The sequence below is a fragment of the Emydura macquarii genome, unplaced genomic scaffold, assembly GCF_026122565.2.
Source record: "Emydura macquarii macquarii isolate MOO-44397 ecotype Brisbane River unplaced genomic scaffold, CSIRO-AGI_Emac_v2 contig_2617, whole genome shotgun sequence".
Lineage (NCBI taxonomy): Eukaryota > Metazoa > Chordata > Testudines > Chelidae > Emydura > Emydura macquarii.
In genome coordinates, this window is record NW_027132754.1 from 353,373 (window position 1) to 484,136 (window position 130,764).

The 130,764-nt window shown below is 55.3% G+C and overlaps 6 protein-coding genes across 8 annotated transcripts; 4 read left to right on the plus strand and 2 right to left on the minus strand.

Moving 5' to 3' along the window:
• The first annotated feature begins 10,525 nt into the window (after nucleotides 1-10,525).
• On the plus strand, nucleotides 10,526-16,070 carry LRRC8E (leucine rich repeat containing 8 VRAC subunit E). Its single transcript, XM_067563798.1, has 2 exons — nucleotides 10,526-10,663; nucleotides 13,450-16,070. Exons 1-2 carry the CDS (start codon nucleotides 10,526-10,528, stop codon nucleotides 15,706-15,708), a joined length of 2,397 nt encoding a protein of 798 aa, XP_067419899.1. The 3' UTR covers nucleotides 15,709-16,070.
• Nucleotides 16,071-24,592: 8,522 nt separating this feature from the next.
• Nucleotides 24,593-26,987, plus strand: LOC137163538 (volume-regulated anion channel subunit LRRC8D-like). The gene has a single exon (XM_067563800.1). The coding sequence runs from the start codon at nucleotides 24,593-24,595 to the stop codon at nucleotides 26,969-26,971; it is 2,379 nt and encodes a 792-aa protein (XP_067419901.1). The 3' UTR covers nucleotides 26,972-26,987.
• Nucleotides 26,988-29,500: 2,513 nt separating this feature from the next.
• MAP2K7 (mitogen-activated protein kinase kinase 7) lies at nucleotides 29,501-66,593 on the plus strand. Of its 2 annotated transcripts, XM_067563809.1 has the most exons (12): nucleotides 29,501-29,631; nucleotides 40,768-40,815; nucleotides 54,939-55,083; nucleotides 55,551-55,617; nucleotides 56,398-56,511; nucleotides 57,090-57,209; nucleotides 57,481-57,588; nucleotides 58,154-58,333; nucleotides 59,040-59,120; nucleotides 61,093-61,235; nucleotides 63,619-63,664; nucleotides 64,715-66,593. In XM_067563809.1, the coding sequence occupies exons 1-12, from the start codon at nucleotides 29,508-29,510 to the stop codon at nucleotides 64,850-64,852; spliced, it is 1,314 nt and encodes a 437-aa protein (XP_067419910.1). In that variant the 5' UTR covers nucleotides 29,501-29,507; the 3' UTR covers nucleotides 64,853-66,593. The 2 variants fall into 2 exon arrangements, with proteins under 2 accessions (XP_067419910.1, XP_067419911.1); XM_067563810.1 differs by lacking the exon at nucleotides 40,768-40,815 and having other exon boundaries at nucleotides 29,508-29,631.
• A 19,352-nt stretch (nucleotides 66,594-85,945) lies between these two features.
• On the plus strand, nucleotides 85,946-98,783 carry LOC137163544 (transforming growth factor beta receptor type 3-like). Of its 2 annotated transcripts, XM_067563808.1 has the most exons (18): nucleotides 85,946-86,003; nucleotides 86,836-86,937; nucleotides 87,272-87,450; nucleotides 87,962-88,087; nucleotides 89,512-89,680; nucleotides 90,103-90,262; nucleotides 90,550-90,694; nucleotides 91,233-91,422; nucleotides 91,878-92,059; nucleotides 92,218-92,379; nucleotides 92,788-92,877; nucleotides 93,890-94,063; nucleotides 94,447-94,767; nucleotides 95,576-95,714; nucleotides 96,056-96,163; nucleotides 96,449-96,563; nucleotides 97,703-97,709; nucleotides 98,478-98,783. In XM_067563808.1, exons 2-18 carry the CDS (start codon nucleotides 86,886-86,888, stop codon nucleotides 98,781-98,783), a joined length of 2,625 nt encoding a protein of 874 aa, XP_067419909.1. In that variant the 5' UTR covers nucleotides 85,946-86,003; nucleotides 86,836-86,885. The 2 variants fall into 2 exon arrangements, 1 of the variants encoding a protein (XP_067419909.1); XR_010922727.1 differs by lacking the exons at nucleotides 85,946-86,003; nucleotides 86,836-86,937; nucleotides 87,272-87,450; ... (10 more) ...; nucleotides 95,576-95,714; nucleotides 97,703-97,709 and adding an exon at nucleotides 97,965-98,078 and having other exon boundaries at nucleotides 96,054-96,148; nucleotides 96,449-96,559; nucleotides 98,478-98,601.
• Nucleotides 98,784-98,833: 50 nt separating this feature from the next.
• Nucleotides 98,834-105,379, minus strand: LOC137163546 (zinc finger protein Gfi-1b-like). Its single transcript, XM_067563811.1, has 7 exons — nucleotides 105,300-105,379; nucleotides 103,427-103,522; nucleotides 102,952-103,152; nucleotides 102,340-102,524; nucleotides 100,621-100,764; nucleotides 100,171-100,336; nucleotides 98,834-99,485 (listed from the first exon to the last, which is right to left on the minus strand). Exons 2-7 carry the CDS (start codon nucleotides 103,512-103,514, stop codon nucleotides 99,271-99,273), a joined length of 999 nt encoding a protein of 332 aa, XP_067419912.1. The 5' UTR covers nucleotides 103,515-103,522; nucleotides 105,300-105,379; the 3' UTR covers nucleotides 98,834-99,270.
• A 9,870-nt stretch (nucleotides 105,380-115,249) lies between these two features.
• Nucleotides 115,250-129,904, minus strand: LOC137163547 (EVI5-like protein). Its single transcript, XM_067563812.1, has 9 exons — nucleotides 129,633-129,904; nucleotides 128,534-128,603; nucleotides 127,090-127,210; nucleotides 126,746-126,888; nucleotides 124,731-124,889; nucleotides 122,615-122,761; nucleotides 121,870-121,965; nucleotides 121,569-121,664; nucleotides 115,250-118,354 (listed from the first exon to the last, which is right to left on the minus strand). Exons 1-9 carry the CDS (start codon nucleotides 129,902-129,904, stop codon nucleotides 118,031-118,033), a joined length of 1,428 nt encoding a protein of 475 aa, XP_067419913.1. The 3' UTR covers nucleotides 115,250-118,030.
• Nucleotides 129,905-130,764: the final 860 nt, after the last annotated feature.

Genomic DNA, 130,764 nt, shown 5'->3' on the forward strand with positions numbered 1-130,764 from the left:
TAAAGATTATGCATCACGAGCAATTCCGACCCACTATTGAGCTAACTGAACCCTTACAAATGTTTGTAAAAAACTGAATAACATTGTTACCTCCATAGTGAACCTTACAAAGAAAAAACCTGTTTTAACTAAACACGATTTTGCTGTTAATATTAGGGCCAATGTTCAGTCTTGTAATTAATTTGTTGATAATGCCAAAAATTGTAAAAATGTGCCAAATATTTTGTAAAACCCTTGGAACATGTGAGAAAGTGTATTAATACAAAAGCAAAAATGAAAAGTTCCTGTGATGCATTCAGCAATGTATAGGAACACCCCTTTCTGTATCAATTTTGCGTGGGGGGTGTGATGCTGGCTGGATTAGGGGGCCCTTGAGGTGTATTCAGGAGCCCTGATTACTCCCTTCTACACAAATCTCGCGATGGGGGTGTCACAGTGGCTGGATTGGGGGGGGGCATTTATTATATTTTTAACATCAATACATCAGAATCATAATAACTTGTGAGATATGCCGTGTCGGGTACTGCTAGGAAGGCTGTAATGTGCTAAGTCAGATGATGATGTTTATGTTCTTGTGTTATGTGTGTAATGGAAGTTATGGATATGGTTGATATATCCGTATTTCAAATTGTGCTGTGTCTGGGTGACACCCCAGACAGGATGGCTGCAGCACTAGCCTGCTTAATGACCCATTAGGAAATTCACAGGTACAAGGGGCCCAGGGGGAGAAGCCAGGGATATACCTGATGAGTCACCAGGACTTATTCATGTGACTCTGGACTCCATCTTATTCCTGTAAATTTCCACCAGCAGCATGGCAAAGGCCAAAGGACATAAAAGGCAGCTGCACCAGATCCATTTTGTCTTCTGTCTTCCAGTCTCCAGCCTGCCTCTGGATCAACTCATCTACAACTGAACTGAAGCTGTGAAACAAAGGACTGAGACCCACCCAGGTACTGGATGTGCACCAGAGGGACTGTACAAGCCTGCAAACTCCACAGTTCTACTAGAAAGCTGATATTGATGGACTTTCAAATCAATTGTATGTGTCTGATTGCTTTAATCCGTTAACATTTCTCTTTTAGTTTGTTTCTTTCTTTTTATAATAAACCTTTAGTTTTAGTTACTAAAGGATTGGCTGGCAGCGTGGGATTTGGGGTAAGATCTAAACTTCTATTGATCTGGTGCTGTGGCTGACCCTTTGGGGTTAGGAGAACCTTTTTGGTAAAGAGCATAGAGTTTAAATAACTGGTCTCTTTAGTTGACCTAGTGGCTGATTGGGAGCCGGAGACCGAAATGCAGTAAAAAGGGCTGTGTGTATTTTTGTTTTGGCTTCTTGGTAACCAGTGTGGGGAATCAGAAGCACTGTTTGTGGCTGGTTGGGAGGTCTGACATCAGTGTTACCCACCAGTGCTGGGAGAATCTGCTCTCCTTTTGCAGCCTGCCCTGACCTTGGCATTTTCAGGTGGCTACCCTAGGCACGGACGGGCTACAGAGGGATGGAGGATAACCTCCACACATGGCCAAGCCACCCCTTCTCAAGAACACATCCTCGTTGCTGCCCCTGGGACTCAGGGCACCACTGATGAAGGGAAGAGCGCAGCCTCCAGCTGGGGTGATGGGGGTAGGGGGGTGAACCTGGACTGTGCTTATAAACTAAGCTCTAGCATCCCATGGTTACCCTAATCATGCACCTCACAGCCACCCTGCAAACTCCAGTCTCCCTTCCCCCCCACAGTGTTGGGGGATTCCTGGGGCAAGGTGTGTCTGGACTAGGAGAGGAGAGAGTGAATGGGGGGAGATGTGACAGCTGGGGGGAAGCACAGGTTTGGGGACCACATGCATCAGTGAGGGCTGCATACCAGCACTGGGACCCCCCAGAGGACCTGGGAGATCAAGTCCCCCTCAGTCCAGCTGCCCCGGGTGATGGTCAGAGCCAGTAACTTCCCACTCCTTTTCCCAACCAACATGGTCTCCACCAGTTCACTGCCTGCATTAAGGAGGGCTGGTGAACCCAGCCCCTTCCATATGAGGGGACCCAAGGTCTGTACAGGCTGTGAAAATGCTCAGGCACTGAGATTCAGCCACCTCTGGGGTGCAGCACAGAGGAACTTACACAGGACTCCCTCCCCTGGTGCTGAGATGCAGCCATCTCTGGGTTGGGGCACAAAGGAATTTATACAGCGAACCCTCACTTGGTGCTGAGATGCAGCCACCTCTGGGGTGTGTGTGCAGAGGAATTTATTCAGGGAACCATCGCCTGGTGATGCAGCCACCTCTGGGGCACCGACATTGCACAAGAACCTGGCGAAGAATTCTGTAGTCCATTGAAACCACAGCACTTGTAGCACGGCGCCCCCTAGTGCCGCACAGGGGCATTGCAGCAGGCACTGAGCGGAGACCTTCCTCCACTGAGCCCCCCGCACGCTCCCTGCAGTGCAGCGACCCCTAGTGCCACACAGGGGCCCTGCTGTCAGCTCTGACTGCACGAGTGGGATGCCTGTGCTGAGCCCCCCTACATCCCCCCCAGCTCCCTGCATTTCCCCTGGGCTCTTCCAAGCTTTTACAGGACACCCGCTCCGCCTCCCCCGCCCCCCCCCCCCACTGGAATGGGTGCACTGGCCCTTTAAATGTCTTTGCCAGCCCTGGCGGACCTGTGGTCACCCCAGGAAATGACTATTTCTGGATAATTATGGCTGTGCTGGGCTCTGCCTGCTGTGGCCTGGTGAGCTCACCCCTAGTTACAGGCATGTAGACGGGAACGGGGGACAGGACATGGAGAGGCTGGGGGAGGGGCAATGGAGTGGGGGCGAGGGACAGAGAAGGGAGTCAGGACTCCTGGGTTCGGTTCCTAACTTGGGGAGTCTAATGGTTAGAGCAGGCGGGGGCCAGGGCTCCTGGGTTTTATCCCACCTGTGGGAGGGAAGTGAGATCTAGTGGTTAGGAGGTGGGGGGGGCTGGGTTGTATTTCCAGCTCTGGGCGTGGGTGGCTCCAGTGATTAGGTGCTATTATCTCTCTGCAGTCCTGAGTGGATTCAATGGGCAGGCCTTGTCTCGACAGGAGCCCCAGCCCCAGCCCCTATCTGCGGTTTTTCCAGCGTGCTGGGCATGGACAGGCTGGTACCAGACACCGGCTGAAGGTCAGCCTGTGTTCCTGCTGGAGCGAGACCTTCAGCGAAGGACACCCAGGCCCCTCCCTGTTACCCCACAGCTGCTGGGCCTGGGCCTGGGCTTCCCAGCACTGGAAATAGCAGTGTGGACGTTGTGGTACCGGCTGCGGTAGGGGGTAGTCACCTGGGTAGACGCTCCCAGCTGTTGTGTAGACATACGCGTAGACACACAAGCGTCCTGACTCCCAGCAGCCTGGCTCTACACCACTCTCCGCCCAGAGCTGGGAATAGAACCCAGGAGTCCTGGCTCCCAGCCCCCTGTGCCGATGCCTTCCCAGAGCCAGGGCTGAAGAGAGGGCTGGAAAGGGGGGACAACTGTACTGGGCCCCCCCTCAAATTTCTGTAACTGGGGTGACATGGGAAGGGTGGGGCGCCAGCAAACATGAAGTATTGGAGCCCCAAATTTCTCTTGCTGGGCCTCCCAGGAATAAAACCCAGGAGTCCTGCTTGCCCCACCACCTACTAGACCCATTTTTCCCCAGAACTAGGATCTTATTGCAGGCTCTAGGATATAAATGCTACCTGGGGCAGGGCCTGGGTGTGGGGCAGCACCCTATACACCCCTTGTCTATCCGGAGCCATCTATATGCTTCGGTGCCGCTCCCAGCACCACGGCACCCTGGGGCTTAATGAACTAGCCCCTTCGAGAGGGGCAGGGAACCAGGCCATGGCAGCCAAGACTCCTGGCCGCTGCGGGTACCAGGCACCCCTCCCCCCACATGTCACCTGCTTCCGTGAGTACTGAGCGCCCCTCCCCACGGCCTGATACCCCTCGATTTTCACCTGGGTTTTAAATTTTTGAATGAATACTGATACATTCCTGGGAAATAAAAAAATAATAATCCTCCACCCCTGAAAATAAAAGGGCTTTTTGATAGTTAATAGTTCACTTCCTTGCTGCAGTTCCCAGATCCCTGGATCAAGGAGTAGCAGGCTGGGCTTTTGATCCCTCGTCACTTTCAATCCCGGGATCTCAGGTCCCTGCGCGAGGCTGTGATGTTTGAGGGACAAAGAGGGAGATTTTCCTTCCAAACAGCCTCTCCACTGATTCACATCCAAAATGTTCCTGTTAGAGTGAATCACAGCTCACACCCCCATGTGATTGTCCTGTTAGAGAGGGGCAGTGTGGGGTAGCTGGGTGTGTGTGTGTGTAGAATTTCACCCAGACAATGACAGGCTTTGAAACCATTACAGCCTCTGTCTGCTACAATGATCCACTTCCTTGAGAACATAAACAAGAGCTTTTTAATAAGCCCTTTTCCTCCCATGACAAAACCCAGCATTTAGCGCAGTTCCCAGAGGGCCTTTCTAACCCACCTTGCTGAAAACTTTCCAATGCAATGATCGGATGCACTGTTTTTCTCACGCAGTGTTGCTGTGTGCTGTTAAACAGCTGCCACGTTCCACCCCAGAGCAGGCTGCATTTCAGTGCTGGGTGAGTGATCCCCGTGCAGTGATGATGCAGTCTGTTAAACAGCTGCCGTGTTCCACCCCACAAGTGGCTGCACTTCAGTGCCGTGTAAAATGATCCCTGTATAGCGTTGCTGTGTGATGTTAAACTGCTGCTGCCTCCCGCATCAGTGATGGCTGCATTTCATTTTCAGTGGCCGAAGTGATCCTGATAAGTAGTTTGCAAAGTGACTTGCATGACAGAAGCTGCAGAAATGTTAGACGTTGAAATCTTCTCCGGTCCATGAGCAACAGCCACGGGCTGACTTCAAACCACCATCCTGGGGCGAGATGAAATAATGAAACCGTTGTAATGCGCTTTCCCGTTCCTGTCACCTGAGGAGCCCAGACACTTCACCAAAGGGAGGGCTGCTGCCCACACAGGAAATCTGGGGCAGAGAGAGACGAATGGATGCTCAGTGAGACTGGGGCAGAGACAGGGATAGATGCAAGGCACCTGCTCTCACCACTAGACCCCACTGCCTTTCCTAAACTGGGGCTAGAACCCATGAGTCCGGACTCCCAGCCCCAACCCTGCTCTCACCACTAGACCCCACTCCCCTCCTCCAGCGGGGCTAGAACCCAGGAGTCTGGGGTCTCCCTCCTCCCCCAGGGGCGCCCCGGCCCCCTCTCCCCGGCCGGTTTGCTTTGTTTGGGTCGCTGCCGGGTTGTGGCTGCGCCGGCGGAGGCGCCTCCTGTTTGCTCGGGCTCGGATCTCCGCCCTCCCCAAACCTGGCCCAGCGGCGGCGGGGCTGGGCTGGGGCTTGTCAGGCGGGGTGAGTCACTCCCGCGCCGGGGGAGCGTGTCAGGGAGCCCGGGGAGGCGGCGGCGGCGGCGGCGGCAGCAGCAGCAGCAGCAGGAGCCGGAGCCGGAGCCGGAGCCCCAGCCCCTCACCGCCGCACGGGGCGGGGGCCGCAGCGGGTTACCGTGACCGCAGCCCGGGCGGGAGGCAGCCGGCTGGCGGCGGGAACGGAGAGCTGGTAAATGGGGGCAAAGCGGGGGGTGTGGTCAGAAAATCCCCCCTCCCCCCCAGTAGCGAGAATCTGGTTTCCACCCACAGAGGAGGGAGGGGGGAACCGGATTATACCCCTCCCCCCCCGGAGGAAGGGGAAATCTGCATGTACACCTGGCGGGAGTGGAGAGAGAGAATCCGGATTTACTCCCTACCCTAGGAAGGGGGGAGGAGGGGAACTTCAGCGGGAGCTGGATTTGCCCCTCGGGGAGATGGCGCAGTCGGGGTTTGGCCCCAGGAAAAGGGGGACTGGATCCGGTTTTGCCCCCAGGAAGGGAGGAAGGGTTTGTGCCTAGGAGAAAGGGGAGAACCTTTTGGGGGGGGGGGGGAGTGGATCTGGTTTTCCGCAGGGGAAGGGGCTGGGAGTTTGCACCTGTAGGTGTGGTAAGCCAGTGTTCCTTTGCCTCAGGAAGGGGGAGTTTTTGGGGGTGCAGATTTACCCCTGGGGGTGGGGGAGGGGAATGCGGTGTTTCCCCAGGAAATGCACCCAGCCCTGGGTGGCTTCGACTGAACTCTGTTTGGACAGACCCCGCTTCACTTCCCCATGTCCCTCTCACACCCCCAGCCACCTCCGGGAGCCTGTGTGAAAAAGTGGGGGGTGAGCGCAGAGGCTGGGGTGCCTGGGGGCTGGGCATGGCTGGGCAGGTGGGGCATGGGTAGGCGTGCCCAGGGATGGGCCGGGCGCCCTGGGCATGACTGGGGGTGTCCAGAAATGGGGGGAGGGGTGCCTGGGGGCTGGGCTTGGCTGGGGGGCCTTAGGAATGGGTGGGAGTGGGTGACTGGGGGCTGCTAGGGGTGCCTGGCAGTATCAGGGCCCTGGGCTGAGCAGAGGATGAAGAAGGAAGACGTCGTATCTAAGTTTCACTGCAACTGTCTTCTGGAAGTCCCCAAGGGTCGCTCCCCGGTCCGGAGGGGGGATGGGGTTTGTGTGCTCCGAGCAGCTGAGAATGCTGCCCCCCTGGGGTTCGCTGATCACCCCTGCTGCAACGGGGCTGATACAGGTGACAGGGGGAGCCTTCCCCCTGGGCCCGACGGGTGCTATCCTGGGACAGCGATGGCCGTGGCTGCTCACCGAATTAACCTCTTGGCTCCTGCCTGCCCGGAGTGACTTGGGCTGCGGAGTCTCCTGCTCTGGATTGAAGTTCCCCCAGCCTCCCCTCCCCTCATACCAAGGCCCCCATTTCCCCCTATGCCAGAGGCTTATGTGTACCCCTTTCTCCCCTTCCCTTCATGCCAGGGTGCACCCATCCCTCCTCCCTTCTGTCTGGGAGATTAGACATTGGGGATGCCAACTGGTTACCCTGTGGGGAGGATGAGCAGAGATGGGGGGGTTGTTACAGGGTAAGGTGTGATAGGGCCATCAGCCAGTTCTCTGACCCACAGACAATCACAGGTGCTGGAGGCTGTGGCTGTGCTGGAGATGGCCAGGGCTCCATGGGTCCCCCCTTTCTGATTCCTCCCCAGATCCATTGGGTTCTGCCCATTGATGCATTTTGGGATGGTCTGAAGAATGTGGCAGTGAGACAGGGGGGGGGGAGGGGGGCTGGATGGGTCCTATTCCCTGCAGGGCCTAACAGATGCTAACTGGGCCTCCTGAACTGCCCCCCAGAGGTTGGAGGGGGAATCATACACCCCCAGCTACCTGTCTTGGACACTGGTTCCAGGGCTGCCGCAGGGACTGAGGCATGGACAGCTAACAGTGCTGCTTCCTTCCCCTGTGTGAACCTTCCCAGTGTCAGGATCCCTGAGGATCAGGATCCAGTGGATTGTAAGCTCCATGGACGTTGGAGGAATCAGGCTCTTGTGTTCCGGGCATTATTTGGCTAGTAACACCCGGTCCAGCCAATCATGCACCTGAGATGCAATGATACTGGTGTGTGGGGGCGAGATGGGGGGGAGGGGTATACCCACTGCCATCCTCTGCAGGATGGATTCAGAACTGCTTGACTATGTGTCATAAGCCCTATATTGCTAATGGTGATTCTCCTCTAGCTCAGGTCTCACAGACTGGTGCTGTCAGAGCAGGAGGCTCTGGGATCTCTCCCTGCTCTGCAGCATGGTGACTCCTCTGCCCAACAAAGCCCTCGCTGGCAGTGGGTTTGTGCCAGTGCTCAGCTCTTTTCCAAGGGGAAAGGAGTTGCCCGAGGCCACGCATCGGTTCAGTGACAGTTCACAGGTTCCTGGCTGTGTGCTTGGGCGCGAGTCCCTCGTGCCACCTGCCAACCCCCCACACCCTCACTGCTAGGGAATTTACACTATAAAAATGGCTGGGGAGGAAGAGTAGTACCGGCTCTGGGAGGGGAGTCTAGTGGTTAGAGGGGGAGGACTGCATGGGGAGTGTGGACAAGCAGTCGGAGCAGAGTTTCTCCCACTTTTACTTCGGGTTTCCCTGGGAAGTTCCAACCCTGCTTGAAAATTCTCTCTGCTCTGAACAGTCCCTGTGAGTGTCTGAATTCTCCAGATTGCCCCAAACCTCCTTCAGCTTTCTCGGCTCCTTCCCCCGCCTGCCCCCCAGCGCTGTCTATGGAAATATTTACTCCACCATGCAGGCGCACACACAAACCACAGAGCAGCAGCTGCAGGGACTTCCCTTATGTAAGAGCCGGCTTGGGGCTTGCTCTGGCCTGAGCAAAGGGAAAGGAATTTCCTTCGGGAAGCAGGAACAGCACTCAGTGGGGTGGAGGGGTAATGTCTAGGCAGGGCCATGAGCCTCCCCATCCCCATATAACACCCGGTCCACTAGTCAGTGCAGTAATAATGATCATGCTCTGCCTCCTGCCTATGGATCACAGCACTATGCACAGTTGATGGAGCCCTGCATGGTGTAGTTGTTCATCCCCTACAGTTTGGGGAAACTGAGGCACAAAGGAGGGAAGAGACTTGCCCAAGATCACACAGTGTCAGTGGCAGAGTCTGGAACCCCGGAGTTTTGACTCCCGGCTCCCCTGCTCTAACCACTAGACATCACTCCCCTCCCAAAGATGGGACTAGAATCCAGGCCTCTTGATGGAAAAAGCAAAGACTGAATAGGCCACAGAGACTCCTCTCCTGGTGGGTCCCCCCAGGGGAGGGGCGGCATGCACTGGCAGGGGATTGGGGTGGGCAGGGGGGGCATACAGTGCTGTTTCCTGGGTTCAGCCACTTGGGGAGGAGGGTGGGGCACCATAAAGAGCTTCCCACATCTGGGGCAATTGGGTATGGTTTCACAAGGGCTAAATGATTAATAATTGTGTAGGGCACCAGTTGAGCAACCCTGGCTCCGTTCCCGCCAGAGAGAAATGTGAGCTGCAGCCTCCGTATCTCCTGTCAAAGAGGAGACTTGGTCATGATGCACAGAACACCCCCAAAAGGAGGAGGGATGGGGGGTGCGGGACATAAGTGAAAGTACAAGGGGGAGCGCAGGGCCAGGGAGATGGAGGAGGGGGCTGTTAAACGTCCCACCTCCGGGAGTGTGGTGATTCTAGTGCAACAGAGTAGGGGGGACCAAGAACCAGGACAGCTGGGTTCTATCCCCAGGCGGGGAGGAGAGCAGGATCTAGTGGTTAGAGCAGGGGGGGCCTGGGAGTCAGGACTGCTGGGTTCTATCCCCAGCTCTTGGGGGGGAGGGGGGAGGGATCTAGTGTGTTAGAGGCGGGCGGGGGGCTGGAAATCAGGATTCCTGAGACACATAAAGAATTCTTCGCTGCTGTACAACGCTGCGACTGGACTCTGGATTCCCTTGCTCATTCTGGGTTACTGGGCTGGGCTGGAAAAAACTCAGCCCTGGGATCAGAGTCTGATCTGCCTCCTGTATCTCTCAGCGAGCGTCACCCCAGCTCCGTTGCCTGGCGGAGGTGAGAGGGGGCGTTGCTATGGTGCTTGGAACCCCTGCTCCCAGCTGTCCGGTTCCAGGGCCTGGCCTGAGCTCCCCCATCACTGGGCGGTTAACCCCCACCCAGTGCCCTTGGTGCCAGGTAACCGGGCTCATCCCAAGCCAGCCGCGGTGTGAAATCTACGGCTGGCGGGATCAGTTTACAAAGGGATGCTGGGGCTGGTGTGGGGGGAAATGTTCTACGGGCAACGGGCCTCCAGTGTCTCCCCCACCCCTCCCCTGCTGGTGTCCCGGATTGACCTTCCCAATGACTCTATGGACAGCCCCCATCCCGCTGTCCGAAGGGAACAAAGCCAGGCCAGGGTGGGGGGGAAGGTGGCTCAGTGAGACGGGGGTGGGGGAAAAGCGGTGCCGGTGACCCAGCCGGGAGCACTGCTCTGCAGAGAGCTGAGTCGGGGGCGCTCTCCCCTCGCAGTCAGCGCGGACCCCAAAAGCTGCGCTGTGCGTAAGACAGAGGCACTGACCTTTTGTGTTTATTAGGCAAGTCGCTCTTCCCAGGAGTCAGGGTGTGACCGCTGGTGTCCTGCCCAATTTCCAGCATGAGTAATCCCCTTCTGCCTCCCTACGTCCCGCCCTGGAACTTCCGCTTTCAGAACAGGGATCTCCTGTCTCACGCTGCTGGGGGGCTGTTAACCAGCTGCTGTGCCTCACCCCAGAGGCGGCCGCATGTCCAGGCTGGGCAAGCGATCCCAGCGGACAGTGGGTAATGAACTCTGGGATGGTTGGTGTTATGGAAGTGAAAGAGATTCGGGGTGGACAATTCTCTCCCTCGGGCTGGGATCCTGCCCTCTTCCCAGGGGCCAGATGCCTCCCCATGTACCACAACCCGATGAATTTAGCTCTCCGATGTCCCTCTTGCAATCAGGTTAGCCGGTGCTGCCTCCCGCTTTCGTGCAGTCCCCTTCACTCCTCCAGATTGACCAAGGATCCAGCAAGCTCGCTGAAGCTGAGCTGGGATTTGAACCGGGGTTTCTGGAAAGGAGAGGCCTCCCCCAACCTAACCCTGCTCTCTCTGCAGACAGGATGATCCCTGTAGCTGAATTCAAGCAGTTCACGGACCAGCAGCCGGCCTTCAAGGTGCTCAAGCCCTGGTGGGATGTGCTGGCCGAATACATCACGGTGGCCATGCTCATGATCGGGGTCTTTGGCTGCACCCTGCAGGTGGGTACTGGGCTGGGGCGGCGGGGGGTGGGGCGGGAGGGCTGGGACCACCCTCTGTGAGACCCCACCCATGTAGCAGTGGGGATAGGACCTGGGGCCTCTGGATCCTCCTCCTTCTGCAGCTGAAGGAGAATCTCCAGCAGCAGCAGCAGTAGAAGGTTCTATCCCCAGCAGCCACTGACTAGAGACTGACACCGGCACCCGTAATAGCCAGAGGGCATGATGCAGACCCCACAAGCCAGCCAAGGGCAAGAGTGGAAACAGAGGAAGAGGCAGCCGGCCCGGTATCCCAGCCCCCTGCTGCCTGTCAAATCACTGCTGGGACAAATGGAGTCTCTTGTCCATTGCCCTGTTGCATTGTGGGAGGAACATCCCAGCATGCACTCTGCCTTGGCGTGAGGCAGCTGGAAGATGCACCCCTGGGGAACTGGGAACTGTGGATCAGAGCCTCCCTTGAGCTGGGAGGGGGTGGCTTGGGGGGTGAATGCCACCTGCCTGCTGGGAGAGGAGAGGGTGGGCCCAGCGCTTGAGGGCAAAGGGAGCAGGGGGTGGGCGAGGGCCATCCATACAGGCCTGAAGGTGGAGCTGGCCCCTGATCTGGGGGTGTCTGCCTCCCATGGAGCTGCCAGCCCTCCCAGGGTGTATTGTATCAGTGCAGGTGCTGCCCCCCACCCCCCGGCAGGCAGGAAGCGCATCCCAGTGTGTCTGGGGTGCGGCTGGATCTCGGGCTGCTCTGGGGAATGGGATGAAGAAGGCCGTGGCTGAGCCACAGAAATGAAAGGGGCTGAGATGCTTCAACCGGATTCCAGCCCAGCTCGCAGGAGCCCGATCGGAGACAGGACGTGGAGCCAGGTGGGCCCGGAGGTCTGATCCAGGTGGGGGAAAATGGAGCTGAGACTAGCACCCAGGAGTCCTGACTCTCCTTCCCCCCAGTTCTAACCACTAGACCCCTCTTCATAAATGTGGGACTTGGATTTGAGTGGGTAATTGACAAGACAGCAAGTTTTGCGTTCTGGGGTGGAACGGGGGAGATGAGAGAATGGCCCCCCCATCCCTGCCCCCTGCATGAACTACCCCTCCTCCACCCAGCCCTATTTTAGACTGCTCTGTCATAATCATTGGGGGGGAGGAAGGGGGGCAGGCCCGGTCACCTCCAGTCAAGGGCCCTCAATATTGGGGGAAGGAGTCTGTCCATGTAGAAGCCAAGCAGCAGGTGCACAAGGCAGCAACCCTGTTACAGCATCTGTCTCTAGTGGCAACAGGGAAACTAACCATGGCAACGAGTCCCATAGGCAAAGCCCCAGGGCCTCTCTGGGGAGGACAGGACGAGATCAGCTCCCCAGCGGCCCCCAATTGAGTTAACCATTTACGTGCTTGCCACGCTGCCAGCCGATGAGATACCAGGGGATGGCAGGATCTGGCAGGGAGGTAAAGAGTTTTATCGGGTTTTATCCCCGGCTCTGCCACTGACTTTCTGGGTGACCTCAGGCAAGTCCCCTGTACACACACCCGTTCAGACACTGGGACCATCAACACAGCACTCTACTGCTTGAGCCGAAGGAGGAGTTCCATCAGCTGGCAGCAGGAGTAGGTTGGTCATCCACAGATGGGAAATGTCACCCACACAGCACAGGTGGGTTTGACTTGCTCAGAGCCAGGGGCTGATCGTCACAGGTTCTGCCACGTAACCCTGAGGTTGCGGTAACCAGGGGCTGGTGGATTTGATTTTGCCCGCACCGGGCCAGCTGAAAACGAGAGGCAATAATTCCTTACAACCCCCTGACCGGCTCCTCCCTGCTTCCTGCCACCCGCCAGCCTTTCACTGCTCTCGTTACTAACAACATCATGGCAGGGACTGTTCCCCTCGGAGTCAGGGCTCCTGGGTTGTGATTAGCGATGGCCTGGCCTAGCGGCAGCGTGGCTCACAGGCGCTCCTCCTGGGGTCGGTGTGTGCCATGCACGCGTTCGTACGCTGCGCTCGTGGGAGGCGCCCGCTGCTCTCTCGCTGTGGGGTAAGATGCCCACATGAACTAAGCAGCCCTTTGCCCTTCTCTAGTCCCTGTGTCTCAGCATCACAATGTGCGTTAGAGACTTGCTCCCGCCTGGAGTTGGTATAATGCCCATTTTATGGAGGTGGAAATGGAGGCACAGAGAGAAGGGAGCAGCCCAAGGTCATCCAGAGAGTCAGTGGTAGAGCCGGGGCTAGAACCCAGGAGCTCTGACTCCCTGCCCCACTGCTCTAACCCACTAGACCCAGAGCTGGGGATCGTCCCTAACTCCGAGCACCTGAGCTCTAACTCCTCGACAGGCTTCCTTGCTGCCGACTGTGCTTCCTGGACACTGTCTCCTTTGCCCCAGGGGCAGCAAAAGTGAGGCTAGAGTGGATCGTGCCCACTGCCACTCCAGAGGCGCAGCCCACTGAGACCACAACTCCCAGCACACCAAGTGTCGCGGAAGCCACAGCGTTCCCCAGGTGCACCTCTGCACTGAGCGTGCGCTGGCTGGGCTGTAGCCTGCCCTTGGCTTCTGTCTCATGGGTAGTGCATTGGGTGCTGGCGTGTCTAAGCTGCCCCCGTGGCCCCTGGGCCGGGCAAGGCTTCGGTGCCCCTGATGCCCCGACATACACGTGAGTGCAGTCTGCAGTCGGTGTGCAGGAGGCAGAATGGTGCATGGCCCATTGCACAACATACGCGGCCAGACCCCCAGCGGGTGTCAATCGGCCATAGCTCAGCATCAGCATCCCCTCTGGTTTCCTCACCTGTTCCCCTCTGTGGCTGTATCCCCAGGTGACACAGGACAAGATCATCTGCCTCCCCAACCACCTCCCCGCGGGCACGTCGCTCTCTGACGACACGTGCCAGAATTTCGCCAGGGAGAGCCTCAACGCCTCGGAGCCAGACACGGCCCTCTCCGCCCGGAAGATGAGCGGCCTGCGCAACAACCTGGACATCCAGCAGTACAGCTTCATCAACCAGATATGCTACGAGACAGCCCTGCACTGGTACGCCAAGTACTTCCCCTACCTGGTGGTCATCCACACCCTCATCTTCATGGTCTGCGCCAGCTTCTGGTTCAAGTTCCCCGGCACCAGCTCCAAGATCGAGCACTTCATCTGCATCCTCGGCAAGTGCTTTGACTCGCCGTGGACTACCCGGGCCCTCTCCGAGGTCTCTGGGGAGAACCAAGAAGGAACGACACCAAAGAAGGAAGACCGGCGGAGGAAAAGCATCAAGGATGAAATGCCTGAGCCCAACCCTCCTCTACAGCCTGTCCAGTCCATCTCTGAGAAGAAGGTAGCGGAGACTCCCTCGGTCAGCCTGCTGGACAAGAAGGAAGGGGAGCAGGCCAAGGCTCTGTTCGAGAAGGTGAAGAAGTTCCGGCTGCACGTGGAGGAGGGAGATCTCCTCTATACCATGTACATCCGCCAGACGGTCATCAAGGTCTTTAAGTTCCTGATCATCACGGCCTACAATGCCGCCCTGGTGCAGAACATCCATTTCATTGTGCCCTGCAGCGTGAAGATGGAGGACATGACGGGCTACGACCATTTCTGCTGCAACCACACCAAGGCCCACCTCTTCTCCAAGCTGGCCATCTGCTACATTTGCTTCGTGGGCGTCTACGGCCTCACCTGCCTGTACACTCTCTACTGGCTCTTCCACCGGCCCTTGAAGGAGTACTCCTTCCGCTACGTGCGGGAGGAGACGGGCATCGGGGACATCCCTGACGTCAAGAATGACTTTGCCTTCATGCTGCACCTGATCGACCAGTACGACTCCCTCTACTCCAAGCGCTTTGCTGTCTTCCTTTCCGAGGTCAGCGAGAGCAAGCTCAAACAACTCAACCTCAACCACGAGTGGACGGAGGAGAAGCTGCGGCAAAAGCTGCAGCGGAACGCCCTGGGCCGCTTGGAGCTCCACCTCTTCATGCTCTCCGGCCTGCCGGACACAGTCTTCGAGCTGACCGAGCTGGAGGCCCTGAAGCTGGAAATGCTCAAGGATGTGACCTTCCCACCGCAGGTGGCCCAGCTCGTCCGCCTCCAGGAGCTCTCCCTGCTGAACTGCCCTGTCAAGCTGCCGTTTGCCTCCCTGGTCTTCCTGCGGGATCACCTCAAGGTGATGCAGGCCACCTTTGATGAGATCAAGGATGTGCCGCTCTGGGTCTACAGCCTGCGTGGGCTGGAGGAGCTCCACCTCTCCGGCCTCTTCAGCCAGGAACTGGGGAGGGCGTCCAGCCTGGAGAGCCTGCGGGAGCTGAGGAACCTCAAGGTGCTCTCGTTGCACAGCAACGTCTCCAAGTTGCCGCCCAGCGTGGCCGACGTCTCGGCCCACCTGCAGCACCTGTGCATCCTCAACGACGGCACCAAGCTGGTGACGCTCAACAATCTCAAGAAGCTGGTCAACGTGCGAGAGCTGGAGCTGGTCAACTGCAACCTGGAGCGCATCCCCCACGCCATCTTCAGCCTGGTCAACCTGCAGGAGCTGGACCTGAAAGGCAACCAGCTGCGCTCCATCGAGGAGATCCTCAGCTTCCAGCACTGCCGCAAGCTGGTCTGCCTCAAACTCTGGAGCAATCACATCGCCTATATCCCCGAGCACATCCGTAAACTCAAGAGCCTGGAGCAGCTGTACCTCAACCGCAACAAAATAGAGACGCTGCCCTCCCACCTCTTTCTCTGCACCAAGCTCCGCTATCTGGACCTCTCCAGCAACGGCATCCAGGTCATCCCCCCGGAGGTCGGCGTGCTCCAGAATCTCCAGTACTTCGCCATTTCCTGCAACTCGGTGGAGACCTTGCCCGATGAGCTCTTCTTCTGCAAGAAGCTGAAGACGCTGCTGGTGGGACACAACAAGCTCTCCACCCTCCCCCCCCGCGTGGGCAACCTGTCCTTGCTCAGCAAGCTGGAGCTGAAGGGGAACCGTCTGGAGGCCTTGCCCCCTCAGATTGGGCGGTGTCAAGCGCTCAAGCGCAGCGGCTTGGTGGTGGAGAGCACCCTCTACGAGATGCTGCCCACAGATATCCGGGAAAGGCTGGAGAGTGAATGAGGGGAGGACAGGCAGGCGCGGGAGCAGGCTCCCTGGCCACCTGCAGAAAGACTCACGGACGACTAAAGTTGGGAAGGGCCTGGTACTCCGCTCTCCAGTCCGTGTGTTGCTCCCAGGCCGGATCTGCAAAGGCACCTGGGAGATCTCCCACCAGGAGGCTTACCAAAGAATCGTCCCCCCTGGCCATGGCTATGGAGGGGCTGAACTTTTCATCCCCGTGCAAATGGGGACAGGCAGTGACCCTGCACGGCAGGGCTGCCGCCTTTTATACCGGCTCACAGAGGGGAAATGACTCTATTTATACTTATTTTTCAGGCTTATTAACGAGCACTGTTTATTGCTTTTAAAAAGGGCTAATTTTGTGTGTGTGTGTGTGTGTCTTTTTATATGTGTGTAAAGAGCTCTCCAGCACACCTTGGTCACTGCCCATAAACTGTACCCCATCCCATAGTCCAGCCGACTAATTTCCAGGCCAATCTGCTGGGCGGGGGTAATTTAGATAGGATGCAAATGTGGGCATTGGACTGAAATTGTGCTGTGGAGAGCCTTTCCTCATTCCACAGCTCCACCCATCCCATTGCTACAAAGGGATACTTTTGGGGCGTCACTAGCCAGCAGAATTAACCGTCACGGGGCCAAGATCTCAGCAGAAATGAGTTTAATTAGTGTTTGGGCACTTCTCAGGGCCGGGAGGCCACATTCCCAAGGGAGGGTGCAGCTGGCCTGGAGAGGGGAAGGCGTGTCACCTGGCTGAAGCATCTCATGGAATGACAACACCAAGAGATGCTGGTTCTGCCCCGAGGTGTGGGATGTGCTCATCATCCCGCAGATGCAGGTGGTGGGTGTGGCTCCTATTGGCCCCTCCCCCTTTTGGCGTCTCTTCCCCCTTCTGTGGCATGGCTTCTTCCACCAATGGCAGGGCTCTCATGGGCTCCTCCCTTTAGCTCCACCCCCGTGGCACGATTCCAGCTGTGTCTGGATTGCACCCTGACTGATCAGAGCCTGGAGCCCTCCCTCATGCAATGGTGATAGAAGGCGTTCAGGACTGAGCCTTTCTTTTCATGCTGTATGGGGGCGGGGACGGCAATAATCCACCCACGTGCCCTGTTAATAGCAATGGGCCTGAATCAGGGCCCTGGTCCCCTGCACTCCTAGGGGAGAGGCTTGCAATCTGAGTTGTGCAAATAGCCTTTATCTCTGCACCAAACCCCAGCTCCGAGCAATGTCCCAGCCCCCTTTGGCAGCCGCTCCCAAGACGGGGGAGGGGGGGAACACTCCCAGGAACTCCACCACCGGACCCTTCTAGCCAATCCAGCTGCAAGGCACCCTGCAGGTAGGGGAGAACCCCCATCAGTTACAGGTTAGTTCATATCCTGGAGCCAGAACACACAAGGGCCTGATTCAACTTGGAGGCCTTGCTCTGCTGGGGCCTCTGCACATTACCAAGGGCTGGGTGCTGCACAAATCCCTACCCCCAAATGAGATTGGGGTCCCCATTGCACCAGGTGCCACACAACCTCCTTCCCCCACACACCCTAAGACCGGGGCCCCCCTGTGCTGGGCCCTCCACAGACCCCTTCCCCAGCCAACTTCGGGGCCCCCATCGTGTTGGGTGCTGCACAGACGCTGTCTGGGATCAGAGGCCCCATTGCATCGAGCTTGACATGCACGCCGAGTAAGAGAGAGTCTCTACTCCCAAGTGCGCATGGGCATACAAAGGGTGAGAGGGGAAACTGAGGCACAGAGAGAGGCCTGACTTGCCCAAGGTCACACAGCAGGTCAGCAGCAGAGTCAGGAATTGAAGCCAGGTCTCCTGAATCCCAGTCCAGTGCATTGCCCCACTAGGTCACACGGAGCGAGGCCTGGGAAAGGTTCTGTAGCTGCCTTATTTGTTATCTTGTGATCACTCTGGAGACTGGGTGGGTCAGACCATCCCCTCCGTGAAGCCGGCTGGTATCTAAAGCAACGCTGCATCTGGCAGGTAAAACCCCTGCACCCCACTTATGGAAGGGGGCTCCCTGCTTCTTTGATGTGTGGGGGAGGAGTGGCCCCCAGATCTGCTGCAGTGGAACTGCTCCCTTCACTAAGGCACCTTGGCCGGGAGGGGTGTAAAACGCGGAGTGGATTTCTACCCCGCACCCGTGCGAGTGGAGGATTGAGTCCCCAGAGCTCTCCAGAGGGGAATCGAGGCGCACCGTGCCCAGTTGTCACCATACCCCAAACCTCAGCCAAGTTGGGATCTGGATCCAGCTGTGGACTGCCTCCAGGTGTGGGGGTGTTCAGTGCAGGAGGGGATTGATTGTGGGGTTCATCTCTGAGCCAATCTGGCAATTACCATGTTCCTGTCTACATTTGTACAGACCTTGTACAAAGGAGCCGGGACCTGGCTGAGACTTTTAGGTGCTACCAGAGTATAAATGATGATTGATTATTTGTGTTGCTGTAGCGCCTAGGAGCCCTGGTCAAGGACCAGAGCCCCATTGTGCTAGGTGCTGTACAAAACAGAAAGACAATCCCTGCCCCCAAAAGATTCCAGTCTAAGGAGATACGTGGGTTGGTGGGATCTCAAGAATTCCAGCTCCCCTGGGAGAGTCATGCACGACTCACAGCCACAACCCCATGGGGGGTGGGATGCTTTTACTAATGGCATAACTCCGCCAGCTGTGGGTGAGTTGCAAACTGTGGTAGTTATGGGGACAAGACACTGGGGGGAGCTGGGATTGTACCGAATAAACCAGCATAGCAGAGGAGCCTGAAGAGAGCCGGTGTAGAGTGTGAACGTAGGCTGGGGGGCTAGCACAGATGCCGGGGTTAGGAATTACTGTTAAAGATCAATTAAAATTGGTGGTAATTCTCCCCCTTGTTTAAATTACCAGCCTCCCGCCCCCATGCAGGGAGCCTGACTCCAACAGCCTGGCTAGAGCTGGGAGAAGATGATGCGGCCTGCAGCCATGAAGGGGAATTGAGCGGGATGGGGTCGCTGTGCCCTGCAGCAGGACATGCATGGAAAAAGGGGGCTGAAGCATCTCAACTGGGCTGACTCAGCACAGCCCCGAAGTCCCTGGCCAGAGCCCTAGTTCAGGGCCTGAGCCAGCGGCGGAAATGCGATCCAGCTTGCTGTGCAGAGGTGCTGAGTGCCTGCGGGGCCATGGGTCTCACTAATCCGGGCCTTTTGCCCAGAAACCTCCCTCTCTAATCCCATAGATTTGATGGGCGGGTCACCAACCTCGCTGCCCCTCATCATGGAGTCAGAGAGTTTCAGGCCAGAGGGGACCAGCAGGTCAGCTAGCCAGACCTCCTGTCTGTCACAGGCCGCTGGCACCCACACACCAAACCCAACAGCAGAGAGCAGGAGGGACCGAGGTGCACCAGGGCCAGAGGGCCCCGCAGTGGCAGGGCAATGTTTAAATCAGATGGACCCAGATCATCCTGGCAAGTGACCTGCGTCCCACGCTGCAGAGGAAGGCGGAAGCCCTCCCCAAGGTCCCTGCCAATCCGGGGAAAATTCCTCCACCACCCCACATATGGCCATCAGCCTGCGAGCGAGACCCACTAGACAAGCACCTGACAGAGAGAGAACGCTCCGTGCCGGCTCAGAGCCTGGCCCGCCCTGCCCGCTGGCCCAGCTCCAGCCGGGGCCATCCCTGAGGCATCAGAGGAAGGAGATTAAACCAAAACCCGCCCAGAATACACTGGGGGGAGGGCAGGGGAATCCCTGCCTGACTGAAACCCTGAGGCAGGAGCTATTAGGAACGTAAGACATGACCCACAAGGTTGAGCCCTGCCCCCCACCATCACCAGCAACCCCATCAAACCTCTTCAATCTAATCTCGTCCTAGCTCCTGTAGCCCCCCCTCAGCCCTAATCCCAGCCCTTCTCCCCCCAGCTTCCTCCCCACCCCCCTGCCCATCACCGTCCCAGCCCTCTCTCCATCCTGAATGCCCTTCAGCAACCCTAGCCCCTGCCCTCACCCCAGCTGGGATCTGACTGTGGGGCAGGGGATCCACGGCCGCTGCCCTCCCATGATCCCAGCTGCTGCCCCGCCCCTAATCGCCGGCTCCTCTAATCCCAGCTCCCCAGAGGAGACGTGGGTGGCGAGGAAGTTGCCTCAGCCCTCCCCAGCCCCACCGGTGACCCATGCACACAGCTGGGGAGGAGGGAGCTGTGTCCAGGCAGGTGCCACAGCAGCGTTGCCGCTCCCTCACCCACGCTGCCCGTGGGCTGGGGCCAGGCCGCACCCGGCTCCCATGGCAAACGGCCAGGGAACACCCTGGAACGGGGACCGGCCCTGCTGCCTCCTGCTCCGGCCCTCACGCCCTGGCTCTGAGCCGCCAGCCGGGGAGGTGCTGGGGGCAGCTGGACATGGACTGGAGTTTTAGGGCCCGGGGGGTTTTGGCACTGGCTGGGGTGTGGGTATGTGGGTGGGGAGGTGTAGAGCTTGAGGTGCCCCAAACAACCCTCACGCCCCCTCAACCCATCCCCCCCACACCGCCTCACACACACACACCCACCCCCTCCCCAACAGACCCTGCCCCCCCATTAGCTTTTCCATGCCATGGGGCACCCTGGGGATGGCTATCCATCGCCACCTGCTGGCCAGCGCTGTGTGAGCTGCAGCCGGAGACCCCCGTCCACTGGTCCATGGCGTCTGCGGCTCAGCGCGGGATCTCGCCCCCGCTCGGGATCCCACCCCCTGGGGTGGCACTGGAGCGCCGTTAGGGATTAGCTTCTTTTCTCCACAAGGCAAAGGACTGGGTTCATGAGCCCAGCAGCGCCTCTCCCCGAGGTACAGCCTGAGCCCCCTCACTCCCAGCGCGCCAGCCTTGGCAGAGAATAGTTACCCTTTGGCTCTACTGGGAGCCAAGCGTGTCTATTGTACTATAAACTGGGGGAAATAAAAACAATGCAAAAGAGACGGTTGGATCCAGCCCCTTAACCCAGTTAGGGAGAGAACCCAGGAGTCCTGACTTCCAGCCTCCCCCCTCCCTCTGCTCCAGCCACTAGAACCCACTGATCCTCTTTCCAAGATGAGGATAGCACCTAGGAGTCCTGATTCTCACAGCACTAACCACTGAGCCCCACAGCTGGGGACAGGACTCAGGCATCCTGCCCCCCCAGCCCCTGGTCTGGTGCTTAGAGTGGGGAGCTGAGATTCAGGACTGCCTGCATCCTATTGCCACCTCTGTCGCTGACACATTTGTGACCTTGCTTACAGGGTACGTCAGCCTTCGGTGCCTCAGTTTCCCCATCTGTGCAAGGGGAAGGAGGGGCATTACCCCAGGGGGCGGGTCTAATGAGGGAAGTGCTTTGGGTTAGAGTTGGCTGGCTCCTTTTGCTAACACAGCCCTCCCCAGCTGGCCCATGAAACAAACGAGGAAGCCTCCATCCACAATGCTTCCCCTGTCTCTGGAGCTGCCATGGAGACGGGAGAGCCACTCTGCTGGGGACAAGCCGGGCCTCCGGCCAAGACTGAGAAGGGGGGGAGGAGATGGAGAAGAGCCTGATCTAGGGCAAGCCGCAGCCCCGGGCTGATCAGCAGGTGAGGGGCGGGGGCCTGGATGAGGAGAGGCAGGGGATGGGGCTCGAGGGTCTCCATGGCTGTCCCCAGGGGAGGGAGAGCCAGACCCCTGCTGACCAGGCAGGATCAGGCCCGAGGGGGCGGGGAGGCTGCTGGGTGTGTGAATCGGGGGCTCCCATGGGATTGCCGCGGGGTAGGGAGCGCTTCGCAGGGGCACAGGGGCGAAAAAGAACTCGGGCTAGTTGGGTCCAGGGAGAGAAAACTTTGTTCTCTGCTGAGCCACACAGGCCAGTCCTCTCCCTCCATCTCCCCTTCTTCCGTGCACTCGCTCCATCCTTCCTTTTTACCGTCTCCTTCTCCTCTTCCCTCCGGGCTAACCCCGAAGGGGGCCACAGCTGGCTGGTGCGGAGGGTGTCCCATGGCAACAGGGATCCAGCCTCATGGGAACGGGGATCTGGCTCCGTTTCCCCAGCAGTGAGGAAGGGACGAGCTGCTTCCGTAGCTGGCAGGAGCTGCCTGTACCCCCCTGGGTGCGGGGAAAGATTTGGGGGGGGATTAGTGGTGATAAATCCAGCTGGTAGGAGTAGCTGGCTGGTCAGGAGTGGGGAAAACAGCCGGTTCAATGCCCTGGCAGTGCCAGGGAACTGAGCTGGTGTAAATGCCCTGCCCTAGGTGAGCAGGGGGCCAAGGGCAGAGGGGCTAGCCCTTTGGACTGTGATTCTAGAGTCCTGGGTTCAATTCCCAGCTCTGCCAGCTACTCCCTGTGAGGCTGGGCAATTCACAGCACCGAGATGGGCACAGGGACCCTTCAACTGGCTTTGATATGTTGCCGGCCCTTTCTATTTAGCAGGGAAAGAATTTTTAGAATTGCATTTAATTCTCTCACCACCAACTGCCCTTCCCGTGGCTTGGAACAGTAACTGTCCCGGCAACTATCCTGACACCCGACCCCTCTGCTCTGACCACTAGGCCCCCCCCATTCCAAGCTGGGGATAGAACCCAGGAGTCCTGGCTCTCAACTCTATGCTCTGGATTCGAGGCTGCACCACTCCATTTAAGACCTAGCCTTTCTGAGGTCAGCGGTTCACACTACCAGAGTGAGATCAGGCTGGATCTGAGCAGGGTGGAGGGAAATCAGGGGTCGAAGTGAGTGATGGCCTTAGTACTGAGGGAGGGGAAGGCAGGAGAAGCACGTAAGTCTAGAGCATCAGGGAGACTGACAAGGCTCCGGTTGGTCCTTCTTGGCCCCGCTAGGGCAGGAGGGAGTGCGCATTAACTCTGAGCTAGGGAGATGAAATACCTTCCTCCCCTGGCTGCCTGATGCTGGCGCAGGCTCCTGAGATGAGATGATACCTGGCTGTCCCACCAGAGCAGGGGCCAGTTCTAGGGCGACCAGAGAGCAAGTGTGACAAATCAGGACAGGAGGTGGGGGGTAATAGGAACCCAAATAAGACAAAGCCCCGAATATTGGGACTGTCCCTATAAAATTGGGACAGCTGGTCACCCTAGCCGGTTCTGCCGGGAGCGCACCACCCTGAGGAGCGGGACACAGCACACGTCCACCTCCTGCGAAGAGCGCAGCGGTTCCCTGACTCGCAGGCGCAGAGCCCGGACTTACCCCCTCGACCGACAGCTTTGCAAAGCCAGGCCGCTGCTTCTTGAGCTCGGGGAGCCACTCAGAGAGCCGGCAGTGGCAGTAAAGCCTTTATCCCCTTGGCGAGAGCTGGCATGAGACGGTGTCTGCTGCTCCTTCCCTGAGACACGGAGCTAGGAGCACCGCTCCATAGGCCGGGCAACTTTTAAGCCCTCCCGTGCTGCATCATTTCAGGGCTAGTTCCCCTCCCCTCCCCCTACCCCCCTGCCTTCAAACCCCAGGGCATCCCTTCTGCCAAGTTTAACCCTGTCTCTGCTGGGCAGGATCCCGTGGAGAGGTGGCAGAGCAAAGGGCTACAGTGACAAGATGGTTATTCAGGGATTCTCTAGGACAGAGCTGTGAATCTAACAACCCCAGGAGGCCGTAGGGACTGCAGGCCTGGCACAGGCCCACAAGCTCAGTGCTACGCCCCAACTTTTAAACAGTCCCTTGGAGGACCCCTTCAGTGTGGCAGCCCCCCCCCCAGGGGTCCCACTCTTCCTTCAGGGCAGGCCACACGCTCCAGCCCTCCGGCTTCACCCCGTGAGCTCTGCCCAGCGAGTCCAGCTGGGACAGACGCCTGGCCAGAGACTCGTCCACTCCTCAGGGCCCAACGTGCCCGGAGAAGGATGTGCGGTGACACCAGGCACCTTTACAAACAGAGTCAATGCTCCGCAGCTGGACCCCAGCACGGGCAGTCCCTAGGGGAGCACAGAGAAGCCAAGGTTAAGACACCTCCACCTCACAAAGCCAGCGTTTCACCCACCCAAGGGGCAGTGGGCGACATTTCAGGCGCTCTCTCTCTGTGTTAGACCAAGGTGAGAGCCCTGGCTTTTTCCGGAGGACAGCACCTGCCCCCCCCCACCTGACACCTGTCCCTTTGTTCTTGAGTTGGGGCCGTGGACTGGCAAGTGGAGAGGCGGGGAACTTCCCCCTGGTCCTTGGCTCTAGCTGAATGTGCTGGCCACTGATACGGGGCGGTTTCCAGCCAGTCCGTTAACGAGCCGTTCAGTCCATCCCAGACAGCAAGGCGACACACCAGCCTCAGGGCTCCTGGACTGGCCCAGGAGCAGTGCTGGTCCTTTCCCCCACTGGTTAGCAATGCAAAGTACAGAGGGAAACTGAGGCACACATAGGCTTCACACCAATGTTGCAAAAAAATTCCCACTTTGTCACAGAGCCACATTACCAGGGGGGTGCTGAGTTCTGGGTTCTCCGCTCCTTTGACCAGCAGGCCCTGAAGTGATCCCTAGAAGTCAGAGGCAAAAGCAGGAGGGTGGAAACTCATCACAGAGCAAACATGGAAGCAGCATCTCTGGCTGCCCCAACTGGGGGGGTGGCACAAGGGCAGGAGACCCTGGGGAAAGACCGGCACCCACCCCTCACGTCTTTTCACTAGCTTTGAACCTCCACATTCACGGCTTTCTATGCCATCAGCTGTTTCTCTATTAGGTGTATCATGGTAGCACTTAGAGGCTCCGTTGTGCCAGGCGCTGCACAGACACATAGTCAGAGCCAGTCCCTGTCCCAAAGAGCTCACAGTCTAAATAGGCAAAAAAAGGATCATTATCCCATTCTACATACGGGGAAACTGAGGCACAGGGAGATGAAGTGATGTGACCAAGGTCACAGAGGGAGTCTGTGGCAGAACCAGGATATTCCAAGCAGCAGCCAAGGCAGAACAGCATCCTTCCTCTGAGTCACTGACCTTTATCCTTTGCCTCTCACCAGCCATGTTTTCCCTGACGGAAGTGGCCTTCCTGAGTGACGGCCATGCCCCGTTCAGGACTCTGAAGCCCTGGTGGGATGTCTTCACTGACTACCTGGTCCTGGCAATGTTGGCCATCTCCATCATCGCGGGGACCCTGCTGATGTCCACGGACCAGGTGGTGTGCCTGCCTGCCGACAGGACCGACTTGGCTGCAAGCGGGTCGTTGGTGCCCAGACCCGCCCCAAGGCCTCTGGATGGCCCAGAACCCGCTGCTGCTCCGGTTGGCACCAGGAGAGAATTTCCTACTGCCAACGGTGGACGCCCAACCAACCTTGACTACCAGCAGCACCTCTACATTAGCCAGGTCTGCTACCACCAGGCGCTGCCCTGGCACTCCAAGTACTCCCCGTATCTGGCCCTCCTGCATGCGCTGGTCTTGATGGTCTGTAACAACTTCTGGTTCATATACCCCAAGACCTCCTCCAAGATTGAGCTGTTCCTCTCCATCCTCCGGAAGTGCTTCCAGTCGCCCTGGACAACCAAGGCTCTCTCGGAGACAGCCTGCCAGCCCTTGGAAGGCAACTTTGGCCGGATGAAACCCTGCCCTTCCCAGATCTCCCAGGCTGGGGTTGGCTCCCGGGAAGAGCAGGCGCCCTCCTCCTCCAGCACCACCATCCTGGATCGGAAGGACAGGGAGCGGGCCAAGGCGCTCTTCGAGAAGATCCGCACCTTCCGGGCGCACGCCGAAGACGCCAGCCTCCTCTACTGGGTCTACACGGGACAGACAGTGTTCAAGGTGGCAAAGCTCTTGGCCGTGCTGGGCTACGCCTCCGGCTCTGCCAGCGCCATCGCTTTCATGCATGTGTGCCGGCCGGGCCTGGGGGACCTCGCTGGCCACGCCACCTTCTCCTGCACCCACAGCCTGGCCTACATCTTGCAGAAGCTGCTGCTGAGTTACCTGGCCCTGGTACTGCTCAGTGGACTGACAGGGGTCTACACACTCTCCTGGCTGCTCCGGAGGCCGCTCAGGCAGTACTCCTTCGGGCGGGCCAGGAAGGAGAGCAGGTTCATGGCCATCCCTGATGTCCACAATGACCTGGCCTTCCTGCTGCACATGGCTGACCTGTACGACCCGCTCTGCTCCAAGAGGATGGCCTTCTTCCTCTCCTCCGTCAGCGAGAGCCAGCTGCTGGACGTCAGAGTGGACCACCGCGGAGGCTATGAGGAGCTGCGGCGGCAGGTGGGGAGGGACCCCTGGGGCCGGCTGGAGCTGAGGCTCTGTGCCCTTCCGGCCTTGCACCAGGCTGTCTATCAGATGGCGGACCTGGAGGTGCTGCGGCTGGAGTACCTGGCGGAGGTGAAGTTCTCTGCCAAGGTGGGTCAGATGGCGGCGCTGTCCGAGCTGCACCTGTGCTGCTGCCCCGCCACGGTGGAGCCCACAGCCTTGGCCTTCCTGCAGGAGCGGCTCAGGGGACTCCGCATCCATTTCACCGACGTCACCGAGATCCCCTCCTGGCTTTACTCCTTGAAGAGCCTGCGCCGGCTGCACCTCTCCAGCCATCTCTGCTCCAACGTGCTGGCCCTCGAGTCCCTGCGGAAGCTCCGGAGCCTGGAGGTTTTGGTGCTCCAGACCAAGCTGGCCGAGCTTCCTCGCTCCATGTCCACCCGCCTCCGCCAGCTCCGCATCCAGAATGACGGGACCAAGCTGGAGGCACTGCGGGGCCTGGAGAAGACGAGCGGCCTCCAGCAGCTGGAGCTGCTCTGCTGCCAGCTGGAGAGGATCCCACCGGCGGTCTGGCGCTTAACCGGCCTGCAGAGGCTGGATCTGCGCAGCAACGGCATCCGCGGCCTCGAGGAGGGGGCTGGCTTCCAGCGCCTGGCACGGCTCACCGGCCTGAAGCTGTGGCACAACCACATCGCCACCCTGCCCGCTTCCATCGGGGCAGCAGGCAGCCTGGAGGAGCTGGTGCTGTCCCACAATGAGCTGGAGTCTCTGCCACCCGCCTTGTTTGCCTTGACGAGACTCAGGCACCTGGACCTCAGCCACAACCGCCTCCGCCTCCTCCCTGCGGAGATCGGCCAGCTGGGGGCGCTGCGGCGCCTCTCCATCACCGGCAACCGGGTCAGGGCCCTACCCAGCCAGCTCTTTGCCTGCCTGGAGCTGACATCTTTGCAGCTGGCGGCCAACGCTTTGACCACAGTGCCGGCTGAGATCGGGAGCCTGGTGCTACTCTCCAGGCTGGAGCTGACAGAGAACCCCTTGGAGTCACTCCCGCTTGAGCTAGGCTGCTGCCCCTTGCTTAAGAGGGACGGGCTGAGCGTAGACAACGCCCTCTTTGAGACCCTGCCATCCCACGTCAAGCAGAGACTCGCCACACCCATCTCTGCTCCATCCCCGTGAGGTCTTCGGCTGTTCCAGAAACCTTCCTGGCACGTGGAAGGCTGGGGAGCCGGGGCATGTTGCTGATCTGCAGCTCCAGGAGGTCTTGGTTGGCAGCACCAAGTCGACAAAGCCCAGGCACCAGGTCTCCAGAAAATCTGCAGGCTGGCTGCGCCCCTGTTGGTACTGCCAAGAACAACACCTGCTGCATCACAAACACAGACCAAAATTTAGCTCCCATCCACGTGGGGTAACTCTGGCCCATCCTCCTTGCTCACAGAAGGGCTTGGGGTGCAGCTGAATCTGGGGTGGCTCCACTGTGTAACTGAACTGGGGTGGGGGGACCAGGCTGGGGGATCAGCTGGAAGATCAGCACTGCCCAGTGGATCCCTAGCCTGTTACACCTGCAGAGCCAGGAGATCTGCTGTGGAAGGGCTCCTGGGCCGCCCTATGGCCTGGAGGAGGAATGACACCTTCCCCGAAATACTCAGTGCTCCTCCCCCTGGATTTGAGGCAGCAGGGAGGCTCCGACCCATGTCAGCACAGATAAGCTCCTTACCCCCTCTCACACCAGAGGACACTGGGCCAGAGGGGGCTCCGTTAATCAGTGGGGACACCAGCCCTTTGAAATCCTCACATGGAACAGGATTTGTCAGACTGGATCACAGCAGGGGGCCCATCTAGCCGGGTCTCCTACAGTGGCCAACACCAGCCACTTCAGAAGATGATGCCCGGTGCCCCCCCCGACCCCTCAGGACAGCAATGGAATAATCTGGCCCCATGGGAAGATTCCTCCTACCCTCAACAGCTCATGTCCTGGAGCAACAAATCTGTCCCTAAACTCCACCGTCTTGTAATATTTGCAGTTCTAACTCTGGATGTTCCTGTTATCCATGGAAACATCCAAACCTGCTCTGCCTCCTGCTACGTTCTTGGCTTCATTGATACCTTGTGGCAGTGAGTTCCACTGGCTAATTAGGGAGCAGCAAGACTTCAGAGTGCCCCAGGTTTAAAGTGCCGGGGGGAAGAGGGATGAGGACGAATGAAGGAATTTTTAACCCAACCGCAGAATAAAATGAGTCACGTTTTAGTGCATTTTTGGAGCTCTCCTCTGAGTGAGGCCAGCACCCCAGGCCCAAATCCTGCACAAGGATCCATCCCCACAAAACTCAGCGCAGGATCAGGGCTCAGGGGACGCAAGGTCAAAATGTCTAGTGCCCTTGAACATTGGCGTTTGGGGCTCATTTGAGAAGCTGGCCGTCACATGTCACGATGGGCGCTGGTGGGCACTGAGCTGGGGGGGAGGGAGAATCAGGCCCCGCATTTTGGGGCAGGAACCCTGGGGCAGGGAGAATCTGGGCTCTCAATTTTGTGTGTGGGGGTGAGCCCTAGGGGAGAATCTGGGCTCTAATGAGGGGAGTAGGCTCTCGGGGAGCATTTGGCCCCCGTGGGGGGTAAGCCCCGGGCTGGAGACGGGGGGAGCAAGATCTGTTCTGGGGGAGGGAGCAGTGAAATCTGGCCCTGAGCTCTTCCGAAAATCTGAAGATGGGACAACCAGGCCCAGCTAGAACCTCTGTGGCTCCTTCGTGGGACACATCACTTTTAATGGGGTAGATCAGAGCCCGCTGGGCCCACCCCTGGGTGCACGGAAGCCTTCAGGGAGCCGGGGGGGGGGGGGCCTTACGCCCAGTCCGAAGGGAGCAGACGCCTTGTTCCTGTCCCGCCGTGAGTCAGGTGCTGCTCGGCCTGCCCCGGCCCAGGCTGTCCCTGGTTCGGGGCCGGATCCGGCTGCAGCGTGGGGCTGAGACACGTTCTCTTGCGCCGGTCTGTGGGGGGGGAGGGGCATGAGGGTCATTGGGGCCCAGCTCCCTGACTGGGGGAAGTTGGGGGGCTCTGAATGGGGGGGGACTTTTACAGGGGTGCCCCAGGACTCAGCAGGCTGGGGGTGGAGGTGTCCCCAGGACGCCCAGCTCAGGTGGGTGTTAGGGGAGGCACAACTGCTAGGCTGGGGGATGCTGGGGGGAGGGGGAGGGGCAGGGTCCCCAGGCTGGGTTTGGGGGGAAGGGTAGCCTGCTAGCTGGCAGCGCATGCGCTGTAAGAGCTTCCCAGGACAGGCTGAGCAGACTGAAATACCCATAACTAGCCACTAGACGGCGCCAGACTCGCATGCGCAGTGGACTCTTCGCAGGGTTAGCTGTTTGGGGGCCATGGACGCTATGCGCATGTCCGCACTTTGGTGGCACTTGCAGTGCGAGAACTCGGTCAGCAGGTGGCGCTGCCTGATCACCACGGCGCGTGCGGTCCCTTTGCAGCCCGAGGGACGCGCCTCAACGGGCAGAGGGCGCTGTCGGAGAGCTGTGCGCGGACGCATGCGTGCAAGCCACCCTCGGTGCTGCTGGGTATATGGCGGGGGTTACGGCGGTGCAGCTGGTTCAATCCTACGCCTGCGCAGTGCAACTCGCTGGGCGGTACGGTGCCTCAGCGGGCTCATGCCACGCCTGCGCACTTCGGTGTTTGTGTATTCTGGCTGCGAGGCGGCGCTGGCTCCGGGGGAAAGATGGCGGCGTCCTCGCTGGAGCAGAAACTGTCCCGCCTGGAGGCCAAGCTGAAGCAGGAGAACCGGGAGGCCCGGCGGAAGATCGACCTGAACCTGGAGATCAGCCCAGCCCGGGCCCGGCCTAGTAAGGGGGGGCCGGGAGAGGAAGGGGCCTGGGGGATGACAGGGGCCCCGGGGCGGGGCCTGAGGGGGGCGAGGCTGGCAGGGGAGGGGTCTGAGCTCGGGGGGCGAGGTCGCTGGGTCTGGGAGGGCGAGGGGCCCCGGGATGACAGGAGCGCGATGGGTGGAGCCTGAGGTCTAGGGGTGGGATCGAGGCCGGCGTGGGAGGGGGCGCTTGAAGTGAGGGGGTGGGGACTGGGGCCATGGAGGGGAGGAGCCTGGGAGGGGTGGGAGTTGGGGCATGAGGGGGGAATTGAGGCCTGTGGGGGGGCCTTGGGGTGACAGGTGGGAGTGAAAGTGTAGCCAGAAAGCACAGGTGTGGGGGGGGGGAGGGAAGGTGGGGGGGGCAAGGAGAGTGTGTGGGGGCAGGAGGAGGGGGGTTGGAGGAGGGGATAGGGAAGATGTCAGAGGGCCCTGGGTGGGGAGGGGACAGGAGTTGGGGGGAGGTGGGCCTGCAGTTGGGGAAGGGACTGTTCTGGGGGAAAGGAGGCGTCCAGGCTGAAGAGTTTACTTTTTAGAGCTGGGCTTCTCAGAGGGGGCACGATGGATGGGGGAGGGGTCTGGGACTAGCGGAGTGGACCCCACTCTTTGTGACTGACCCTGGATTTGTTTGTGATGGAAGGAGAGGAATAGGTGGGACTGGGATCGCACTCTACCCTGGGAGGAAATGGTGGATGAACAGGAATCTCTCCATATTCTGGGAGGAGATGGAATGGTGAGGTGAATAAGGACCACACCAAGGGGCATGGGATGCAGTACAGCAGGGATTGCTGCATGTGGCATAGGTGGGAGAAGGATGTTTAGGTAGAGATGACAAAAATCAGGGTTGCCCCTTACCACCAGGCCTCTACAAGGGAGAGACCATTGGCTGTGTGGAGTGAGTGAGGAGGAGAGAATGGGTTAATCAGGTTGTCTTGTCTGGTAGGTGGCATACCCTTTGGAGACAGGATGATTGGTTCCCCATTTGTAACCTGTTAATATTAATGCTGAAACTGCTTTTGTGGTGATTGTCTACTGAGGTCGTAGGAGAGGGGGTTTGTGCAAGACCTTAAATCAGTGGGTATGGGAATAGGGTAGATGATGCTGTATGGGTAGGATAGTCTGGTGTTTATTATTCTGAGTGCGCAGTGATTTGGGTGAAAATGCCAATCTCTTATTATCCTGTCATCTGGCACCTCCACCAGGCTTGCAGAGTGTGGAAAATACATGTGCAAGATTACTTGTGGCACACTTGTGGCTACCAAAAGGCAATTGTCAGTCAGTTGCACAGTCGTGGGATGGTTAGGTGTGGAAGTGTTTGTGCGTCCTTTCTGCCTTGTGTTCAGGCTAGTCAACTGGAGAGGCAGAACAGTGCTTGTACCCTCATTCATTCACACCAGACTTCAGAGGTACAAGCACTGTTCTGCTAGTGAATAAGGCACTGGACTAGGGCTTGGGAAACCTGAGTTCAGTTACTGCCTTAGCCACAGGCCTCAGGTCTCTTAATCTTCCCTGTGCCTCAGTTTCCCATCTGTAAAATGTGGATAATACCACTCTACCTGACAGGGCTGCTATGAGGATAAAATCCTGTAATGAGTGTGAACAGCTCAGATATTACGGTGATGAGGGTTTTTTAAAAATAATTAGAAAGAGGATTGTGTAATTAAGTGATGGTTACATGATCATATAATTATACGCTTACAAGCTTTGAGAGTGCTAGGTTCTGCTGCTGGCTCAGTTAACCATCAGGCAATAATTTCTGGAAGGAGACTGCAAGGTGATGAGTTTTGAAAAGCTATTTGTCAAGCAGGCTGTTAGCAGCTGCTTTGCTTCTCTTCCTCCATGGCACATAACTGGTGTCTCATCTCCCTTCAATCATCTGTGTAGTTACCACAATGAAACTGCCCCTTTGCTGGGTGCTATCCTGAGTGCGTTTTGTTTTAAGCCAAAAGATGAATAAATTAACTTTAAGCTGATGGATACCAGCCTCAGAAAATCATCATATGAATTTACCAGTCTAGTAACCCAATCTACTTGCTCAGCCTTACTGTGGCGATGATGAAAAATCAACTATCCACTTGCCGAGGGCATGTAGAATTTTCAAGGGCTGATCTCTATGCACTGAATATGATGCTTTTGAGGGAGAGATTTTAAGGCTTTCTCTTAGTGACTGCAAGATGGGGAGAGGATTTGTAGGGATTCTGGTGGAGATCCCTTAGATATGGGGCCTGCCCTTGGCGTGGCAGTGAGCATCCTGGATTCCCATTGCTTTAATGGCAACTGAAGGCACTCAGCACCTTGCAGTGTCAGGCTCGCTATTGGCATCAGATTGGAGTGTTGACACTAGATCTGTCTGGAGGATGATGTTTCGGTGTTGTGGCAGCTTTTGAGGCTTTGAAATTTATTTTCGTTACACGTTGGAACACAAACAAAGCCTTTCCAACGTTTTTTCAAAAACGAAATTGTTGAGATGTCTGGTTTTGGATCAAAAATTGAGGTTTTCTATGCAGGGAGGATTTTTGGGCCCACAGCTCTTTATGTGGAGGTGTGAGGGAAAAGAGTGTGTGTGTCTCATGCTATATAGCCCAGTGGTTAGGACATTGGCCTGGGGTGCAGGAACCTATGTTCTAGTCCTTGTTTTACTTGATACACAGTATCCCAGATCATTCTGAATTAGGCAGAACGAGGACTTGAACCTTGGTTTTCCAGACCAGTGCTCTCGCCATCAGGCTATAGAGTGTGAGGGGCTCTGTCTTTCAAGTCCTGGACCAAAAAAGCTTCCAGATGCTTGTTGAAACAAATAAATCTCACAAAGTGTTTCAGCTTATGAAAGTTCATTTGGTCAGAAATGGTTCCATCCAACCCTAGTTAAAATGTCCAGGGACGAGGGCCCGTTCAGCTCTTGTATAAAAGATCTGTGTTGCGGCGAGGTGGTAAATGAGATGATGTGTAAGATGTCTGATGTTAGCTTAGCCACAGGCCCCAACAGTTGAGGACTCCTGGGTTCTAAACCTGGTTTCCTGTGTGACCTTGATCAAGTCACTTCTTCGTACTTCAGATACCACAGCTGTAAAGTGAGGATGAAAATAATCCTTTTTGTGAAGTCCTTTGACAGCTGAAGAAGCCAGAATGTGCAGTAGAAAGTACTGCTAATTTTTTCCAAGACTACAGTTAATAGTTGGGCTCATGAGTCTCTAAGGATTTGAGGGCACAAGCACCAGGGAGAGGAATTATTTAGGGTGCTACAACAGGACATGGCGTGGAGGAAAAGGATGAAAGTTAAGGGAAGGCTTCCTGCCTGTGAGATCTACTAGCCTGTGCAATGGTCTCACCAAGGAAAAATGGTAGAAGTTCCCTTTGACATTGATACGAAGAGAACTAGGAGATACTAGTCCTGGAGAATGTACTGTCGGAAGCAATCTTGCATTGGGGCCTCACTGAGTATAGATGAGAAGGCCCTTATTGGGGCCTGTATCCTTCTTGGAGAAAGGACCAAATCCTTTAGTGAAATCTGTGCTTGTTTTAGCTGCTCACTTCCTCCCCGCTCCCACCATTTTGTTGCCCCAGAAGAAACAACCCACCAACTGCCTCCTCAGAGATCTCTGGCCTTGTTGTCCAGGCTGCCGTAGCTCCTTTAATTCATGCTGTTGGGCTAGAAAAGCAGGAGGGCTTTGCTGTGTCCTGCCTTTTTGAAGCTTGTTGGCATGTTGCTTCCCTGGGATGGAAAATCAGTAAGGGGGGGTGAGGAGGATGGGGAAAAGACCTACTAAGCTTACGTCCTGGTGCTGGCTAATTGGTGCTTGTCTCCAAACCCTCAGCTCGTTAGGTGAGGGAAATGGTAATGCCCAGATAGGGAATCTCAGCTGTGCTTGTTTGAAAAGCTCAGCAAAGGGGTTTTCATGGAAATGTCTAAGAGGCTGTCATTAAGCTCACTTAACACAAGCAATGAGTGCATCCATTTCTGGGCACCGTTGATTTGCCTGGGCTGATTCAAGAGTGCTTCATGCCCCGGGAATTCTAGAACCCTGCCAGAAAAGGGTGAGTATCCAGAGCAGTTGTCCAGATTGGTTCTGGATGACAGTCATGCTAGTGGTTTGAGCTGGCACAATAATGAGGGAGAGTCTGAAGGAATAAAGACGACGAATTTGGCTCCTAATTCAGACTTTGTAAAAACAATACAGGTTTTGGCTACAAATTGCAGTGGGAACTCTCATGTCTAAACCTAAGCCTGAGAATCTGCAAGTGACACAGACTGTAATTGCCTTTTCACTGCCCAGGTTGAGTTAAAGACTAAAACAATCCGCATAAATAGTGACAAGTAACTTGGACATTAAAAATCCTCTTACTTGTTATAACCTCAGGCAGCATCAGTGACAAAGAAAGAAATTAGCTTGTTTACAAAATACAATTTAAGTTATTTATATTCCGGTGGCACCTACATGCCCTAATCTAGAAGGGGGGCCTCGTTGTGTTGGTTTCTGTCCGTACACACAATGAGGGACAGTCTCTGCCCTGAGGAGTTTATCGTCTAAACAGCCAAAGGCTGGGAGGGGAAATAGAGGCATGTAGAGGGTTAAGTGACAGGCCCAAGGTCATCCAGCAGGTCCGTGGTAGAGCCAGGAATAGAACCTAGGTTTCTGCTGTCCACTCACTATGCTGCTTGGCTGTACCGTGCTGCCTGGAGAACACCCTGATGTGGTGTCTAAGGGTTAAATGCAGGAAAAAACCAAGGTTTAGGTGGGCTTTGTTTATACACCAAACTCTTCTACTACAAACAATTTTTAGAGACACTTGTCAGTACTGGCCCAGAAGTATTTTTGGTGATTATAACCAAAAAGTTACAAAATCTGCTATTAAGTGTTTTTGTGGTTTATTTTTAAATAAAAGAAAACAGTTGTTTTCCTCACTTTGGATGGTAAATATCTCCCTGTTTGCAACCCAGCAACACATCCAAGAACTGAAATGCAACCAGCTACAAACAAAAGTGAAACTGACCAGTCTTTGTAGCTCAGTTTCATGCCAAATTGCAGAAGCCCAAGTGTTGGAAAGCAAAAATAGCTTTTAATAATCTCAGGTGTTGGTTAGGAATACAGATCAGGATGACTCTTTCCTGCCATTATCTCTTTAAAAACGAACAAATGATAGTCCCCTTGTGTCATTGACACAATGCCTGTGGTATCTTAGAATCTGATCCATCAAAAGAAGGGCAACAGAAATTATTAAAGTATGGGAACAGCTTCTGTATGAGGAGAGATTAAAAAGATTGGGACTGTTCATCTTGTAAAAGAGATGAGTAAGGAGAGAGAGGATAGAGATCTGTAAAATGATGAATGGTGTGGAGAAAGTGACCAAGGAGGTGTTGTTTACCCCTTCACATACACAAAAACCCCGGGTCACCTGATGAAATTAATAGGCAGCAGATTTAAAACAAACATAATCATAGAAGATTAGGGTTGGAAGGGACCTCAGGAGGTCATCTAGTCCAATCCCCAACATAAGGAAGTACTTCTTCATACAATGCACAGTCAATCTGTGGAACTCGTTGCCCGGGGCTGCTATGAAGACCAAAGTAGAACTGAGTTAAAAAAAAGTATTAGATAAGTACATGGAAGACAGATCTATCAATGGAAGGCTGTTCTAGGGTGGTGTTATTCTGTCATAAATGTGAAAGCCACTGATCAATGCTCCAAATGGATGCTTCAGCGATCACCGAGTTTTTCTGACTGGACCTGCCTAATATTGAAGGAAAAGGTAGAAAGCAAGCAATCAAAAAGGACTGAAATAACAAAATCAGAGCATTTTTCTGAAGTAAAGTGTGAACATTGCCAAGAGTTTGTTGAGTAGCAAGGGAGAAGGGTTTTGTGTCCATCTCAAAAAGTCTAGAAAATGGGTTTCTTTGGATTTAAGATCAAATGCCACATTGACTGAAATGCTTGCTCTTGAAATGAATGAACAGAACATGGGTGAGCTTGATCCTAAAACAAGACATTCTTTGAGGCTGCTGTTGTCAAGTCTTAGCCACAGTGATTGTGTAAGTCCCTGCTCCCTTCATTCAGAAGTGATCTTAGCTTGCCGTTTGGGACAAAGACAAATGTTAGTGGGTGATTATGGCATAATAACTATTGAATGGCAGAGAATATTCTTTTGTACTAGTAATACTGTCTTGACCTACAGCACAAATGAGCAGTTCAAAGAAATGATTGAAGCAATTTGCCCTGGATATACTCCTTCTAGTGGATTGAAAGTGGCTGGTCTGTTACTCGATGCTGCTAGTGAAGAAATGGAGTGAAATGAATAGAGGAGCTTACAAAAAATGGATTTGAACACTTCTCCCACAAACATTTTTGTTCCTCCTAGGCCTGGAACATCCCCCAAACTAGTCAGCAAATCCTGCTTTTCTTCAGATCCCTCCTTGAGATCCAGCAATGCCTATAGGAAAATGCCAGCTGATTGATTCATAGAAGATTAGGGTTGGAAGGGACCTCAGGAGGTCATCTAATCCAATCCCCTGCTCAAAGCAGGACCAACTCCAACTAAATCATCCCAGCCAGGGCTTTGTCAAGCTGGGCCTTAAAAACCTCTAAGGATGGAGATTCTACCACCTCCCTAGGTAACCCATTCCAGTGCTTCACCACCCTCCTAGGGAAAAAGGTTTTCCTGATATCCAACCTAGACCTTCCCCCACTGCAACTTGAGACCACTGCTCCTTGTTCTGTCATCTGCCACCACTGAGAACAGCCTAGCCCCATCCACCCTGGAACCCCACTTCAGGTAGTTGAAGGCTGCTATCAAATCCTCCCTCACTCTTCTCTTCTGCAGACTAAACAAGCCCAGTTCCTTCAGCCTCTCCTCATAAGTCATAAGGAGCTCAAGCTATTTAACAAAGAGAAGGTTAAGGGGTGGCTTGATCACGGTCTGTAAATACTTACATCAGGAACAAATATTTGATAATGAGATCTTCAGTCTAGCAGACAAAGGTATAACACTCATAAGCTGCTGATTCTTTGACAGTGAGGGTAATTAACCATTGGAACAAGTTACTAAGGGCTGTGGTGGATTCTCCATCACTTTTTCTTCTTTTAATCCTGGAGCATCTTTGCAGGTGCTGAGAGCAGTACAGCTTCATCACTCATTCCTGTCCGTGGCTTGGTCCTCCCGTAAGCTAAACTTGGCCATGTCCCTGTATATGACATCCTGCCATCTAGTGGGTGGTTGACCTCTAGGTCAGACTGACCTTGTTTGGGTTTGCATTCTTTTCTTTCATTTCTTTTCTTTTTTATTTCTCTGTCACTGGCAATTTTAAAATCAAGATCGGATGCTTAAAGATCAGCTCTACTTCAAAAGGATTTATTTTGGGAAAGTTCTCTTGCCTGCATTGTATAGGAGATCAGGCTACATGATCACAGTGGTGCTTTCCGGCCTTGGAACCAGTAGATAGAAGGCCAGCAGAGATTTTTGTTCTTGATCTTGTATATTTCTTATTTACATATAACAGAAATCAAACCGCCACAGAACAATCCAGCTGTGTCCACATCTGGCCTGTGTCAGCTTTTGTTCTTCTTCCCATTTTTTGAGCGTGTGGTTTGTGGTACTGCCTACCATAAAAATCATAGACCAGCCCCACCCCAAGTCATGAGTTTGGCATAAAAAATGAGATTTGGGGGGTGGGGAAATGAATACGGGGTTTCTTATTTCTCCTCTGTTTTTTTAGCTGTTGGGGGGGTTATGTTCTTCAGGCCTATTCCCCCCAGGAACTTATTTTCTTTTCTAAAGGTGAAAGAGGAGATGCTCCTGTATGCACAAGCCTCCAGGAGCTGGGCTTTAAGGAACATTGCAAAGCAATTAAATCATGAGAATTGACAAGGCTGTGTCTGCTGCATCTTGGACTGTAACCTCTTTGGGGACAGGGGCTATTTTTACTTGCTTAGTACAGCACCCAGCAGAATGGGGCTTTAAACCTGATTGAGAGCTCTAGCTGCTACTGTAATCTAACTCTAGCAATAGTTGCTCTGCTGAAACTCTGACAAACATCACGTCAGTTTCAGTGTGTGGGAGCAGCAGAAGCTAAGGTGGGGTGTTTGCACTAAACATAAGGCTTCTGTTGCCCCTGGTAGCAGGAGAAGCTTCAAGCCCCTGAACTGTGGTTTTGGCAGAGACATGAAAGAGCTGCTGATGTTCACCTGCTTATGTGAAAATGTATTCACATCCATTCTGCGTACAATTGAGAAGTGATTATCAAAATGGCCCCAGGGAAGGGGGCTGTATGTTCATTGTGTCTCAGTGTTCCCCAGGCAAGTCTGTCCCCCAATTTCCAGTGCTGCAAACTAAGCCTGGGTTCTGAGAGTCAAGCTGGATCCATTCCTTCTTGGGCATCATCTCCAGGTACACAATGCAAGTGACCCTTGTTGAGTTCTGTCGCCTTAGTGTTTATGCCCAGACATAACTGATTGGAATTTAAACAGTCCTGTTGATGCACGAGAAGGAAGAGACTCCTGCTCTCTGTATAGGACTAGGGAGGAGTAAGAAGCAAGGAAATTCTATTTTAGTTACTTCAAGTCAGCAGATCTGACTCCAGCTCATATACAGAGGCAGGCCTGATGAGTAAGTGAAGTCGCTCTTCAGAGCAGAGCTGTGCTTCGTGCCTATGTGTGCATCTGCTGCCAGTTTTGGATCCTGTACAGTTCTCTGCACTTCATTTCATTCTCTTCTTAAAGACACTTCCTGAGCTTGGAAGTGAAATGGGAGGTGGGGGTGGCCACTTCTTTTCAGGTTGGGGGATGGGTGGAAAAGTCAGGCGTTGTAGGCCTTCTGGGGTTATAATTCTAGTGAGTGATTTGACAGATGTCTGCCTACCCCGTAGCAGAGAATCTCAAGCAACGTTTCCTGACCTGGTGAATTCAGTGATGAGCTACTGTCTCTTAATCCTGTCAGGCGACTATACCACTGTAAGAATCCAGGAACAAAGTTGAAGCTAGACAAATTCAGATTGGAAATAAGGTGCACATTTTAAACAATGAGAGTAATTAAGCCTTGGAACAATTTACCAAGGCTGTGGGGGATTCTCCATCACTGACCATTTTAATAAAATCAGGATTGGATGGTTTTCTAAAAGACCTGTTCTAGGAATTGCTTTGGGAAAGTGCTATGGTTTATGCTATTCCTGGAGGTCACACTAGATGATTGTAGTAGTTCCTTCTGGCCTTGGAATCCATGAGACCTCTGCTGTGCTTTGTGTAATTAAAAAACTAGCACTGTGTGAAATCAATGCAGCCCACATTAAATGGATTGGGTAACTGGCTAATTGCTAGATCTCCAAAAGTAATTGTTAAGGGAGAGTGGTCATCAAATGGGGGTGTTTCCGGTGGGGACCCACAGGGGTCTCTTCTTGGCCCAGTGCTAGTCAATATATTTATCAGTCATCTAGAAGAAAATATAAAATATGTGTCGGTAAAACTTCCAGTTGACGCAGAGATTGGTAGAAGGGTGAGTAGTGATAAGGACAGGTCAGTTATACAGAGCAATCAGGATTGCTTGGTAAGCTAGGCTCATTTGAACAATGTGTGTTTTTAGTACAGCCCAGTGGAAGATCATACATCTAGAGACAAAGAATGTAGGTCATCATTACGGGACGGGGGCACTGCATCCAGGAACGCAGTGTCTCTGAAAAGGGTTCCCTGTCATGGGAAATGATCGGTTGAACAGGAGCTGTCAGAGTGCAGCCCTCAGGCACGGCAATTGCGATCCTTAGCTTTGTAAGTAGGAGCAGGGAGATGGTGTTACCTCTGTATGCAGCATTAGTGAGAGCATTACCAGATATTGCATCCCGTTCTGGTGTCCACACTTCAAAAAGGATGTTGAAAATTGGAAAGGGTTCAGAAAAGGGATGTAAGGTCTGGCAGAGACTTGAGGAGCTCAATCTCTTGTAGATCGTCAGAAAGGTTAGGAGCTGGCTTGGTCATGGTCTGTAAGTACCTATGTGGGGAGGTGATTTCTGATGGTAAAGGGTTCTTTAATCTTTCAAAGGCATCGCTTGCTCTGGTGATTGAAAGATAAATTCAGACTAGGGATAAGGTGCGGAGGAATTAGCCATCGGAACAATTTACCAGAAGCTGTTATGGGTTCTCTGTTGCTTGAAGTCTCTAATTTGAAGATTCATCCTCTTTCTAAAAGATCTGCCCTGGCTCAACCACAAGTTATTGTACTCGATGTGGGATTGAGTGGGTGAAATGTGGCTTCTGTGGTTCAGGGGATCAGCCCGGCTGATCACAATGGTCCTTTCTGGCCTTAGAATAATCCTGCAAATTCTGTTGGGAAGAAGGTGGGATCATGAGCCTCTCCAAATTGTAAGCAAGCCAAGCCCTGTGATGGGCAGAGCATGCCCAACTGAATGGGAGGGAGGTAACAGGGACATGGCCCAGGTAGGGACCAGCGAGGCTGGGGCACCAGCATGGATGAATGGTCTACAGCAGGGGTGGGCAAACTATGGCCTGTCTGACCTTTTCGTCAGGCCCTCCAGCTCAGCTACTGGTCTGCGAGCTCCACTCAGATGGTCCATGGAAAGGTTGCGGAACAAGCTGTGCGGCGCGGTGGCAGCTGCTTCCCCCTCCCAGCCCTGCACCTTCCCCTCTGCCCCTCTCCCACCACGTGGGCCCAGCAGCATCCTGGCCGGAGCACGGTGGCTGCTCCCCCCCCCCCCCCCCGGTTCCCCCCCTTCCCCCCACCCTTCTCCCACCACATGGGCCCAGCGGTGCCCTGACTGGAGCCGCACCCGAGCATTAATGGCCCACCATACAATTTCTATGTGGCCCTCAAGCCAAAAGGTTTGCCCACCCCTGGTCTACAGAGAGTTTGCTGCAGTGGAGGGAGATGGGAAGGGCACAGCTGCTGCCTGCACATTTGAGAGCGTTGGGGAATGGCTGCCCAGGGCTCTGAGGTACTTCACTGTATGGTGCATCCCATTTTTCACCTTGTCTGTCGACCTCTGTTGGTTTCTCACCATTCTCCATCCCTCACCCTGGAATCAGTTCACCCCCGCCCGGAATATGATTTGATTTCTTTTGATGACTCAATTGTTTCTGTTGTGATTTATCGTGTTGTTTTTTTCTTCCTTTTCCCAATCCAGTTATTGTGATCACTCTAAGCCCTGCTCCCGCTCCGTCCCAACGAGCAGGTACCAATCTTTTTATCATCGCAGCTTGGATTTCCTGCATCATTTCCTTAACGCTTCCTTCAACTGCATAGAAATGCCACCTGTCTGACTTCCCTCCTGTCTGTCTCCTCCTCCCCTCCCCCATCTTTCCCATCTCCACCTGTTACCACCACTGTTGATCTAGCATACATGGACTTTTCCAGCTAGGAACAGCATTAGGTAAGGCCTCCTACATGCTTTCCCTCCCTCCCTCCACAGCTGGAATAGCTTTGACACCCATGCTGCCATCCGAGGCTCTCAGAGCACATTCAGAAGCAGGTAAGTATTAAGCACCACCAGACTATAGGTAGGCAATTGTCACCTCCACAACTGATGCACAGTCACTTCTGGGCTGGAACTTAACAGCCATTGAACACACGCCAGCAGTGTGATCTCAACATTGTAGCTAGCAAGTGAGGAAGAATCCCGTATCCAATTGAAAGTGCAGCAGGAATTTTAGGAAGGCAACATGTCATTTTTCCGTGTTGGAATTCAGTCAGGACATTTGAGCTAACATCCCTGTTCTCCTAGTGCTATGCATCATTGATAACCACGAGGGTCTGGATTTCTGAGGAAGGCTTAGATACTGTGTTGATGACATAGCCATGAATTAAATATAGTGAATGGCCAGCAGATGGCTTAGCACAAAAGTGAGAGGTATTTTTATGTCTTCCACATAAAACCCCCCAAAACATACACATTCCCACTTGAAGAACCACCTGAGACCCGTGGAGGAATCTTAAAGTGTGGCTGTCTGTATTAGAGACCTCCAGCTGAGATCTGGGTCCCATTGTGCCAGGAGCTGCATACACACAGGTGCGAGAATCCATTCCCAGAAGAACTTAGTCAGAACAGCAGAGCATGTGTGAAAGGAAGGGTTATTCTCTCCATTTCACAGTTTTCACAGGTGTGGAACCTGTCTCTCCTGAGTCCCAGTCCAGTGCCTTAACCAAAAGACGACCCTTCGTCTGTATGGGCAGCCATATTTCTCTGGCTGGAGCAGAGAGCTCCCAAAGAGTCAGACTCTGAGGAGTGAAGTGATGCCCATCCCATTTTGCATTGATACCATCCTGGGCTGAGAGTCTTTGGTATCTTTTAAGCTAAACAGAACCAGACCAGGTCAGCATGTGGATGGCAGACCCAAGAAGTGGTGTTGGTGGCTTAGTAACTGGCACTTTTCCCCCGAACCCATCATGTCAGTTCTGAACATAACCTGCTGTCTGCATGTGTTGTGTTGCTAGAGGGGCCATTTTTGGATTAATACTTATTTGGCTGTGTCCCCAGCTCTTATCCTGAGTCTCAGAATAGTGGGTGTGTTTCTTAAAGGCCCAGCTCTTGGAATCATGTGATTCCATGAGGATCTCAGCTTTCTTTTTTTGAAATCAGTTTTTAGCCTTTATGGCAGCAGAGAGAAGCTCAAAAACATGAATCCTAAAGGCTCATAAATCAGAAAGCAAATAAAAAGTTGAATAAAAATATTTATTTTATTAAAGCCAGTCTCACCATTTTTGGGAACAAACTCATGATATTTGAACGCTGGGGCTTGACCACACATAATGGAGTTTGTCTTCTTATGGTCATTAAAGATCTCACTGTGCTCTTTATAAGATTTGTGGGGTAGCCCTGGTTTCCAGATTCCAAATCTGTTCATTACATCCAGTCTGCCTAAATTCCCCTTGTGGCTTGCATTTGGGAACAGGCTTCTTCGCTTCCTCCCCTAAATTGTTGTTTAGAGGTGCTGTGCACTGTTAAGCAGCTGTTACGTTCCACCCCAGAGTCAGCCGCATTTGATTATCGGTGAAGCAATCCCAACAATGGGTTGTTTTGCAGTAGTTTTGCATTGCTATGCACTGTTAAGCAGCTGTTATGCTGCATCCCAGAGTCAGCTGCATCTGAGATTGGTGGGTGAAACAATCCCAGTGTTGGGTTTGTTTTGCGGCTGGTAAGCCTAGTGTTCTGGGATCCTTCAGGATGAAAGGGTTAGTTTAAATGTACAATAATCATCTGACAGTTTTTCTCCTGAGCTCTTACATCTCTGCCCCATACCGATGTCAAATGGTAACACTGTGCTGACAGACTTTGCAGATATGCCCTGCAGGATTTCCCCAACAATGAACTACGAAATAGTATTTTATTTTTATTTTAAAATGTTAATTATCTCTTTTCTAGGCCAGAAAAAGAATACTCTATTCATTGATTTTTTCAACCTTGAATGTACCGCGTTGAACTGTCCAGTGCAGTGAACGCATGATTTCATTGCAGCAGTCAGAAATTCAGATGCCATGGCGATTCCCACCAGCATCTGAGCCTCCTCTTTGGTGACAGTCCCGCCTTTGACACAGTCTTTTCGAAGCATCCGTATAGAAGATACTCATTTGCCCCCCTTATGGTGGCAGACTGGGAGTCCAGACACTTGGGTTCTGTTCCTGGCTCAGCCCCTGGCCTCTGGGATGACCTTGGCCAAGTCACACACCTCCTTGTGCCTCTCTTTTCCCAGCTGTGAAATGGATGTAGTGCTCTCCTCCTTTGTTAGGTAGATAACTATTAACTGTAAAGCGCTTTGAGATCCTCCGATGGGAGGTGTTGTTTGTACAGCTATCTCTTTTTTTCTTTTAGAAAGCTCCCCTTGTCACCAAGGTGATCAGTAGCCCAGTAGATGAGCCTTTATTAAAACCTAGGTAATGAAAGTAAAACCCAGGAATCCTGACTCCCAGTGGCCTTTCCTAACAACTAGGCCACAGTCCCCTCCCAGAGTTGGGAATCTGAGAGTTCCTAGCTCCAGTAGCAAGCCTAGAGCCTCAGGCCATAGTAAGACTAAGGCTCAAAAATGATCCTTTTAAACCCAAGTTATCTATACACTTTTCATGTAGCTTTTTGCTAGGGAAAGCAATGCCATGTGCTCCATGCCCCGTGAGGGTCTCACTCAAGCCCACCATGTTCACCGTTAAAGGGGGAACTGAAAAACTTTGCAGTCTGCAAGGGCCAGAGTTTATAATGGCCGTTGCTGGAAAAACAGAGCAATCATGTGCCCTTAAGACCGGGAAACAGCTTAATTCCCTGTATTGTTGGAGAGATTACTGTGGTCACGGGAAATGGCGCACTTGGGACTTGGCAGGTCTGTAAGAACACAAACTTTTAACAACAGCTGTATTGCGGTGAATTGAGACTGACATTCACAACCCTCCCACCAAGAAAAAGAAGAAACAAATAACGTCTAAAAATAAACAAATAAAAACATGAGCAGTTTTGACTCTGAAAAAGAGTGCCAGAGATTCCCCTTTGCTACTGCTTGGTTTTATGTGGAAGGCACCCAGATACTAGGGGGATGGGCAGCAGCGTCAGACCCTTAGATTTATAGGCGGCATGTCTGCTCATTATGTTCTGTCACTGATTTGGTGGGGGGAAGTCTATCTTTAGAAAGCTTTACTGTTCACTTTTAAATCCAAAATATGTTAGTGGTGTTTATTCTAGCTGGGAAATAGGCAGCTGTTTAAATTCAGTGGAATATGGGTCCCCTTTACCTTGGGCTTCTTGGAAAATTCCAGCCTATTTTTATTATCTAGCACCTGCAGGATCCCACCGGATACCAAAGGCCCATTGTGTGCTGTAGAAACACAGAGGAAGAGAAAGTGCTTGCCCCTAAGAGCTCACAATTTAAATTGACAAAGGGTGGGAGGGGAAACAGAGACAAGGAGGGACTTCGGCCCTTTGCGCTTTCCATTCAAGGATCTCAATATGGTTCATAAACATTCCTCCACTTAACCCTCTCTTGCCCCCTCTGGGAAGCAGGTGACGGATGTATTTTGATTGCTTCAGCCAGCATTGAAATGCTGCCACTTCTGGAGTGGAACACTGCAGCGCTTTAACAGCATAATAGTTTGCAGACAGAAATTGCATTACTGTATCCCGTTGAAAATTTGAGAGGAGGATTTTTAAGTAGGCCATCTGCAACTACTTGAGTTGGGATTTTGCTAGGACACTAGAGTTGAAACAAAACCTCTCTCCCGAGGGAAGAGCCATGGGGTTTTTAAGGCGCACAAATGCTCAGGATGTTTTCAAATGACATCAACTTCTGCAGCACAGCACCCCCACACTATGGCTTTGGAATTGGTACTGAGCACCTCTGTCACACCTCCATCCAAATTCTGACCTGACCTACATTTGTTAGCTGGCTGCAGCCTTCTTGTTTCCAAGCAACTCCGTTACTTCCCCCTAAAACTTTAATCAGGAAGTTATTCATGCAAGATGATTGAATGGCAGGAGGAGGAATGTAATTCATTATTGAAATTCTGATTTGTCAAATAAGAGTTTCCAAAATGGTGATAGACTAGTTCATATCAGGGATGCTCAGTTGAGAACCACAGTGGCTCCCGTCTCCACCCACTTTGTCTAAAGTAGAGACAGAGTCCTGCAGAAATATGTATAACACAGATACATGTCAGACCAGACCATCCCCATCATCAGGGAATCCCAGGACTGATCCCTGCTGATGGGGGTGATCTGGTCTGACCAGGCTGGGATAAGTAGCCAGGACTCCTGGGTTCTTTGTCCAGCTGTGCCACTGATTTCTGTATGTGGCCTGCTGTCTCTGCTCCTGGATTCTATTGCTAGCCCTGAACTGATTTGGACAAGTCACTTACCTATGCCTCAGTTTTCCCACCTGGGAAAATTGTACCTATTTCCTTAGCTCACCAGGGTAAATTTTGCAAAACACTGTGGTCCTTGGATGCCAGGCCCAATTTTTAAAAAGCCCTAAAAACGTACATTTGACTCTTGTGCAGCTTCATAATGGGCTTTTTAATGTGTTCGTAAATGTCTCTGGGCCTAAATATCTTACAGGAACTATCGTGGGGTGAGGATTTTCACAAGTGATTTGGGAATTCCACCTTAAATTGATAATGCACTCATAACTAAAGGCAGCTTTCCTCTCCAGTGACTAGCGTATGTCGACACTTAAATCTACATTGGCACAGTTGCAACGCGGCAGCTGTGTTGCTGTAGCGCTTCAGTGTAGACGCTACCTATGCTGACAGGAGGGCTTCTCCCATCAGTGTAGGTAATCCACCTCCCTGAGAGGTGGTAGCTAGTTTGATGAAGAATCCTTCCATTGTCCTAGTGCTGTCTTTTCCGGAGGTTAGGTCAGCATAGCTACATCCCTCAGAAGTGTGGATTTTTCACACCCTGGGAGACGGAGCTCTGCTGATGTAAGTTCCCAGTGTAGACCAGCCCTTATGTACACACTTGTCATGAGTTGGGGCTTAGTGTAGAAATTGTGGGGTGAGGAGAGGAGAGAAGATTTAGACAGTTTATTTTTTCTGCTTCCCCCTGACTCAGTCATGATCAGGCGCCTTCAACAGGAGCGGATCTGCAATGTAAAGTCAGATCAGACCCTCCAGAGACCCAGTCCTGGGAGGCGCTGCCGTGGGAGTTAAGCCATGTCAGCTGGCATGGCTTTATTTGTGCCCAGACCAAGCTAGTCCTGCTGCGGAAGCAGCTCGGCCTGTTGCCGCGTCCCTAAAATTGTTGAAGTCAGTGGGCGCCATACACACCCACCACTTTCCCTCTCCTGGAAGCAGGTAGGAACTTCTGGTCGCCTTCATGGCACCCCTGCAGCTGCAGAGATGCAGTCGTTGTTCCCTGCTGGAGGGTTCAAATTGCTCCTAGGAGATGCTTCTCGAGGTGCAGTTGTATTCGTGGTGGGATAACTGGGTCCAGGCAGCCCACAAGGATTCTGATTCCAGCTTTCTCTAGCCTCACTCCGTCAGAGAGAGCTGCCCCCGTCCTGGTGCTTTTTTTTTTAATGCCCCCTTTTACTCCTTGTTTGACCTCAGTTTTCTTCCCCTGTATATTTCTCTGTCATATCCTTTGCTAGTTCCTTCCTTTTCGGGTTGATCTCAGGTCCAGCAGCCCTTAGATGGGGGCCTGACACTGGAGACGGGGGCATATCATGGTATTGGGGTGGGTGAGGTACCAACAACCTGCTTAATTAAAATCCATCTTGAAAAATAGCTGTCAAATAGACACACACGGAGCAAATCTCCCTGGCTCTTAAACTCTGATTAGTGATGACTGGTTCAGAAACTGCCTGGTTTCCAGGGAAACTCATAGCAGATCATCCAGAACTGGACCCGGATCACTGATGAAGCGGGCCAGGAGAGCATTTATCTGACTTCAGAATAGTAGCAATGCAGGTTGGCTGCGAATCACCCATCATCTCCCTCAATTCCAATCTAGTAGTGAGGGGTCCTGGCCAAGATTTTTCCAAAGTGGCTGGTGATTCTGGGTGACTCCATTTCGGGGTGGAGGGGGAAAGCAGCCTGAGTTACCTTAAAGGGCCCTGAGATTATTTTCACAAAAAGCTGAGCACCCACTCCCTTCTGAAAGTCAGACCCCTTTAAGGATCTCAGAAGTTATGCACCAAAATCACTTTTGAAAGCCCCTTAGCCCCCTGCCTTTTTGTTTCAGAAACCACCTTTGATTTCCGTGTCCCTGATAGCAATGGGGGAATCTTCCAGCACTCGGCTGTTTGCCTGCCTGCCTGCCTGCTCTGCAGGTACAACCAGACAGTGAAGGCTGGGGTACCCAACTCTCATCCCATTTCAGTGGCACTTGGCCACCTCGCTCCTTTGGAAATCCTAGCCTAAACCCCACAGAGCATTGGTGCAGCACCTGGCACGATCCATATCTGGGGCTCCTAGCTGCTACTGCAGTATACATGCTAAAAGATGCCCTACAGTCACTGCTAATTGGGCCATAAACACAGGATTTCCAGCCAGTGCCCCCCTAAAAAGAGTTGTCTTCCTTGCCTGCAAGGAAAGGAAAGGTTCCCATCAATGGATGTTAGGAGCCTGAATACCTTTGAGAAATTGACTCAAAATCCTTAGTGAGACACATCAAGTTAACTCCTCCTTGCCTAGTGCGTGATTGTTCCCCACAGGTCACTTCGATCAGTCCGTTTCAAATATCCCAAGCTACGAGTTGTAGGGGGTGGGGTGGAGGAGCAGGAGGTACTATTCCACAACTGAACAGGTCAAACTGTCAGCAACCATTTTTCTCAGCAGCAGCATAAACTTCCGCCTTGATACATTTCAGCCCGTTCCTCCTCCCTGGCCATGCTCCGTGCTGCTTTTCCAGTGCTGGGGGTTTGCCCTGATGCCAGCTACCGGTGGAAACCTTTGCTGCAAGCCTCACTTGGCCCTGACGCCGCTTGACCCAGGTTCAAGCTGCACCAATGCAAACTGCGGCTTTGCCAGCCTGCGGAATTAGGACAAATAGGCAATACCTCAGCCATAATCCTAACGCCCAAGCAAGCTGCAGGCCGATGGCGTGGCTTGCCCTCCCACGGCTGCCTCTGTAACAGCCATCCTCACCCAGAGACCAAGTCTGCTTGGAGCAGCATCCAGCACCATCCTCCGCTTTGAGCACTTAGCCCAGCCCGTGGGCAATTCCTGCAGGTCCGGGAGCCACCAGCAACCCAAGTTGCCTGCAGCTGTGCACCCCCACGCGGTCGGTCACAGACTATGTCTACACTCCAGAGCCAGTGCTGGTGTAGCCCCCTAGTGTGGACGCAGTACACACTGATAGAAGGAATCTCTGCTGTTGTAGGACCGTCGCCTCCCTGACTGGCGCTGGCTCTGCTGCCAGAAGCTGCCTTCCGTCGATGTGGCTGCGTGCACAGCAGAGGTTTTGTCAGCATAGCTATGTTGCTGGTGGGGTGATTTTTTCCCACCCTTGGCTGAATAGCTATGCCAGTATAAGTGTTAAGTACAGACAAGGCCTAAATGTTGGCTTTTCTCTCTGCCCTTCCATCCCCCACACACCCCCTTGATTTTATATTCCCTGGCAGCCTCTCTGCTCCTCTGCCTTCTTTTTCTTCTAACCCCAACCCTCTCCCACCACTCTCCTTTAATTTAACCCCTCTGAGCATACACTGGAGTGGCTGACCTCTGCCTGCAGCATGTTTTCCCCTCCCCGCCTTGTTGGTTCTCCATCCGACAAACCGGGGAGCTGTTAGACTGCATGCCCCAACAGTAGAGTAGCATGCAGGCTTCTGGAATGGAAAGCATGAGCAAGGCACGTGCTGTAGAAATTGAATGGGTGGCGGGGGGTAGGGAGGCTGGTGGGACGAGTCTGGTCTCAAATCCTGGGGTGGGGGGCTGAGGCACCGGAGGGTGGGGGTGGAGTTGGGATTGGTGTTGAGCTGAACCGCATCGCAGAGAGATCTGGATGGTAATAAAACCTGTGCCGGCAGAGATCAGAATGCTAGACTCTAGCTGAATCACCAGCTATGGGCTGGGTGACTCGGGGAGGTGGTCAGCCTGGATGATCACAATGGCCCCTTCTGGCACTACGGTCCCTAAATGTAGGAGATCCTGTATCCGGGCCTGGCTCCATTTTAACACAGGTGACTTAAGCAGGAAAATGCCCAGCAACATCTTAAAACAGCTGCTGGCTGTTCTTGCCATCACAGTTACTCTGCAGTTCCTTCAATGGGTAGGAGTGAGGGCTTCCCCTACCCCAGTCCCCTTCGCCCAGCCCGGCCTGCCTCTGCAGTCACAGGGAATGCGTCCCTGGGGATGTGATTCTGATCCAGAATGATCCCCGCTCTGTGCGCCTGAATACCCTTGACACATCCCAACCTATGGACCTTGGTGTGGAGGGCAGCTCCCTCCGGCCCTTGATACTCCTTGTGAGTGTCTGAGCAGGAGTCACCCTGGATAAATATGGGCTCCCATGCACCATTCACGCAGACCTGGGGGTCTAGAGTCCACTAAGCAAAGGGTGGGAGATTTGCTAAATTGCCCACAGGCTTTAGGAGCATGAGTCCCATGGAAAGTAAGTGGGAGCTGTGCTGAACTCCGTGGACCCTTCAGAAAGTCTCCCCCAGAATCCTGAATAACCATTGCACAGGTGAGTCCACGCAGCCTTTGCTTGGAAACCCCATTTGTGTGGCTAGAGGCTTTGACCACATTTTATATGGAGCTGGCCTTCTTAAGACCAGATCCTGCATTGTGACTGCAACCCTGCTGGGGCCGTTGGAAGCGGAGGGCGCTCAGCCGCTGACAGAGTTGATACCAGGGCAGAATTTTCCTCTCCTATGCACAGCAGCACTTGAATCTATGGGATTCTCACCGTATGTGGGGAATTCCCGCTGCTGTATGGGGAGGGGGAGCCGGATATCACCCTCAAGTGCTGAAGGGACTTTAGGCCAGTTCTTGACGGGTGTAAACTGGGGTAGCTCTGTTGATTCCAGTGGAGGTACACTGATTAGCTAGGCTGGGTTACACCAGCTGGTCCACTGTTTTACACTAGTTGGCGATTTGGCCCCGCGGGGGGTCTGTATCTTGCCTACAGTTTGGCACTGGAGACCTCTCTCGAGCAAATAGTGCAGCCTGCTGCGCGTTGTGCCTGGGATGAAAAAATCTGTTTAAAAAAAAAATCCGTTTAAACGTTTTAAAAATAGAATGGCTAAACGTGGGGCGGGGGGAGCTGTGCTGGGCTCTGCTCCTCGCTGCCAAGCAAGAGCTGCCTAGCTGCAGCTCCTTCGTTGCAGAGATGTAGCTGGGTAGCTCTCGCTGGTGGGGAGCTGAGCCGAGCCCAGTTGTGGCTCCCCCCCGCTGGGCTCCATGCTCCCCTACCTCCCTGCCCCCACTGGGCTTCCCTGTCCCCACTGGTCTCTATGCCTCCCCTACTCCCTCCACCCCCACTGGGCTCCGCACCTTCCCTATCCCCCCCCAGCTGGGCTCCGTGCCAACCCACCCCACCCCCTGCCCAGGCTCCGTGCCTCCCCTACCCGCCCACCCCACCAGGCTCCACATCTCCCCTGTCTGCCCCCGCTGGGCTCTGCACCTCCCCAGGAACCAGAGCTGCCCAGCTACTCTTGCTCTGGGGAGCCCAGCAGCTCCCTCACAGTTGAAATGTGATCAGCTGTTTACATCCCTAATTGAGACCCCCAGGCCTGTCTCCGTTTGAAGCCTCTGGCAGAACGATTCCAATAGGGGCATGATTGTGCTACGTTGCATGATTGTGTGAGTCTTGGGCCCGAGAGAGTCTGTCAGGGAATTTAGGCCTTAAACTTGTGTTTTGTTGGAAAAACTGGCTCCACCAACTGAGGTCAAACAGCTTCTTTCTCCTGACATTTTTTCCCCTTAAGTGTTAAATAAGTACCAATTGTATGGGCGACATTCTCTAGCCTGTTTTATGCAAGAGGTCGGACTAGATGATCATAATGGTCCCTTCTGGCCATAACATCTTCCCTTGGGTGAAACTGAAACTCAGCAGCCTTGTGATCCTAGATCACAACCAGAAAGTGAAACTGGCACGTGAAACTGACTGGCCCACTTTTACTGGCTGTGAGACACGAAAAGGAACCTGGTCGAAATGAGACTGAAATGTTCTTCGTTCTAAGCGATGGGCAGGTTCCAGTGGGGTTAAGGCAGGCACCTGGGCATTATAAATGCAGGTGGGTGTTCACAGATGCCTGCAGACACTGCAGGGGGTAAAGGCCCGAGGGCCTTTCCTTAATCCCAGTTGGGCAGCAGGTTTAAATCCAGGTGCACTGGACCTCGCCCCCTCTTAAAGGGGCCAGTCATCTTGTGACAGTAACACATGTAAGGGACCTGTGTCCTGCAGGAAATCAGACTAGATGATCACGTTGGTCCCGTGTGGCCTTAAAATCCATGTATCTATAAGGGCAATTTGTTGGGTCCAGCGGCTCAGTCCTGCAAGGTGCTGAGAACTGCATCGGAGCACGTAAGCCTCTGCTTTGCTGGATCCAACGTGCTCAGCGCTGGAGCTGGGTGGGAAACGATTTTCTCATCCCACAAAAGTTTGCACGTTTTTGGCATTTTTCCCTGTTCCAAAGCAGGATGAAAAGTCAAAATCTGGAAAATGTTCACAGACCAATAAGCCGGGAGAAACAATGTGGTTTGGGCCAATCGAAATGTTTTGTTTCAATCAGTTCAAAATGCTTGATTCTGATTTTAGCCTTTTTCATTTTTTTAATCTTTTTTTTTTGATAGCATAAATTGGCTAAAATTTTGAACCAGAAAGTCATTTCAAACTGAAAAAAGGGACCTTTCAACAATTTTGATTTTTTTTTTTTGCCCCACGGCTGTTTTGAATCAGAAGAGTCATTGACAGTAATCCGTTCCCATGGACGCTTTCAATTTTGACAAGAAAATGTTTTGTTGGAAAATTCTCAACAAACTCCGCTCAGCACCTTGGAGACAGGATTGGGCCCTATGGCTTTATCCTGTTTTGTAACCATATTTACTACAATGGCACCGTGTGTCTTGATTGGAATGTGACAGTCGTTAAAGAAGCACACTACCTCTTTCCCCCCAAAAAAGGAGACAGATTATTAAAGGCAAAGGAATACAGCCTGCCCTGGAGAGGGAACATCTGCTAAAGGGACAAATTTAGGACTCCTAATACCGCCTTGCTTAGATAAATGGGTGTCAGAGTCTCTAAATTGTCCCTGGTTGTGTTTTTTTTTTCAGGGATGCTAATCCTGCAGGGTCTGGTATAGTCAGGTTGCATGTGTCAAGAGAAAGAGCCTGGCTCTGTTAATAGATACCGCTTCTGTTTCCTTTACAAACCCGGCTGTGGAATGAATACCATTGAAACTGACACTGTTCTGGAGTTGCACTGTAATGCAGCTATTCCATGAGCAGATCCAAAGGTTTGGGGGAGGCCGTGAAACCAGATTACCCAAAGAGTGCAGCAAATCCTGTTTGCTAAAGCCCCATTAAAATAGTGTAGCAGTGGGATGTCTCGGTTTCCATCATGGCCTGATTCCTGAGGGATTTTCCCAGCAGCTTCCTCCTGTGTTTCCTTTATAACCAGGGGGATCAAAAGCTTTCTGCAGTAATGCCCCTCTACAAACAATCGGATTGCCTCTCTTAGGTTGGGTTGTAGGGCAGCGTTATCCTTGTTTTGCTGATGGGTAACCCAGGCACCGAGACTGCAATCTACCCAAGGTCCTGCAGACAGGCCAACTCTTTCAGAACCGGCTGGTGGTTTTGGGTGCCGACTTTGAGATGACTTAGCCTGAGGTAGGTGAGAGTTATTCTCATTCAGCCAGTGAAGGAGGGACGTTTTCCATGGTCATGCAGCAAGAACATGGGAGGAGAATCCTGACTCCCAGTCTCGTTCCCCTGCTCCAACCACTAGACACCACTCCTCTCCCAGGCCATGAACAGAACCTAGGAGTCCTGATTCCCAGCTGCCCACCTCTAACCTACTAGGTCTTGTGGCTTCTCCCAGAGCTGGGGGATAGAACCCAGAATACTGTGGTACCAGTTTCCAGAGGAAATTAGACAAATGCAGATTCCAGCCCTCCTTGGGGCTCAGCCCATGTCGATTGGATATAGCTCTTTGGGCTAAGACCTGTCTTTGTGTTCTGTGTTTATACAGCATCTAGCACAGTGATGTCCTGGTCCCTGCTGGGGCTTGTAGGTGCTACTAAGAATAAAATACTCGAGGCTCCATTTCTAGAAGCGCTGGATGCCCAGAGCTCCCATAAACCCTACCTGGAATTGGGAGCGCTTGACACCTGAAAAAGTTGGGCACTTAAATTCAAGTCACATCTGTAAATTTTGGCCGGTTTCCGAGCTAGGCCTTAGATCCCAGCTCCTGGTCTCAGGTTTAACCTGCTGTCCCTCAGACATTAGGTCTCCTAGCTAGCCGTCCGGTGAGGTAGGTATCTTCTCCCCTTTGTACAGCCGGCGGAGATGAGGTTAAAGGGACACTGTCAGTTTCAGACCTGGTCTGTGTTTAAAAGCAGTGGATTTAAGGCCTTTTCCGCAGAGAGGCTTTCAGCCATCGGAGCAGCAGCCCGGCAAACCTCTCAGGCAGCCTCCACTTCCTCAATGCCAGGCCAGGTTGGCCTGTTGTGAACCGTGGCTCGGCCTGTCAACGTGATGAGACTGCAGTGGTGCAGTAATGGGCAAACCCACTGTGCAGACAGGGCGTTGGTGCACTTCTCCTGTCCCCAGGGCCTCCTACCAAATTTTGTGGTTTTAATACACATGGTTCAGCAGATCAGCCACTGCCCTGAGAATCAGGACACCTGGGTCCTGTTCCTGGCTCCGCTACTGACCTGCTGTGTGATCTGTAAATCACTTCCCTGCTCTATACCTCAGTTTCCCCTCTTTGTCTATTTAGACTGTGGACTTTTGTGGGCAGGGATAGTCTCATTAGGTGCTGCAGCACCCACCATGATGAGGGCCCCTGTCTTGATCAGGGGATAAAGAAGATCTGCAGTGCCCGGTGCAATGGGACCCTGATCTCGCCTAGGGTCGACACAGGCTGGGGCTGTAATCTTGGGCAGAGTCTGTAGGCACTGCCATAATATCAAGAAATAATAATAATTTTCCTGTTTTTAAAAAAAAGTCTCTTTGCCTGTTGTGGGTTGACAGAACCCAGGCAAACCAAGGTGGAAATTGACTCCACTGAAACTGAGCAGATAGCAAGTGATGTCAGACGCACAAAGCAAACAAACTGGGAAAGAACAGCGAGCGGCGTTAGGTGTCTCTGGTCTCGGAGCCAGAGTGACCCCAGGCGTTCCCTGCATCAGAGGCAGGTAACGGCTTCTCAAACAGAAGCGAAGTCTTTAAAGTCTCCTTGAAATGAACAGGGCAAAAATCCTCCCTTTGTGAAGGGTGAGATGCTTTCCAACCTGCCTCTGGACAATGCTGGAGACAAAGGGGGACTTGAAATTGCAGCTCAGCTTCAACTATTTCCCCTGCCAGTCCAAAGCAGGCCAGTCTCCAGGGCGGCGTGGCCCAGGGGGAGTGGAAGGATTGGTGCTGTGCATTCCAGCAGCTAGTGGTATCTACACAGGGGTTTGCTCTCTGATGGGCACAGTATCAGTGATGGGACTGGCAGCAACCCCACCCTGGTGGCATGTTGGAAGCCAGGATGCTGGTCAGTAAGCAGCATGGCTGGGGTATCGCATCTCCCCTTCAGCTAGGTCCCCACAACCCTGAGCAGCATAGAGTGGGACTTGGGGCTATCAGATGCGGCAGGCAGGGGGGTTCTCTGGAGCAGGCATGGAAAGGGACCCAGGCGTCCGAGTGCCTGACTCTCTCTCACTCCCACAGCCCTGCAGCTCCCCCTGGCGAATGATGGCAGCAGCCGCTCCTCTTCCTCGGAGAACTCTCCCCAGCACCACACCCACCAGCCGCGGCCCCGCCACATGCTGGGCCTACCCCAGCCACCCTTCACCATGCCCAGGAGCATGGAGAGGTAAGCAGGGGGGAAAGGAGGCTACGCCCTGAGTGGTGGGGATGGGGCTGAACTAAGGAACCAGCTGGGGCTGCTGTTCTGGCCTGGCTAGCTGGCTCCCCCTGCAGGGTACTGAGCGTAATGCAGCTGCTGCACCAATCGCCTATTTTGTGCGTCTGTTGTGTAAACTTGTGTTGAGGGCCCGCTGGCCTGGCTAATGAGGTGGAGTGGGCCACCCGGCTCAGGCAGTCAGATTTTCCCCCTTATTCTTGTGGGCTAGGCGGCTCACTGAGCTAATCCCGTGCCACCTACTAGACTTGATGGGCCTGCAGTTACAGGAGGGTTGGGGTCCTCAGCCAGTGCCCAGCCTGGACTGTGACCCGGCCCCCAATAACTGTAAGGGGAGCTCCTCCTTCTCAGAGCCCTCAGCCAGAGTCCCTTGACTGGGATGTTGTCTCCATCCAAACTTTCTCCACTTCTCTCTCTAGTATAGAGATAGATCAGAAGCTGCAGGAAATCATGAAGCAAACGGGTTACCTGACCATAGGAGGGCAGGTGAGTTGAAAGAAGTGCGAAGGGCAATGGATCATATTCTCAGTGCTGCTCCATCAGTGCAGCTGTAGGTACCAGCTAGTGCAGAGTATCCCTGATTTGTATCAGTTTTCCTATCCTAAACTATTGTGTGGCACTGTGCTTTTAAACAGCTGCCAGGTTCCACCCCAGAGGTGGCTGCATTTCAGTGTTGGGCAAGTGATCCCTGTTCATTGCTGCTCTGCACGGTTAAACAGCTGCCACATCCCACCTCAGAGGTGGCTGTATCTCACTGCTGGGTGAATGATCCCCATGTGGCATTGCTGTGCAGCCAGCTGACACAGCAGAGATGGCTGCATTTCAGCAGGAGGGGGTGACGCCTGTGTGGCATTGCCATGCAGATATTAAACAGCTCCCAGGAGTGGCTGCTCTTCTGTGTTGAATTTGGTTCTGACCTGAGACAAAATCCTCTGCCCCAGGACATGCTGCATGAGGGCAAGAAGTCCTCTCACCCCCCACTTGCTGCCCCTTGTTGGGATGCCCATCCCTGCAGGGAGAGGGGAGTTGAGGATACCCTGCCCTTTCGATCTCCATTGTGGGTTAGAGAACAGGCATGTGGGGCAAGGGGGAATCCAGTGTGCCAGTCAGCGAAGCCTGGTGCCCCAGTGGCTGGCATCCCTCCCATGCAGATTACCCTTAAGAGTTGTCCTCACTCAGTGTGGTCTCCTTGGCCCCGGTGTATAGCCATGGGCTCTGCTGTACGGCCCCTGCTCTCACCCTGTGTGTGTGTGTGTGTCTCTGCAGCGGTACCAAGCAGAGATCAATGACCTGGAGAACCTGGGCGAGATCGGCAGCGGGACGTGTGGTCAGGTGTGGAAGATGCGGTTCAAGAAAACGGGACACATCATAGCCGTGAAGGTGAGCATTGGGGGCAGGGCCTTAAAAACAGAGAGAGCATGGGGTGAATGGTTCCATCAGGAAGAGGGGGGTGTTGTTGAATGGAGAGAGCAGAGGACAGAGGGTCAGGATTCCAGGGCTCTGTTCCTAGCTGTGGAAGGGGAATGGTGTCTAGTGGTCAGAGCAGGAGGGTGCTACACGTCAGGATTCCTGGGTCCTATTTCCTGCTCTGGTAGTAAAACTGGGGGGGTCAGGGATGGCCTTCTGGGTTCTCTTTTTGCCTCTGATTGGGGAATGGTGTCTAGAGGTTGGAGGAGGGGGACCTTGGAGTCAGGACTCCTGGGTTCTGTTACCAGCTCTGCCACCGACTCCGTGTGACCGTGGGCAAGTTACTGCCTGTGTCTGTGCCTCAGTTTCCCCACTGCCGAACTTGGGATAGTGCTACCCTACTTGGGTGGAGAATCATCCGCCTTAATTACCAAAGGGTTATACGGTCCCCTGCGTGGCAGGGCAGAGCAGGTGTCACTGTTCACCCCCATAGTTGGGGTTCAGCCCATAGAGCCGCTCTGAAATCCCCGCCTGTTGTCTGGTCCCCACAGCAAATGCGTCGCTCAGGTAACAAGGAGGAGAACAAGAGGATCCTGATGGACCTGGATGTGGTGCTGAAAAGCCATGACTGCCCCTACATTGTCCAGTGCTTCGGGACCTTCATCACCAACGTAAGAGACCCCTGCGCTCACGCTGCAGCTCTCCCGCTCCCCCTCGTGACTGGACCCCCTGGTGACAGCCTTGTGCTATGAGAGCTGGGTCTTCCGATCCAGGCAGCCAAGGCTTGTGCTTTTAGAGAGGTCCCAGGTTCGATTCCCGCTGTTGCCGACTCCCCCATGGGGGTTGCGACATTACTCAAAGCCACCACCTCCATCTCTAAGAGGACGGCCAAGCGCACGTCACTCCCCATGGTAACCTGGCCTTGGTCTCCCCCCCACGCAGACGGACGTCTTCATTGCCATGGAGTTGATGGGCACATGTGCGGAGAAGCTGAAGAAACGCATCCAGGGGCCCATCCCCGAGAGGATCCTAGGGAAGATGACGGTGGCGGTGAGTTCCGATGGAGCGAGGTGGGGGAAGGGCAAGTGAGGCTGGATGCAGCGTGACGGGCACCTGCCATACCTTTCTCCCATGTGAACAGCTGGGAGCAGCAGACGCACCAGCAGCCTCCCCTGTTTGGCAGCTGGGCTGGCTTTGCACAGACGGGGTCTATGCTGGGAAAGGGGCTCCCGGAGGGAGAGATCTCTCACTTCAGGGGCTTGTTCCCACTGATCTCTGCACAGCACCCCATGCGCACTCAGGGCCCTGATCCTACAAGCCAATCTCAGTAGAGAGAGGGGCTGGCTCCTGCCCTCTCCAGGACAGGAATTCTGGGATTGATGGGCCTAGATCTGGGTGCTAGGTGTGCTCTGTGCAGAGCTGTGTAGCAAGGGGCTGACCCCACCCTGCTGCATGATGTGGTGCCTCTGCATACAGAGCTTGGGATCTTTGGCTTTTCTAGCCGGCCCCTCCCTTTGCTGATCCTCCCAGCGTGACGCCAGGAGGCAGGTGTGTGCGATGGGCTGACCCTGGGTGACACTGTCTCTAACAGCAAGGGGTGGCCCTGTCCTTTCAGATCGTTAAGGCGCTCTACTACCTGAAGGAGAAGCACGGCGTCATCCACCGAGACGTCAAACCCTCCAACATCCTGCTAGACGAGAGGGGGCAGATCAAGCTGTGTGACTTCGGGATCAGCGGGAGGCTGGTGGACTCGAAGGCCAAGACCCGGAGCGCGGGCTGCGCGGCGTACATGGCGGTGAGGGCTGGGCCGGGCCATGCAGTATCCTCCCAGATAGGGTGCTGCTGATCTTCAGGCTGCCTGTGCGCTAACTGGCACCGGCGGATGTGGGGTGTCTTGGGATGGGGCCCCCTTTGCTCTTGCCTGCTGTGTAGGGTGCGGCTTGGTCAGTGTGGGGATGGGAGATCTCTGAAGAATGGCCGGCTGAACCATCTCCAGTGTGGCACTAGGGGGCGCTGTCCTGCTTGAGCTTACATGTGTGAACCAAGATCCTGGCTACTTGTTATTGAAGACCCCTGCCCTGGATCCTCAGCTCTGTTGGTTTCAGTGGATCTGTGCATATTTATGCCAGCCAGAGATCTATCTCTAATGAATCTGTGGCCCGTTTATACCAGTTGGGGATGTATCCTCAGTGTGCTTGGCCTCATTTCAGCCAGGCAATTCCACCGCTTACCCCCAAATTTAAATTGGTTAAACAAGTCCTCTTGGCTTCGCTGATGCTTCTGTTGATCATAGATTCGCTTCTCTACTACATTGCAGCATTGCTGTGCGGCTCTTATGCATCTGCCCCACTCCACCCCAGAGCTGGCTGCCTATCAGTAGAGAATGGTGTGATTCCGTAATCTCAGTCAGTAATTGGGATGAGCTGTGCTTGGTGAATGTAAGATCCTAGCCACCAGGTGAGCTCCATTGGGCTGAGTGTGTACTGACTTTTCTTTTCCAGCCCGAAAGGATAGACCCTCCTGATCCCACCAAACCAGACTACGATATCCGAGCGGATGTGTGGAGCCTGGGCATCTCCCTGGTGAGTAAAGTCCGTTCTTGATTTTCTCATGCAAAACGCTGCTTTGAACCCGGTGCCGAGATTTGCCACGAAGGCCTCAGTCATCTTGAAACACCCAAAGTCCCAAGATCTGTTCCCTGGACATTCTCCCTGTCACTGCAGAGCAAAGGCAGGGCTGATCTGCTGCTGGGTTTTATCTCCAGCTGATTGGCAAGTTCTCACCTGCATGTTTTTTCTGTCAGAAAACACTGATTCATCGAAGTGGAAACTTCCCACAGGACTATGTTAGGATCAACAAATTTTCTGTTTAATCCCCCTCCCCTCCAAAAAAAATGCAACAAAAAGGTTTTGAAAATGTCAAAACGTCCCATTTTGATATTTCAGTCCAAGTGGCTTTTTGTTTCGAAACTTATGTTATTGTATGTTATTTTGAAAAAAGATTTAAAAGGTCCTAACCGAAGTGAAATGTTTCAAAGTTATCAAAGTGAAACTTTTCTATCGACCCAAAATGATTTTTTTCAGCTTTTCAGTTTGCAAAAACCTTTGCAACTTTTGGCTTTTTGTCCCGACTCAGATTCAGAAAAAAATTTGAAATCTTGGTAGAGGAAATTCTATTCCCAAACAGCTTTACTTTTATCTTTGGCCAACTCAGTGTCTCTTTGCCTACTGAGGAAGATGCAAGGACAAGCCAATAGCTGGCTTGTGTGGATGTGGGATGCAGGTTTTGGGACAGCCCTGGGATCTGTCGTAAACTTTGGGCACTCCTGTTCTTAAAAGGAATTTCCATGACAAGAGGAATGCAGAAGAAAGGCTGGTCTTGTGGCTAAAACATCACCCTGGGACTCAAGAGTCCTGGATTCAAATTCCAGCTCTGCCACTGAAATCCTGTGTGACTTTGAACAAATCATGTCATCCCTCTGTGCCTCAGTTTCCCACCCACAAAATGGGGATAATGATCCTTCCCATTGTCTGCCTTCTCTATTTAGAGTGTGAGCTCTTTGGAGCAGAGACTGTCTCTCACTCAGTGTCTGTGTAGTGCCTGGCACAACAGGGCCCTGATTTCAGTACAGGCCTTTAGGCACCACCATATTGTTCCTACTAATATATTTTTTGAAGCGTTAATATTATTTTAAGATAAAAAGTTCCCCTTGCGTCACTGAAACAGGACACACAATGGCTTTTTCACTGGGGCCTTAAGACCAGAGAGCGAAACTGACTGGGAATCAAGTGAAACGGACCTGTCTGAAATGCAACATGGACCAAAACACTCACACCAGGGTGCCTGAAGTTATCCTGCTAGAAAGACCCCTCCTACTTCAGTGGGAGTCAGGTCGGTCCTTTAGATCCATAGTAATGAGTGAGCTAGGGCCAGATATCTCTTTAGCTCAACAAAGGGAAGGGGTGACTAGATCAGAGTCTATGAGTACTGAGGTGCAGCACACAAATTTGACAATAATGAGCTCTTCTGTCTAACAGACAAAGCTCTGACAAGATCCACTGGCTGGAAGTTGAAGCTGGACAAATTCAGACCGGAAATAAGGCACAATTTTTAACCGTGGGGGTAATTAACCATTGGAACAACTTATTAAAGGCGATGGTGGATTCTTCACTGACAAGTTTCAAATCTATATTGGATGTTCTTGGCTCGACACTGGATTGTCCTTTCTAAAAGAGCTGTTCTAGTTCCAACAGGGTTTATTCTGTGGAAGTCTTATGGCATGTGTTATGCAGGAGGTCAGGCTAACTATCACAAGGGTCCTTCTCGCCTAGGAACCTATAAACCTGTGAATCACACCAGGCCCTTGCCTGCATCTTTAGGCACCTAGATATCTTGGTAATTCCCTAATTAGCAGGCCCCTAATTTCCACACACAAATCTCATTGCGTTTCATGGAAGTAGCTCAGCGTTGTAGATCGAGCACATTGACTGTATCTAAGCTCCCTGATTCCGTTTTAACCCTTGCTCTTCCACCCCACTCGCTTTCCCCCTGCAGGTCGAACTGGCCACCGGTCAGTTTCCCTACAAGAACTGTAAAACGGACTTTGAGGTCCTCACCAAGGTCTTGCAGGAAGATCCTCCCTTACTCCCTAACAACATGAGCTTCTCCGTGGACTTCCAGTCCTTCGTTAAAGACTGGTGAGTGACGGCTGCGCTGCTGGGAAGCCGGGGCCCCATTCGTGGGCCCCCAAGCCCAGCAGGGGAGGTACTCATCCGCTGCATCTCTGGGGCACAGCGACATCTGCTGAGCGGCCATGCCACCGTCAGGGCTTAAACTGCTCATGAGCCTTTGCTGCTTTTGTAGCTGTGACTCAGTGAGTGATCTTCGAAGTAGAGGGCACAGGTCACCATGCTCTGGCCAGGGGTGCATTTAGGGAGGGCGGGGGGCACCTGTACTGTCCCTGAGTTTTGTACCACAGCGGAGCAGGGACACTGTTTCAGTTTTTGGTAGGCATCCCCTCCCCTGCCCTGCCTAAATGGTGCCCCTGCGGGCCAGCTCCGCAGCGCAGCGTGTTGGGCTTGTGCTGCCAGACCCTGTTCCCTTCTCCGGGGAGCAGCACTGGCCGGGGCTGTGCTTCACAGCGGGAGAACTGATCATGGTGCTGCAGGTGCTTGACAGTGGCTGGTGGGAAGGGCAGAAGGAGGACAGGTTGGGTGGCTAGTTCCCTGCGAGCTACATGCAGCTGCTGGAGTTAAGAGACTGGCTGCACTGAGTGCCTGGGGGCTGGGGGCGGTGCAGAGGTTAGGGGTTAAGGAGGGGCACAGGTGGGGAGTACAGATTAGGGAGAAGGGGATACATGAGCGTCAACATAGTGCCAGGAGGATCAAGGGGTGCACAAGTTGGCCCATGTGATGGCGCATACATGAAATGTGCTAGGTGCTGTACGGATCTGTGCCATAAGGGACTGAGTGGACGGTTAGCTTAGGATGGAGCGGTTGCTTTCCCCAAACACGCTGTCTGGCCACACACTGCTGGCTCTGCTCATGCTCCCTCAGCTGTGTGCAGGGCTGAGCCCTGGCAGGACCGCGTCGCCAGCCTGGGGCCTGGCCCTTCCCAGCGCTGAGGGAGGGAGGGCACCTGGGCTCAAGGCTCATGTTAAAGTTGCTAATCACCACTTACACCCGCTAGAGGCTGTTTGGAATTTAAACGATTCATCCCTGGCCAGGGGGGGGGTGTGAATGAGCCAGCGGGCTGCGCTGCATAGCCGGGGCTCTTGGGAGGCCTGGCTGAGGACGGCCCTGACACGCACCCACCTGGCACTGCTCATGCCACTCCCAGGGTTGGTGCCATCCTGGGGCCTTTGCTGCAACCGGCGCTAACCTCTGCCCCTTGGCTGCTGACAAACCTTTGACCCTGACACAGCTGCAGGGCAGTGGCACAGAGGAAAGGCCTCCTAGAGCCCCACATGGCAGCAAGAACCCCTGGCTCTCACCTCCAGGGACCGGGGAAGTCCAAGGGTGGAATTCCAGCTGAGGGGTCTGGAGACTCAAGCTTTTCCCAGCTGCTGATGAAGGGAAGGGCCCCTGTCGCTCACACCTGGATTTCAGATGACAGCGGCCAGCTTTTATTTGTCCCTGTTCTGTTCTGTAACCACCTTTTTCACTGCATTGAACAGTGCTGGGCACTGGGCCGGCGCCCCTCCTTGCCTTAACGTTCAGGCCCTATGCATGATTGCCCTCCCGGAGTCCGGGCATTCGTAGCACTGGGGGTTGGGATGGCCCAGCCTGCTTGGCACAGGATACAACACGCACAGGGGATTTGGGGCTGCGGCATCTGCTAAGACAAACTGGCTGCGTGTACACGGGACAGGACAGCTGGGGTGGGGCCGTGCCAGTAACAGGTAAATCGCCATCTCTACCCTTGGCAATGACGCTTCCTAGCCAGATGCTTGGTCCAGGGGGTTAGGGCACTTGCTTAGGTCCTAGAGACCCAGGTTCAAATTCCTGCTCTGGCCCAGCCTTCTTGAGTAAGGCTCTGGGCCTGCCCTGGGCGATAGGGATAACAAGGCTTCCCTCCTACTGGAGGATTGTGAGGATAAATGTGTTTAAAAAAGATTGCGAGGTGCCCAGATCCTAGGGTGATGGGTGCCATCTCAGCACGTACCTGGAGAAGGTGAAATCTCTGCACATCGGCACTGAACTCCAGCCTGCCCGGTGCACAGGATGCTGTTAGCGCTGTAATTCCCAGGATCTTGGGCGCTCAGCGTCACAAGCTGCTCTGCTCCCCAGCCTGTGTTCTCATGCTACTGAGCAGCCCAGTCTGCGCTGCCCGGCAAGGCAGTCTCCCAAGGGAAGCAGCAGAAGCCCAAGTGCTTGAGCCCGTCCTGTGCTGGTGACTGGTGTGATCGGCTAGAGGTGGGTGGGAAAGGCCCATGTGCTACGCAGCGCTCGGTTCCAGTGATAATGGACAAACCCATTTCTTGAGCTTGGCTGACGCCTAGTGGCTGAGGTTATTCATGATCCTAAGCCCATCGGGTTGTGTGCGGAGATGTCCAAGACTCTTTGTTTTCTCTCTTTTTAGCCTTACTAAAGATCACAGAAAGAGACCAAAGTACAACAAGCTACTTGTGAGTATCTGACACGGAAACGCGACCTCCTTTCTCCCCGAGCTGCTGGGGGAAATGCCCCCAAACAAGGCCCCAGCCGTCATCTTCTGCCCCATTTAATGTTGTATGGCGTGAGCCCAGCAACAAGTATACTGACGGCCCTAGTGTGATACCACACGCTGCACACGAGGTTGGGGGAGGCCTGTGGGCTGCTGAGAGATCTCAGCCAGCAGTCAAGCTGCAGTGAATCAGTCGGTCTATTTAAACACTTGCGCCTCTGCAGCTCCTGCTTCCAGCTGAATAAGCAGCAGATGTGAAATGTAGCATTTTCCATCTCCGGGGAATGGGATCTAATGGTTGGAGCAGGGGAATTGTGAGTTAGGACTCCTGGCTTCTATTTCCAGCTCTGGGAGGGGAGTAGGGTCTAGTAGTTAGAGATGGGGGACTGGAAGTCAGGAACCCTGGGTTCTATTCCTGATGTGGGGAGGGAAGTGGGATCTAGCAGTTAGGGATGGGGAGTGTGGGAGTTGGGACTCCTGGGTTCTGTCCCCAACTCTGGGAAGGGAATGGTGTCCAGTGGTTAGAGCAGGGTGGGGCTGAGAGTCAGGACTCCTGGATTCTGTTCCCACCTCTGCCACTGAGTTTCTGTAATGCCTTGGGCAAGCCTGTTCTCTTTGCCTTGGTTTCACTCCTATTGTAGTCCTTTTTCTTTAATATGAGTCCCCCTCCTTTGTCCACGGTGCAGTCCTGTATTCTGCATGTCCTTAAGGGGCGTGTGTGTTTGTGTGTCCTGACTACATGTCCCTAAGGGGTGCATGTATGTTTTTGACTCTCTCTCTCCCATGGGAAGGTGTCCCCTGATTCCATCTCCCCTACGGAGTGGATGTGTGTTTTTTGACTCTACCTTCCCCATGGGGTATGTGTGTGTATCCCACTCACTCCATTTCTGCTAGGGGGCTGCATCTCCCCTCCAGCCCTGTCCCCCCAAGATGGTATGTTCTCCCCCTACTCCCCACCATCTCCCACTCCCGGGGGTGTTTATGCTCCGTGTCCCTCTGGCTTCCCTTCCAGGAACACAGCTTCATCAAGCGTTACGAGACACTGGAAGTGGACGTGGCGTCTTGGTTCAAAGACGTCATGGCCAAGACAGAGTCGCCCCGCACGAGCAGCATCCTCAGCCAGCACCACTTGCCCTTCTTCACCAGGTAGCCACACGGCCAAAACAAGGAGCCAGGGAGGGGACCATGCCAGCGAGAGCTTACGGCCGGTCACCGCCGCAGGATGGGGACGGGGTGGAGACCCAGGGCCATCGCCCTGCCCCACCTTTGCAAAAGCAACTCTTCGGAGGCTTGGTTGAACCGTTCCTTTCACCTGCCCTCCTCGCTCTCTCCAGTGTCAGCAGGGGATGTGGGGGCTTGTTTGCGTTCTCTGGAATGTGGGTTTATTGCTTCCATTCTGCTCGAGTCCTTGTGTCTCGGGCACCAGCGAGCCGAAGAAGACAAGTCCCTTTCCATCTCTAGCCTATGTCCCTTGGACGGGAAGGCTCTTTCCAGCTCAGCCCTGCATCTCCAGCTGGAAGAGAGAAGGCCCTTTCCAGCCCTGGCCTGCATCACCAGCCAGCTGAGAGAAGGCTTTTTTCCAGCCTGGCCCTGCATTTTTAGCTGCATGAGAGATGGGCCCTTCCAACTGGGTCCTGCGTCTCGAGCCAGATGAGAGGCGGCCTGTTCCAATCCTGGCCCTGCATCACTAGCTGGATGAGTGAAGGCTCTTCCCAACCCTGTCCCACAACCTCCTTCAGACAAGAAGGCTCCGCTGGGAACCTCCCTTGGCCCTCCGAGGCAGCGTGTCACCTGTTTATGCCTCTCTCTTCACCACGCCCCCCGCCGCCCCCTGAGCGACTCGGGGATGGGGAAGGGGAGGCTGGGACCCTCACTCACGCACTGTGAACAAAGACACAAATCGTGCAAAAGAAAAAAAAAATTATTATTTTTTTTTTTTACTACTTATTTATTAAGTTTGGACTCTGCGGTGCTGCGGGCTCCCTGCCGTGCCCATCCGCCAGCCACCTGCGTTGTTTTACGGCTCTTACTTTTCTCTCGTGTTTTGGGATTGTATTGGGGGAGGGGACATGGTGTGGAAGGGGGCACACGGGGAGCGCTGCTTCAGACTTTAACTAGGAGCTCAGCTCTTGCTCTGTTCTCATTTAATTTTATTTTTCCTTGGGGGTGGGGCAGGGGTAGGTTGGGGGATTATTCTTGCTGGAAGCAGTTCAGCTGAAGTGATTTATGATGATGATTTTTTTAATTCTGTTTTTGATCTCAGGGGATTTCCTGTTTCCTTATTTTTTTTTTTTTTTTGAGTGCGAACAAAAGTTTTTTGTTTTTCCTCTGTCCACGGCTTTGTATTTACCAAAGTGATCACTGGGCTGCTGAGCGTTGGGAGAACGCGCCGACGGGCGGCTGCATGTGTTTTTTCTTTTGCTATTTAAAAGGAGGGAGTGAAAATACAAAAAAAAAGAAAAAAAAAGTAATTCTAGTGGGTAGAAACAAGTGTTTGCAGCCTGCATTCTCCTCCAGCCGTGGCAGCTGCGCAGTTGTAAAAATCAAAGACACTAATGAAACTTGAAGTTGTTTTTTCCCACCTCCTTCTTCCTTTAAATCTTGGCAGAGCCCTGGGTTTATCAAGGCATGTCCTCAGCTGGTGTGAACGGCGTAGTGGACATCAGTGGAGTTGTGCTGGTTGAGCACAGCTGCTGTAAACCAGTACATCCCTTCTGGCTTCAACAGAGCTCTGCAGGTTTGCGTCCTCGGATGTGAATCAGGGCAGCCTTGACATCGGTGGAGCTACGCTGATTGACAGTGGCTAGAGAAGGTCAGCCTAGCTCCACCAATCTCACCAGTTTACGTTTGCTGAGGATTTGGCTGCTGATTGGTAGCATGTCACATCGTTGAAAGCCTGGGGGGGCGTCTCAGGGGGATGGGGCTCTGGCAGAACTTTTTTCAGGGGGGGCTTGTTGATTGTTTGAGTTTTCACTTTCATTCTGATTTGTTGGGGAAGGCAGGTGCCCTCAGCAGCTTTGGAGGTGGGGAGAATAATCCTAGAAGCCTGTGGGATGAGGTCCGGTCTCCACCTCCCTTGACTCAGCCTGCAGATGAGACCGTGTAGCTCCCGGGGGACTGCTGGTGACATTCAGCCTGTTTTTAGCAGAGATCTCGGCTTTTTGCCTCCAGAAGGACTTGTGTTTAGCTTCCTCTCCCAGCTGCTGGCTGGAATGTAGTATTCGCTTCCCTCCAGTTTGGTTGGGTTAGCCTCACCATTTCCCAGCTCCGGACAGGATTGGGCCCTGCACAGCTTTTGCTGCTGGTTGGGGAAGCTGTACCTCGCTCTGACAACGCCCCAGGTGCTCAGATCCTGTGACGACAGGCGTGCAGACAAACAAAGTTGCTTTATAGATCCAACCAAAAAAGAGCGACACAGAGACGGTCAGGTGCTGAGCAGATTTGGGCTGCAAGGTTCCTTGAGATCCTGAGGCTGGCTGGCAGCATAGAATCATGTTGCATTGTTGGCCCCATTCCTCCGGTCCAGGGATAGACGGAAACCTCCTAGTAAGGATGCCCACAGGTGGCAGGGTGGAACCGCCATCTTGCCAGGCCTGGTCTTTTCTGTCCAGCCACTCAGTGCTCATCGTTCTAAGAAAGGGAGGTGGAGCCTCGGTGGGTGGAAACGTGGGCACAGCTGCCTAGCAGTGTTTTGCACAATGCTCCGTTCTACCCTGGGTGGGGCGCACCCGGGAGAGCAGTTAAACATCTGGGTAAAGGAAAGTGTGTATGTGGGGTGGGGGTGGGATTGCTGGTCTGGCTCTGCAAGGAGATGCCAGAGAGCATCCGGGGCAGAAGGGTGGGCATAGAGACCAGCAGTTATCGGCCATTGGGAACGGAGCATTCTGCTGTCCCACCAGGGCTGCCAAGATAGGGAGGTGGGAAGGATCTTCCAACCCAAATGCAAGTTCTGGCGCAACACACCCCAGAGGCCCCTCCTTCCCCACAAACAGGAGTAGGATAGGAGAGACACCCTGCACTAATGCGGCAGCAAGGCCACCCATCGGATTGATGGGGTGGGAGGAAAAGAGGATCCCAGTGTAAGCAGAGGGGATCCGTATCTCCTCCCTGGGCCTTCTGGTTTGGATGGGTCTACAGCTGTTTGGATCGTCAGTGGCTGGCTGTTAATAAAACAGAGGAGGAGCTGAGAGCAACTGGCACCGGAAGGGAGGGGAGCCCTGAGCTTCCAACGCACAGAGCAAAATCAGGTTGTTGAAGAAGCTGTAAATGCCGAGCAGGATACCATGTGAGGCCATTTCCAGCTGGCTTTCTAGCCGCCCTGAAGATGAACTGTGGCCCGAGCCCTCCTTTGCCACCCCCTCCCATTTTTCCACAGAGGACTCGGTGAAGACTTCCTGCAGAACCATCAGCCGTGGTCATTCCACCCCTCTGAGAATCTGGAGCCGATGGGCATGGCACTGCGGAAAAGCATGGCAACTCCCAAGCCAGCTGTGCTCCATCCTTGCAAAGAAGACCGCCCTTGGGAGGCATTAAGGAGTGCTTGGTGTTGAATCTGGCTCTGCCAGTCTATTTCCCCTCGCATCAATCCTGCGAAGAGTCACCATCACCAGCAATTACTGCAGTGGACTTCTGCAAGAGCGTCCTGCAGCTACAGTTTAACTTATCCTCATGATGTGGCCTGCATGGAATTTCCTGATGGGAGATGGAAATGATGGGACCAGCCGTAGGTTCTCAGTTGTATCTTCAGGAGTCTAAGTTCTAAGGGCTATAGATTATGGCTTGTTCTGTTTCTAAATGTGGAAGAGGCCTTCAGTCTAAACGGGGGGAACTTTGTTCCAGTATGGATGCAGAATAGACTCAAGAGAGTCCCTGTGGTAGGCCGATGGCAATAGGAGAGGGCCCTCTGGTTGCCCTTTTGGACGCTGCTGCTGATTGGTGTAGTGGTGCGTTACGAGACATAAAGGGAACGGGTTCTCTGGCCTCAAGGACTTGCGGTCTAAGGCAGATAAGATAGATGGGGATGAAACATGAATTGAAAGGAGGGTGTGGGGAGAGCATGGCTGACGGAAAACGAGAGAGGAAAGATTTCTGGCACAGAAGGTTGGAGGGGTTTGTTCCTGTGAATAGGAAGGTACCATGCATGAGACGGGGAGGCTGTTGTGAACTTGGAAGCAAAGGACGTTGGAGATGGCGGTGAGTTTTAGGCATGCTCCGGTTTGGAGGCGGAACAGGTAGCGCTGAACCTGCGATCTTGGCTTGCTGAGGCAGTTTCGAAAGTTGAAGAGCAAACTGAGCCAGAGAGGACTGTACAAAGGGGAGATTAAACCAGGGTGGGGAGCAGAGCCTGATGGGGTACCCAGCAGGACCCCAGTCGGAAACCATGGAATGTAAAGCCCTGTTTTACCCTCCAAGGGTTGGGTCTCTTGGCCCAGTGTCAGTCAGTGACAGTCAAACCACCCATTTGCAGGAAGGTTATTGGTGTGCATTGGTTGTCCCTGCCCCTTTGAGCTGCCTTTTCATATGATGCACATAACATCTTCCATGGCATTTGCCACATGCTCCCAAGAGTATTTGGAGTATTGTGTCCAATTTTGCCGCCGCCCCCCCCGGAAGGATGTGGACAAGTTGGAAAGAGTCCAGCGGAGGGTAACAAAAATGATGAGGGGGCTGGCGCACGTGACTTATGAGGAGAGGCTGAGGGAACTAGGTTTGTTTAGTCTGCAGAAGAGACACACTGAATGGAAGGCGTAAAGAGCTTAATCACTTTAACTTAACGAAAAGAAGGTTAAGAGGTGACTGGCCATGGTCTATAACTACCTACCCAGGGAGAAGATTTCTCAGAACAGAGCGTTCTTTAATGTAGCAGACAAAGGCACAACGAGATACAACGGCTGGGAGCTGAAATTAGAAAAATTCTATCTGGAAATCAACGCCCAGCTTTTAACAAGGATGGGGAATTAACCAGCAGAACAACGTGCCAAGGGCTGTGATAAATTCTCCGTCATTTGGAGTCTCTAAACGCAGATTGGACGTCCGTCTAAAAGACGCACTCAAGCACAAGTCAGTGGGCTGGATGCAGGAATCATTAGGTGAGGTTCTCTGGTGTGTCTCATGCAGGAGGTCAGACTAGGTGATCTGATGGTCCTGTCTGACTCTATGCTCTATGAATAGCCAGAGGGGAAGTAGATTGCTAGTGGCAAAGGATCTGGAGGCCCAGCATGCTGTCTCCCACTGGTTCAGTGGGGATTTGCTGCAGGTTGGCAAAGCACAGTGGGATGGGTGAAGAGCAGAGGTGAGGATCATAGGTTTGAGTTAAAATGGCGAGTGAAATGCAGCCCCCGTGCAGGACAGAGCAGCGGGGACGGAGTTGCTGCCACTTCATGGGCGATAAAGAATGTGTCTCTCAAAGCTTTGGATGGTAGGATAAAGTGCAGATGGTGAGTGGATGTAAAGAAGGGATTAGAAGAGAAAAGGAGGGGAGAAGTATTTGTGGTTGACTCTTGGGGAAACTGTTTAAAACGCATTAGCAGGAAGCTGTCACAGAATAGTCTCATTGGCAAGAATCTGACTCTTTGGCACATCCAACTAACTAAACCCTCTGGCTTGCTTGTTCTTTCCCAGATCCAGCATTTAGGAGTTCTGTGCTTGTCTATCTAATGAAGCATCTAGGCTGGTGCTATGGTAGAGAGAGGTCTTGGGTGTACCATCGAATAGCAGAGCAGCAAACACAGTCCGTGAGGCAAGATCATCCCTCAAGGAACTGGTACAATCACCTTAAGAGGCTGTAAACGACTCCCCAGGCAGGGGTTCAGATGTGACAAACACCCAGAAAGCAGCCACCCAATCTGATGAGGCAGGTTTTCAGGTTGGTTTCTTGTTGCTGTTCAAACTCCTCTCGCTCTGTTTTATTAACAGCCACAGCAGTGGGTTGGCTTCATCTGACAGATGTTGATGGTCAGTATTCATTGAACAGGCAGCCCAAGAAGTTTTCGGCCCAACGATATTAGGTGTGGAAGGATTTGATTGTATGTGAATTTCAACTGACAAAGAGTCAGAGGGTATTGTTGTCTCAACCCCTAGTGTTCAAAAGTCATGGACCAGGCCCTTCAAAATCATGAGATTGGTTTAAAAATCAGGAGATGATCATTTTGGGTTTCTTTTCATTTATCTTCCAGCTTTTGAGCCTTTAGCAGGTCTCACTTTCAAGCGTTTCTAGGGCTAAAAACTAAACAAAAGTGGAGATTCTCCTGTAATCACAGGACTACAGGAGCTGGGGGCTTTAAAAAAGAGACCAAATATTATGATAAAAATACAGGACTTGACAACATCGACCTGATCCTTAGTTACTGTGAATCAGCATTGCATCAATGGAGCGATGCTGATTGACAGCAGTTGGTGATTTGGCCCCAATGACTCTAATGGACTGATAGCCATTTCCATCAGCTGGAGGCCTGGCTGAATCTTTCTTTTATTTTTAACTGCTAAGGGTCAGATTTTTTCATGTGCTCAGCCCCCCCAAAACCAGGGCCGAGTCTTCATCAGAGCACCCGGGTAGGCACTTAACTGACATGTCCACACATCCCCTGGATGCCGTTGGGCACTGAGACCTTTTGGAAATCCAGATGTTTCATTTAAATGCTGACGTGAGAGCTGAGCCCTTTAGGAAAATCGTGGCCTTTAAGGCAGTTTTTTCCAAAGGAGTCTAGGGAAAGGAGGCTTGCAAATCCCATTGGCTCTCAGGATCGGGGCCCTGTTTTGCTAGCTGCTGCTCAGACACATAGTGAGAGACGGTCCCTGCCCCAAAGATCTCTCAATCTAAATAGCCAAAAGGAGGGTGGGGAAAACTGAGAGCCCCGGACGCACAGCAGGTCAGTGACAGAGGCAGGAATAGAACCTAGCTCTTCTGAACCCCACTCCAGTGCCCCAATTAGAATCTGATGCTTCCAGCCTTACTATTGGGGCTGACCCTGCATCACTTACGTGAATGAATTCAGTGGGGCTGTTAGTATGGGCCTCTCTTCAGCAGAGCAGTTCAGCCCAGGCTTGGATCTGGCGGGTGTGTTGCCATGGTGTGCTGAACTGGGTTGCTAGATCAAAGCTGTTCTTAGCTAAGTGCTGAGAACGGATTAGATCACTGATTTTTCGAAAGGCGTCACGGATTGGAGTGGGCAGTGGGTTTGCAAAAGTTACTGGCTTCCAATGAGGAGTTGTAACCTCAAAGGTTGCAAAATTGTTTCCAATCGCCTTAGAATCTCTGACCTGTAGAGGGCGCAGTTCTACTCCCTTTCACTTCTGCTGAGATCAGGCCCAGCCTCTTAAAGGGAAACAGCCCCACTTTTCACTCAATCAATGTTTCTCACATTCCCAGGGCAATACAACCTAAATTGAACACAGACCCCCTGGGTAGGGGTGGGGCGGGTGGGTTGGCGACAAAGGCTTTGTCAATCGTTTAAACTTTGGGATGTTTTTTCAAGGAGAAGAAGAATTGCCGGGGTGGTGGGGGGTAGAAAAATGCAGTTTTATTGCATTTTTTAAATTATTTTTTTATGTTTTAATTTAGAACAAATCTCTGTTAATATTATTTTAATCCGGGCGGTTAAGTGCTTTTTAATCGCAGACCTGACATCTGCTCTTACTATTTTATTTTTTCTGTATGTGTGGGGATGTGTGTGTGCAGGTGTGTGCATGCATTCAAATGGGGATTTTAAAGGAAAAAACAAAAAACAAAAAAAAAATTCATGCCAAAGGTAGGGCAGAAAATAGCTGGATAGACGGTTATATTCTAGGCATTAGCATTTCACTATATTATCTATATATTATATACTATTATTATTATTATTATAAATTCGCATGTTAAAAAGTAATAGGCGTAACTTCTATCTTATATGGAAAGGGACTTTAGCTTTTTATCACTTGTACATTCGGTCATTCATCTGTCTTGATTCTTGGACAGCTGACCTGAAGCTAATAAGCTTTAGTAGTTTCCTCAAGGTGGGGCTACTGGCTTTGTATTTTTTAGTAGCCACCAAAAAAAAAAAAAAAATTAAAAAGAAAAAACGGTGGGTGCGATTTTCAAAAGCACCTAGGATCTGAAGTCCTATTTTCAAAAGTGACTTAGGACTCCTGTCATCATTGATGGTGAAGGGGCTTCTAAGGCACATTTGAAAATGGAGCATAGGCACTTTTGAAAATTGCCCCCCTTTGTCTTCTGAAAAGGTGTCATTTGGCCAAAGTTGAATAGAGAGGTCTGGAAGCAGAGTGACTGGTAGTCCTAGATCACGGCAGCAAAACCTGATTCAAAGTACAGGGGATGCCACCAACCCGTGTCTTTACATTTCTTGCAGAGCTGGCTGATTCTTGCATCAAAATCCATCTTTTAACAATGCTACAGCTGCATTGGGATCCTCACGGGCCAGCTGTTTAGCTTTAAGTTTGTTCAAACATCCCTTTGTCCTTCCCTCCTCACTCTCCATAATTGCAGGAGATCAAAACCTTACAAATTATTTATTGGCCAGCGGGAACTTTTTATGTGTGTTTTATGTGTCCTTTAAATTTATTGTAATTTTTTTTTTTAAATCATCTCTTTTCCCTTTATTTTTTGTGGGAGATCTCGATATTTATCTATCTGTATTTTTTTTCCTTAGCACTGGTATGTGGAGTGAGGAGTAGGTCAGTGGAATTTTATTGGGGAGAATTGAGCATTCGGAAACTCGGGAGAGAGATTTCCTCTTTCGTGTGGTTTGGCAGCTCTACAAATAAAGTCAGATGGTTTCTTTTTCTTCTCTCGCTGTGCAGTGACATTTTGAAGAAATGATTATTGTAGCTGGGAGCCAAAAATCTTTTGCCTCTTAAAAGACTTTCCTAGAGTGCCAAGAATGGACTTGGGGGCACTTGAATGAAATGTGGGATCTTCTCCCCCGCTTTGGAGACTCTCTGAGAGGCTTGCAGGCTGGCAGCTCCGAAGAGGTGTGTGTGTGGGGGGGAGTCATCAGGGAGCCAGCCGCCCACTGAGTTTGATGGGGTCTGGATCTGGCCTGTGGTGAGTGAGGGCAGGGAGACAGTGGTAGCAGGTATAGAGGAGAGCAGGAATTAGCATGGAGTGGGAGGAGCAAGAGTGTGGATGTAGGAGGAGCTGGGGGTGTGGTCAGGGCCAGAATATGTGGGGGAGGAGCCAGCCATCCTATTTAGCAAACAGTGCAATCAAGGAGAAGGGTATCTAAGCAGGGAAAATTACATCCCGAAAGTGGGGTTGTAATGAATGCTGAAAGCCAGGATCCAGCATTGAGGGCATTGGGGGAGGGGGATTGATGGTTTTCCTCCTTCTTTACTTGAGACAGGAAACGCCGGCTCTCACCAGCGTATGTTCAGGGCTTTTCCGGTAGAGTATAAAAAATGCTGGGTTCTTTAACATTGAGATTTAATTTGACACCGGTGTTGAAAAAAGCCATTAAAATAGCATTTGGGGGTGGGGTTTTTGTTTGTTTGTTTTGTTTCGTTTTTGTAGCATTGAACGTTGTAGCAATGCCAAAGCATTTAAAGATTTGAATGGGGCAGGGGCAAAGGAAGGGGCACCTCGGCATTTTCAGGGCATCGCCTGGTTTATTAAAGCCGCCTTGGATTTTGTCCCGTGTAAATTTCTCCACCTCCTTCCCATCCAGCCTCCCCTTGACAGGGTTAGGGAGAGTTAAACAGCACCTCCTGTTGGCTGAGTAGAGGAATGTTCTCAGGTGTGAATCTCGTCTCTCAGAGTGCTGGCCGTAAGGCCTTGGCATCACAGAAGTCACACTTGACTCCTATGCGAACTGGGAGTCAGGACTCCTGGGTTCTGTTCCCAGGTCTGAGAGGGAATGATGTCTAGTGGTTAGAGCAGGACGACTGGGAGCCAGGACTCCTGCGTTCCATTCTTATGAGGAGCCTAGGCCTTGTGACGAGATCAGTTTTGCTTTGTATGAGTGTGTGGTTGTTAAAGATGCTGGCTAGAGATGTATGCGATGCCGAATTCTTCCCGAAATCCCAGGATCTTGGAGAAGGTAAACTCTCAGCCTGCAGCACTGGGTTGTGCAACATTCATTCCCCTTTTTGCAAATGTTAAGTGTGCTTCATGAGTTTCAGAAGGCTGATCATTGGTGAATCTGCTTGAAAGGTGCAGGGGAGGTCGGAATCTCCTCCGCAGATATTGTTAAAAAAGCATCTTTTGCTAAACTTTCCTCTAGAAGGCTGCATCTTCACTAGGAAACAATGCATATCTTAACCCATGTTGAATAAGATCTCAGCAGCTTCTTGTTTTCACACTTGTTGGCAGTTGCGGGGTCACCTCGACTTTCTGGTTTGTGTGAAAATTACACCGTGCTTTGTCTTCCCTAGGATCTTACCTAACCTGGAGTAAGAACACGCCTTGCTTCCTCCTGAAGACACCTGCCACTGTCAGACCATTGATCTGACCCGGTATGGCCGTTCTTATGGTCTTAACTGATGGAGCTCTTTGGGATATTAGACCAGTAGAGCACCAGTTCCTAGCTTGGGACAAGCACTCTCTCTCCCTTCCGAATCCAGGAATCATGTTGATATTTTCATGACTCGTGTATGTTATTCCTGAGCATGGGTGTCTTACCTGGCTCTCCCAAGGTGCCTGCAGTAACTTTACTGGTTCTTAGTCCTCTTTTCTCCCTCAGTTGTAGTCCAGAAGACAGGTCAAGGTTATTGTCTCTCTGCTACCAACCATGCTGGTCTGGGTAATCTCAACAGGTTTCTTGGATTTAAAATTTAAAAAAAGAAAGAGAACAAAAAACCAACAAAAATATTTTAAAAGGAAACTGTTGATTATTTTAGGGTTTTGTTTTTTTTGTTTTTTTTTACTTTATTGTTTGTAGAAACCCGCTTAGAAGCTTGAAAATAAAAAATTCTTTCCCTAAATGGTTGTTTCTTTCCACTCTGCAGATGTCTCCAGTATTAAAGCTTCTGTTTCTATGACCTCTTTCTTCCCAACATTATTTAATCCATAGGGATCTCTTTGCCCAGAAGTGTAATGCAGCCACCTCTGGGGGGGGGGATGCCACAGCTGTTTAATGGCACACAGCGATGCTGCACAACGGGCAGCACTGAAATGCAGCCACCTCTCAGCTGAGACACAGCAGCTGTTTAATGGCACAGAGGGATCACTCACCCAGCGCTGAAATGCAGCCACTTCTGGGTGGGTTGCTGCAGCTGTTTAACAGTTGCATAGCAACCGTATTCAAGTCAAAAAGTGAAGAACTGTGGACCTATTTGAAAATGGAAGTGGGAGGGGGTTTAGAGTGACAGAAGGTAATTTACTCATGTTGGAATTAACCCAGACATCAGGATTAACTGAATCTTGAGTAGGATAGCACCAGGCGCTTTTTATTGACCCTACGCAAGGACCTTGGTTTTATGTTTCATTGGAAAGACCTGTTCACCAGGGAATTGATAATATTCTTCCTCTGTACTTAAAATAAAACTGTATCTGGAGAGGTGAGTTGAATTAAAGGGCAGATCTGATAAAGGGCTAAAACGGAAAACAATTTTTACACAATGTCTGGGGCAGCTACATAGATTTTGCTACATTTCCAGAAATTGTTCTTTCTGAGGAAGCCCTTGTCTGTTAAAATGACAGCCCTGTTCGTGAAACAAAATAACTTTCTGTTATCTGTGTGAGGCTTCCAACAAAGCAAAAACTGATTTGTTTAAAAAATAATTACATTCTAATTAACAGAGAAATTGATGCAAAAAAAATCATGAACAATTTTACCTTTCCAGTGACTTGTTTGTTTGTTTGTTTGGGTGTCTGTGATCAAAGGTATTTCAGTGTACGATTTTTACCATTCTCATGCCTCTTCCAAAGGGATGGAAGGGTATGTGATTACGAACTGGGACTCCTGGGTTTTATTCCTGGGTCTGCATCACTGTGCCACTGCAGGTAAGTCACTTCACTGCTCTGTGCCTGTTTCTGTCTCACCAAACACGGTATCACCAGCCTCCAGAGTTGAGAAATCGTGAGTTGGGTCCTCAAAAACCAGGCGATTGGTGGTGGTGATTGTTAATAACAAATGTTATTGGGGGGAAAGGTGGAGGAGTTGCACTATATGTAAGAGAGCAGTATGACTGCTCAGACTCCAGTATAAAACTGGAGAAAATCCTGTTGAGAGTCTCTGGCTTAAGTTTAGAGGCGAGACTGAGCAACATGGGTGATGTGGTGGGCATCTGTTATAGGTCACCAGACCAGGAGGATGAGGTAGAAGTGGCTTTCTTCAGACAACTAACTTAAGTTTCCAGATCACAGACCCTGGTTCTCCTGCGGGACTTCACTCACCCTGACATCTGCTGCAGTGCACAGACAATCCAAGAAGTTTTTGGAGAGTTTTGGGGACGACTTCCTGGTGCAAGTGCTGGATCAACCAACTAGGGGCCGTGCTCCTCTTGACCTGCTGCTCATCAATAGGGAAGAATAGGTGGGGAAGTAGAAGTGGGTGGCAATCTGGGCAGCCGTGACCATGAGATAATCGAGCTCAGGATTCTGACGAAGGAAGGTGTTACCAGGTTTGCCCGTCACCTTGGGGTATGCTCATTTATTAGGGCTACTTTCCCAGTGGGGAGGTTGTAATTCTATTAATGTACTGCTTGTGTCACTTGTGTTTTCATAGGGAACTTTACTTTTCCCTTCTGCAAGTCCCCTCCCAATGGAGCTACCTTGCAGAACCTAAGTTTCCCAGGGCTGGGTTCCTCCAGCCCTAGATTCAAATAAATACCCACATTCACACAGACACATTCACAGATTAACAGAGCACATCTGAGCAGACTGGGTCAAAACAGCACTATTAAGATGACGCCCTTATATGCCCCTGGACTCCACAGACTGGGCAGAGCAGCACTTTCCAGCTGCCACCCTTATATGCCACAGGGTCAGCACGTCGCTATCCCCACTTTCACTCTACAATTATTCTGGTAGTAACCTCCTTAATGAGCAAACCTCACAGGATTTGTGGGCGTTACAGGGGATCTTTGGTTTAGGTAAAAGAAGCGTTGCTGCAGAGCAAGATGGAAATGGAGAACATGAAGGCGTAAATGAAATTTGGAGAGAGTCTGGCAACCAGCTTGATTATAAAAGTTATTTTATTGCCAGGTATATAGAGTAATAGCCATACAAGGAGAGACCAATAAACCAAACACTTACAGGTTTACATGGTTCCAATTGGGGTATTGAGGAAATCTAGACCAAGCTGGATTGCAGGTCTGGTTTAGAAACTTATACCTGCAGTGAGAGAGAAAGAAAGATCAGATTAGGTTTGAGGGAAAAAGTGGGCTTAATCAGAGCAAAGAGAGAGAGTTGGGGTCTCACCACTCAGCACAGCTTGAACTGGTCAAAGGTTCCCAGGACACAGGCTGTTCAGCTTAGGGTCCAGAGTGCTTGAGATGGGCTGAGTCCCTGACACGCTCAGTCAGGAAAAGGCGACATCCCAATGGAACTGATGCAGCTTTTGGATCCAGGCATCAGAACCGAGGTTTGAGCTTGGGTCGGGGTTTTTGTAGGGAAACAACAATGGTTCAAGGGGAAACACCAGGTTTGTTTATGGGTAAATGAGTTATTTTGTTTAGGCTGGACAATAGGAACAGACCATTCCTGGCTATGGGATCAATATCAATAAGGATCTAAGACTAGAATTGGTCTGATAACTGCTGAGCTGGGTGTTGCAGGCGGGGGGTCATTAACATGTGGAGCAGGGATCTCCCATCATGCCGTGCTTTCCTGCTTCGCTGATCCCAGAGTTCAGTGCGGTCCCTGCCTTGAAGCTTGGTTCTCCATTTGATATGCCAATAGAGATGTTTCCTTGTTCCATCTTTGATGTAGTTACCTTAATCCTGTCACCCTTGTCTGGAGGGGTTTAGGTGTGTCTCCCACTGCCTTTTTATTGCTTTCTGAATGTCTTTCTGCTGATCAGTTCTGGTTCAAGCACAGGCTAGGGGAGGGGGAAATCCTTTGTGAGTCAGACAGGCTGGGTACCATGCCCTGGTTCCCCAAGAACACAGAGCTGACGTAACATAGGAGAGCAGCAGAATAGGGACCCTGGACGTCAGAAAAGCAGACATTGACTCCCTCAGGGAACTGATGGTCAGGATTCCCTGGGAGGCTAATATGAGGGGGAAAGGAACCCAAGAGAGTTGGCTGTATTTTAAAGAAACCTTATTGAGGGCACAGGAACAAACCATCCCGATGTGCAGAAAGAATAGCAAATATGGTAGGTGACCAGCTTGGCTTAACAGATAAATCGTCAGTTAGTTTAAACACAAAAAGGAAGCTTACAAGAAGTGGAAGCTTGGTCAGATGACTAGGGAGGAGTGTAAAAACACTGCTCGAACATGCAGGAGTGAAATCGGGAAGGCCAAAGCACAATTGGAGTTGCAACTAGCAAAGGACGTGAAGGGGAACAAGAAGGGTTTCTACAGGTATGTTAGCAACAAGATGAAAGTCAGGGAAAGTGTGAATAGGAGAGGCAATCTAGTGACAGATGATGTAGAAAAAGCTGAAGTACCTCAGTGCTTTATTTTGTCTCTGTCTTCACAGACAAGGTCAGCTCCAGACTACTGCACCGGGCAGCACAGAATGGGGAGGAGGTGAGCAGCCCTCAGTGCTGAAAGAACAGGTCCAGGACTATTTAGAAAGGCTGGACATACACAAGTCCATGGGGCCGGATGCAATGCACCCGAGGGTGCTGAGGGAGTTGGCTGATGCGATTGCAGAGCCATTGGCTACTATCTTTGAAAACTCGTGGCAATCGGGGGAGGACCCGGATGACTGGAAAAAGGCAAATCTAGTGCCCATCTTTAAAAAAGGGAAGAAAGAGAATCTGGGAAACTACAGATCAGTCAGCCTCATCTCAGTCTCTGGAAAAATCATGGAGCAGGTCCTCACAGAGTCCATTTTGAGGCACTTGAAGGAGAAGATGATGATCAGGAGCAGTCAGCATGGATTCACCAAGGGCAAGTCATGCCTGACCAACCTGATTGCCTTCTGTGATGAGATGACTGGCTCTGTGGATGTGGGGAAAGTGGTGGATATATTGACTTTAGCAAAGCTTTTGATATGGTTTCCCACAGTATTCTTGCCAGCAAGTTAAAGAAATATGGGTTGGATGAATGGACTATAAGGTGTGACTTACCTGCAGTGATCAACAGCTCTCAATGTCTAGTTGGCAGCTGGTATTAAGCGGAGTGCCCCAGGGGTCAGTCCCGGGGCCAGTTTTGTTCAACATCTTCATTAATGATCTTGGATGATGGAGTGGATTGCACCCTCAGCAAGTTTGCAGATGAAACTAAGCAGGGGGTTGTGGTAGATACCCTGAAGGGCAGGAATAGGATACAGAGTGACTTAGACAAATTGGAGGATTGTGCCAAAAGAAATCTGATGAGGTTAAACAAGGACAAGTGCAGAGTCCTGCACTTAGGACAGAAGAATCCCATGCACAGCTACAGCCTGGGGACTGACTGGCTAGGCAGCAGTTCTGCAGAAAAGGACCTGGGGGTTACAGTGGATAAGAAGATGGATATGAGTCAACATATCCAAGAAGGCTAACGGCATATTGGGCTGCATTAGTAAAAACATTGCCAGCAGATTGAGGGAAGTGATTATTCCCCTGTAATCAGCACTGGTGAGACCTCATCTGGAATATTGTGTACAGTTTTGGGCCCCCCATGACAGGAAGGATGTGGACAAATTGGAGAGAGTCCAGCGGAGGGCAACAAAAATGATTAGGGGGCTGGAGCACAAGACTTATGAGGAGAGGCTGAGGGAACTAGGCAGAAGAGAAGAGTGAGGGGGGATTTGATAGCAGCCTTTAACTACCTGAAAGGGGGTTCCAGGGAGGATGGAGCTAGGCTGTTCTCAGTGGTGGCAGATGACAGAACAAGGAGCAGTGGTCTCAAGTTGCAGTGGGGGAGGTCTAGGTTGGATATTAGGACAAACCTTTTTCCCTAGGAGGGTGGTGAAGCACTGGAATGGGTTACCTAGGGAGGTGGTGGAATCTCCATCCTTAGAGGTTTTTAAGGTCCGGCTTGACAAAGCCCTGGCTGGGATGGTTTAGTTGGGGTTGGTCCTGCTTTGAGCAGGGGGTTGGGCTAGATACCTCCTGAGGTCCCTGCCAATCCTAACTTTTTTTGATTTATGATTTGCCTTGTGGTTTTTGAGCCAGCAGGAGTCACATTTTCAAGCTTTTCTCCTCAGTCACAAGAGCTAGAGACTAGAAAGCCGAGTGTCACTGAATCACCGGGCTCCTGCAGCTGGGCCTTTAAGAAAAGCACCAAATATTGCAAGTATCATGATAAAATCCTGAGAGTTGTCAGCACTACCATTTTTAGCTTGCTCGGGTCTCTTTCTGGGTGGGCCAGTTGGTAGGGCCCAGGATTGCGAGGTAAGACTCCTGGGTTCTCTTCCTGGCTCTGTTTCACGGTGTGATTGTAAATAAGTCTCCGTGTCTCTGTTTCGCTCTTGCCGAATTGGGCGTGTGCAGGGAATGAAGCTGGTCGAGCCTGTTAAAGAGAGTTGCTTGGAATTTTATAAAGCATCCGCTATCAGGGCCAGTTTTGGCACACGTTCATTCCCAAACGGGAGCTAAGCCGTGGACAAGCTGCATCCTCTCCATCTGTCCCACGAAAAGCCACTCACCAACAGAAACTCTTAAGATGTGGTTGGATATCTGCCCCTCACTCGGCCATCGATCTCCCTTGTCAGCCAGCATCGGAGGGGGAAAAACATCCGTGGTGTACAGAAATGCTGACAACAGGATGTCAGTTGTCGAGTCCTAGCTTTTAGCCAGGAGCAGCAGCTGCTGAGCGGCAGAGATAGATGGAGCAGCCTTGAGAGAGGCTTAGTTTAAAGGTTTTTTTTGCAGTGGTTTGGTTTGCGGGAGAAGTTAAATGCAGTCTGTTCGTCAGGCTTGATCCTGCACTTGGTTAGTTAGTCCCTGTCAGGATCGGGTCCTTAAACAGCCCCGGGAAAACGTCCTGAATTTGAAACTTGTCCCAAACTGTCCTGTCTTCCTTCGGCGCTGCAGGCTGCAATAGTGGGGTCCACTTTTTAAAATTGAAGAGGATGCGGAGAGGAACCACGCAAGCAATCTGAAGAGCGGGAAACAATGTGAAAGGGCCAAAGAGCCTGTTTAGCTCACCGAGAAGAAGACCAAGAGGTGACTTGATTATGGCACAACCTTCGGGACGGGACAATACGGGGTGCAAAAGGGTTCTTCAGCCTAGTGGAGAAAGGCAGAGCAAGAACGCAGGGAAGCTAAAGCCAGACAAAGGAAGGCAGGTGTGTAACGCTGGAACGAACTGGCTGCCGTACTGCAAGATGCTTTAGCCAGACACAAGCTATTGGGCTCAAGTCAGTGGGAAATGGGTGAAATGCGAGGGCTTGTGCTATACAGGTTAGACCAGGAACTGAATGGTCCTTTCTGGCTTTAACCTCTACGAACTCTACCTCCTGCATTACCCTAGGAAATGATCTCCCATTCCAGAGGCTTCAACATCGGTCCTGATGCAGGAAACAGAACCAAGCCTCCGCCCCTGTGTGATTTGGTCACGATTACTGCAAACGTAATGTCCCAGGGACAGTTCAGAGCCCAGCCCAGCCGGGAGATGGGCTGCGCCCTCACTCTTTATGCTGAATAGCTCTTTTCCCTTCCTGGCCGGCAGAGAGAAATGCCCCCAGTTTGAGATTTGCCCAGCCAACAGTAGCTGAAGCTTGACGCCCCCCAACTTGTTCTAGACGCAGCAGGAGGAGGCGAGCTTGGGCCGAGGGTTAAGGGGTGCATGACGGATGGGTGTTTCCCTCCAATCCACACTCCAGGGGCAGGTGCTGGTTGGCTTCCTTCTCTCGCATCTAGTTTTAACCTCCATGTCAGTGTGGTTCTGTGCAGAAATGGGACAGAAACAACCCCTTCCAACCCCCACCTGGGCTCCAGCCCATGCACACCTGGAGCCAGATCTGCTGCCTAGAGTGAAAACCAAACTGCGGAGCCAGCGCAGCTCCAGGAAAGTGAGCTGGGGTCTGTTCCCGTCAGTGACCCCTATGCATTGCCTTGGATGGCAATGGGGCCCTGCAGGGACCACTGGGGACATCATCGTGGGACATGAGGCTGTGGGGGGTGAGATGGGGCAGCCCAGGGTCACCCAGGTTAGAAGGTTTGGTCATTGGGTTCCTGACACTGCAGGGAAGCTTTTAAAAAACAAAACTCCCATTTGTATTTTTAGTGGTGTCAAGTTGGAAAATCCCCTTTCCCAAAACAACTTTGGGGGCCTAAAATTAGAAGCACCAGGGTCCAGTTTAAGGAGGGCAGCAGGCGACAGTCAAGGCTAAAGCACAGGGCTGCGAGTCAGGATTCCTGGGTTTCGCGCCCAGCTCTGGAAGGGCAGTGGGGTCTAGTGGTTAGAGCAGGGGGGCAGCAAGCTAGCAGCCAGGAGGGCAGTGTGGTCTAGTAGTGAGAAGGAGATTGAGCCAGGACTCCTGGGTTCTATTTCCAGCGCTGGGTGGGGGGTGGGGGGCCCGAGCAGCATAGTAACAATTGGGCCTACACATTTACGGCACTTGGGAGTCTAATGGGGAAAGTGGATAAAAGTTCATAAAGTGTCACAACAACCTAGAACAACACAGGCTGATGGGAAAAGGCGCAGAAGGGAGACAGACAGACGGAATTAGTGCAAACAAAAAGTCCTCCTGATAGAACTCAAGGACTGTTACAAACAGGGCTGGTTAACAACAGGAGTGGGAGACCAGAAGTCAATGAACCAAAAATTGGTGTGTCGCACAGTCGGCCTAATTGGGGAACAAAATAACGAGGCAAGGGGGGTGCTGGGCCGCCCAGGACTCCCTTCCTGGGTCCCTAGAAAAAGAGGCTTTGGGGGGAAATACGGGTGGTCGTGGAGGAGGGAGCAGAGCGCAACCATTGCTGGCTGAAAGCAGGGGAAAGAGCAAACTTTATCATCGTGGCTGCCACCCCCACCGACGCCTGGGACCCCGAGATCCACCACGACCCCACATGTCCTGAGATGTCCTAACCAGACCGGGCCAGACAGAGGGACCCAGATAATATCCCCGCCTCCACGGGCTCCAGCTAAACCCTGACCCCACCTGGAATGTGAGACTATTTCTTCATCTGCCTCCCCGCCCCGTACCCTTTTCCTTCCCCCATCTTACTTCATCTCTTTCTTCCTTTTGCCTTCAGGCTGAGGCGACAAAGACTGTGTGTTTTGCACCGCTGCTGTGACCAGAGGCAGCTCAAAGCAATGCTCGAAAGAGCCTGACGCTGGTAGAAGTTTGCCAGGTCTCAGAGGGGCTGATCGGACCGTGCACGCAGCCTGCCTTTCTTCCGCAGTGAGATTGCAAATGAGAGTCACCGGCCGCAGCAGAAGCTGTATTTTCTCTCTTTACTGTCCTCGTCTGTCCCCTCCTGCGTGTGTTTGTCTTGGTTTGTCTTCTAGAAAACAGGATCAGCGGTAACAGCTCCAGCCCGTCTCAGCTAACTTCTCCCCCGGCCCCAAATCCCAGCTAACAGACAGTCACACAAGAGGGGTTTTCCTTCTAAAGCCTCTCTCCCGTGCAAGGGATGTTGGAATGAACGCCTGATGTAACGCTTTACATTGCAATCGCATTCCCGGGTTTTCCTTCTTTGCCGTGTCTGTAATAAAAGGGCGTGCAATGGGGTGTTTGCAGGGGCACGAAGCAGGCTGAGGGCTCCGGATACCAAACCGAGTGTGTAACCGGGACAGGGTCACGTTAGCACCTTTCATTCTTTTGGGCCCTTATTTTCCATCTAAATTAACACACCAGCCGTGAGAAGGGGACTGAGCCCCCAGCTCTGCCACTGCCTGGCCGGGTGCCCTTGGCCAAGGCCTTTGAACCCTGTGCCTCATTTTCCCCTCCTGGGGGTAGCACATCTCTGCTTGTTGAGCTGGAGCCAAGAAGCAGGCAGGGGGAGATGCCCTGGGCAGGTGAAGTGGACAGGATGGACACAGGCCACGGGGAAGGGATGTGGGTGTCTCCACCACCCCCTCGCCAGCCCATCTGTTGTTTCACTATCCTAGCCAGTGATCCATTAAAGCCGCTGCAAATTGCCTGTGTTCCACGTTGCCGGCCCTTCCCCTCGGCCCCTGCCGTGTAGGCGGCAGTGGGTCACGGCGACCCAGAGCATGGCCCGGAACCCACCGCCTCTCCCGCCCTGCCTGCATTAATCATAAATCCACCCGCCTCTGTGGCAACCCAAACTCCCCGGCTTGGGCGGCTGGTTTTCTTTTTCTTCCTGGCCCCCGTCCGGGGCAGGGACGGGCAGAGATCGGGGGGTCTTCCACCTCCCGGCTCTCAACAGCTAGGGCGACATGAACGCAACGGGGCTCAGCCCTGCCTGACGTTCACCCCCTGCTTGCCTGGTTGCAAACGAGCGGAGTTAAGCTAGGGAGACCAAACGGGGGAGGTTGCGTCCAGCTCTGGGGTAAGGCACATCAGCAGGGGACGGGGCGGGGAGCTCCCTGTGTTGATAAAGAGCATCTCTCCATCTGTGCCCTACCAGGGGCTGCCAATCCTGCGTCTTTTCTAGCAGGTTGGAGCTGGGGGGCTGGGAAGCAGGAATCCTGGGTTCTGTTCCCATTTCTGGAAGGGGAGAGCGTGTGTGCGTGTGTGTGAGGCGGGTGGGGTTTAGGATCCAGGACTCCTGGGTTCTATTGCCTTAAAAACAACCTTCGGTTGCCTAATCCCTCCCCTCCCCGGCTTTCCGTAACCTGACCCTGGAGAATCGTTATTTTTAAACCTCCCATTGACTCAGCTCATTTGGCTTCTTCTAATTATTTTTAACTGCCCTGCAGGGAGCAATGAATCCAGCCGGAGCAAAGGGACCTGCTGGCCATGGGCCTCTAAGCCCCGGGGACCCACCGGTTCTTGGACTGGCATAAAAGAGCCAAGATCCCTTCGCGTCCTGCCTCCAGCACCACCTGGAACCCAGGAGTCCTGGCTCCCCAGAAGCGCCCCACTCTAAAACCTCGTCACTGCTCTGCGATCAACGCTGCCTCCAAAACCTGCTCGTGGGGTGGGGTCTGCAATGACCCGGTTCACCGGGGATATGGCCTGTGTGAACGTGAGCTGGGACTGAACTGGGGTGTGCATCTCGCACCCCGGCTTAACTGCGCGTCTGGTCGCCTCACAACCCTGACTCTCTTCGCTTCTGTTCTGGATCAAGCCGGCACCGAATCAGATTGTGTGGCAGTCCCAGAAGAGACACCCTAGGGCCAAGCCAGCCCCTCGGCAGGTGTGTACAGCTGTGTCTCTAGCGTGTCAGGGAGGGCCAGCTGAAATGGGGGGATGTTTCCACATGGAGCAAGACTGAACAGGGACTGGGAACCAGGACTCCTGGGTTCTATTCCCAGCTCTGGGAGGGGAGTGGGGTCTAGCAGCTAGATCGAGGGGGGGGGGGGAGGAGAGAGGGGGACTGGAAATCAGTGGGAACTTGGGCACGGCCCTTGTGTGCCTCAGTTTCCCTATCTATACAATAGCAATAGAGGCTCCTTGCCTGGGGAGTTGGGAGACAAAATTAATCTCCGTAAAATGCTCTGAGATGTATCAGTCTTGTAGGGAAAAATTCTCCCTCCCGGGAGAGGAGGGCTGTGAAAGGAGTCGGGGAGCAGGGGGTGGGGGTTTCCTGCTAAGCGGGAAGATGTAGGGGGAAGGGTAGTGGGACACTCTCCCTAGAGGTCCCATAAAGGGGAAGGTGTCAATACCTGGAGGGAACTCTATCATCACCCTGGAGCAGCCCCCCCCCCATGCCACTCGGGGGGAGCACTCCTGGGGAGCCTTCTGCCACATGCTGCCCCCCCACTCCCCAGAGATGGAGCTGGTAAAAGCAGGATTCTGGTGGGGGGATCCCAGGTCTCAGCCAGGGACCCGGACCCACTCGCGTGGGGGTGGGGGAGGCACATGCTGCATCCCAGACACACGGTGAGTGATTGGGACCCCCCCCCCCCCGAAGTCCCACTGTCCCTCCCCCCCCACACAGTCTCCTCTGCCCCGTGACCTAGAACCCCCCACACACATCCTGGGGCACCCCTGGGGCTCACTGCTGTTTTCTTTTTCTCCCTGCCCAGGACCAGCCCCCCATCGGCTCGGGGAGCCCCACACACCGGGACCGCTGGGGATGGCGGCAGCTTGGAGCCTGACCCTGCTGCTGCTCTGGGGCCACTCGGCAGGTGGGTGCCGGGGGCGTTGCTGGGGGAGGCCAGTCCGGCCCCCACCGCTACAGGGTGCTTGATGTGGGGTGTGGGGTGCCATCAAACGGTCAATGGGTGTCCCAATGCCCAGCATCCCCCTCTAACCACTAGCCCCTGCTCCCCTCCCCTCCCCAGGAATAGAACCCAGGCGTCCTGGCTGCTGTTGTCCAGGATTCCCAGCTCCCCCGTGGTCCTGTTCGTTCCTGGGGGGCAGGAGCTTCCCCTTCTGGGCACAGCCCAGCTGCCCCCCTTTGGGCTCTGCACCCCCATGTCTGGCTCCTGCTGACCGGGGCCCTTTCTCTCTCCCATGCAGCCGCCTGGCGCTGGGCCCCATGCCAGGCCACGCCGCTCTCCTCTCCCCACCCGGTGCTGGGCTTCCGGGAGCAGATCCGGGCGGGCACGGGCTGCGCCAGCCGCGGGCGCTCGGCATCAGGCCGGGAGGTGCATGTGCTTGTCCTGCGGGGGCCGGCGGAGAGGATGGGGGCCAGACAGGTAGGTGGGAGCGGGTGTCTCTGCCCCTGCCTTCCCCCAGCCTCACTCTGTGCCCCCCACCTCAGCCCCCTCGCCCCCTGCCCCCACACCCACCCTGCTCCCTTCCCACAGCCCCCCCCTGCCCTCCACCCTGTGCCCCCTGCCCTGCATCCCACATGCCTCCCCTCCTGTCTTGCCCCATGCCCCCTCCCCCAGCCCTGCCCCCAGCCCCACAGCATTGCTTCCTGTCCCCACCATCCCCCATCCCAGCCCCATTGCCTGCACCCCACCACGCCCCTTCCCCCAACCCCACTGCCTTGCCCCCTGCTCCCACCACACTGTGCCCCCATCCTATAGCCTCCTGCCATGCCCCTCCCTGTGCCAACACCCCACCCCCTCAGCCTGGCCACGTACCCCCACACCTCCCCTCCCCCACAGCCCCCACACCCTTCCCTGTGCCCCTCCCCCCATGGCCTTGCTCCCGCCCATGTGCCTGGAGCCCCTAAAGCAGGGCCCTCTGCACCCCCCCCAGGTGAGCCTGGTGCTGGGCCCGGCCCCCCCCAGCAGCGCCCCCATCTTCGTGCTCAGCTCCCCGACACCCGTGATCTGGAGCCTCCAAGCGGCCACAGCTGCTCTTGGGGAGCAATGGACCTTCCAGGTGAGGGGGTGGCCGTGGGGCTGGGTTGAGGGGGGCTGGGGGAGGGGCAGGTGGGGAAGGCAGGAACGTGGCGTGGGGGAGCTTGGTGTAGCCGTGGGAGTGGAGGTGGCGTGGGAGGGTTGCGGCAGGTGGGGGGTGGGGTCGTGTGGGGCCAGCAATGGGGTTTGGAGGCGGGGTGGGCCATGGTGGAGGCAGCTGGGGGGTAGAGGTAACTGGGAGGGGCAGGTGAGCAGTGGGAGGTGGGGTCAGGCAGTGTGGGTGTGGGGCAGTGGGGCAGGTCAGTGGAGCAGGGTCCCTGGATGGGACAGTGGGGCAGGAGAACGAGGTGCAGAGGGGCTGGGTGGGGGGTGGAGATTTAGGGACATTTTGGAGGAAGAGGGGCTCAGGCCTGGGGGGGGGGAGGCCCCGTGTAGGAGGCTGAGGATCCTCCCCCGAACAGTCACTCCTGGGGCTCGGAGGTGTGAAGAACCCAGGAGTCCTGTGGGGCTGGGGAGGGAGTGTGTGTGGGGGGGGAGGGGAATGGGGAGCTGCGGTGGCGTGGGGGGGGGTGCATGGCACCGCACCAGGAGGCGGGATGTCCATTCTCCAGGCGACCCCTCACCCCTGTGCCCCCCACCCCTCTGTTATCAAAAAACCACCCAGCAGGAATTTATTCAGGGGGACGAGGCAACGCCCCGTTTCTTGTCCATGTAAGACTAGCACAAAGCCGCACACGCTCATCCACACACACCCACACCCAGCACGTTCTGCCAGCCGGCGTCATGTAACGACCGGTCCTTCTCTGCGTTGCTCCAGCCGCCTAGTGGCCAGCGAGGAGGAGCCGGCAGGCCTCTGTCGGGCCCGAATCCGATGCTCCAAGATCTGGATTGCAGCACAAACCCCAAAGTGTCCATGTGCTGACCCGTCTTTTATAGCTACCGGCTCTCCCGGCCGGCCGTGGGCCCGGCTGTGTCGTGCTGCCGCTGGGTCCGGGTTGTTAATCACCAGCTCATTCATGCCTGGCCAGTCTCTCATTTCTCTGTTTGGCTTGTTCCCAGGTTGGATCCTTCTGTGCTTCCCGCGCGTTTATCTGCATGTTGGGGTCGCTGACGTGCGTCCTCCGGCCTGCGGGGTCAGGCTGGCACGTGGCCAGCGTCGTTTTCTGCCCTGCACACACACACGCGCACACACGCACACGTGCACACGCACATATACACACACACACACACACAGAATTCAGTGCGGTATTTAATAGTGCAGGTTTCAGGGACGAGTTTGCTTCAAGGCGCTAACGAGCTGGAGTTCGTTTACACGACCAGGACTCTGCCATTAGAACAGCAAAGGGAAAATCTCTGTCGCACTTGTACAATGACACAAGGAGCCTACGTCGGATTCGTCTGCACACTCCTAGGGATGGTTCACACCCCAGCTTTGTGCCCCTCCAGGTCTCCCCCGGGTCCAGTGTCTTGGCCCCGGGGAGCGTCACGGTTGCTGAGACCCGGCTGCCCCAGACCCCCCGAGAGCTCCTGCGCTGGGCGCACAGGAAGCATGGGGGGGTCAGCTCCCTGGCTGCATATCGAGGCATCAACACGGTCTACGTGAGGCTGGGGGACGGTAGGGACCCCGGGGGAGGGGACCCAGGGGGCTGGTGATGGGACTCCTGTGTCAGTGGGGGGGAGGGGATCATGCCACGGGGGCTGGAACAACGTGTCTAGTGAAAGCCATTGGCCCCAACTGTAAACCCTGAGTATGATGGAAACCACTGCAAGCCGGGGGGGGGGGGACTACAGCACCCCCTGCACCCCGAGTTCCAGCATGTAGGCCCCTGCGTCAGTGGGGGAGGGGATCCAGGGGGGTTGGGCCCAGCCCTGTGTTCCTGAAGGAGGGAATGGCAGGGAGATATTGGGGGATATACCCCAGTCCTGCGTGAACGGGGGAAGGGCTGATGGGGGGCTGCTGTGGGAGGGGGATTCCTTAGGGGCCCCCTGGGGTTAACCCCCCAAAGCTCCCCAGCCCCTCTGCATTCTCGCTCCCAGATGGGGCCTTGCCGGATGCCTGCAAACTTCGCAGGAACTTCCTCTCCCTGACCCACTTCGCCTCCGACCGCCGCCCCCGGCCCCTGCGGGGCTGCCTGACCTCGGACCCCCCGTGGGACCCCGAAGTTCACGTCATCCTCTCCAAGGGAGCCAGTCCCCGGTACGAGCCGTACGTCCGAGCAGCCTCCAAGGGCTGGGGTGAGGCGGGGGCTGCGGGTCGGGACCGAGGGGCACCAGCACAGCTGGGGAGAGGAGGAGAGCCCAGGGAAGGGACGGGGGGGGGGAGCAGGGGGAGAGCCCAGCAAAGGGACGGGGGGGGCTGAGGGGCACTGGTAGAGCTGGGGGGGCCTCCACCCCTCCTGCTGCTCAGCCCCATGGCCGGAAATGCCTCGCCTGGGTCCCAGCTGCCCCAGTGATGTTGGGGGGAATGTCCTGCCCTGTCTCCAGGCCCCCGGCCCGTCTCACCGTGGAGCTCCATGCGCCCCGAGGCTGCTGCTCCCCCCGGCGGGAGCTGATCGTGGTGCTGAAGAGCGAGGGCGCCACCAGCTGGCTGGTCCAAACCCACCACGTGGCTGGGCACCTGCGTGTCCTGGTAAGGACGGGACTCCCTGGGGGTGGGCTCTGTCCTCCCCCCACTACAGAGGCCAGGAACTGCCCCCCCCCCACAGCCCCTCCATGCACATGGGCTGCTCCCCTGTCACCCTGCCTCCCCCCTTAACCCTAATCTTGGTGACCCCCCCCATCAGGCTCTCTCCCCATGACCTTGACCCTTTGGCCTGATGACCCCATGGCAGCTGCTGAGCCCTCATGACCTTTAACCTCTGATATGGTTGCTGCCCCAGCCCCCTCCGGCCTGGCACCCCCTGTTGCCAAAGTGAACCCAGGAGTCCTGGCGCCCAGCCCCGCTACGCTGGCTCTAAGCCCTCTGGATCGATGACCAGTGGAGCTGCCTCTCTCTGGAACTTCCCAGCCATTCCTTGAATCCACACCTTGGTCACCTGGTGCTGCTCATTTGCATACCATTACCCATGATGCCCTGCTCCAGCCTCAGCCTGATCACCCTGAGCTGGAGCAGGGTCCAGGTTGGCCTTGGGCTCTGTCACTGTTACCTCTCCCCTGTTTCCTTACAGGCATCCCATGAGGTCTCAGTCAGCAGCACAGAACTGGAGCCGGACCTGGTTGTGAGCAGCAGCATGTCCCTGGGCCTGGCCTATGCCAGGGACCTCATGGCCTGGGCAATGGGGCAGGGGCTGCCTGGGGTCACATCCTACACAGAGGCTGAGCAGGTGAACAGGTTCCTGGTCATCGTGGGGCTGGACGGTAGGTGGTGACGCCTTAGGGGACAGGGAATGGCCACAGCATGCAATGCCACGGGGTGGCCACTAGGTGGCACCCCTTGCAATGCCATGGGAGAGCCACTAGGGGGCCCATCTGACTCCGACCCTGCCCTGCCCCCAGTGCAGGTGGGGGAGCTGGGCGCTGCAGTTCTGCCCTGTGGCCCCCTCTCCCCAGGCACAGCCAGACCCTTGGCGGTCCCCAGTGGTGAGAGATGCCCTCAGGGCTGGCACGTCTGTCTGTCCTAGGCACCGTCACAACCAAAATCCCAGCCCCATGGCGGAAGAGGGGAACATGGGGACTAAGACACAAATCCGGGCAGTTCTCAGTCCAGCCAGCAGGGGGCAGGGTTGCTCTCTCTCACATCCCCCACCCCATTCACCAGCCCACCCTTTTTCCTTCCTCTCCTCTGCCCCCCTCACTCTGTTTTCTCCTACTAGGGGACCCCAAGACCCCCTGCCCCTCCATCCTGCCCCCTGGGCTCGCCAAGAACTCCCCCATGGGCTGGGAGAGGAACCGGGCGCCTCCGGGGGGCGGGAGCGCTGTGGGGCCGGCGGGAGCGCTGTCCGTGCTGTGTCTGAGCGACAGGGTGGCTGTGCACATCAGCAAGGACTTGCTCCAGGTGAGACGCCCCCCTGGTGTAAACAGCTCCCTCGGTGCGGCGCTGGGGGGCGCTGGGCTGCAGGGAGCCGGGGGGGGGGGTGGTGCTCTGCAGGGGGTGCTCGGTGCTGGCTGTGTCCATCTCATACGTCTCCTGCCCCCCCCATCCTTCCCGGCCAGGCTGCTGGCCTCTCCCCAGCTCGAGTGACCCTGCGTGACCCCAGCTGTGCAGCCCAGTCCAATGACACCCACTTCCTGCTGGAGTCCCCCCTGGCCGGCTGCGGCGCCCGGCGCCTCCCGGCCCCAGGCCCTCCCTTGGGCGCCATGCGGTACCAGAACCTGGTGAGCCGGGGCCGTGGGGGGGGGGCAGCGTGGGGATGAGAGTGAAGGTGGGGGTGGGGGAAGGACGGGAGTGCAAGCGCCTGGGGGTGTGCAAAGGGGCTAGTGTGTTAGGGGAGTTGGGGGGGTTGGTCACAGAGCCAGTGGGGGCTGGATGGAGCTGCAGGGTGACGCTGGCAGACTGGGACTGGGCAGGAGGGGGAGAACTGAGGCGTGTACGGGCTGGGGTTAATGGGAGCACTGGCTGCACTGGGGGGAACTGAGGTTTGGATATCTGTGGGGCTGGGAGAATGGGTCCTCGCCCTGGGGTCCGCCCCCTGCCCCAGGGCGCTAGGGTCTCGTCCGGTGCTGCCACTTTTCTGATTGTGCTGGTTGCTCCCCACATCTTCCCTCGCTGTCCCTGCCCCCCAGGTTGTGCTCTGGGGCTGCGGGCCGGGAGCAGCGCCCTGGGGTCCCCCCCTCCCGGCGGAAGAGGCCGAAGATGGCTGGGAATCCATTGAGGTGAGCGAGGGGGGAGAAGGGACGTCTCCGGCCAGGAGCCGGTTCTGGAGCTGCCGGGCGGGTCTCTCGGGTCCTTTCAGTGGGGAAGGGCCTGGAATGGGTGCAGCTCGAAGTGGGGGAGCGTCCTGGTCCCGCTCCAAACCCCCCTGTGCTGGGGTGGGGGTTCCTGGCTCTCAAGGCTCATGGCTCAGTGGGGACCGGGTGTGACAAAGTGGAGATGCTCCTAATGTTTCCTCTGAGTGCTGCATGCGTGCCTCAGTTTCCCCATATGTTACTCATGTATTTCGGTGATGGACCCGGGTGTGTGATCATTGCAGAGATCACTGCCCCAGTCCCCAGTCACATGTACACAGACCTAGCCAGGCCCCCCTGCCCTGGCCCCACCTGCTGCAACAGGCTGTGGCAGGTGGAGACCAGGAAGAGTGGCCACCTGGCCCGGGAAGGAGACAAAGGACTGGGGAGGGCCAGGGGACGGCTCTGGGGGTGGCTGACTGGAAGAGCCCAGCCCCCCGCTGGGGATCGGGGGGGGGGAGCAGGGCCTGAGAGCGAGGCTCTGACACTCTCCAGCTGGTCGCTGCTGTAACGTCTAATAAATCTGCTAACCAAGTGTCTACGCCGTGATCCTGAGAACTAACAAACTCGTGAGTCCCAGGCTGGCTGCGAATCGCTTCTGACAGCAGGGTGGGTGCATGGCCCCTTTGGGGGCGTGTAGGGCTCCCCAGGGTCCCGTCCAGGGGGACTCACGGGGGAGCTCAGGCGGAGCAGGGGCGCTGAACGCTGAGCGTGTGGAGACCCGAGGGGGGGGGGGACAGACTCCCAGCACAAGTCCTGACTGGCAGCGCCCGAGTGGTACCGGAGCCCGGTTCCTGGGGGACGCCGTCCCACCGGGCAGCAGCCGTGGGGAGCTTTGGGTGGGGAGGTGCCCTAGGCCTGGGGTAACTGGGGTGACTGGACCTGGGGTTCTGCGGACCTGTCCCCTACACACCCCACACCCTCTGCTCCTCTTCCACAGTTCTCCTGCCCCTCCCCAGCCCCGAGCCAGCCGGCCCCCTCCACCGAGCCCATCCTGGAGCTGCCCTTCCACCTGGGCCGTGTCCTGCTCAGCCTGGAGGTCTCCAGCTCGGACGCCTTCGACGAGGCCCAGGGACCCTGCACCGTGTCGGCCAACAGCCGCGTCTTTGTGGAAGTAACTGCGGGGAAGGCGCCACCCAGCCCCATGGCACCGGGATCCCCCTCCCCTCTGCCCCACCAGGCCTGAGGGCTTTGCCCATGTGCCCACCACCTTGGGGAGGGCAGATCTCTGAGGGGCAGTGCCCCACCCCTGGGGGCATCGCTCCAGCTTCTGGGGCGGGAGCTGTGGAGAAGGTTAAAATAATAACCCGGCTGAAGGGCAGTGGTGGGGTTAGAACAGGGGGGCTGGGCGCCAGGTTCTATCCCCGGCTCTGGGAGGGGAGCAGGGGCTGGGGTGGGTGCCAGGACTCCTGGGTTCCAGGCTCGAGGGTGCGATGGTGTTTGTGGAGTCGGACCGTCCCGTCCCCTGCTGATCTCTCTCCTCTACCTTCTGCGCAGGCTGCTCTGGCTGCCTTCGACCCCCAGCTCAGCTTCGGCATCCTCCTCTGCTTCCTCTCGCCAAGCTCCTCCTCCTTGCCAGAGTCACCCTACGTCCTGGTGCGGGGAGGCTGCCCAGCCCACCCCGATGTCTCCCTGCACCCGCCCCACAAGGGGGCTGCAGGCCGGGCTTTGCCCCCTGGCTCCCAGGAGCTGCAGCACTTCAGCTTCTTGCTCCGGCCCCTCTACAACGACTCCATCCAATTCCTGCACTGTCGCCTGGCCCTCTGCACCCAGGATCCCCAGGGCCGGGCTGGGGCCTACGGGGGCGCGCTCCCCAAGGTCTGTACCACACTGCTTGTGGCAGGGCGGGAGATGGCCCCCACTGGATGGAATCCAGCCTGCTCCAGTGTGTGTGACTCTAGCCTGCACATGCCTGGGAGGATAAGAGCCCAGCTACTGCTGTGGCAAAGGGGGATCTCCTTTAGCTCAGGCGGCAGAGCCTGTCCTTTGGAGTGCACTGGCCCCAATTCTGCCCTCGCCTCCAGGGCTTGCGTCCCAGGCTGGATTTCTCCCCTGGGCTACAGGCAATGCTGGATGGGCAGGCAGATGGAGGGCAGAAGCCGCGTTCCCCAGGCCAGGACAATGGGCCGGCTTGCAGGGGGCGGGTGCATAAGAGAGAGGCAGGAGGCCAGCCCTGCCTGTGGGGTCAGCACTGCAGGGACTGCTCTGAGAGGAGAATGGGGCTAGTGTATACAGCACCAGGCCCCCTGGGTGCCATCCCCAGCTCTGGGAGGGGAGTGGGGGGGTCTAGTGGCTGGAATCAGGACGCTTGGCCACAGTTGTGACCCCTGGCACGTGGTTGAGTCGGCAGACTTCCTCTCTGGCAAATCAATGTAAATATATGCAAATTAAAACACATGTATGTAAATTTTTGTTGGAGACAGTGTGTCTCCCCCCCCCCCCCCCCCCCCCGGTCTGCCCATCATCAGTTCCGTTCCAAGTGTGGCTGGACTTAGAGAGAGGGTGGGGTCTCAGGGCTGGGAGTGGTAGGGTGGGGTGGGTGGGGCCTGGGGCTGGGATTTAGGATGGTGGGGGGTGAACATCCAGTATTGGGATGTGGTGCCTGTCTGAGCCATGTCCGTTTCAGTGTGGGCCCCAGGCTGGGGCATGTACCAGCAGCAGCATGGCGGAGCCGGGCAGCGGGCGGTTCCAGCACACCGTCACCAAACCCATCATCGTCACGGTAGAGCACCTGGCCGGAGCCACCGCAGCCAGCCCAGGACCAGGTGACACCCAGCGACAGGTTGGGGGCTGGTTATGGGAGGAGGCGGAGAGATTGCAACGCACCAAGGCCCTGATTCCATCTCCCCACTGCAGAGCGCCCCCTAGGACTCGGGATCAGCACATCTCCCCCCCCCCCCCCCCCGCAGAGCGCCCCCTAGCACCGGGCTGGGACTGCGGGTCAGCACTGGGTGCCAGGGGAGGACGCCCCCTGCTGCACAGCGCCCCCTAGTGCCATGCTGTGGTATTGGGCTCAGCACTGACCGCCAGGGGAGAGCGCCCCCTAGAGGAGATCAGGAATGTCTCCATTTTTCAAAGTGTTTCTGGCTTTGTTGTCCTCTCCCAGCAGATCCCGTCCCTCTGCCCTTCCCTCTGGCTGGCAGGAGTGGGAAGGCATTGAAGGAGGCGCCCCGGCCAGAACAGAGCGCGATGCCCTCCGGTGAGCGCTGCCCCCGCCATGTCTCCCCCTCACCTCCGTGGTGGCTCACTTGTCCTGCAAGGCGCTGAGAGCACGTGGCTGCAGTGGCACGGAGCGCTTGCCGCCAGACAGGACACGGGTTCTATTCCCAGCTCTGGGAAGGGGCTGGGGCCCAGTGGGTGAGAGCAGTGGGGGAGGGTGCGTCTGGGAGCCCGGACTCCTGGGTTCTATTCCCATCGGCCCCCCTCCCCCACCACAGCGCTGGCTCTGCACGTGCTCGTGGGGGTGGCTGTGTGGCCTCACTCTCCCCTTTCCCTGCAGTGCCCCCGCCCCAGGACCTGGCGCTGCCCACCATGGTGGGCATCGTCTTCTCAGCCTTCGTCATCGGCGCCTCTCTCACTGGGGGGCTCTGGCTCATCCACTCCAGGACAGGTCAGTGGTGCTGTCGGCTGGGGGGGGCTGGAGGTGGCCAGTGCCCCCATGGATCCATCCATCTACCCCTGGGCTGGGCCAGTGGTTCTTTCCTAGCCAATACGTTTGGGAGGGGGGAGAGCCAGGGGCTCCACCAGACTCCCCTTCCGTACCCTGGTGTCTAGAGTCCCGGAGAGAAGCCCAGGTAACTCTGGGAGGGGAGTGGGAGAGCTGGGAGCCAGGACTCCTGGGTTCTCTCCCAGCTCTGGGTGGGGCGTGGGGTCTAGTGGGTCAGAGCAAGGAGGGGCTGGGGCCAGGACTCCTGGGGAGTGGGGCTAATGGTTAGAGCAGTGGTGGCTGAGAATCTGCACGTCAAAGGATGACTGGTTCCTAGCCCGCATCCCAGCAAGGAGCTTTGCTCCCCTTAGCACTGCCAGCCCCATGCCTGGCTCCGGGATTCGCACCTGAGTCTTTCCCTCTAGTGAAGCCTCCCCCAAGCTCTTGGCCTGCCTCGTGACAAGTTCCACAGTGAGCCTGGGGGACTCCCTGCCACAGTGTCGAAGGGTTTAGCAGGCATCAAATAAAACTGGCTGTCTCTAGCCAGGCATCGGGTGGCAGAGGCTCACGGGCGCTCACGGGCTTGGGATGAATCCAGGCAGCAGATGACACTCAAAGGATGGGTGAGGCAGCGGATTCAGTCTTGACCCTGGGGGCAAACCTTGTTCCTTGTTGTGAGCCAGGGGAACTCCTCACCGCAGGGAGTGTAACAGGGTTCAGGGAGGGATTTGGTGGTTCTTTGGTGAACGAGCCCAATCCAGACACATCCCAGGGACGGCCAGGCACAGCCCGGGGCGTGAGAAGGGCTGCAGACCCTCTGGTTTCCTGGCAAACTCTCCCTTCTCAGGGATGGCGGGGTGGAAGGCAGGGTGGGGCAGTGGTTGTGGCAGTAGCTTGGACGTGGGACGCTCAGGTTCAGTTTCCTGCCTGGGCACCACTTCCCTGCGTGATCTCAGGCAAGTCACTTTAATAAACAAACCAAAACATCTTGTTGTGCCTCAGTTTCCCCATCTGAACAAGGGGGCTAATAGCACCTGGCCTACAGCATAGGGGGAGGGGCGTTGTAAGGATGAACACGGTAAAGATTGTGCAGGGCTGCCATTCCAGTAATGGGGTCAGCTCGGTCCCAGAGGTGGGTGATTATTTGGGAGCTGCCTCTGCCAGCAGGCCCCTCTCCGCCCAGCAGGAGGCAGCAGCGTGCGCCCGGGTGCAGGCAACACTGCCCCGATGGGGTTCCCCTAGCCGTGGCTCCTGGGCATGGCCAGCCCCAGCAGTTCCTGCTCAGGGCTGGGCTGGGGGGTGCCCCAGCTCCCCCCTCCCCGCCTGGCTGCACCCCCCTGCGGGGTTTCTAACACCCTGTTTGTTCCAGACCCTGCTGAGGTATTGCTTCCGAAACCCTCGGCCCCAGCCTCGCCCCCTGCGTTGCCGGCACCTGAGGCGGGCGCTGGCTGTGCCCCCCTGGTCTAGGAGAGCAGAGCCCCAGGTAAGGGGGTGGCAGGAACGGGACTGGGAGCATGGCAGAGGCGGAGAGCTCGCAGCCCCTCCCCCACTCTCTCTCTGCGGCCTCCCCCGATTCCCAGGCTCCCGGGTTTGATTCGTGGTGAAGGAGGGTCCTGCCCCGGCGCAGGGTGACGGGGGCAAAGGGCAGGTTAGGGGCAGGGGATGCACTGGGGCAGAGCAAGTGCTGCTGTGGGGCCTCCTGGGAAACCCCATCCTCCGTGTGGGATTCCCTGCAGCAGGAAGGGAGGTTCTGGGCCCCATGGCTGGGTGGGGGGGACGTTGAGCCGTGGTGCTGGGTGGAATGCAGGGGATGGGGGGGCAGGAACGTGGTGGGGGAGCAGCCCCCCCCCCACTGATCCGTCTGTCTGTCTCTCTCTGGCAGCTCCCTGGCCGTGCTCTTAGGGCCCCGCTGGCATTAGCCCTGCCCTCACCAGCTGCCGGCGCCGGCCCCCGCGGCGCCCAGGATCAGCAGCCAGTTGGACTCTGCTCAGCACAGCCGGGTGGCAGGCCCAGCCCAGGCCGGGAGGGGCCCCGGAGCAGCCCCCGTGGCAGCGGGGCTGCCGGCTGGTTCTGTGCCCGTTGCAGGGAGGGGGTCGCGCTTTCTGGGTATAAACGTACCCGCGGAGGAGGTGCCGGGGCTGCCCGTGTGTTATTGCTGCCAGGCTGGCTTTCCGCTCGCGCCCTTTAATTCTCAGCTGGGGGGAGGGTTACAACGACCGGCCGTGGAGCCGTCTCTGCTTACTGGGGACCCGTCCCCACGCGCGGGACAGCCCTCGACGCGTCTCCCCCCAGCCCAGCCCCCTGGGAGCTGATGCAAGGAGCCGGGTGCAGAGACGCCCCAGGGCAACCAGGCTGGTGCTTCCCCCTCGCCCCAAACAGCTCCGCCGAGTGTCCCGCTGCGCCAGCCCTTCTGCTGGGGGGGGAGCCAGCGTCCGGCTGGCAGGAGAGGCCCACGGAAGCTGATTCCTCGTGGCGGGTGCCAGCTCCGTCACACGGCAGCTGCGGGTCCCAGCAGTGCCTGCCAGGCACAGGGGGGGGGTGGGATGCGATGGGGGCTTGGGCAGGGAGGATGATCGTGGAGCCCCCTCAGCGCTGGGGTGTCTCCTCTGGCCTCCTCAGCTCCCCCTGCAGGCCGGGTGTCCCAGTCATCATCCCAGGCCTCGCCTGCCTGGCCCCTAGCGGAGGGCGCCCAGCGCCTGGCCGCTCCCGGGGCTGTGGAAGAGCCCATGGGTCTCCTGGTGGCGCCGCAGGTCCACCTTCCGCTGGAAGCCCTTGGGGCACAGGGAGCAGGCAAAGGGCTTGTGCCCCGAGTGCTTGCGGCTGTGGGTGATGAGGTTGGAGCTCTGGCTGAAGGCTTTGCCGCACACCTGGCATTTGTGAGGCTTCTCACCTGGGGGGAGAGCAAGAGATCAGGGGTTGGGGGGGGGGCAGGATGCAGCCAAGCGCCCAGGGAACAAAGGAGCAGGGCCCCGCTGAATCCAGCCAGGCTCCTGCAGGGCTGGAGGGACCCTAGAGTAGCAGGGCCCCAGCTGCTGTGACAGCCACGGGCCCAGGTGGCCCAGCGACCCGCCGGCCATGGGCCCTGCAGATCCCTGACCCCTTTCACCTGCCATTCCCCGATCCGGCCACCAGGTGGTGGTGGTGCTGCATGGATGTGCAGTGCAGCCTTGTAAGGGGGAGGTGTCGAGGCCCCCTCTCCCCACCCAGGGGGGCTGGAACAGGTGGGAGGGTAAGAAATGGGGGCAAATGCACCAAGTGTCAGGCTGGTCACTCAGTGTCATTCCCGCCAGGCGGCCCCCAGCCAGCCCAGCCCTGGGCCCCCCCCACAGCCCCTCACTCCCACCATGCAGCCCCCCCCACTCCTCTGCCAGCCCAGCCCTGGGGCCCCCAACAGCCCCTCACTCCTGACACGCAGCCCCCCCCCCCCCTTGCCAGCCCAGCCCTGGGACCCCCCCCGCAACCCCTCACTCCTGACATGCAACCCCCCCCCCACCCTCTTGCCAGCCCCGCCCTGGGCCCCCCGCAGCTCTGCCCCTGTCCTGCGGGGGGCGCAGGCCGCGCTGGCTGCCCCTGACCTGTGTGGATGAAGGTGTGTTTCTTCATGTCGGATTTCTGGTGGAAGCGTTTCCCGCAGAAGGGGCAGGGGAAAGGCCGGGTGTCCGAGTGGATGAGCAGGTGCGTGGAGAGGGTGGACGAGCGCTTGAACTGCTTCCCGCAGACCCGGCAGGGGAAGCTCCTCAGCTGCAGGCAGACCCACCGGCATCAACTGGGGCCCAGGGGATGGAGGGGTTGGGTGGGGGGGAGGGCTGCGGCGTGGGGGAGGGCAACGCTGCAGCCGTTCCCAGCCTCCTCCAGTGACCCGCCCCCCAGCCACCTGTCTTATTCACCCCAACCCCATGGCAACGGGCCTGGCACCCCCCCATGTTAGACCCATGGCTGCCCACTGCCCCAGTGGCTGCCCATCCAGCCCCCAGCCTCCACACCCGCCCGTGTATATCACCAGCCACCGCCCAGCCCTCACCCACCTCTGGCTTCCCTTTGCCCAGGCAGGGCGGGGCCAGCTGCTGCTGCAGGCTGCCCGGGTGGCTATACATCGCCCACGGGGCCAGCTGGCTGCAGAGCGTTGAGCATTTCAGGTGGCTGCCCGGACTCTGGGATGACGGGAGGACCTAGGCGGGATGGGGCAGAGGGTCAACAAGGGGAGCCTGCCCCAACTGTACAGCCTGGAATTGTTGCTGGGCACAGCGGGTGGGGGGAGGGGGGGACTGAGACCACCCCAAACTCATCACAGCAGTGATCTAGCCCAACTTCTCCATCCCACCCTGTCCAGTGCCTGGCCAGATGATGTTTGTGGGGCCAGTCTGTACCACCTGCCTTTGGTCTAGAGCCACCCTCTCTTGACGCCGACGCGGCACCCTCACAGTTAAGGCCCCTCCCCATCTCACACGGGGGACGGCGCCGGCTGGGCAGCCCCTGGAAGGGCCGGGGCCCGTTTAGCTGCCAGGCAGCTCCAAGCAAGCAGGGAGCGTTTCCACCGCACCATTTCGGTAGCACCTGGTGCCCCCTATGGAGACTCAGTCGCCATCGCACTGGGCTGTGCCCAATCAGAGTGCCATGGTCCCTGGGCCACCGAGGTCACACCCTAAACAGACACGAGGGAGGGTAAACTGAGGCACAGAGAGGGAGGGGACGAACTCACCCAAGCAGGGCAGAGAACCCAGGAGTCCCAGTCTGGTGCTTTGTCCACTAGGTCATGCTGCCCCCTGTGACTGCCCTAGAGCGTCCGCCCAGCTGTGCGCTGCCTGCAGCCCCATAGCACTCTCTGGTGTGCGGCAGCGGGGCCACTACAATGCCAGGGGCCGGGGAATGATGCTGGGATGATCCAGACACACTGAGAAAGGGGCTGAGACCTGTCCCAAACTCATGACACATGTGGGAGGCCGCCCCAGAGCCAGCAGCTGGGCTGAGCTCACAGCCCTGAGCCGAACCCCTGAGTGCGACCAGGGCTTTGTCCCGCAGACTCGGTGGGACCATCGGAGCCAGCCCTGCTGGGGTGAAAGGCTTGAGGTGCATTGGCTCCGATGGGGTCACAGCTGGGCCTCACCCGCTCCCCTCAGGTGCCTCACTGAGCCAAAGGGGGGGGGGGGCGCAGGGATCAGGCCCCCGAATGGTCTCCCTTTGCGGCCCCAGTGACGGCGCCCCATGGGCCGGGTGATGCTGCACAGAGAGGGTAAATGCGCTGGAGCTTAGACCTGGCCCCAGGGCAGCACCAGAGCCCGGCCCATGGGGCAGAGCAGCCCTACGCTGGGCAGCACCAGGCCGGAGGGTGGGGGGAGGGGCCTGCACTCAACCCTTTCCCCTCTAGGGGGCGCCAGCTCCAACCCATCCCCAGGTGGGGCCTGGCTGGCTCAGGGGTGGGGAACAGGACACGGGGCCTTTCCCCTCTAGGAGGTGCCAGCAATGATCTGGCCCCGGGGGGGGGCAGAGACTGGGATACGGGGCCTTTCCCCTCCAGGGGGCTCCGGTTCTGATCCGGCCGAGCTGGCCGTGGCAGGGGTGGTGCCCGCGTGAAGCGAGGTGGGACGGGTTCTCCAGCCAGTTCCCAGGGGGACAGGAGCCTCCACGCAGCCCCGTCACCGGCAGCACGGCCGGGGGGGAGGCTGAGTGCTTGGGGGAGGGGGGGTGGAGCTCCCCTGGCTGGACCATGCAGGACGGGCTCACTTGGGGGCTGAGGGGGCTGTTACCTTGTCACAGCGGCTGCACCGGTGCGGAGGCTTGGAGAAGAGCAGGAGAGATCCCAGGAGGCCAGGGGTCCCCTCTGCCTCCCTGCCCAGCTCCCTCCCCGAACTCGGCACCAGATGCTGCAGCTCGGGGCTGGGGGAGCTGCTCCAGAAGGGGTTGAAGGACGCGCCCGGGGGGCGGCTCATGCCTACGGGAAACAGCAAGTGATGGGCTGGGACACGGGGCCTTTCCCCTGCAGGGGGCGCCGGCTCCGATCTGGCCCCAGGGTAGGGGCTGGAGCCTGGCTGGTTTGGGGGGCAGGGACTGGGATATGGGGCCTTTCCCCTCCAGGGGGCTCCAGCACTGATCTGGACCCAGCCTGGGCTCCGGCTGGCTCTGTGGGGCAGGCAATGGGGCTCAGGGTTCTCCTGGGGGCTGGTGTGGTGGTGGTTAGTTACCCTTGTGTAAGATGCGGTTGGTGAGTTTCAGTCGGGTTCCCAGTGGGGGAGGAGGCTAGGTTGGGGGGGCCATGGCGACTGAGCCCCGAGAGGGAAGCTGGGGATGGTGGGGCTGGTGCAGGATCAAGAGGGGACCCCTTGGGAGGCTGAAGCTGGGGAGGAGCAGGGGGAAGTTACCTGGCAGGGGCAGACAGGCCCAGTTCTGGTTGAAGTCCATCTTGGAGGGGGGGTTGCGCAGTGGCTGGCCGACTGCCTCATCTTGCACCCCCTGGCTCGCCAAGGCCCTGGGATGGGCTCTGCTCCCTTCCTCTGCCCCCTGGCCCAGCTCGGGGGGCTGGGCCAGCACCTGCCCCACTCGGGGTACTGCCCAGGCTGGCGCTGGAAGGAGGATTTGCTGGTGAGATTCTTTGAGCCTCCTGCCCACTCAGCTCCTACCCTGGGTAGGGCAGGCGAAGCCCCAGCCTCCACCATTCCCTCTGCCAGCCGCCCCCATTCCCGGCCCCTCCCCTGCTCTCCAGTAGAGGGCGCCCTTCTCCCCTCGCCTGTCTCCACCCATTCCCCCGCCCCCCCCCCCCCCACATTCTCCGCCCTTTTCCCTCACCTGCTGCCCCAGCTCACCCCTCCGCCCCCCCATCCCTCTGCTCCCACTCACCACCGAGACCCAGGGGCCCTGTCTCCTCCAGTCGCTGCCCCGGGGGGCTTGGGCCCCTCTTGCTTCTCACCAGGAAGGAGCGCGGCATCCTGGCAGCTGTGGGACGGGCAGAGACAGGAGTCACTATGTGGCTGGCCCAGCCCCTGCCCCATGGGGCATGCGGTGGGGCTGAGCCAGCTGGGAATGACCCGGACAGGCCTAACAGGTCGCGGCCTCTCACCCCAGGAGCAGCTCCCCGTAGGGGCGAGTCACTAGGTGACCCCTCCATCACTCACCCCTCAGCTCAAGGCCGGCCATTCTCCTTTGCAGACGGGGTGGGGGGTCAGCTCCCCTGGGTGCTATCCCCAGCACGAGGCAGGTTTGGAGGCTAGTGGTTAGAACATTGGGGCGGGGAGTGAGGACTCCTGGGTTCTGTTCCCAGCTCTGGGCGGGACGTGAGGGTCTACTGGTTTGAGCGGGAGGGGAAGGACTGGGAGTCAGGACACCTGGTTTCTGTCTGTCTCTGACTTGCTGTGTGTCCTTGGGTCAGTGCCTTCCCCTCTCAATGCCTCAACTTCCCCATCTGTGCCTGGCTGAGGGCAGGAACCAGGACTTGCACTTGTTTGTACAGCCCCGTGCACAACGGTGCCTGCTAAACCATGGGGCTGATGAGTCTGGCCCCAGGAACAGTCAGATGCTCCCTTACACCAACTGGGGCTAATCATCAAATACACACACACACACACACACCCTCCCCCCCCCCAGTCACCCTGAAAGGCAGCTCGGGGGATCCCCAGTTAACTGATGGAGATTTGTGCTGAGGTTATGCAGCAAGACAATGGCAAAACTGGGAGTGGAAGGAACCCAGGAGTCCTGACACCCAGCCCCCCCGATCTAACCAGTAGACCCCACTCCCCTCTCTGAGCTGGGGCTAGAACCCAGGAGTCCTGACACCCAGCCTGCCCCAGCCCAAATCCCTAGGTGCTACTCATCTCCCCGAGAACCCAGGAGTCCTGACTCGCTGCTAGACCCCTCGCCCCCTCCCGGCCATAGAACAGACTATCTCCAAGCCAAGCTCAGACGCAGCCACGAGCCGGCTGCTGCCGTGCTGTACAAATTGGCTGGCGCCTCAGCTGGTAAAACCAACCTGACTCCAAAGGCAAACATCTAATGTTCACCTCCCGCAGAGCTGACCTCACTGATTCCAGCAGAGTGACACCACTTTACTCCAGCCGGGGATCTGGCCTGAGGGATTGCAGGAAGTTTTTCCTACATAAAGCTAGTGGCGAAGCCATCCGGGCTCCGTCCCCCCCCCCCGGCGCCCGCTGAGCCCCACTGGCCCCTTAAACGGCCCCACTGACTGTCCCCCAGGGTGGCTGGGAGATGAGGAAGTAAGTGGCACCAGCAAGCTACAGGACAGCGCCCCCTTCCCTGCAGAGTGCCCGCTCCAGTGTTGCCCCCCCCGGACAGTGCGGGGGCCAGTGCAGTGCGGGAGGGGGCCAGGCCGTGGAGCAAGAGCTGGCCCGGCAGGCTAGCGGGATAGACGGAACTGGCTTGGATTTACGGCTGTAGGAAGGGATGGGCTGTAGTGGGCTAAGGCACGCTGAGGCTGGGCAGCAGGACGCCTGGGGTCTATGCCCTGCTCTGGGAGGAGGGTGGGTCTAGTGGGTACAGGAAGGGGGGCTGGAGTCAGGTCTCCTGGGTTCTGTTCCCTACAGCCGTCCCTGCAGGTGTACTGCCCACACTGGCCCCGATTGCGCCTAGCTCCACGCTATTTCCTGCCATGTGGAAGCCCCGCTTGTACCCAGCCTGGCCAGACACAGTCCACTGGCAGTAAGGAAGCCGTGCTACGGCGAGCGGCTGGGCCTCGCCCCCCCCCCCAGGGTTCACTCACCTGCAGCCTCCGTGCCGTGGGGGAACCTCTGCGGATGGCTATCCCACTACCTCAGCCCAAGAGCTGGGGCAGGGCAGAGCACCCGTGTGACGCGCAGCCAATCAGGCCAACGCTCCCCGTTGCAAACCACAGCTGGTTTCCTTCTGATACGAAGAGGCGCCCAACTGCCAGCTGTGAGGCAGAGACGACTGGCCAGCGGCAAGGGGGGGGTTGGGTCTGGTAGCAACAGTCCCCGACCCAGCTGTGCAACCAGGGGAGAGGCTGGGGGGGTGTTGCACTTCAATGGGGCCGTCAGCAGAGGGGGTCTGAGGTTGGCTGGACTCGCTCTCGTCCCAAGGCAGGACAAATGGTGCCGACTGTCCCCGCTCTGTAGCTTAGAGACTTCCCTGAGCTGTGAATTACGCTCTTTCCACCAGCCCGTAACGCACTCACGGCAGTGCTGGTTTCTCTGCCTATCTGGGCAGAAATCCGTGCTCTGAAAACTGCTCGTTCACTGCACGGCCAGCAGGAGGCGATCTCGAGTCCAGCTCCGTCACCAGGATGGAGATCTCTCCCATGCCGGGTGCCGCATAGACGCCGAGGGAGAGAGACAGGCCCTGCTCCCAGGAGTTTACAATCTAACTAGGCGGGACAGACAAAGGACAGCTCAACATCCCCCCTTTGACAGTGGAGGAACCGAGGCCGAAGTCCCAGTTTTATGCACCCTCGTGATCCACAAAACCCCTGCGCCAAACCGGCAAATGCCTAAACTCGGCACCTCTGTTAATTTCAGAGTAAAATGTCTGTTGGCTCCAAGTTTCTGCCCTGGGCATGTGCACGGTTGCCTCCCTCCATGTGACCAGATGCCTCAGCCCCAGAGCGAGCCAGAAACCAGGGAAGATAAGCAGAGGCGCGGCCGTCTCAACTGCGGGGCCCGAGCCGGTAGGTGGCCTCAGAGGTCACCGAGGTGCTGTTCCAAACCCAGCCAGCGAAGGCAGCGGTCCCACCTGCTACGTTTTAGGACAGTCTCGGGTACTGGGCTGGGATGTAGGATTTGAAGAGGGGTCACCCACATCCCAACTCAGTGCTCGAACCACCAGGCTAAAGGTTGGGCAGGGGGCAGTGCCACCCCTCCGCCTTCCGGGCAGGCTCCCCTCTCATTCTCACCAGCACTAGCCCCATTCACACAGAGACATGGGGCAGAGCAAACCCTGCGCCTCCGGGCCTGGCCCGTCACCTTGGTCTCTCGGCTTCAGTCAAACGCTTGATGACAAACGTCAATTCTTCCCTGTGCAGCCGAGCGTTGCCCAGGGGCTTGGTTCAAGCCCCGTGAGCTGCGTTAGGAATTCAGAAAGGAGGGACCAGGGCAAGGTGAGGGAGGGCAGCTGTGGGGGCTGCGTGGCCGGCTGACACCGTCCCTCTGCTTGAAGGTTCTCCATGGCTGCGGCGAGGGCTCTGGGGAGGGAGGGTCCCCGCAGGCGTGTCCAGGAGTTGTGGGGGCAGCTGTGTAGGATACACAGAACACAAGGCCATGGGGCGGCAAGGGTCAATGGGGAGACCCTCACCCAAGAGTGGTGGGCATGGCTGGTGTGTGGACAGAGCCGGTAAGGAGAGACCACTGTGGTGGGAAGGGTTGATAGGGACAGAGGGACAGGAGACGCGCTGGATGCATTAGGTCTGAGGCCTTGTTTTTTGGCGAGGCTTAGACCTGGTTCTTGGGCTAAGCTTCAGCAGCTATAGCAGGCGAAACAGCAGCCATAAGATGATCTAATCTGGATCGGCCACCAGGAGAAGTTTGTCAGCCTTACTGGGAGTGGTGAGCATTGTACGCTGAGCGTGTGGATTCTCTTTTGGCAATTGGTAATAAACAGAGAATAAAGAGATTACTGTGGCAGGCTCCTTCACTGGTAACAGATCCTGCTAAGCTGCAGAGAATTACGCCCGGAGCTGTACGGGCTGGGAACAGGTGACCCTGAGTTCTAGAGTGGGAATTGGGTAAGGGGAGGTGCCTTTCCCCTGGAGCTCTATGGCTTGGGAAAGGGAAGGGAATGCCTTAACCCGGTTATGCCTTGAGTCCTACGGATTGGGGTAAAGGTGGGGTGCCCTAGGGTGCGGGTAACAGATGAGCCCAGCCCTGCAATGGCTGGGGATGGTCGATATGGATGGGAAATGGGAGCAGCGTGGCTGGGCCCCAGCAAACAGAACAGCAGGAGGCCTGCACTATTGCCAGTTCCTCTCCTATAGACCTGAAAATGTAAAGAGGAGGGCATGGAAGAAGGCAAGAGCAGGCCCCTCCGTCCCAGCTGACGTACACCCAGTCCGCTGGAGTGCAGCCACCTCTGGGGTGGAGCTTCCAGCTTGAATCACAGCCATGGGGGTAGGTTTTGGCCAGCACACACACTATTATTTAAGGCCTTCACACAGGCAGTCAAGGCTTTAAAATCTTGATGGAAAGCCCCACCTTCAGTCAGCTCTTCCAAACCCACCTGCTGGCTAATAGCTGACCCCCCGTCTAAGCATTGCTTGGTCCAGCTCTTGGTCCCTCCTGCAGCGTGCACCTCCGAGCATCCTGTCAGCCAGGAGCCAGTTTCACTCCTTTGCTGTCTGGTTCTGCTCTGACTCATGGGAGCCCTGATTCCCCTGCCCACTTCCTGGCTTAGCCGGGAGGCTGTTTGCACAGATCTCGCTCTGGGCCGGGCCGGCTGGCTCAGTGCAAGAGCTGAATGGGCAGCAGGGGCGATGCCTTTGCTCTGCTGAATCATAGAAGATGAGGGTTGGAAGGGACCCCAGGAGGTATCTAGTCCAATCTCCTGCTCAAAGCAGGACCAACCCCAACTAAACCATCCCAGCCAGGGCTTTGTCAAGCCGGGCCTTAAAAACCTCTAGGAATGGAGATTCCACCACCTCCCTAGGTAACCCATTCCAGTGCTTCACCATCCGACTAGGGAAAAAGGTTTGTCCTAATATCCAACCTAGACCTTCCCCCACTGCAACTGGAGACCATTGCTCCTAGTTCTGTCATCTGCCACCACTGAGAACAGCCTAGCTCCATCCTTCCTGGAACCCCCTTTCAGGTAGTTAAAGGCTGCTATCAAATCCCCCCTCATTCTTCTCTTCTGCAGACTAAACAAGCCCAGTTCCCTCAGCCTCTCCTCATAAGTCTTGTGCTCCAGGCCCCTGATCATCTCTCGAGCAGCAAGTCAAACCATCTGGTGCATGCAATAATTGAGTACATCTACACAGCTGCCAGCCTGGCTCACACTGACGGGCCCATCCGGCTCGGTATCCCACCTGCAGCAGTAGCCAGCTCCAGAGGATGCCCCGTGCAGGCAATAATGGAATTAATCTGCTCCCAGGGAAAGTTTCTACTTAACCTTCATTAGCTAAAGGTTGGCTCGTGCCCTCCAACACTGGGGCAGCTGATCTGCTAGGAGCCTGGCAGGCACAGCCAGCGGCAACTCAGCTGCACAAGATACTACAGCCTGCCCTGTCCACTGCTTGCCCTGTCTCTATGGAGGGGAAGCTCAGAGGCTCCCTGATACCCAGGCAAACGGCTAGCAGGGCCAGATTATTGCTTGAAGCCATGGGGCGAGGAGCAGGAGTCCTGGCCGAATTCAGCAGCCCCGGCAAGGAGCAAAGGGACATCTGGCCAGGGTCACTTGGTGAGAGCCCGCTCAGCATGGGGGAGAGGGCAGTCCTTCTGAATGATTGGCACGGGATTGGCATGTGAGTGCTGCTGAATCTACCCTCAGTGTGAGTTATTCTCAGAGGTGGGCGAAGCCTGGATTCAGAGCGTGGAAAAGGAGCTGGACTGACTGCTGTGCTCTGGAGAGAGAAGGCCTCTCCCAATAGGCCATGACGGGTCACTTGCCCCATACGCCTTCCTCTATGGCGCACTCAATCACGGCTCCACGGCCCCGCAGCGGCCAGTTAGGACTAGTCGGTGTGACGTGGACACCAGCCCGACAAGGACCAGGACTCAGACCCACAAAACATCCGCCCTCAATTTTCACTCACTGGTCTGGGCTGGCTCTGCGCCAGTAACCAAGATGGCAAAGAGTCTGGGCTGGATCCTGCGCTGATGTAAATCAGAATTGCCCCACTAAAGTCAGAGGAGGGATATTGATTTACAACCCCCTGAAGATCTGGCCCTGTATGTCCCATACCAGTTCTCCCCTCACCCCCTTGCATGGAGTTTAAGACCAGATGGGGCCACTATGATCAGCTCGTCCGACCTCCTGCATAACCCAGGCCAGAGCATCGCATCCAGGGATTCCAGCATCCAGCCCATATCTTGTGCTTCAGCTACAGTAGCTCTTTGAAAAAAACTTGTGCTCACGTGCTGGAGAATCCATCATGCCCCTAAGTAATTTCTGGAGATCAGTCACCCCTCACCGTTAAAGATCCGCACCTTATTTTCAGTCTAAATTTGTCTGGCTTTAAATTCCAGCCATTGGATTGCTTGGAGCCTTTGGCAGCTGGTCATAAGAGCAGCCTTCTGCCATCACTGTGATAATCCAAGCCGGAGTACAAAGGCAGAGAACATCCACTGGCCGGAAGCTGAGGCTAAATAAATTCAGGCTAGAAATAAAATGTGTATTTTAGCTGTGAAGGGAATGAACTCCAGGGACAATTTCCCAAGAGGCGCGATGGATTCTCCCTCACTTGGAAGACTAAATCAAGAGTGACAGTATCTTTCTCTCTCTTGGTATGTCTACACTGACAGCTGCAAAGTCACCACTGTCAGATCGACCTATCTGGATCGACTGAGCAATCAGTGAAGACCCGCTCAGTCGATCCAGAAGTCGATGCTGGTAAATCACTCCCTCTAGTGGCGTGGCGCTGCGTTGACAGGAACGCGGTTCCTGATGGCATAGCGCAGTGAAGACACGGGGCAGAAGGGAAGCACAGCCGTCAACGGGAGTTATGCAACCCACTCTGCGTAGCGTGCAGAACTTCCGTTGACTGCCGCCAGATCAGTGTAGACCAGGGCTCTGTGTGTGCATGCTCTAGCTCAACCACAAGATACAGGCTGATGCAGGAGTCATTGGGTGAGGTTATCTGGCTTATGTTATATAGGCCAGACTGGATGATCACAATGGTCTTTTCTGGCCAATCTGCTGATGGTATTTTGAACACGCTGTAGCTTTCCAGATGCACCTGCCAGGCTTTCCCAGCCATTCCTGGAGCAGAAGTGCCCCACAGAGTCCAGAGCCACAGAGTTAGTAAGACAGTGTAAATAGTTTATTGTTTTTGATGTTTTTTCTCTTTTTTGGAAAGTACAGATGTTTTTTGCACAAGTCAGTTTTTTTTTTAAATGGGCGTGGGCTGAAGAGGACGAAGGTTACAGTCAGAGAGGAGGAGGGGTCACCGCTACACAGATACACCAGACACACGAGTTTGGGAGCGGTCGAACCATCGGGGGAAGTTACGGTACCATCAAAATGAACCAACAAAATTCACTGCAACCTGCTTCTTGGATATGGCGCCAAGTGGGCTTCCCCACGGCCGAGCTAGGCGCACCTCGTGGGAAGGCAGCATCCAGGCCGAGGAAGTGGCACCACCTGACATGCCTTGGCACATCGATCGCCAGCGAGGGAGGTGCCGGTGTCTGTTGGATTCCCTGTGTGTGGGGGGGTGCTGGTAATGACTCTCCCCGATGGTGGGAAGCCTTGCTAACCCCTCCTCAGTCTCACTCGCATTTCATTGCTACCTTCTGTGGAGAGATGGAGAAACTGGGGCCCGTTCCACAGCTGAGGGAACTTGGCAACTCCAGTGTAGACCAGATGGGGATCTGGCCCATTTACTCCTACAGAGTGACACTGATTTATGTCAGCTAGGGATTGGTCCCACGATTGCTGATCCATACCCTTCCACGTGTCTGAGAACAGGCCAGCATCCCCTGGTCTAACTGCACCTGCCCTGGAGGTTCCCCTGCTTCCCAGAGCAGTTACTGGAACCATTTACCAGGATTGGGGTAGATTCTCCATCACGGATCATTTTTAAAGCGATGCTGGATACTCTTTTAAAAGCTCTGCCCTGGGAATTGTTTGGGGAAGCGCTCTGGCCTGTGCTAGGTAGGAAGTCAGGCTAGATGATCATAATGGTCCCTCTGGTCTTGAAATCTATGAATCGTTAAGTCCTTATGATCTCCTCCACTCAATCATCCACGCTCTCTGCTTCCTGGCCTCCACGGTCTCCCATTTGGCCCATCAGCACCGCTCCTTACTCAGCACAGGGTGTGGGGATGGAGAAGTTCTAGCTATGGCCTCTTCCCCGGCATCCAGGTGCAGAGACTGAACTTGGGTCAGCTCATGTGACAGCTGAGTCCTACGCTACATATCCTGGCAGGTCCTGATCACTCTGTGGGCCTTTTCTCTCTGGGTCTGCCCTATGGGAGACTGTCCTCTAGGAAGTGGGGCAGAACTGTAGGGGGGCATGTGGGAGCTGTTAATGCCCTAACAGCACAGTGGCTTTGCGGCCTCTATTAAAGAATGAACTGATGGCACAAGATGTACGGACAGAAGATCCCGAGCAGTGGAAACCTCTGACATTTTTGCTCGTAAGTTTTGCCCAACTTTTGGGGGTTTCTCAAAACGTGTTTCCTCAAGGTGGATTTGAACCCAAGCCCCGGCTCCAAGTGCCCCAACATCCCGGGGAGTCCAGGTTGAACTTCAGGCTCTGATTTTGTTCCACCTTCATTGTTTCTTTTTGAGTCCCAAACTCAATAAATTAGTAGCAGTTTAAAAGCCCTCTCTGAACTTCCCTATGGGGTGACCTTGGGCAAGTTCCTTTCCCTCTCCGGGCCTCACTTTTCCTCCCACCCTGCATCTTGTCTGTCTAGACCGTAAGCTCTCTGGAGCAGCGACTGTCTCTTACTAAGCGTGTCCGTGAAGCGCCCTGCACGCTGTGGCCCTGATCTCAGTTAGGGCCTCTAGGCACCGCCATAATACACCTAACAATAATTTGCACAGCACATTCCACATGCCAAGTGTTTTACAAGCATAACAGTTAGCCACCCCAACAGTAGATGGGGAAACTGAGGCAGAGAGGAGGAGGGAGTGCCTTGCATGGAGCAATCTGGAGTTAGAGCTGGGACTGGAATATAGGAGACCCAGGGCTCCCCCTAGGCCATAATCTACCTCCTTGGCCACGCCCCTCCCTCCCGAAAGGACATAATTCCGGTGAGGTCCCCCATAGCTACTAAGCACCCTCGTGGTGTCTATGCATCCTCATCTGCGCTGCCCACAGCCTTCTCTGCAACTGCCTACATCAGTGGCCAGTCCCATCTACATCTGAGGAAGATGGATCCTCGCAGCAGGCAGGCAGTTGAAGAAGCAGCGAGGAGACCAAAGCAGCCAGGTTAGGGGCAGCTAGAGTGAAGGGGAAAAGGTCCGGCCCAGGTTTGCCCACGGCGTGATGTGTTGTACTTACACTGTTGCCGGGGAGGGGACGGGCATGGGTGAACGTCAGTGAGCAGGTCTGCCCTGCCATCCTGGATACTGCCTTCTCAGATCTACGCAGCTGCAGCCTACTACAGAGCACAGAGCAGGTCAACTTTTGGCACCTTGTTTTAGTTGCTACTCAAAAATCATACAGGAAAAAACAAAAGCAAACCAAAAAACCCCAACAGGAGTGGCTTGGGAGCGAACCTTGCCAGAGCCGCGGGATGTGGGGGAGGCGGTGGATTTTCCCCTCTAAATTCAGTTCAGTTTGCTTTAATCATGATCCAAAACCATGCCACTAGCTATCGTGGCCAGCAATGCAGTGGGGGTCACACAGTAGGCTGCCTGCGTAACGGAGCCAACAGCAACACAGCTTTGATCGGGCAAACACCCATGGAGCAGTGAGAGCACTGCAAAAAGCCCTTTATCTGATGCCTTGAACTTGCAACACTTACCCATGTATAACAGCCACCGGCAACCCCAGTGCCCCGCTTGCACGGAGCGCCTGGGAAGGAGCTTGTAGCTGAACTGGTCCTGTCTATGGTGGCTGGGATGCTAGCCAGATCCTTCCCACCAAGTCCACCCCACAATGCAGAGCTTTGCTGTTTGCAAGTTACCCAGAAGCCCTAGCTCCCAGACACTACAGGGCAGGAGCCCCAGGATGCTTTGCTGCTGGGGGCACCGTGCATGGAGATGTCAAATGGTGTGGGGCAAGGGTCCATGCTGGCCAGGGACTTGCTGCCATTGATGCAACTGAGGGGTTGCTTAGAGCAGATGTTGTCCAAGGCTACTCGGGAGTCTGGACAATATTCTACTCTGATGCCCACTGGCTCAGCATTTCCACCCACAGCAATGGGGGCAGAACGCAGGTGGCCAGCCACGCCTTGCAGTTCTTCTCCAGGTCCGGCCCCAGGGGAGAGCAGTCAAGGGAGGAGAGTCTCTTCTCTGCCCTCTTTATGGCTCTGATGGCTCCTACAGGAGTAACCCAGTGCCCCGCTATAGGGAGCAGACTCTAGCCCTGCTCTGCTGGGATCCAGCCCTTGGTTACGTCCACGCAGTCCTGCTGATTTCAGTGGCGCTGCACGGGAGTCAGCAATGGCAGAGTCATGCATGTTGCTGAAATGCTGACTCGAACCTGAGACCTCCTGTGGGTTGCAGGGAGTCCCTCCCCTCCCCCCAGCTGAGCAAGGAGAAGGGGTGCTAAGCTGGGAGTCAGCTCATGCCATCTCCAGGGAATGATGTTACCCCCCTCCCTCATGGCCCAGCACCTCTATGGTTGGGGTGAAGCCCTGAGGAGGGTCTGGTCTCCCTGACAGCTGATTCCTTACAAGGGAGGCAGGGAGCCAGTCCCGTCCACCTGACTGCCCAGTGGGACGGCTGTGGAAGTGGGCATGCAGGAGGAGAAGGGGGCATCTGGACCCCAATCGCCCTCCTGCACCCCAGAGTCTGCCATTACTGACTCCAGTGTGACCCCACTGAAACCAGCGGGGCTGAGTCACGCCTGGGTGTAAGTGAGGAGAGGATTCCAGCCCAGCCCAGCCCAGCAGAGCAGGGTTCTGCTCACTACAGCAGTCACGCTCCATGGCAAGGTGGGACGTGTGAAGTCTGCTGGTATGTGAGAAACACACCCGAAGGGACTGTCTTCTCAGAAAGGGTGTGAAAATAAGGGCTGATCCTGAGCTCCTGACTAAAGCAAAGCTCCCAGCGAAGTCAAAGAGACAAACTAGAGGCCATGAAGAATTTACTCAGGTTTTACTCGGGACTTACTCAAGAAAGCTCCCACTGACTTCAAAGACATGTTTTACCTAAGCACTGAGGGCCAGATCGCCAGTTGGTGTAAATTAGTGTTACTCCGCTGGAGCCAATGGGCTAAATCGCTAGCTGGTGTAAATTAGCACATGTGCCGGGGCTGATGGAGCTCTGCTGATTTACACTAGCTGAAGATCTGGTGCAGACACACTGCTCCTGTAAGAGATGTAGTACGGTGCCCCCAGCTCTGGCCACTGCCAGCTGCAGGATTTTGGAACATTGCCACAGAGGCGTTTAAAAAGAGCCACATGCCAGTCCTTTCTTAGGCAAAACTCTCAGTCACTTTACTGGGTAAGGCCCAGATAAACGCCAATCGACTTGGCCCTATGAGACACATTCTGATCTGTTACTCCAGCATTAATCTGATGTAACTCCACTGAAATCAAAGGGAGAAGAACCTCCAAATCAATCCCTGTATTTCCAGAAAGGCTCCTACCTTAAGGCCGCTCTCTGAAGCTGCTAGTCCTTGGCTGGTGCTATACAAAATAAATAAAACAAGGCGGCGCGCATGACCTCGGTAACCAGCAAATGGATTCACAAGCCATCTGCTATTGTAAACAGGTCCCCCAGTGTAGTGAAGTGGCATCTGGCTAGCTAAAGGCGATGGCAGAGAAAGCCCTGCACGTGAATCGCCATCAGCTCGTGTGGGAGGCTGCGGCGCTCTGGTGGGCGCGTTCCCTGGAGCGGGGGCTGTATCACAAGAATTTGGCAATAGAGTGCAGCATGTATATATATATATAATATATATATATTAAAATATACAGATTATAAATACCCAACCGGAGCCTTTCCCAGGCATATTTATATAAGTATACATAATACTCCAGTCCAGTGACATGGTGAATGAGGGGTTCAGTCCAAGCATTTAGGTCCACTGGGACTGTTGTTTTCCAGCCAAAATGCTGGTTTAACATCCCAAAGTTTAGGATATGTGAGGAAGGTTCTGCCAAGCTGGGAGGTCCAAGGAATCCCTCCTTTGGAAACAGACCAAGTGAACGTAATACATCAGCGGGAAAGGGGAAAGCCATGGAAATACCTGTTGGCTGGGGAGGGCTGGATGTGAACAGTGCATTGAAATTAACGTTTGCAACTGGCCGGAGAAGGCCTTTGGAAATCAGGCAAAGCCACCCAAGGCAATGGGTTTTCCTCAGCTGCTGAGTGCTTGGATGTATTGAATTCAGAGAGCAGATGGGAAATAAGAGGAGGTTGCAAAGCAGGGGCAGGATGGGAAAGAAAGAAAGGGCTAGAGGAAATAAAACTCAAGTCCACAGAAGAGCGAGCCAGATAATCTTTGCAGGGTCTGATGGCTGACCTAAGCCTGCTCCATACCCTTTCCCTTGTTCTGCTTCTCTCTGCCCGAGCAGATCTGTGCACAGGTTGCTACCAGTGGTCAGTGCTCTCCATAAACAGAACAGCCAGACCCCATGGACACTAAAGCACCCCGTGCTCTCAAGGTTTTAAAGCAGCCACTCCCCTTCGGAGTCCTTGGCGCCTGGCAGCACCCATCCCTCTCCCAGGAAGGTGACAATGGCCCCAAAAGGCCCCTCCCGTCATGTACCAGCACCATATGAACTCTGATCCTGAGCCTCACTGCCTTCATTTGCCACCAGGTGCCTGAGAAATTCAGTCTTCATCCCAGCCGCCTGAGATCTTCCATCCCCGCTGGGAGTGGCCAGTCCTGGAGATCTCATCTTTCACTTTCCATCGGTGCTTCCGAAGGTGTGTTAGAATGGAGCTGTGTTGCTACTGCACAGAGGGGGTGAAAGAGAACTGACATTACAGCCTCAGGGGCTTGCAGCTCCATGGCATCTCTCCGCCACCAGGAAGTGGTGTCAAGCCCCAAAGCAGGAAGTGATGCAAGACTCGGGCTCTGTCACAAACAAATGGCAGCACAATCTGGCCCTTTTTGTAGTGAAGGTAGCAGAGCCAGACAGGTCCTCCTGCACGCAGGAAATCAGGAGGCAGGGCTGTAGACATAATGGGCTAGCTCCTGAACTGTAGTGGTCTCCACAGCCCACCTGGGCCTGGCCGGCTCTTCCTGGGCGCTGCTGCCCCCTGATGTTTCTGCTGGCTGAAGTGGGGAGCATCGCAGACAGCGCTTTACTGGAAAATTCCTTCAAGGTGGATGACGTTTGCAGACTTGTTCCGTCTCAAGGAATCTGCTTCACCTGATGCCTGATCACCAGGACAGGGTTCGAAGTGGCGAATGATTCACAATTCTGGCCCAGGGCGGCCCACTGGGAGATAAGTAGCTTTGGTTTCTCTGTGATTAGGTACTGAGCTCTCTAGTAAGTGCTACTCCAAGGAGCTGCCATTTCCATCATCCGACCATGGCTTGTTGAGCTCTGCATGCCATCCAGCCCTCTCTCCAAACCACCTGACTGCTCTGGAGGACCGGAGGGTATCTCACGGGGTCACAGGAACGGTAGGGACACATGGGGCCAGCAGCAGAGCTGGGAGAGCCGATTCACAGCCAAGCTGGCTGAGGGAAGAGAAGTCCCACCACACATAGAAACAAACTTCTCCAGATGATTCCCAGCTGAGGACTTCTCTCTATGAAAGGCAGTAGCAACAACACCTTCTGAAGAACTTATCGGCGCAGGAGATTGAGAGCGCAGCTCCATTGTGGATGGAGGACAGGAAGGCAGTAGGGCAGAACGCTGCTCCCCCAGATTCCCTTATGACATAACCGTCAGTGTAATTTCTCAGAACTTAAAGCTTAGTGTGGAGCTCCCCAAGGGGAGCCCAGTTGGCATCGTAACATTTAAATAAATAACATCTGGAGAACAAAAATAAAATATAATCTTTCTATGTAACCAAACAGGCTCCTCGATCCAGAATCCCCTGCCATGGACTCTTCTCATCCCGGCACTCGGAGCGGGGAGCTCCCTTGGGAATAAGGATATGAAGGCCTCCAACTCTCCCCTCTCCGAGCAGATGCTCTCGGGATCATTGGGGACACACATTTAAATAAAAGGAAGAGGGACCCAGCTTCACATCCTCTGAGTGTGGCAGAGAGGGACTGGTTTGTTGGCCAGTTGCCCACGGGTGCTCTGACCCGGTGGATGGTCATTGGCCCAGATATCCAGAGGCCTGGCTGCTTCCACCCCTGCTCACGCCAACACTGAGCTGAGTTCTCAAGTGTGCAAACTTCTGGGGGAGGGAAATACAGGAAGGAGGCGTTGGGAGGTGGGGAGGGACAAACGAGGGTCACTAAATGGAGTTGGAGTGTAACTACTGGTGACAACAGAGCCGGAGAAAGGCAGTGCAGATAACAATCAAGGTAGATGTTCTGTGTAACACAGGCCGGCTGGAGAGCTGTCCCCGCATGGCAGCAGAGGTGCAATGATCTCTGAGCCCAGCCGTCGTGTTGGGTCTATGATCTCCCCCACCTGCCGCTACCGAGAGCGCCAAGGACAGGACTCTCTTCCCTCCGGGCTGCCTGCTCAGCACCCATTCAGTGGAGGGGGGGGATCCCCCTGGCAACGGCATCTCCTCTCACTTGCTGAGGGTCTCGCCGAAGATGATCTGCGGCTCCATCTCGCCATCAGCTTCAGGGGCAGAGACGGGGTCCTCGGGCTCGCTGTCCGTGGAGCCGTCGCTCTCCTTGCCGGAGCTCTCCGTGCCCCGCAGGAAGTGGGCGTTGCAAGGCGAGAGCGGGTACAGCACGTCCTGCAGGGCGCCCACCACCATGGGACTGGTCAGCAACTCCTCGTCTGAGGAGTGCAGCGAGTCCTCATCCACCGCCAGGTGGCTCACAATGTGGATGCCATCAAAGCCCATGGAGTCATCGAAGGGCTTCTGGCCCTTCATCAGCCGGATCTGGGGGGCACAGGGAACCGGAGGTGAGAAACAGCAGTGAGGGACTGGCACACGTATCCTCGCAGCCCTGCCCATCTGGCCTGGACGGGGAGGGGCAGGGCACGATGGAGCTCAGAAATACACTGGGGGATCCAGCCAGCCAATCCCCCAGAGACCAAAGGCTGTGGAGGCAGCTCCCTCAAGGGGGGAGCGGAGAGATGCCTGGAGACGGCCTCCTTCCCAGAGTGGGGCAGAGAAGGGGAAGCAGAGACAGCCCCTCCCGGTGTGGGGAGAAAGGAGCTCTGGGGAGTGGGAGGAGCAGAGATGACCCCATCCCATATAGGGCACAGACAGCTCCCCAGCATGGGGCAGAGGAGGCTTGGGGAAAGGGCAGGAAGGGGCAGAGGCAGTCCCCAAGTGGAGGGACGGGGGTGCAGTAGAAATAACAGTCCCTGGAGGGTACCTCTGGGAATTCACTCTGACGTGGCTATTATTGGCTCTGGGTAAAAGCCAGACCCACAAAGCCAGGTGGGTTCGTATGGATTAGAAAATCCTGCACCTTGGCCGGGGGTTAGATTAGATGACCCTTGCGATCCCTTCTAGCCCTACGGTTCTATGACCCCCCATATCTGAACCTGCCCACCTGGGGTGGGCTCTGGGCCGAATCCCAGACATGAAAGGGTTCTGCTGCAAGAACACCGGGCTGAGCTGGATTTGGGCCACAACAGACAGAAACTGTAAGAACCTCAGCCCCTCTGACAGGACCATGGAAACGTGTCCCTGGGCCGTAAGACATTGGGAACCCCTCTCTAGCCCAGCAGAGATTTTTCAGCCTCCATTCTCCAGCGACCCTTGGGGCTGAAGGTGAAAGGCCAGTTGAGTCAGGACTGGCGGGGGCCTGAAGCGCCTTGGAGATGAAAAACAGATCAGGGCCTCCCTGAAGGAGGCGGCTGCTCACCCGCACAGCCGGTTTTGTGGCTGAGGCAAAGGACTGAGAGCCAGAATTTCTTGGCTCCGCATAACCTTGGGCAAGTCACATTCCCGGTCTGTGCCTCAGTTTCCCTGTCTGTTTAGGGGTTAATAAAACTGGCCCTCTCCCAGGGTGGGATGGTGGGGCTGAATTCTTTCCTGTTTCCACAGTGCTTTGACTCAGATCCCAGCTGCGACAATTGCTGCTGTTATTATTGAATATGTATAGTCAGTTCCCCAGGCAGTGTAAACGGGCAGAGCTCCATGGGAGTCAATGGAGCCGATCCCCAGAAGGTGTAAATCAGCACTGCTCTCCTGGAGTCAATGGGGCTACAGCAATTTACACCAGCTGAGGATCTGGCCCGATGCAGTCAGGGGACCTCTGTCACCTGGAAAATTGACAATTCAGTGTAAAAAGCATCACGCTGGGTGACACTGAAACAGACAGGCTTCCCCAGGCAGTGAACCCCAAAAACCTTTTGCTGTCCAGGGCAGGTCAAAGGAGAATCGGAGACTCAACCAGACAATGCGCATGGCACAGTAGGCCAGGCATCAGATAGGAGCCAGGAGACGTCGAGGTTGTTTGAATTATGGTAGCGTCTAGAGGTCTCAAACCGGAGCCAGGATCCCATGATGGGGGTCCCGTCATACCAGGCGCTGCATGACCCCGTCAGAGACTGACGACCTGCCATGCTGGGTGCTGCGCAGACCCTGCCTGAGATCCAGGCTGTCGTGCCAGGCGCTGCACAGACCCTGCCTGAGATCAGGGCTCTGTCGTGCCAGGCGCTGCACAGATCCTGCCTGAGATCAGGGCTCTGTCGTGCCAAGCACTGCACAGGCCCTGTCTGAGATCCAGGCTGTCGTGCCAGGCGCTGCGCAGATCCCAATCTACCAAGAGCTGTGCATGACAAAGGCAGCTGCTAGAATCTCTGCTGAGCCCAGCTCCCCGTCTGGGCTTGTACTGGGTGCTCTTCAAGGTTGGCTGGCTGACTCAGAAGCCTACCGCTGATCTCTATCAGCTCCCCTGAAAATCAGTGACTTGAAGCCTCAGTCAGAGGCTGTTCCTAAGCTAGACGTTACCATGCGTAGGCGGCTGCCGTCTGCCACAGAGACGCTAATACGAGAGGCTGAGAGTTAATATACATTGTGTTCTCCTCCTCCCCAGATCTGATTGCTCTCCACAGCCCAGCAGTAAGGCTGTGCAAACCCCACTGTCTGCGAGGGGAAATAGCAGTGGTGACACGTCCACCCTGCCTTCCATCGGCGCATCCCAGTGAATGCTCTGCCCCATCCGCTGCAGCAATGACAGACTCACCGAGGCCCCCCTGCCTCCCTTTCTCACAAAGGCTTTCCGTGGGGAAGGAGATGTGTCAGCCGCCTAGTAGAAGTGCGGAGGTGAACAAACAGCTGTCAGCTACTGGCTCTGCTACACAGGCCTGGGGATGTGGGATGGGTACATGGCTTCTATGGCCCCATCACTGCAGTATCTGAGCACCTCATGAACTTTAATGCAATCATCCTCACAATATCCCTGTGAGGCAGGGCAGGGCTATCACCCCCACGGTACAGACAGGGAAACTGAGACACAGAGCGACTAAGCAACTTATCCAAGGTCACCCAGGGAGTCGATGCCAGAGCAGGGAATTGGCCCCCGAGTTCCTAACCTCTGCACCATCCCAGTCCTAGCTCTTCCAGATGGGGATCAGCAGTCAGAAGTCACTAGCAGAGGGGGAGCTCGCAAGAACAGGTCTGAGCAGGGGGCACTGCCTTTCCCTGGCCCTTCCAAAGCTCTGTGCTAGGCGGGGTCAGTAGTCTATATAGGATTGGTGCCTTACATACACATCCGATGTGGCAGAGACAGAGGAGAGGTCAGAGGAGAGTGATGATAATACGGGTTGCAACTCGAGATGGGCTGCAGGCAAGATCCCAGGTCCCAACACCCCCAATTCCAGAGCTGGATCCAGGTCAAAAATTTGCCAACAGCCCCAAGTTCCTATGGGCCAGCCCAAAAGCCTGGATCTGGATTTACTCTCGGTGCTGAGGAGGGATCAAGGGGAAGGAAGCTGGGTGTGGCATCCCCAGCTGCCCCTTTAGTTCGGAAAGTGGTTTCAGGGATCCTGCAAGAAGGCATGCTACAATCCCCAGCCCTGAACTCAGACACAGGGGAGCGAGATGTGGTTTGCTGGCCCCTGGCCAACGGGGAACCTGGTGGGCCATTCCCTGCCCCCGTAACGGACACAACACTTGGGGTGGGGAACGCACTCACCTCAGCCTTGAGCTCATCAATCTGCTCCTTGAGCTCCCGGATGTACTGGGAGGAGTCGGAGTTGTTCAGCTGGCCCTGGATCATCCCTTCTTCCCTCTGTGAGGAGTGGGGAGAGAATCAGGCTTGTCCCAAAGGGGACTGGGAACACAGAGGGGCAGGGATGCCAGGCAACAGCCGTTTCCCTCTCCCATCTCACACACGGATCCCTTCCTGACCCCCAGCTGGGATCAGGACAGGCCCTGGAGCAGGAGTGTGGTTTTTGTGCTCACACAGATACACACCCTGGGTTATTCCCCCTCACCTGGATCTCCAGCTCAGCGATCCGCTGCCGCATTTCTGCCACAGCTGCCATGCTGTCGGCCTCCCGCAGCCGCACCGCCATCACCTCCTCTTTGCTCTGTGGTGTCAAACACACAATGTTAGGGCCAGCACAGCAGCGGGGGGAAAAACGGGGCTCAACAAAGGGGAGGGCTCAAATGTGCCAAGACCCCAGCACAAGGATATTCAATGCCCCTGCGGGAGGCCCCACAAGCCTCCAACATGCCAGGGAGGTGTCACCACCACCCAGAGTCCGCTGCCCGGAATTCAGTATTAGCTTGGGGTACAGAGAGGAGTCCTATGAACTCACCCCTGGTGCTGCCCCCTCCACCAGCATACGGGCTGCGTCACCACCAGGTCTGTCCTGCTGGGTCCAGGCCTACACAGATGATGTGTTCAAGGGAGGCAGGTGAGCCCAGATGTGGGCCACATGATTCCCACCCCCCCAAGCTCGTCCCCAGAGCAAGAGGGGTTCATCGCGGGGGCTGTGGATCCCAGGTCTGGGGAGATTTCTAATCTGCACCAGCTGCTGTGCAGAGAAGGTTATTTTTGCTGCCTGGAGGCCATACTGGGGGCTGACCGTTCTGGTTTCTTGCCACCTAGCCCCTGAAAAGTAGCGCAGAGCTGGCTGGGGCAGGGCATGGCATAGCAGCAGGGGGGAGTTTCCTGGGTCAGAACAAGCCATCCCCTCTGCATTGCTGTGGCTGCCCCCCCAGCGTAGCACCCACCTTGCACTCGGACTCAGCATGCTTGCGCTTGGTCTCACTCAGCTGCGTCTGCAGCCCCTTGTTCTGGGCAGTGAGGTACTGCAGTTTCTCCTGCAGCCCCAGGCACTCGTGCTCAGTTCGGTTCAGCAGGTTACTGTGAATCTGCTCCTGGGGTGTCGGGGTAGACAGGCAGGGAACAGCGCTCAGGGACCATGCCTACTCGCTGCACACAAAGCTGTGTGCACGCACCCCCAGACGCACCCCCCCATCTCACCCTGCAAACAACACATCCACACCCACCCACGCTCCATAACTGAACTCCATGCACATGAAATACACACCCACAGCTCACAATCGCACCCCCACCCTCGACAGCAGCACCCCCTACTCAGTAAACCCCACAACTGCCCCTCACACCTACTGCACCCTCATTCCCACGTCCACTCCCCTAGCCCTGAAATGCCTACCACACGCATGCTTCCAGCCTGCAGACCTCCACCCCAACTGCACCCCTACACAACGTACACCCAGGTTCCATGACTGCGCTCCATGCACACACAATACACCTCTACACCAGCTGCACTCTCATCCCCACAAGAACGGCCAGACTGGGACAGCCCAATGGTCCAGCTAGCCCAGTGACCTGTCCTCCCACAGTGCCTAGTGCCAGTGCTGCAGAGGAAAGGAACAGAACTGGGCAATTAGCGACTGATCCATCCCCAGTCATCCAGCCCCAGCTTCTGACCGCCACAGAGTGCATCCTCCCCAAACGCCACCCCGTACCGCACTCTTGTGTGGCCACACTCCAGCACTGCACTCCAAGCGCACACAACATCCCCCAACACACAGTGCACACCTCCCCACACCCCCATTCACCAACACACTGTATACCATCCCACCCCAACACACTATACACACCCCCACACACTATACACACCCACATAGCCCTCCATTCTCCAACTCACTATACACATTCCCCCACTCATCAACACACTATACACACCTGCACACATCCACACACCGCACACACCCCAACACAATATACACCCCCCCACTCCTCTACACACTATACCCGCCCCCCACACCCCAACACCCCATACCACCTGCTCCCCAACACACTGTGCATGCCCCACGCACATCCACACTGTATGCACCCTCACCACAACACACGTCTGAATACCCACCCATTCCCCAATACCCTGTACACGCCCCGCACACCCTCAATGGTGTAGATGCCCTGCGTACCCCCACCAACACACGACACACTCTCCCAACACACTGTACACAACCTGCATACCCCTCACCCCAACACATGCCTACATACCCACCCGCTCCCCAACACTCACACACATCCACACCCCCCAACACACTGTGCATGCCCAACACACCCCTCGCCCCCCAACACAACACGCACCCACCATAACACACTGTACATGCCCCACACCTCCTGAATACAGTGTATGCGCACTGCTCTCCCCAACCAACACGTTCTACATCCCCCCACGCTAACACACTGTACATGCCCTGCCTGCGCTCACCTCCAACACACTGTACGCCGCCCGCACACATCCCCTCACATGCCTCCACGCCCCTCACCCGCCCTGCACACATCCCCCCATTGCACACATCCCCCCACACCCTGCACCCGCCCCGCATACATCCCCCCCACACCCTCCATGTGCTCTGCACACTTCTCCCCGAAGCCCTGAACACATCCCCCTTCCTACGCACTGCACACGGCCTGCACACATCCCCGTGACAGCCTGCATTCCCACGTTCACACCTGTAGCATGATTGGGTGTTGTTTAATGCCAAGTGTGTCATGTAAGGTGTTTCTGGAACGCTCTTGACACACTGAGCGTCACAGTCACAGGGATATGGCTGTTGCAACGTCATGTGTATGGTTATGAGGCTTCACTGTGTAATATTCCCGAAGACGTGTCCTCTTCTACATCCACAACACCCCCCCACTCCCACCTGCACCCTTCCCCTCACACTCATAGCCCACACAACTGCACCCCAACCCCACTGGTCCCTGCTGTCAGTCCCTCGCGTGGGGTGCATGATCTCAATGTACCCCATCCTCCGTGGGAACGCTCCAGCCCCAGCTGGCTGGTCACCATGCCAACTGCCTCACCTGGGTTTCAAGCTCCACCAGCCTCAGGCGCAGCTCCCGGAGGTCGGCCTGCGCCTGGGCCTCCCGCAGGCGGATGGTCATCAGCTCGTCCTGGAGGTCGTTCATGGTGTTCTTGCGGGGAGAGTCCTTCCAGCGCCCCCCTGCCCGCGACAGGTGAGCCTAGGGGAGAGGAGGGGGACACAGGGTGAATGTACCCCCCCATGCCGGGATCCAAGCACTAGTCTGCAGAGCTCCCTGCCTCCTTGCTTGCACGGGCCCCACCGATCAGGGTCCCAAAGCGTTTCCCAAGCCTCGTTCAGCCACACTGCACTCCCGGGTGTGTGTCAGACATCGGGGGTGACAGGCAGGCTCCCACGCCAGGCACAGTGCACATGTCCTGCTGTGCTCTCCTGGGCTCAGACACATCTGACCCCCGCGGGCACGGGAGGTGGTGGCTAATGGCAAGACACTTACGAGTTGGAGAGATTCTGGGACAGAGAGAACCCACGTCAAACCATGCGTGGTGCAACCCCATCAAATGCTGCAGGGTCGTTGACCTGGGTGAAGGTCCCAGACATGAAGCCATTCGCCCTGCCTGTGGCTCAGATCCCCAGGCAGACACAGGAAGGATCGGGGTGGCTGGCTGTTGGGGTTCTCCAGGATATCGGCTTTGCCATCCTCTGGGGAATGACTGTGTCACTCTAAGACATGATCCAGTCCCCACTTCTGTAATGGCCAAAGATTTGAATCCAGTGTGAGCCAGAAGGCTGAGAATGAGAATTGAACATAGAATCATGGAATATTAGAGTTGGAAGGGACCTCAGGAGGTATCTAGTCCAACCCCCTGCTCAAAGCAGGACTAACCTCAGCTATATCATCCCAGCCAGGGCTTTGTCAAGCCTCAGCTTAAAAACCTCTAAAGATGGAGTTTCCACCACCTCCCTAGGTAACCCATTCCAGTGCTTCACCACCCAACTAGGGAAAAACCTTTTCCTAATATCCAACCTAGACCTTCCCCACTGCAACTTGAGACAGTTGCTCCTTGTTCTGTCATCTGCCACCACTGAGAACAGCCTAGCTCCATCCTCCCTGGAATCCCCTTTCAGGTAGTTAAAGGCTGCTATCAAATCCCCCTCATTCTTCTCTTCTGCAGACTAAACAAGCCCAGTTCCTCAGCCTCTCCTCATAAGTCCTGTGCTCCAGCCCCCTAATAATTTTTGTTGCCCTCCGCTGGACTCTTTCCAACTTGTCCACGTTCTTTTTGTAGGGGGGCCCCAAAACTGGACAGAATACTCCAAATACGGCCTCACCAGTGCTGAATAGAGGGAAATAATCACTTCCCTTGATCTGCTGGCAATGCTCCTACTAATGCAGCCCAATATGCTATTAGCCTTCTTGGCAACCAGGGCGCACTGCTGACTCATATCCAGCTTCTTATCCACTGTAACCCCCAGGTCCTTTTCTGCAGAACTGCTGCCTAGCTCGTCGGTCTCCAGTCTGCAGCTGTGCATGGGATTCTTCCTTCCTAAGGGGAGGACTCTCCACTTGTCCTTGTTGAACCTCATCAGATTTTTTTGGCCCAATCCTCCAATTTGTCTAGGTCACTCTGTAAAACGAGGTTACTTACTAGTAACTGATGTTCATCGAGATGTTTTGCTCATGTCCATTCCATTATAGGTGAGTGCACACCACCATGCACAGTTCCCGGATCTTTTTTACTCTTAGCAGATCCTGTAGGGCCTGCTCTGGTGCCCCCTGGAGTCCCGCGCGCATGCTGTGGTATATGAGGCACAGCCGACCCTATGGCCCCTCAGTCCCTTCTTTCTGCCAACTCCAGCAGTGGGGACGGAGGGTGGGATGTGGAATGGACATGAGCAACACATCTCGAAGAACATCAGTTACTGGTAAGTAACCTTGTTTTCTTCTTCGAGTGTTTGCTCATGTCCATTCCATTATAGCTGACTAACAAGCAATACCTCGGAGGTGGGTAGGAGTTACCGGTGAGCTGCTCTCAGCACGGCTCTGCCGAATCCCACGTCCTCTGTCGCCTGCTCGGCGATGGAGCTTGAGCTCTGGTTGAGTGCGCTGTGATGGTTCCTGTAAGGGACACCCTCACCTGCTGGTCGCAGAACTTGATGCATGATGTAATCCACGAAGCGATGCCATCTCCTCTTCTCCTCTGAACCGTGCGGTTTGGGAAAAACTCAGGGAGAAAATTATCTTGATTACAATGAAATTGGGAAACCACCTTGGGCAGGAAGCCTGGGTGCGGCCTCAACTGCACCTTACCCTTATAGAATACTGTATAAGGAGGCTCCAAGGCAAGGCCCAAGTCACAGACCTGTGGGTAAAGCCTCTCCACCCCCTTGAGGAACCTGACCGACATGGAGTGGGAGAACAGCGGTCTCCCCTTTAGCTGCTGATATGGCCGCCAGGTGAACCTTCAGCGAGGCCAGCGCCAGACCCTGGAGCTTTAGCTGGAGCAGGTACTCCAGGGTCGCCTGTTAAGGCGATAGGCTGGGCAGACTGCCCCAGACTCCGCCTAAGAGGTAAACCGTTTCCACTTAGCCTGATACACGACCTGTGTAGATGGTTTCCTGCTGCCAAGCAGTTGTTGGGCCTGCACCGAGCAGGCTCTCTTTCCCTCTTCCAGCCACAGGGCCTCCAGACAATAGGGTGCAGGGGGTCCAGGTCCGGGTGCAACAGTTCATGAGGAATGCGTCAGAAATCGACCTAGTCACGCAACCCCGGAGCGAACAGAACCTTGGACACTTCGCGTTCCAGACCAACGCGCATAAGTCCAGTCGGGGAATGACCCCCTTCTGGACGAGCATCACCACCACCTCCGGGTGCAACGGCCAGTCGTGGCGGGGTAGGAATGACTTGCTGAGGCTATCTGCCTCATCATTCCTCACTCCCGGGAGTCCTTGCAGAGGGCCGAGGGGCACTCTCCCCCCTGCCTGTCTATGTAAACCATGGCAGCGGTGTTGTCCGTCAGCACCTGCACCACTCTGGCTGTCGGGAATCAGAGGGACACCTCATACGCTAGGCGAATGGCCCTCAGCTCCTTCACATTGCTGTGCAGGAACTTCTCCTCCCCCGACCACAGTCCCCGATTGCCTGGGTTGGCATTGATGCGGGCTCCCCATCCTATGTTGGAAGCGTCAGAAATTAGGGTGACCAACTGGACCAGTTCCTTGAACAGAACCCCTTTCATCATTGCCCGGGGAGTCCACCACCAGCGGGTAGGCCAAAGGGCAGGGCTGTGAACTGGTAGTTGGAGCCAGCCACCGTAAGACGGAGAAACGCCTATGGCTGGGGAGGATAGACACCTGAAGTGAGAGGGGTCCCTGAAGAGGGATGTAGAGAGAGGATTGTTGGGTGGGGTAGGTGCAAACCATTTAACTGTTGTCCGACCCCCTGGGGGGCCCCTGTTGGGGGGCTGAGGATGAGCTGGGGGGGTTGATTTCTACTTCTGAACCCCCTATTCCTGCCCCTATTTCTATAGGGTTGAAAGGGCCTAGAAGGAGGCCTTGGCTGCTGCTGTGCCTGGGGTCATGCCTGCCGCCTGGAAGCCTGGGGCATGTACAGGCCCAGGGAGCGAAGCGTGGCCCTGGAGTCCTTCAGACCGTGCAGCTTTCGTTTGGTCTGATTGGAGAATAGGGCCGACTCATCGAAGGGAAGGTCCTGAACTGATTGCTCCACCTCCTGGGACAGGCCCGAGGACTGCAGCCACAAGCATCTTCTCATGGCAATGGAGGAGGCTATGGCCCACCTGCCGAGTCAGCAGCATCACTGGCTGTCTGGAGCGCTGCCCTACCTACCGTGATTCCTTCATCCAGGATGGTGGTAAGGTCTGCGGCCTGGTCTTGGGGCAGGGCCTCAGCAAACCATCTGAGGAAGTCCCACAAGTTAACATTGTATCTCCCCAGGAGCTGGTTGGCAATCCTGAACTGAAGGCTGCTGTTGAGTAAAATTTCTCCCAAACAAATCCAGCTTTTTGCTGTCTTTGTTCTTGGGAGTGGAACCAGGCTGATCTTGCCTGTCCCGCTGGTTGGCTGCGTCTACCACCAGTTCTCGGGGCTGGGTGAGTGAACAAATACTCGAACCCTTCGGCCGGGACATGATACTTTTTCTCGGCCACCTTCGACGTAGGGGCGACCGAGGAAGGGGTTTGCCACAGGCCTTAACAATTTTGAGGACCCTATCGTGGACTGGTAGGGCCACCCTCACTGGGGCAGCCGCCGCCAGCACACTGAAGAGGCTATCATTGGCCTCCTCTAACTCCTTCACCTCCAGCCCCAAGTTAGACGCCACCCTCTTGAGCAGCTCCTGTTACGCCCTGAAATCCTCCAGTGGCGCCATGTGGTCCCGGGAGACTATCTTGTCCGGTGAGGAGGAAGAGGACTGCCAAGGTGCATCCTGTAGGTGTTCCCTCACCTGACGACGGGATGGACCCGTAGAGGGTCCCTCCCTGGGGTCCAACTCCTCGTTCGAGGAGTGGTGTCTATGGGCCTTCTTCTGAGCTGGAGGCACGGACCGAACCCCCGCTGACAGGATGGATTGTGGCCCCTGTCCCATCTGGATGCCCCATAGGGTCCAATAAGGTCATTGCTGCGGCCATTGACTCTGGAGCCTACCTGGGGCTGACTGCACTGCTGGCTGTGGTGCCTTGTGAGGGCGTCGGCTGTCCCGACGACTTTCCCCTGTGGGACCCCGAGCCACTAGACCTGTGGTGCCATGTATGGCCTCGGTTCCAAGTGCCATCCGGTGCTGGGGACCATCCTCTTGACGTCTCTGACCTGGAGGACGATGAGGACCGTCTCCATCGCCGCGAACAGTGCTGGCGAGTAGAGGTGCGCTCCAAGGAGCTCGAGGTACCGGAGCATCATCTTGGCACCGAAGACTTGTGGTGCTGCTTACCCTTTGGTGACTGAGACCAGCGCCGCTCCGAACTCCATGGTGCCGAGCCTGACTCCGGCAACCGGGTTCCGCGTCGGGGACTGTGCGATGCGGGGTGTTCGTGTGGCGACCGGGTTCCACGCCGCCTTGGTGCGGGCGAACCCCTCGGTGCTGGGGATGCGGAGCCGGTGCTGTCTGAGCACTGCCTGGCGGACCTCAACCGGTGCCGCCTCTTGGCCTGTGCTATGTTCAGTGCGGGGACCGACGTTGGCGCTGAGAGGGAGACTCCGCATCCTGAGTCAAAGCAGGTTGGCTTAAAGATGCCGACCTGGAGCAACTGCTGGGGGAGCGTCCTCGCTCTACCCCCAGTGGCTGTCTGGTGGGAGATCTTCCTCCCGATACCAGGGATCTCCACTGACCTTCCAGGGGGACCCAACATAGGCTTGTCCCGGGATACCAGCCCCTTCTCCCTCGGCAGGGTGGGGGGGCAGAGGTGGCGTGGGCAAGGCCAACAAGGCTCTTGCTGCCTGAAAAGCCTCCGGTGTCGATGGCGTCGGCAGGGGCACTCTCCCACATCCAGGAGTCGGGGGAGGCTCCCTGCTCGGAGATGCAGGCACCGGAGAACTCGACGGGCCATGGCCGGTGCATCTCTGCACTCGACCCTGCCCGTACCGACGGCACAGGGGAGTGTCCGTGTTCCGCACGCTGTCTCTTCTTCTTCAGCACCGGGAATGTTGCTCGGTGCTGAGTCGAGCCCAGTGCCGGCGGTGCACTCTGTACTGGGGTGACGCTCAATGGCGAGGTGGAGTGGGACGGCTCAGACGCCGGGTGGAGCGCTGCCTCCATGAGCAGGGCTTTTAACCGGATCTCTTGGTCCTTCTGAGTCCGCGGTTTAAAAGCTCTGCAGATCTTACACTTGTCTTTCCTGCGCTCTTCCCCCAAATGCTTAAGGCACCGGTCGTGGAGGTCGTTGAGCGGGAAAGTCTTCCTGCAGGAGGCACATGGCTTGAATCCCGACGACCGGGGGCATGGCCCAGCCGCTCTAAGTCCCTCAGGGACTTCTTATCTAACTACACTTAACAACACTTAACAACTACTTAAAACTAACTAAAGTACTTCGAATAACAAAGAGTTCAAAGATCCAGCAACCATC

What these genes read in the sequence shown, in the direction of transcription:
- LOC137163538 (XM_067563800.1), top strand. Translation starts at nt 24,593, where the DNA reads ATGTTTTCCCTGACGGAAGTGGCCTTCCTGAGTGACGGCCATGCCCCG.
- LOC137163547 (XM_067563812.1), bottom strand. Translation starts at nt 129,904, where the DNA reads ATGCGGAGTCTCCCTCTCAGCGCCAACGTCGGTCCCCGCACTGAACAT. An exon ending in CCGAGCAGGCGACAGAGGAC is followed by an intron (nt 124,890 to 126,745) that starts GTGGGATTCGGC and finishes CCTCTCCCCTAG; the next exon opens with GCTCACCTGTCGCGGGCAGG. An exon ending in ATGCTGAGTCCGAGTGCAAG is followed by an intron (nt 121,966 to 122,614) that starts GTGGGTGCTACG and finishes TTGACACCACAG; the next exon opens with AGCAAAGAGGAGGTGATGGC.
- LOC137163546 (XM_067563811.1), bottom strand. Translation starts at nt 103,514, where the DNA reads ATGCCGCGCTCCTTCCTGGTGAGAAGCAAGAGGGGCCCAAGCCCCCCG. An exon ending in AGGGCCCCTGGGTCTCGGTG is followed by an intron (nt 103,153 to 103,426) that starts GTGAGTGGGAGC and finishes TCCTCCTTCCAG; the next exon opens with CGCCAGCCTGGGCAGTACCC. An exon ending in GGTGCAGCCGCTGTGACAAG is followed by an intron (nt 100,765 to 102,339) that starts GTAACAGCCCCC and finishes CATCCCGCCTAG; the next exon opens with GTCCTCCCGTCATCCCAGAG.
- LOC137163544 (XM_067563808.1), top strand. Translation starts at nt 86,886, where the DNA reads ATGGCGGCAGCTTGGAGCCTGACCCTGCTGCTGCTCTGGGGCCACTCG. An exon ending in CGCAGCCAGCCCAGGACCAG is followed by an intron (nt 95,715 to 96,055) that starts GTGACACCCAGC and finishes GTCCTCTCCCAG; the next exon opens with CAGATCCCGTCCCTCTGCCC. An exon ending in CTCCGGTGAGCGCTGCCCCC is followed by an intron (nt 96,164 to 96,448) that starts GCCATGTCTCCC and finishes CTTTCCCTGCAG; the next exon opens with TGCCCCCGCCCCAGGACCTG.
- LRRC8E (XM_067563798.1), top strand. Translation starts at nt 10,526, where the DNA reads ATGATCCCTGTAGCTGAATTCAAGCAGTTCACGGACCAGCAGCCGGCC. An exon ending in TCTTTGGCTGCACCCTGCAG is followed by an intron (nt 10,664 to 13,449) that starts GTGGGTACTGGG and finishes CTGTATCCCCAG; the next exon opens with GTGACACAGGACAAGATCAT.
- MAP2K7 (XM_067563809.1), top strand. Translation starts at nt 29,508, where the DNA reads ATGGCGGCGTCCTCGCTGGAGCAGAAACTGTCCCGCCTGGAGGCCAAG. An exon ending in ACCTGACCATAGGAGGGCAG is followed by an intron (nt 55,618 to 56,397) that starts GTGAGTTGAAAG and finishes GTGTCTCTGCAG; the next exon opens with CGGTACCAAGCAGAGATCAA. An exon ending in TCGGGACCTTCATCACCAAC is followed by an intron (nt 57,210 to 57,480) that starts GTAAGAGACCCC and finishes CCCCCCACGCAG; the next exon opens with ACGGACGTCTTCATTGCCAT.